This window comes from Colletotrichum karsti (assembly GCF_011947395.1).
Source record: "Colletotrichum karsti strain CkLH20 chromosome Unknown Scaffold19, whole genome shotgun sequence".
In the NCBI taxonomy this organism is placed as follows: Eukaryota; Fungi; Ascomycota; class Sordariomycetes; order Glomerellales; family Glomerellaceae; genus Colletotrichum; species Colletotrichum karsti.
In genome coordinates, this window is record NW_024065919.1 from 195,140 (window position 1) to 325,854 (window position 130,715).

At 53.8% G+C, this 130,715-nt stretch overlaps 26 protein-coding genes across 26 annotated transcripts; 11 read left to right on the forward strand and 15 right to left on the reverse strand.

Annotated features, from left to right (window-relative positions):
- Positions 1-8,610: 8,610 nt before the first annotated feature.
- On the forward strand, positions 8,611-13,161 carry CkaCkLH20_06416 (hsp90-like protein; the record flags this gene model as incomplete). The annotated part of the gene is made up of 2 exons (XM_038889133.1): positions 8,611-12,675; positions 12,739-13,161. 2 exons carry the CDS (start codon positions 8,611-8,613, stop codon positions 13,159-13,161), a joined length of 4,488 nt encoding a protein of 1,495 aa, XP_038745431.1.
- Positions 13,162-16,196: 3,035 nt separating this feature from the next.
- Positions 16,197-17,633, forward strand: CkaCkLH20_06417 (uncharacterized protein; the record flags this gene model as incomplete). Its single annotated transcript, XM_038889134.1, has 5 exons — positions 16,197-16,370; positions 16,433-16,469; positions 16,529-16,596; positions 16,658-17,031; positions 17,099-17,633. 5 exons carry the CDS (start codon positions 16,197-16,199, stop codon positions 17,631-17,633), a joined length of 1,188 nt encoding a protein of 395 aa, XP_038745432.1.
- A 288-nt stretch (positions 17,634-17,921) lies between these two features.
- CkaCkLH20_06418 (ABC transporter) lies at positions 17,922-22,820 on the reverse strand (the record flags this gene model as incomplete). The annotated part of the gene is made up of 1 exon (XM_038889135.1): positions 17,922-22,820. The coding sequence occupies one exon, from the start codon at positions 22,818-22,820 to the stop codon at positions 17,922-17,924; it is 4,899 nt and encodes a 1,632-aa protein (XP_038745433.1).
- A 1,915-nt stretch (positions 22,821-24,735) lies between these two features.
- Positions 24,736-27,587, reverse strand: CkaCkLH20_06419 (DNA repair protein; the record flags this gene model as incomplete). Its single annotated transcript, XM_038889136.1, has 2 exons — positions 24,736-26,769; positions 26,826-27,587. The coding sequence occupies 2 exons, from the start codon at positions 27,585-27,587 to the stop codon at positions 24,736-24,738; spliced, it is 2,796 nt and encodes a 931-aa protein (XP_038745434.1).
- A 531-nt stretch (positions 27,588-28,118) lies between these two features.
- On the reverse strand, positions 28,119-28,765 carry CkaCkLH20_06420 (dopa -dioxygenase; the record flags this gene model as incomplete). Its single annotated transcript, XM_038889137.1, has 3 exons — positions 28,119-28,390; positions 28,447-28,529; positions 28,584-28,765. 3 exons carry the CDS (start codon positions 28,763-28,765, stop codon positions 28,119-28,121), a joined length of 537 nt encoding a protein of 178 aa, XP_038745435.1.
- A 440-nt stretch (positions 28,766-29,205) lies between these two features.
- CkaCkLH20_06421 (uncharacterized protein) lies at positions 29,206-30,118 on the reverse strand (the record flags this gene model as incomplete). Its single annotated transcript, XM_038889138.1, has 2 exons — positions 29,206-29,892; positions 29,954-30,118. 2 exons carry the CDS (start codon positions 30,116-30,118, stop codon positions 29,206-29,208), a joined length of 852 nt encoding a protein of 283 aa, XP_038745436.1.
- A 551-nt stretch (positions 30,119-30,669) lies between these two features.
- Positions 30,670-36,903, reverse strand: CkaCkLH20_06422 (nucleoporin sonb; the record flags this gene model as incomplete). The annotated part of the gene is made up of 5 exons (XM_038889139.1): positions 30,670-30,777; positions 30,832-32,715; positions 32,836-36,521; positions 36,600-36,713; positions 36,798-36,903. The coding sequence occupies 5 exons, from the start codon at positions 36,901-36,903 to the stop codon at positions 30,670-30,672; spliced, it is 5,898 nt and encodes a 1,965-aa protein (XP_038745437.1).
- Positions 36,904-38,518: 1,615 nt separating this feature from the next.
- On the reverse strand, positions 38,519-40,328 carry CkaCkLH20_06423 (ENTH domain-containing protein; the record flags this gene model as incomplete). The annotated part of the gene is made up of 4 exons (XM_038889140.1): positions 38,519-39,792; positions 39,846-40,066; positions 40,119-40,188; positions 40,256-40,328. 4 exons carry the CDS (start codon positions 40,326-40,328, stop codon positions 38,519-38,521), a joined length of 1,638 nt encoding a protein of 545 aa, XP_038745438.1.
- A 2,084-nt stretch (positions 40,329-42,412) lies between these two features.
- Positions 42,413-45,889, reverse strand: CkaCkLH20_06424 (moz sas family protein; the record flags this gene model as incomplete). The annotated part of the gene is made up of 3 exons (XM_038889141.1): positions 42,413-45,048; positions 45,107-45,135; positions 45,204-45,889. The coding sequence occupies 3 exons, from the start codon at positions 45,887-45,889 to the stop codon at positions 42,413-42,415; spliced, it is 3,351 nt and encodes a 1,116-aa protein (XP_038745439.1).
- Positions 45,890-46,766: 877 nt separating this feature from the next.
- CkaCkLH20_06425 (uncharacterized protein) lies at positions 46,767-47,293 on the forward strand (the record flags this gene model as incomplete). Its single annotated transcript, XM_038889142.1, has 5 exons — positions 46,767-46,814; positions 46,883-46,975; positions 47,039-47,042; positions 47,110-47,208; positions 47,259-47,293. The coding sequence occupies 5 exons, from the start codon at positions 46,767-46,769 to the stop codon at positions 47,291-47,293; spliced, it is 279 nt and encodes a 92-aa protein (XP_038745440.1).
- A 212-nt stretch (positions 47,294-47,505) lies between these two features.
- On the reverse strand, positions 47,506-48,699 carry CkaCkLH20_06426 (pp-loop atpase superfamily; the record flags this gene model as incomplete). Its single annotated transcript, XM_038889143.1, has 1 exon — positions 47,506-48,699. One exon carries the CDS (start codon positions 48,697-48,699, stop codon positions 47,506-47,508), a length of 1,194 nt encoding a protein of 397 aa, XP_038745441.1.
- Positions 48,700-49,176: 477 nt separating this feature from the next.
- Positions 49,177-50,847, forward strand: CkaCkLH20_06427 (60s ribosomal protein l8; the record flags this gene model as incomplete). Its single annotated transcript, XM_038889144.1, has 5 exons — positions 49,177-49,233; positions 49,295-49,381; positions 49,948-50,022; positions 50,084-50,593; positions 50,647-50,847. 5 exons carry the CDS (start codon positions 49,177-49,179, stop codon positions 50,845-50,847), a joined length of 930 nt encoding a protein of 309 aa, XP_038745442.1.
- A 3,364-nt stretch (positions 50,848-54,211) lies between these two features.
- On the forward strand, positions 54,212-55,056 carry CkaCkLH20_06428 (carbonic anhydrase; the record flags this gene model as incomplete). Its single annotated transcript, XM_038889145.1, has 2 exons — positions 54,212-54,335; positions 54,464-55,056. The coding sequence occupies 2 exons, from the start codon at positions 54,212-54,214 to the stop codon at positions 55,054-55,056; spliced, it is 717 nt and encodes a 238-aa protein (XP_038745443.1).
- Positions 55,057-55,637: 581 nt separating this feature from the next.
- Positions 55,638-56,211, reverse strand: CkaCkLH20_06429 (nuclear transport factor 2; the record flags this gene model as incomplete). The annotated part of the gene is made up of 4 exons (XM_038889146.1): positions 55,638-55,748; positions 55,806-55,904; positions 55,965-56,036; positions 56,095-56,211. The coding sequence occupies 4 exons, from the start codon at positions 56,209-56,211 to the stop codon at positions 55,638-55,640; spliced, it is 399 nt and encodes a 132-aa protein (XP_038745444.1).
- A 1,450-nt stretch (positions 56,212-57,661) lies between these two features.
- Positions 57,662-59,382, reverse strand: CkaCkLH20_06430 (putative penicillin-binding protein; the record flags this gene model as incomplete). Its single annotated transcript, XM_038889147.1, has 3 exons — positions 57,662-58,085; positions 58,128-59,140; positions 59,206-59,382. The coding sequence occupies 3 exons, from the start codon at positions 59,380-59,382 to the stop codon at positions 57,662-57,664; spliced, it is 1,614 nt and encodes a 537-aa protein (XP_038745445.1).
- Positions 59,383-60,092: 710 nt separating this feature from the next.
- Positions 60,093-69,037, reverse strand: CkaCkLH20_06431 (uncharacterized protein; the record flags this gene model as incomplete). Its single annotated transcript, XM_038889148.1, has 10 exons — positions 60,093-60,416; positions 60,473-60,834; positions 60,890-62,095; positions 63,251-64,170; positions 64,250-64,434; positions 65,311-65,420; positions 65,473-68,425; positions 68,489-68,775; positions 68,837-68,941; positions 68,995-69,037. 10 exons carry the CDS (start codon positions 69,035-69,037, stop codon positions 60,093-60,095), a joined length of 6,495 nt encoding a protein of 2,164 aa, XP_038745446.1.
- Positions 69,038-70,087: 1,050 nt separating this feature from the next.
- On the forward strand, positions 70,088-77,212 carry CkaCkLH20_06432 (ccr4-not transcription complex subunit; the record flags this gene model as incomplete). Its single annotated transcript, XM_038889149.1, has 5 exons — positions 70,088-70,355; positions 70,590-70,693; positions 70,788-71,109; positions 71,166-77,107; positions 77,171-77,212. 5 exons carry the CDS (start codon positions 70,088-70,090, stop codon positions 77,210-77,212), a joined length of 6,678 nt encoding a protein of 2,225 aa, XP_038745447.1.
- A 639-nt stretch (positions 77,213-77,851) lies between these two features.
- CkaCkLH20_06433 (uncharacterized protein) lies at positions 77,852-81,244 on the forward strand (the record flags this gene model as incomplete). Its single annotated transcript, XM_038889150.1, has 3 exons — positions 77,852-77,964; positions 78,058-79,446; positions 80,173-81,244. 3 exons carry the CDS (start codon positions 77,852-77,854, stop codon positions 81,242-81,244), a joined length of 2,574 nt encoding a protein of 857 aa, XP_038745448.1.
- A 503-nt stretch (positions 81,245-81,747) lies between these two features.
- Positions 81,748-83,067, reverse strand: CkaCkLH20_06434 (mucin; the record flags this gene model as incomplete). Its single annotated transcript, XM_038889151.1, has 2 exons — positions 81,748-82,489; positions 82,613-83,067. 2 exons carry the CDS (start codon positions 83,065-83,067, stop codon positions 81,748-81,750), a joined length of 1,197 nt encoding a protein of 398 aa, XP_038745449.1.
- Positions 83,068-84,258: 1,191 nt separating this feature from the next.
- CkaCkLH20_06435 (bZIP transcription factor) lies at positions 84,259-85,011 on the reverse strand (the record flags this gene model as incomplete). Its single annotated transcript, XM_038889152.1, has 1 exon — positions 84,259-85,011. The coding sequence occupies one exon, from the start codon at positions 85,009-85,011 to the stop codon at positions 84,259-84,261; it is 753 nt and encodes a 250-aa protein (XP_038745450.1).
- Positions 85,012-87,626: 2,615 nt separating this feature from the next.
- Positions 87,627-88,785, reverse strand: CkaCkLH20_06436 (uncharacterized protein; the record flags this gene model as incomplete). The annotated part of the gene is made up of 2 exons (XM_038889153.1): positions 87,627-88,667; positions 88,720-88,785. The coding sequence occupies 2 exons, from the start codon at positions 88,783-88,785 to the stop codon at positions 87,627-87,629; spliced, it is 1,107 nt and encodes a 368-aa protein (XP_038745451.1).
- Positions 88,786-89,861: 1,076 nt separating this feature from the next.
- CkaCkLH20_06437 (WD domain-containing protein) lies at positions 89,862-90,912 on the forward strand (the record flags this gene model as incomplete). Its single annotated transcript, XM_038889154.1, has 3 exons — positions 89,862-89,900; positions 89,991-90,106; positions 90,165-90,912. The coding sequence occupies 3 exons, from the start codon at positions 89,862-89,864 to the stop codon at positions 90,910-90,912; spliced, it is 903 nt and encodes a 300-aa protein (XP_038745452.1).
- Positions 90,913-91,268: 356 nt separating this feature from the next.
- CkaCkLH20_06438 (uncharacterized protein) lies at positions 91,269-98,709 on the reverse strand (the record flags this gene model as incomplete). Its single annotated transcript, XM_038889155.1, has 9 exons — positions 91,269-91,657; positions 91,714-92,464; positions 93,885-94,152; positions 94,219-94,565; positions 94,621-94,756; positions 94,816-94,852; positions 94,906-95,640; positions 96,541-98,372; positions 98,429-98,709. The coding sequence occupies 9 exons, from the start codon at positions 98,707-98,709 to the stop codon at positions 91,269-91,271; spliced, it is 4,776 nt and encodes a 1,591-aa protein (XP_038745453.1).
- A 2,610-nt stretch (positions 98,710-101,319) lies between these two features.
- On the forward strand, positions 101,320-104,318 carry CkaCkLH20_06439 (serine threonine protein kinase; the record flags this gene model as incomplete). Its single annotated transcript, XM_038889156.1, has 3 exons — positions 101,320-101,544; positions 101,677-102,307; positions 102,361-104,318. The coding sequence occupies 3 exons, from the start codon at positions 101,320-101,322 to the stop codon at positions 104,316-104,318; spliced, it is 2,814 nt and encodes a 937-aa protein (XP_038745454.1).
- A 1,190-nt stretch (positions 104,319-105,508) lies between these two features.
- CkaCkLH20_06440 (cell differentiation family protein) lies at positions 105,509-106,550 on the forward strand (the record flags this gene model as incomplete). Its single annotated transcript, XM_038889157.1, has 3 exons — positions 105,509-105,878; positions 105,938-106,093; positions 106,150-106,550. 3 exons carry the CDS (start codon positions 105,509-105,511, stop codon positions 106,548-106,550), a joined length of 927 nt encoding a protein of 308 aa, XP_038745455.1.
- An 18,686-nt stretch (positions 106,551-125,236) lies between these two features.
- CkaCkLH20_06441 (uncharacterized protein) lies at positions 125,237-126,188 on the forward strand (the record flags this gene model as incomplete). The annotated part of the gene is made up of 3 exons (XM_038889158.1): positions 125,237-125,423; positions 125,494-126,017; positions 126,078-126,188. The coding sequence occupies 3 exons, from the start codon at positions 125,237-125,239 to the stop codon at positions 126,186-126,188; spliced, it is 822 nt and encodes a 273-aa protein (XP_038745456.1).
- Between the last annotated feature and the right edge of the window lie 4,527 nt (positions 126,189-130,715).

Genomic DNA, 130,715 nt, shown 5'->3' on the forward strand with positions numbered 1-130,715 from the left:
AAGTAATATAAATATAAATAGAGTAAGCTAAATATAATATAGGAGCTAAAGTATTAATAAGTATAAAGCCTAAAGAGCTATTAATAAGAGTAATAAAAGCTATAATAAGAAAGATAGCTAAAGAGATAGCTAGAGTAACTATAGAGATAATAGCTAGAGTAATACTAATAAACTTTTTACCCTTATAGGTAAAATAGTAAATAATAATATAATTCTAAAGAATACCCTAGAGGTAATAACTCTCTTTTTTTTAAGCTTTAATTTAACTAAAAGTTAATAATATAGATAGTAAATAAGAGATATATAAACTTATAATCTTTAAGAAGCTAATATAAATAGATTATATAGCCTCTTAAGCTATATATTTAGCTATAATATTATTTTCTATCTATTTTATATTAATATTAGCTAATAAGAAAGCTAAAGGGGAGCTATATAGAAATATAATTATTATTGTTATAAATAGTAATATAGCTATAATAATATAAAGTAGTATTATTTATAATAAGATATTAATAAATAGTATATAGCTATAAAGTAATAAGAGAATAATACCCTTAAGATCTTTATATATAAATAAAGGGGTATTAAGGTTTTAACCTTAGAGATTAAAAAGGCTATAAGCTTTATAGATATAATTATAAAGGGTTCTCTTATTTTTAATAGCTTTAATATAATAAATATACTTATAAAGAGTTTATTATAAATTAAATATAAAAATATAATAAAAAGCCTAATAAGTATTTATATTAATAATATTATTATTAAGTAGAGGGTATTTAATACTACTCTAAATAATAAGCTCCTTATTATTACTAAATAAAATAATAGAGTTATTCTTATTAAAGAGAGTAATTTTAGCCTTATCTAGCTTAAAGAACTATATAAATATAGGGGGCTAATAGACCTAAAAGCCTATATCCTCCTTATTAATAGAGGGGAAATTAAAAAGAGTAAGCTAAATAATAAACTAATTAATAAAGTTATAGCTAATTAGGGATTTATAAACTTATAAGTATTATAATAGTAATAGGGATATAGAGACTAATTAATAGATCTATAAGAGTTAACTAATAATCTAAATTACTAAGTAGCTATTATAACTCTATAATATATTAAAAAATAGTATATAAATACTAACTTAATAATAAAAAGGTTTATATTTAATAAATTAATAAAAGTATATATAAGTAATAAAATAATTAGTAATATATAATAAATTAGTAATATTAAGAGGGGAAAGATTTATATAAAATAAAGGTATATAAGAGGGAGATAAATATTTAGCTAAGTAGGCTAAATAAACTAATAAGTAATTTTATAAAAAGTAGGTCTTAAAGGGAATACTATTATAAGCTAAGCTATACTTAGCTATATAGTTTAATAGCTATACTATATAGATATTACTATAATAAAATAACCTATTAAAGCTAAAATAAGAACTATATTAAACTTACCTAGAAGCTATAGTGTAGCTATATAGAGAACTTCTCTTCTCTTTAGCTTAAATTCTTATAATAGAGGTACCCCTATATTAAATAAACTTAAGCCTAGCCCCTTATATATATTAATAGTAATATAGAGATTAAGTATTTTAATATAATAAATATTATATTAAATAGCTATAAAGACTATCTTTTTAAACTACTAAAAGATAATAAACTATTTAAATAAGCTAAATTTATATTTAATATTAATAAATAAAAGAGTAGTAATAATATAATTAATATCTATAAGTTATATTAACTTATAGGTATAATAAATATTAAATATCTCTTATTAATTAACTAAATATATATTAATAATATATTAAGCCTTAAAGTACTCTTAAATACTTTTTTATTATATTAATATATAATTAATATTATTTTAATTAGCCTCTAAAGACTTAATTATAATAAAAATAAGCTTAATAATATTTATAAGAGCCTTAATATATATCTATTAAAATTTATTATTTAAAATATTAATTAATATAATAATTAATATAAAATTATTATTTTTTATATTATATAATATATTATATAGTAATATTAAATAAATAGAGGTATTATAAAAGAGTACTTTTTAATTAAAATATTAATAAGAGGTATTACTCTATATTATAAATAGCTATTTAAATATTATATAATTTAGCTAATTATAACTATAAGTAATAGAAATAAATAATAACCTTTTAAGCTTTATTAAAGATTAAGTACTATATAAATAACTTAATAATATTATTAATAAATAGATTAATACTATATAAGTTATAAAGTATAAAAAAGATATATTAAGCTTAAGTTAATAAGTAAGTTACTAATATAAAGCTCTTATTAATTTATTTATATTTATTATAAATATATTAATCTTTTTAAAGTTTAAAATATTATTAATAATAATAACTTTTTTAAAAATAAGTAAAAACTCTTATTAATTCTATTTAGCTTTATAAAAGTACTTAATAATAGCTAAAATATATTAAAAAAAGAAAATATTATTAAATAAAGTAATAAATATATTAATAATATAGTTATTATTATTATTATTAAAGCTATTAAAAGTTATATTAAAATAGAGTAAAGAGTTAATAACCCTTTTAATCTATTGATAAATATTTTTATAGATATATAGTAAAAAGATTTTATATAGTTAATATAAATTAAGAGAGTAATATTTAAGCTAAATAATAGCTTAAGCTTTATAAATATTAATATTATTAAAATAAGTAAGTAAGTAACTATTAATAAATATAAAGAAAGCTACTTTATAGTTTAACTAATTAATAAGACTTTTAAAGCTATTATTAATAAGCTAATTAGCTTAATTAAATATAAGCTAATAATATAACTTAATATATAGAAATATATTATATTTTTTAATATAATTTTTAAGTTATATTATTATATTAATTATTACTTAATTATAATATTTATATTACTTTTTTTATATATTTATTATAATAATTAATATAAAGCTAAAAATAAGCCTTAAAAGTAATATATTTAAGAAATCTATAGTTTATTATATATTATTAATAATAAATCTAATATATATAAAAGTAGTATTATAAGAAGAAAAAAAGAGCTTAAAAACTACTTAAGAGTAATTAATAGGTTAAAATAGTATTAGGCTAGCCTAAATAAGTAATATATATTAATTTAACCTACTTTTCCTACTTTTTTAAGCCTAATTAAAAAGCACGCTTTTTTAGGCTAAAGCTGGTTTTCTACGACCCCTGGGTAGGTCGGTTGGATGAATAACTAAGTCTTGCTGCAGGCAATTTCCATTGGATCACCGCCAAGTTGTCGGGCATGTCGGGTGGGGAACTACCCGGTTCGGATCTGCTGAAAGAACCTGGAAGTTCTGGTTTTGAAATTCTGATTGGATTGAGAGATCTATCCAAGGTAAAGGAGCTGGCAGCTGCACCGCATGAAGCACGGACCAAGATGACGACATGGGCAAAGTCAAGAACATTCCAATGTACGGATACGCAGGTCTCAAGGACTCACACGAGACCTGCGAGCAATTCTCAGGGTCTTCGTCCATCAAATTCTTGCCACGCTTCATCTCCCGACTCGGCTTCCCTGTGTCACTTGCTGCCAGGATCACTTGTTCACCTGGGTTCCCAAGCCGGGCTATTATTCTTGGGATACGAGGCGTCCGGCCTGGCTGGTCTGGCAGCATGCTGCAAGGCATAGTGCAGAGCGCCTCGGACAACGGACAGCACACCTGCCTTGCGACTCGTCGTCGGCTCGAGGCTGTCAGAAGGCACGCGACAACAAAGCTGCGACGATCTAGAGCGAACGCCGAAGGACGGCGACGCCAACGGCGAATCCATTGAGCTGAAAATTCCAGCCCAGGGCGGAGGTTCCCGGCAGTTGAAGGAAGCAGGAACGGCCGGTCTGCTGGCTCTGGCGTGAATAGCAGGCGCCTTATTATATTACAGACCGCGTTCCAGCCGCGATTTCAGGGTCGCAGCGTCCGGGGCCGAGGCCTAAAAGCCCGGGCTGGACCTCAGCTACCGCTTTTCTTCAACCTGGGTAGAGCCTGCTTGCGACCCTGGACGCCTTTCAGGTAATGATGCTCTGGCACGCCATTGCCTCGTGATGCCGTGGTAAACAGTCCGTTACTGGATTCTTGGATGTCACGATGTTTAGTTCGATTCCCTCAGGGTCTTCTGAACCACATAGTATCCTCTCATCGATTATTTCGCACGTGCCAGGCTCGCCATACCCTTATCCTAGCTAACCTCAAGATTTGGAAACCCTGTCCCCAGACAAGGACAGCACAGGACAGGTGGAGATGCCCTCGACGGATGGAAAAGGCAATGATCAACAGCCGCACAGCCCGTTGAGCATGCGTATTTTCCAAAATCCCATCCCCTTCGCTTCGCGACCACGAATTCGACCAACTTTCTCTGCCCGGCTAACCGTCCGCGCTATCACATCAGCCGAAATTAAACGTCGGCATCATGGACACTCACGCCGTCGTCGTCGTTGTCATCATCGACTGGATCGCGACGCCGATTCAAACGCTGTGCTGTGCGCTAGGTGCGAATAGGTTGATGAGGCCTGGGTCTAAGGTAGGGTTGAGTCTAGGTCTACAGAGTAGTGTAGAGCACCCTTCTCCAAATCGATCCGAGATAAAAACGCACCGTGACCGATGCGTGGCGTCCAACCGTCCGCTGGGAATCAGTGTCATCCTGTCTCACTGATTGGGCCCAAGGCTGTTGGGCACTGATGGGGGCATTTTAGACACAGAGACAAATGTTTGAAAATACATACACAAAGGTAGGGGAGCGCGAGCGGAAGAACGAAGCATCAGCCGACAAAGCCAGTAGCGGCAACCACGGCGGTAACGAAGAAGCAACACCGGTCTCACCATGTCCTTTTGGAATCAACAAGACTCTTCAGGATTTTCGATCCGCTGCTTGTGGGGTCTTCTCGAGTCTTTCCTGCCCCCACGCCACCTTCTTCCACGACATCCCAAGCTTGCGACCGAGTAAACTTTCTCCTTGCATGAGTCCAGACCTTTTCTCACCAGCCAGTGAACAGACGGGCTGCCCTGAGGTACGGATAGCTGCATGGACTCTGACATGAGAGCAAACCAAACGGCCGGAGACGACAACCTTATGGGCATGAGCTCCGTGGTATGGTGTAAGGGATCTTCACCTACGTAACTCTCGCCCAGGCGCTTCGGAGATTGTAGTTGAACTGGAGAGGCCAGAAAATGAGGTCATCGCGAGTTACCGAAAAAAAAAAAAACTCGTGTCATGCAACAACTGGAGAGGCCAGCTCGTAAACACCTGGTGCAGAATCAGATTCAATACTTCTTGTCCTCTGCCTCTCGAGCTGATAATCGCCCCCCTGTCTTGTCGTTGCTTCCCGAGGACAATGACACTAAGCTCCGTCCACTATTACGTCGTAGCTGGTGAGTTCATATCACTCAAACCCTCCAGAGTCCAGGGGCTGATATGCAAGCCTCATGCATCTCATCTCCCGTTCTCACGTCTCTTTCATTCTTTTCTCTTCCACGTCCAAGGCCCGGGGTGATCCCACCGGCTCCATCACCGTCCAGACTTCTGGAGCCTGGCAGCAGCTCTGTATCCGTACGCGGCAGTCTTTGTGGCGACCTGTTCCATTTGAGCTTCGGACAATTGCCGCTGACCGATGGGAGGGCCCTGGCTATCAAAAACCGGTTGCTTGTCTGACCTATCCACTATTAAAATTCCCATGTTTTCCCTCTTCAATTCCGCATTGTGGAGAGCGAGTTTCTTGGTTGTGGGAGAAAAGTCGGTTGTCACTTTTTCGGTCTGATCGACAGGCCCTTTCCCCCGCAAGAAAAACACACCAGGTTGGGGTCGCTTGGAAAAGTGAGTTGCCACTTAGCTCACAGAGTCAGCCAGTACGGATATCTAAGCCCTAGCATCGATTGGAGACTGAGTGGACAGAAACAAGAGTCTGACGGCGCTTTGAAAGGGCCTACGGGAGCAACAATCAACCTGGGCAGTGAGGATACTCGTAAGAGCCTCTAGGCGTGTCCCATTCCGCATGGCGAGGTTGGCCCATTAGCGGTACGTGTACCCGGGATGTTCGAGCCCTGCTGCAAGAAGGGCCGGAAGAACGGAATGAAAGAAGAGTTCAATTGCTAGCATCCGTCCAGTATCGCCGCGGTGGATGTTTGACAAGCTGAGCCGTATGGCTGGGCAAGTGCAGGTGCTCTGCAAAGGCACTGTTCGTGCGACGATGAAGTTCCCAGTGCTGAACAACGCAAGTTGGATTGCTCGGTGTGCCCTGCTTTCCAGAGCGGAGAAAAACGTCCGCGGCGGAAGCGCACCAAGGGTATCTGTCAGTCTCCAGTGCAAGGGTGCCCAAGCAGTTTGGGGGCCTAGTACGTCTGGTATGGATTCCCGGCGAAGGCAACGATCCAAGAGTTGTTGGGCCTCGACGGGCTCGTAAGAGCAGCTTCCTTGGGGGCGAGCAGAGCGCAATAATTAGCGTCTCGAATGTCTGCTTCGGACGACTGTGCTTGTGCTTGGGCAATGCGTCTGTGTATGAAGATTGTGCAGTGGGAGTGAGTACCTCAGTACGGACACTACTGGACAGTACTACTGGACAGTACCTTGCAACATGCCTGGTGCACAAATGCAGGCTTTTGGGGTGATGAGCAGGCTTAATCCTCGATGAGGACCACTTGACGAGTGATCGACACGCTAAGAAAGCCTAGGCCGCTCATCCATGATGCCTCGAACCACTGGTGGACCAAAGCTGCCCCCAATCGGTTGCCGTCACTTCTGCACTGAGGCCGGGTGATCCTGGTCCGTCCCGGTCTTGCTGGTACCCTCAGTTTCTCGTTCTGGGTACTGAGGCTGGACTGCACAGCGCGTCTGCGGGACCGTGGCTGGTGTACCTAGTGTAGGAACTGTGGACTGGTGGAAGAGGAGACGGGAGTTAGACGTTGAATGACACGGCAGCTCGTTCTTGCCGGGCTGTAGGCAGGGTGTCAGGATGGCAGCTTGGCGGTGTTTCTTTGGCGGGTGGTATCTGGTATGCGGCGTACCGTACGGAAGCTGTTTCTGCGTCCTTCTGGCTGCGGTCGTCGGTGCTTGAAGTCCAGACGGGATCGGGATCGGGGGATCGGGATCGATGCTAATATTTAGAAAAATGAAGGAAGAGACTGGAGTCCCTCCCCGCAGCGGTTAGTTGAGGTGGTCAATGATGGTGGATATTTTGCGAGTTAGGTAAGGTAGGTAGGTAGGTAGGTAGGTTCGTAAAAATGGAAGACGTATTTGTTTTGAGGTGCTTTCCCTCCTTTTCCGATTACCTACCATACCTTAAGGTAGGTAGGTATAGTAGAGAAAGGGCGAGTATTCGTAAGGAAGGTAGGTATTCGTCCCGACAGAGCTCAAAGCTCACGTCTTGCCTTCGCTGACGTTTTTTGCCATCCGGGCACCAAGCTTCGCCTGCCTTACCTACCTGTAGGTACGTAGTAGGTTGCCAGACCCCGGGCCCTCCCTGCCCGCAAGCAAGCCGCTGGGCTACCTACCTAACCTATGGACCTTACCGGCCTCTCCTGCGACTTCGTACCTACCTTACCTTTGCCTACCTACCACCTACTCACCTCAACTCACTTTTTGCCCCTTCTTTTCACCACCACCGTCAAGGAAACTAAACTCCCTGGGGAACACCAAAAAACATAACAACAAACCCTTGTTTACGCATATCCTTTTGTCTCCCTCTTGTCTTCTGCCCTATCTTACTTGGCTTTTCGAATGCAACATCCTGAGTAGCATGGCAATTGGTGTGCCACTGACTTCGTTCTTATTTTCTCCAACCTCAAGCTAATGCTTCGCTGGTACCTACTCTGTACTGCTATTACCGCGGCTCCCATTCGACCAAAGCCGCCACCACTGCCGCAGACGGATCATCGAGGGATCTGACGACTATTACTCCTTTGTATTCTTTTCAAACATCTCTCTCTCTCTCTCTCTCTCTCTCTCTCCCCCCGCCCACACCATACTGCCCGCGCATCTGACAGGTCAACCACAAAGACACCCCAAAAAAGAAGACGTCTCGTTCCTACCGTTGTCCGCAGCGCAGCGCCCCGACCCTGCACATCTGATCCGTCACCCTTACCTTAGGTACGAATAGGCTTCGACAGCCGACGACCAACACCCCGGTTCGTCAGGACCGCAAAAGCCAACCTCTTCGCGCAGACCGCAGAATCACAAAATCGCATCCCACCCCCGACTTTCCCATACTCAGCCCGCCCCTCTCGACCCTCGACCCCCGGGATGATCAAGTAAACCAGCCCACCGACAAGGGGATTCAAGAACCCCTCCACCGGGTGACAATACGGCCACAATCCGCTATTCTTCCCTTGCCTTGTTGATATCCCTCGTCTCCTTCATCCGTTTCTCTACTACCGCCATTCCCTCTCTCAGCTTCCGCTTCTTGTTTCTGCTCTCGCTCGGTTCAAACAAACACAACGGCGCCCTTTGGTCGTGTCGCCCCATGCGAAGCCCTACCGATCTTGGACCTCTGAGCCTCCGGCGAGGTCTCGCCCAGCTTGCATCTTCGTGGCATCTCATAGACTTTTAGGTCTTCTCGGCTCGATAGTTCAAGCATGGACGACAAGGCCGATAACCGGCGGCCCTCTGTTTCCTTTGCCGACCAGTCCGCCACTGATGACTCCTCCGAGACGACCCCCATCGCGACCGACCCCGCCGAAGCTGCTGACGCCGCTGCCGCTGCTCCTGTGCATGCTCCTCCTCCTGCTCCTGCCCCTATCGCGACTTGCGCGCCCGTCTCCGCCAGCGCTGCGACCCCCAGCTGTTCATCTTCATGGAGCGCCAATTCGGATCGACAGCTTGGTCACGCTGTCAGTCCCGACCCTTCAGACCGAGTTTACCCCATTCGCTCTGTCGTGAGTGTCGACCGCACCGGTAGACACTCCGGTGAGCACGACTACTTTCCGCGACTGCCTGACCACGGTCTATACCAAGCGCCGCGTCCCGGCAACACTCGCATCGATACTACGGCCCTCGAACACAACACCACTCGCCGCGACTCGACTTCGGCACCTACTCCCCGCTCACTTCCCTCTACCGTTACCTCGCCTGCCGATCGACAGGATGTGTTTACCAGGAGGAAGAATACCGGAACAGGACCTTTGTCGAGCGTTCAAGCCGATGCCGTACGTCACGCCAGCTCGAAGCCTCTTGAGATTTTCCAGGATGTGGCCTCAGACGGCGAAGACGAATCCGCGCAGGGGGATGATTCGTCCCAGCACCAGCCGCCTTCCGTGACCGGTCAGCTCGGTGAGCCTGGGTCTGACGGGCTGTTCACGACTCGCTTCAAATACGTCATGACGGACGAGGGGCATCACGTCATAACCGGCACCGATAACGTCCTGCAACGATGCGAAGACGAACCGATCCATACTCCTGGTGCTGTTCAAGGGTTCGGCGCTCTGGTGGCGATTCGGGAGGAATCCGATGGACGCTTTTCCGTTCGCTATGCCAGTGAAAACACCGAGCGCCTGATGGGTTACTCTCCGCAGCTCCTTTTCCGCCTCAACAGCTTTCTCGACATACTCACCGAGGAGCAGCAGGATAACTTGTTGGATCACATCGACTTCATTCGTGACGAAGACGCTGATCCTGCCATCAACGGGCCCGAAGTCTTCAGTCTCTCCATCCGTCCACCCAAAAAGAAGAGTGTTAAGCTTTGGTGCGCTATTCACATTAACCCGGCGCACCCTGATTTGGTCATTTGCGAGTTCGAAGTAGACGATGATCACCAGTACCCGCTACGGCCACCGGAAGAGGCCACACCGAATACACCAGAAGACACATTGCAGTCGAACCCCACGATGGAGGAGCTGGCTGAAAGTACCCAAATCCTGAGCAAACCATTGAGGGTCCTCAGGAGCGCCCGGAAGCGTAGAGGCGATGCGGGTGCTATGCAGGTATTCGATATCATGTCTCAGGTTCAAGAGCAGCTGGCGGCTGCTCCGAACTTGGAAGGCTTCCTCAAAATATTGGTGGGCATCGTCAAGGAGCTCACTGGCTTTCACCGAGTCATGATTTACCAGTTTGACTCTTCTTTCAACGGCAAAGTCGTCACCGAACTCGTCGACACCACTCATACGAAGGATCTGTACAACGGCTTGCATTTCCCTGCGTCTGATATCCCTAGGCAAGCCCGCGAGCTGTACAAGCTGAACAAGGTGAGGCTTCTGTACGACCGCGACCTCGAGACTGCCAGATTAGTCTGCAAAGCGAAGGAAGACCTCGACCAGCCGCTGGACCTCAGCCATTCTTACCTACGAGCCATGTCTCCAATCCACCTCAAGTACCTGGCAAACATGGCCGTACGATCCTCCATGTCAGTTTCCATTAACGCCTTCAACGAGCTGTGGGGTCTCATAGCGTGTCACTCTTATGGGCCCAAGGGCATGCGCGTGTCTTTTCCCATTCGAAAAATGTGTCGCCTCGTTGGAGACACAGCTTCGAGGAATATCGAGAGATTATCCTACGCAACCCGGCTTCAGGCTCGAAAGCTCATCAACACCGCACCTTCAGAAAAGAATCCGTCTGGATATATTATTGCCTCTTCCGACGATCTGCTCAAGTTGTTCGACGCGGATTTCGGGATGCTATCAATCAAAGGAGAGACAAAGATACTGGGCAACATAGCGCAGTCACAGGAAGCGTTGGCAATGCTCGAGTACTTGCGCCTGCGTGAGCTGTCATCCGTTGTTACCTCCCAGGATATCCGAGAAGACTTTCCCGACCTACGTTACCCTCTCGGATTCACCGTCATTGCCGGCTTGCTTTACGTCCCCCTAAGTGTCGGAGGGAACGATTTTATTGTCTTCTTCCGGAAAGGGCAAGTCAAAGAAGTGAAGTGGGCTGGCAATCCGTACGAGAAGACGTTGCGTGAAGGAACCGCTGCCTACCTCGAGCCCAGAAAAAGCTTCAAGACATGGCATGAGACGGTATTGGGCAAATGCAGGGAGTGGTCGGAGGAACAGGTCGAGACGGCGGCTGTACTTTGTCTGGTGTACGGCAAGTTCATCGAAGTATGGAGACAAAAGGAGGCCGCATTGCAGAGCAGCAGACTCACCCGACTCCTCCTCGCGAATTCCGCACACGAAGTACGCACCCCGCTCAACGCTATCATCAATTACCTGGAAATTGCGTTGGAAGGCTCGTTGGACCAAGAAACTCGCGACAACCTTGCCAAATCCCATTCAGCGTCCAAGTCTTTGATCTATGTCATCAACGACTTGCTCGACTTGACCCAGACGGAAGAGGGTCAAAATTTGATCAAAGACGAGGTATTTGACTTTGCCATGTGTATTCGTGAAGCAACAGACGCTTTCACGAATGACGCCAAGAGAAAAGGCATCGAGTATCAGGTAATCGAGCATCCCGGCCTTCCTCACCACGTATGTGGGGACAGCCGGCGTCTGCGACAGGCCATTTCCAACGTCACGGCCAACGCTGTACAAAACACTTCTAGTGGCTACGTGAAGGTCGAACTTTATGTCAGTGAAGTTCTCGAGAGACGTGTGCGTGTCGAGATCGTCGTCGAGGATACTGGCAAAGGAATGACGGCCAAGCAGTTGGATACTCTTTTTCGAGACCTCGAGCAGGTTAGCGTCGAACTCGATGAAACGACCATGCCCGCTGAGGATGAAAAAGATGGAAAAGAGGATAGAATTTTGGGTTTGGGCCTGGCGGTCGTTGCCAGAATCGTCCGCAACATGGATGGCCAACTACGCCTCAAATCAGAACAGGGCATGGGGTCGAGATTCGTTATTCAGTTGCCTTTCGACCTACCGGAGGACTCACCCGCCCCAGTAGAAGGCTCGAAGCCGACGACGTCCATTGCAGCCTCCAGTGCTGCGTCCGTCACTACGACGGTTTTGCCAGACAACGATGGCGAAATGATGCTTATCGACCGAGGGAGCAAAACACAGAGTACCGAAGATCACATGAACCCGATTCTAGGGGACTCGGGCCCGACGGCCGAAACCCAAAGTCTTGGGAGCCAGAAAAGCGCTGCCACGGGGGCTAGCAGAGCTAGCGACATGAGCTCCCGAAGCGATGCGGACCGATTGATTGACGCGATCCAGACCCCGTTGTCCATCGGTGAATCGGCCTCTCAGCGGAACTTCTCAAGGGAAAATTTTCAGCGACCGACGACAGCAGACAGCAACAGCTCATCGGCTACTGCTGCCCGAGGTATGGATGTACCTAGACCGCGCCGTACAGATCCCACAGCCACCTCCGACACACTGCCCCGGCCTGAGGTTGGGTTTAGTAGTGTCACAGATACCAAAACACCTATCAAGGCCGTGAAGGTGCCCGACGAATACACCCATCAGCCGTGTAGGCCTCAGGAAAGTGATACCTCCGGAATTCTCTTTGAGATACCGTCCAAGAACCGGGCGACTTCAGAAGCCGGCACAATAGGCACCTCCACCAGTGTTGCATCGGGAATGGACAATACCAAGCTACAAGTGCTCATCGCCGAGGACGATCCGATCAACTCGAGAATCTTGCGCAAACGATTGGAGAAGACAGGCCATCAGGTGTCGCATGCTGTCAATGGCGAAGACTGCGCAACAGTCTATCGCGAGAAGTCCAACGCCTTCGACGTGGTTCTGATGGATATGCAGGTATTTGTCCTGCCCAAACCGTTGCTAGATGTCTTTTTTCGTAGTGACTTACTTTTGTTATAGATGCCGATAGTGGACGGACTCACAAGCACCAAGATGATACGAGCGTTCGAAAAGTCCAATGACCATGGAGGACATTCTTCGATAGCGAGCCACAATGGCCGAATTCCAATTTTTGCAGTTTCCGCATCCCTCATCGAGCGCGAGAAGGGCAAGTACATCGATTCTGGCTTCGACGGGTGGATTCTTAAACCTATCGATTTCAGGCGGCTCAACACGTTGTTGCTTGGAATCGTGGAGGACGATGTCCGCGCATCTTGCCTATATGCGCCTGGACAGTGGGAGCGCGGTGGCTGGTTCAACGTCAGAGATCGTCGCGATGAAGATGGCCCAACGACGCTCAAAGAAGAAGAAAAAGAAGCATCATCAAGCCCGTCGTCGGATGGGAAAAGCCAGAGTACGGCAAAGGCGGATGCCGCTTCGTGATGCTTGATTGGTTCAGAGGAATGGAGACAGCCTTGGTGGTGGAGAAGCAAGATCCCCAAGGCAGTCGTCGCTAGAGTCTCTTTCATTTTATACTCGGATCCTGGGATGCGCGTAGGGGAAATTTGGTAACGACAATGATTTGAGATCTGCAACTCTGCATGAGTCTTGCGTTGTCTATCCAAAGAATCCTCAGCGGGCCCAAGATCAAATGTGACGAAGACGAGCGCCGTATTGTTGCTCCGTGGTCTTCGTCTTCCAATGGAGTTTGAGTGGTGGTGAAGTCCAAGTTTGTGGGCAGGTTTCAAAATCGGATGTTGAAGCGTGATGACATAGACGGTTATACCATGACAAAAGCATACGGGTTGCATGGGAAGGGGGCCGACCGGACGGTCTGGGACCGGCGTTTTTATGTGAAACATAACTATCATTTGTTTTGGTTGTCAACGCAATATACCACTACGGTTGCTTCTTTGGCAGGGTGCGACAGGTCCACCGATGTATAGAAAAATGCTGAGTTTTCGCTGCGATATAGTCACGTCAGATAGCAGAAGCTAATACAGCTGTTGTTCGCTGCGCCGGATGCGCCTCAAAAGTCAGGGTGAGCGTATATCACGATGGCATCGTCGATTTCACACACTCACAGCATAACAGCAAAGTTTGACCACAACAGTACTCGACAAAGAATCGATTACCCCAATTTCAGGGGTAAGCGGTCTTATGCTTGCAAAGCGGCATGATCGAACCCACTGTGACAAAAATGATGTGAAGTACCATCTGGAACTTCCATAACGTGGTGGCCAGATATAACAAGTTAGTTCTCAACTTGAGTGTGGTTTTTCTGTGCCAGCGGGTCTCCTCCGAACCCGCTTGGCACGTTGGAGCTCGTCACATGTATCAAGTTTGGAGGCTCCAGAAAGCCGATGATCAACTCATGCGGATCGCGACTGAGGCGAGAGCCAAGAGAACACAACATGAGAGCGCCCAACCCCGTCCGCAGGAGGAAATTCATAGAACAAGTGTAATATGAACGACAAAGAGCACGTGCGTCTGATCCAAGACTTGGTCTAAGCAATCGGTGCCTCAGATGAAGTAGGGAGGGGCCCTGGAGAACATACATAGGCAGATGAAGCACCACATAGCCCATCTATCTGTGTTCCTCTTGAGTCTCACTTGGCGCGTGGAAGCTTGAATGCGTGTCCCAAGCTCCGGGATGTGGACGCTGAAAGGTTCGGCAGGTAGGTGACAGGCACGCACGCAAACGGTAGGCCCCGGCCCGTCCTTGGCTGGCCGGTGTCGGTGCCGGCGACGATGTGATCGTGATGGTGCTTTTTTCCAAGCAGGGCGTGAACGACTCATGTCTGATGCCGTCGGCCCGGCAAGTGCGATGGTGTCGCGAAATCAAGACAGAGAAGAATGACTTGGACTTCACCCTTCGCCACTACACCACCAAATGTGCCGTTCGCCTGATCTCTGGAAACATGAATCACTGTTCAAATATACGACGAGTCTGGACTACGAAAGCGAGAAGAGAACGAGAGTGAGTAGTCGATTGAGTTCTGATGTTTGTCGATGATACAAAATCATGACCCCCCACGACACACATCTCTTGTTTTAACCCCTATATCCGCCTCGCTTCTATGCCTTCGTGACAATAACCCCTTTCCGGAGCGGGCACTCGGAAATGGCAAGAGCCGGACTCAGCCAGCGGAAAAAAAGGACAGGAAGTGGGTGGTGGGCTGGATGACTAGAGGATGACGAGAACTGCAACTCCAAAGACAAGAGGGCACTTGGGCCAAGTCAATCATTCAACTCGTGTTCGACGAGCAGGACGGACGGCAAAAGGGACTGAGCGCGCAGTCAAGAATCGGACTCTGAGCTCTTATTCGCAGGTCTTCCTCAACACCACCACCACCCAGCTGCCAGACAAGGTTCCCCGCTGCCATCTGCTGGTTGAGATAACCGTGCGCCGCTCCCTCATGCTCCCGAAGCTTGATTGACGTGGTTCTTGTTGCTGTTCGTGCTTCGTATCCTTCCCTTGCTGAACGAGTTTGAACTCGCAGCTGCAAGCGCAACTTTCGTACATGGTCCTCCCCGCCACAGAGACCGTCAAATATAGGTGCCGCAGAGGGAAGAGGAAAGTCAGTTCGTTTTTTTGGTTGCTGTCTATCCTTGAAGGCATCCCACACATTCCCGCTCGTCCTCTCGCTTTTTCGGTCTTCCGCTCTAAAATATTCCTCTCTCGTTGGTTTAAACTCTGCTCATCGCCGCGATCCTCACGAGGCTCTCCACGCTCTCCCGTGTCCCACCCCCTCACTCTCTCAGCCACCGAGTCAACCTTGATCAGGATGGATGGCAGCCCAGAACCACATGTGCAGAACAGCACAGACTTTGCAGTCTTCCAATGACATGACGAGGAGATATATCATGTTGGCAAGCCCAACCCACCTATTCCTTGTGACCTCACTTACCGAGGAGCAGGAATCCTGCCAGTTCTCAACTCTGTTTGTGGAACCATCCTCCTCCTCCCCTCCACGGGAACGTAACGGGACGTGGCCTTGGTCAGACAGACGAGAACGAGGGAAAGCCCAGTTCGACCTCGTTTCTTTCCCGTTTCCTTTTTGCGACTACCCGGCCAGGATGAGATGCTCGGCGTTAGAAGAAGTTCGTGCGTGGGAAAGGCAAAATGACTCGGTGACGATGACAAGAGCTGTGGGAAGTGCGGGCTAGGCAAAGGCAAACTCGCCCTCCGCGTGAATAGTGAACGCTGCTCGGAAGTTTACCCTTCCCCCTTCCCGTCATCCTATTTTGAGCCCCTACTCGCAGCGGTTCATGACTTACTTGGTTTGCTGGGAAAAAGGCAAACAGAGCCTTTGATGTCCTTTTTGGGGGTTGTCATCTCCGGCTGATAAACTCGCTGTTTCCCTTCCGCCTTACGTCGAGATCGGTCGGGCACCGCTCGGCCAAAGCCAAGCCAGTCTGAATTGAAGCCTCGATTCTCCTCCTTCTTCTCTGCCCCCCATCGGTCGACTACGATAATGGATCCAGCAAAAGCTGCAGCTGAGGCGAAAGATGACCTTAGGGCGACCGTCATCGGGTCAGTGGTCTTCTGTATCACGTTCCCATCTATTCTGGTCGGGTTGCGGGTTTACACAAGGACGAGGGTGATCACGCTATTTGGCATCGATGATATACTTGCCATTGGCGCTATTGTGAGTTACTCTGAGGTCTAGAAGAGGCTTTAAGAAATATTTGGGCTGACGTCTGATGAAAGCTGGCCACGGCCGGTTGTGGCATCGCCATTGCTTCCAGTGAGTTCCCCCAGTCTTTTCACCACGTAGCTCTCACAAGTGGCTGATTTGGATGACAGTGACTACACACGGTCTGGGGAGACATATCTCAACTTTGACTCCGTCAGATATCACAGAGTACATGCGCGTAAGTCTCGAATATCATAATCCACATCACGCCGTTCTCCAAGCGCTGACACGGGATCAAGATATTCTACATCTCCATCGTCTTTTACAACATCGCTCTACTCTTCATCAAGTTGTCCTTCCTGTTCCAATATTACCGCATCATGGCCGTCCCCGGGATGCGGAGGATCTACGCCGTCGCCATCGTCATCGTAGGAGCATGGGCCGTGGCCCAGCTCCTCATCGCCACCTTCCAGTGCCAACCCGTCGAGGGATTCTGGGACAAGACCGTCAAGGCCCATTGCATCCCCACGCAGCCGCAGTGGTACGTCAACGCGGCCGGCAACATCGCATCCGACGTCGCCGTCTTTGCCCTTCCGCTCCCGATCTTCTGGCACCTCAGCCTCCCGCGCAAGCAAAAGCTTCTCCTCATGGGCATCTTCAGCCTCGGATTCTTGTAAGTGAAACGCAGCGCGTTGTATCCTCCTCTCTTTTTAGAACGATCCACTGATGGGGTGAGCTAGCACCGTTGCCATCTCCATCGTCCGGACCAAGTATCTCAAGATCGAACAGGACTTCACCTGGACCAACGTCGACGCCTCGCTGTGGTCTCTGGGCGAGATCTCCTCGGCTGTGACATGCGCCTGTCTTCCGACTCTGCGGCCCTTGATGACGAGGCTGTTCCCGAAGATGATGGCACGGGTGAACTACTCGCTGAACAGCCACCAGACCGACACCCGCGCCACGTACCCCACGAGTGCCTATCCTCCAGCCATCATTAAGCCCGACGTGGAGAAAGCGCCGATAGACTCGGCCATCTCGAGCGCGAGATCGAGCCACATGAAGGACGACAGCAGGTCGGTCACCCACGGAAACCCCTATCCGCACCAGCACATTACCACCTCGACGGAGAGCATCTTCGGCCTGGCCAGTGTCCGTGAGGACAGCATCACTCCCGTCAGGTCCAACTTCAGCCCCGCGAGCCCGAGGCCGACCTGGTCTCCTACTAGCAAGTCGTCCGGCAGTAGGAGGGAATACACACCAGGCTCGATGATTTGAGTTCCGGGGAACGGGTCCTCGGCTGGTATTCCGAGACGAAAGGGTTGGTTGCTTGATGTCCTTAGTGACGCCGGCGTCGTTTGTTCGGAGGAAGAGGACTACTACACTGCGGGCAAGTCGAGGCTGTGAGCTGCTCAACGCTGCAACAGCCGTACCACCAAAAGTAATGAGTGCTAGTTAGCTGTGCCATACCCGTATAATGAATAATTATGATCTATTACGACTAAATTGTGAGGGTATCTTTCTCACTGTATGTGCGCGTTCTATAACTAGATCTTCTCTGAGCGATCAAAGTCCAAAGCGCCACCACGGCTTGCTCTCCGGTTCCTTGTATCCCTCCTCCTTGACATTGTGCTTTCCGACGATGGTGAGGAAGACTTGATCGAGCGTCGTCGGGCTCACGCTGTAATGCATGATGCCCAAGTTCTCCCTCTGTTCCTCCAACATGACAGCCAACTGTCCAACCGCGCTGGACGAGACGTCCTGATCGGCCCGCGTGATGTCCTTGACCTTGTGGCCGCCGAAGACGCCCAGAACATCGCTGGCCGGCACGGAGAAGCGCATCTGGCCGTGGTACGTCTTCTCCTCGACCTCAGCACCGGGGAAGTTCTTCTGAATCCAGTCGCGGAGGCGCTCGGTTTCCTCCGCCGTCGTGTGAGGCGCCGTCTTGCTGATCAAATGCACGTGGAGCGCGTCGCCGAAGCGGTGTCGAAGGTTATCTGTCGTGCCAAGGGCCAGCATGCGTTTCGCCAAGATGCCGGCCCGGCTCGCGAGTGCGTCGGCCTCCTCCATGCTGTGCGTGGTGAGGAGCAGCGACCGCCCGGGGACCGTGGCCGCCAGCGTCTTCCACATGATACGCTTAGCCGCGGCGTCCAGGCCGCTGGATGGCTCGTCCAGGAGGAGGACGGTAGGGTTGCCCATGAGCGCGATGCCGAGGCTCAGTTTTCGCTTGTTGCCGCCCGACAGCGCGTTCGCCATGCGTGTAGAGAAGGCTTGCAGGCCGACTGCGTGGATCACGGCGTCGACGTTGTGGGCGATGTCGGGGATGCCGCGAACGCGGGCGTAGAATTCGAGATGCTCTCGCACCGTCATCAGGTCCATCGCATCGTGCTGAGGGCACACTCCGAGGTGCGACCTGGCGGAGGGCAAGTCGTGAATAACGGACTTGTCTTCGACCAGGATTTCGCCGCCGTTGCGACTCGGCTTGAGGTCTCCTCGAATCAAGGAGATGGTCGTCGACTTGCCGGCTCCGTTGGGCCCCAAGAGGGCAAAGACTTCTCCGCGCTGAATGCCAAAGGTGACATTGTCCACGGCCGTGTTCTTCCCGAACGTCTTCGTCAGGTGCATTACTCTGAGCCCATCATCGTTATTATTCGTGGTGGTGACTCTGGTCAACTCGTTCGCCAACTCTTCGTCGGATAAGGCCGGATCCTCAGTCTCGGTATGCCGTCGCTGCCAGAGTCGCCGTACAGTCGAACCGACGGAGCCGCTGTCCGCCCAAAGCAGGATGATGAATAGAAGAATGGACTGCAGAATCAAGTACAGGATGGGACCTCCATACTGAAGCATGCCGCCTGGGTTTTGTGCGAGCTGCCGTCCGTCGCATGCCGTGGAGAACAGGTTCAGAACCAGAAACATGGTGCGGATCACTGATCCGATCGGTGCAACTGCGGAGATGACGAAGTGGACGACGAGGAGATAGTCGTCTACTTTGGTGACTGGCGCGTATGTGACCGTACAGAGATACGCAACCAAGTAAACCAGGAACATCACTGCTTGTCCAGCAGCAACCCATGCGTATGTGGAAAGCTGCGTCTTGCAGAAAAGAGATACGACGTAGGCCAGGAGGATCGCAGTCAAGCCGTACAGCATGAAGACAAGGAAAATATAGCCGATGTGGTACCAGATGTTCGACAAGGCCGCCCAGAGAATAGTGACGAGGGCAGTAGAGGCGAGAACGACGATGAAGTCGAGAGCGAGGTATGCAAGCCACAAAGGCAGAGGTCGAACGCCGTTGGAGTACTGCAGGCCGCGGATACCCCATCGACGTTCCAGACTCGGGTACAGGGCGAAGAAGCCCGGATAACAGCTAAGCGCTATTCCAGTGTACACGAGAAACTGCAGAGAATTTCCGGTGTCAGGGTCCCAGGGAGTAGCGAATGGGGCCCATTCCATCAATACCGTCACGTTGCTGAGCAGCATGTTCATGAGGTTCTGGGACAACAGCGGGTTGATGAGGCCGTTGTAGTTGGCCATGTAGGCCACAGTAGGTGGCATCGCGCTGTCACCGAGCCAGAGGCCACCCGGTACAGTCTGCATACGTCGATCGACGATGGTGTTTTGGAAGGCCTCAAAAGTCTCGGCGAAAGTCGCGTTCTCCTGCAGCAATTGCCTCGCGAACTCCAGCCCGGTAGTGGAGTTAGATCCCGAACCAGAGCCAGAGCTACCAGAAGCTGCGTTGAAGACTGGAAGAAGAACAGTAGCAGCGGTATTCAGATCGAACTTTGAAGACGGCCCAAGAACCAACTTCCATGTGAAGTCAGTGAGACTGAAGCCTTGGGCCTGGTCGAGGGACCGCTCTTCCGATGGCGCGCACCCAGCTTGTGTCTGGCCTTTGATAAACAAGGTGACAAGACCGGCGGCTGCCACAGGGAGTATGAATGCTGCCAGGTGGGGGATCCAGTTGGTCTTCAGAATCGTGAGTCGTTTGCGGAAGAGTACGGCGGCCTGCTTCATGTAGCCGATTCGATGGCCATCCAGCAACTGCAAGCCCCCTTGAGGCACCGCACCCACGGGAAGAACCTCGTTCGACGCAGCTTTCTTCTCGTTGTACTCCGAATTACTGTCGGGGAAGGAGTCGCCTGATTCCCCGCGGACCTCTTCTGCAAGCTGCAGGAACACATCCTCGATGGTAGGCCCGGAAAATCTGTACTCATGGATGTCATTGGCCTCTAGCGTGCGGATGACTTGAGCAGCCAAGGACGAAGACGGGGCAATATAGCTCACGAGATCAAAGGAGATCTTCTTCTCAACGCCCTCAACATCGGGCGCGTTCTTGATACCGGTGTCCTTGTGAACATGAACCCGGTACCCGCCGCCGAGACGATCCTTCAGCTCAACCGACGATCCATCAGCACGCAATGTGCCCTTGGATAGGATGGCGATGTGGTCAGCGAGGAGGTCAGCCTCGTCCAAAAAGTGGGTGGTGAGTACAATAGTCCGACGTCCACGTTCTGCCAGAAGGATGTCCCAGATCTTCCGTCGACTGAGAGGGTCGATGCCACTGCTGACTTCATCAACGCAACAGACAGCGCTTCCTCCCGTGAGCATCATGCCCAGTTGAAGCTTTCGCTTTTGTCCACCCGATAGCGTCTTGGACTTGGATTTGTGCTTCAGCTCCAGATCGACTGACTTGATTAGATCGCGGATCTCCTGCTTGGAAGCAAGATTTCCGGGGGCCTTAAGCCGGTTGAAAATCTTGATATGTTCCTCCACAGTCAACTCATCCCAGAGAACGTTCTTTTGGGGCGCAATTCCCAAACCACCAGTGCCATCAATAGTGATAGAGCCACTCGTAAGTTTGTTAGTACCAGCGATGGAGTCGAGGGTGGTAGATTTGCCGCTGCCATTGGCACCCAAGAGTGCAAGAATTTGACCCCTTCGCACGTCTAAAGTCAGGCTGTTGACCGCGAATACTGGTTCAGGAGGGGGTGAAATGAATGAAAACATGCGGCGCAGAGCCGAGGGCTTGTATGTTTTGGTGAAGCCCTCGAGGCGCACCGCGGCATCATTTTCCTGGCTTCCCGACGGACCGTAGACAATGTTTCTGCCCTTAGTTGTTGTGCCGTGCAGTTTCGATTCGAGGACGGCCCCAAGTAATGGATACGCAAAGATCTGAATGATCAAAAACACCCAAAGAACGATTCCGGTCAGGTTCCACGGGCTGCCTGGAGGAACTTTGGTGAGATCCGCTGGGCTGTCGTCTCTTTCGTATCGAGCCATATATGTAATGAAGTACACATAATTGCATGGCGTGAAGAGAAAACTCAAAAGGCCGACGGCTGCGGTGCTGGGATAAGAGATGGACTGCGCAAGAATACCAAGAATGAGGACGCTGAGGGTAGCTGCAATTCCGCTAATTTGTGCCTTTCGAAATAGAGAGGACACCAAAATTGCATACGAGGCCATTGCTATGCCGTTCAGGAGATGGTAAACCAAGACCGTAGCAACACTCGTGTTGGCGAAGACGCCGGCGCGCAACACCAGAGAGCCAATGACCCAACCGGGGATATATATGACGACAAAAGCAAAGTGGCATGATATGATACGGGCAGCCTGGGCATGCCACCTGTGTTTAACGGGCATCATGGCATCGAGAAGTCGGGTCATGCCGCTCTCGCGCTCGGTCGCAATGAATCCAGTAAGGTGATAGGTGATGAAAATGACGCTGGTCATGAACGCAACACCCATCCAGTTGGTGATGGCACTTTGGTAGCGAATGCGGACCTGAACGGCACGCTCTTCCTGTGTCATGCTGGTGAAGGGATACTCATCAACAGTGTCAGGCAGAGGGCCCTGCTGGACCTGGGAGGTCCCAGTGCTCGAGCCGGCGACTGAGGCGATGGCGGCATCAACGGCGCGCTGCAGTGGCAGGAGGTAGATTTGGGCATCGTTACTATCCGAGTCGACGTCGATGACTATGGATCGCAAGGCCCCGTCGCTGCGGAGAGTGTAGTTCCAGTAGTCGGCGGTCCCCTCGGTGGGGGAGGACTGGAAAACGACGGCGCCGTAACATGTCGAGACGCCGCGGAGGTTGCTCCGGCAGTCGGTGCCGAGATCAGCGGTCGAGGATCGACGCAGAGCTTTCTTGCCGGCGCTCTCAACGGATTGGGCGAGGGAATCAATGACGCGGTCGATGTCACCGCCAGAGAGGCCGTTGTTCACGAAGACGACGGTTTCTCTACCGGCGCTAGTTGCGGCACTGAGGGCATCTGGAAGAGAGCGGATATGCCGGGGATCGGAAATGCCATAGACGGCTGGAGGAACGAAGAGGTTCTTTGCAAAACTGAAGAAGGTCGTCAAGGCGATGGGCAGGATGAGAGCGATGAAGACTGCGGAAATGGAGTGCCGGCTGATGATCTTCCAGTTCTTCAGAATCAGTGCCCAGGTCTGGCGAAGGAACGCCATGACGGCGAATGTCGCCGGGGGGCACTTCGGTATGAATCCTGTTTTCGGTTATCGCGGTTTTGATGTTGTCGTGCGGCGCGGGATAATAGGTGCGATTTCGCGATGGTTGCCACCACTCGAGAGAAGTTCGCGATGACCGGGGTGGCCGGACAACCCAGCAAAAGTGGCCTCAAACGAATCAATCGATACTGAAGAATTGTCGAGATGCCTGCTGCAAGCGGGCCTTGTTCATAGCACCCAGGAAGATCGAGCCGGACGTAGCCACTCAAAAGAGCGATGAGAAAGAAGCGGAATGGAAGACTCGAATATTTAGGACGAAAAAGACGGGACGAACATCGGGACAGGATGACCCTTTGAGGCAATTGGGTTTGTGAGAAGGCCAAGTTGCATAAGGCAAGGGACCGTAGCCTCCGAGAGAGCGTCTGACTGGGCTTGGGACGAACTCAACGCGTCAACACCCAAGACGTGAGACGTGATGCTTTGGAGGCGATGAGAAACAGAAAAAGTACCTGAAAACTGGTACTCTATGCGCCGTGGCTGGAGGGCAGAAATGGGACGGATAGCAACCCGACAGCAAGGCATTTCAACCTCAGCACCTCACGGCTCACGGACGGTAGACATGGACATGACCTGCAGCCAAAAAGGATCCATCTCGCATCTCGCATTTCGGTCGGGCGTTTCGTCCCGCTTAAAATTGGCCCGAACCCCGGCGGCAAGCACCCATGCTTACTCTGTACAGGCCTTTGTTTTCAAGGGCAGGTTTACGAAGGATGACCTCTGCCCTGGGCATAAACGTCTGGGCTGTCACTGCACGGTACCACGGGCAGTCACTCGGCGTGGCATGAATGGCTTCGCTTGGTTGCTGAGGAGTCTGAACTAGAAGTTGGGGACGAATTGAAGAGTAATTAGATGCTTGCCTACCTTCCATGGCCTGATTGCATGTCTCCAAGTAAGGTAACTTTAACTTAATAGGCAACATTCAAACATTGGCGACAACGGGGGCAATGTTTGCTTATCTCCACTAAAGGAAGCATGCCGCTGCTTCTCTTCCTACAACATGTGATCATCATCATTATCACATTTTTTGTCGGCGTTCCAACTCACCTCGAGTCAATAAACACAGCACCATCTCTTGCGGCTACCCACATGGCCTGACGTTAACGCCGTATTATCCTAATGAGATTTAGCACAGCCTCACCCGTACTAGATAGCCGTTGTGTCTCGGGCGTCCACATCCCAGCTACGACATCAAGCCGCCAAGCCCATCAAACGCTGTGTGACTGTAATCACGGCTTACAACTTCATGTTCGCCCAGGAAGGAGAAAAGAGGAGGACGCGTATGCACGGGAGCTTAGTCTTAGTTGAATCCTTCAGCCTGCTTCGCCTCTAACATCATCTCCTCTCAGGTCCATCGTAACCGCCCTTACTACGAGTGTATAAGCACGGTGTGGCTTCGGGCCAAGCCGCAGCAAATATCGTTGACGTCGGTCAAGAACGCCCAGGGCCCGTCACTCAACCAAGCCACCAACCATCATAAGTTTAGTGACTGGTCTCGCACTCCCGCTGTCGTGTCCTTGCTGTTCGTTGCCAAGTCTTCTGGCGTGGTCGAAATGAACGTATGAGCATTTTTCATACGAGCGCCTGAGTCTTTGAAGAAATGCACATGTGTGGTTGCGTTGTTTGCTGGCCGAGGGGAGGCGAAGCAAAAGTGTCGTATTCTTCGCTTTTGCCCGACTGACCACCTCACACCTAATTCGTCTCTCAGGTCCTTGGTCGCTTATCCATGTGGAATTTGATTCAAAATTGACTGCTGCCTTGGGGGTATCTAGATTGCAAATGTTCCGTGCCGCCAGCCTGCTTCCGCTTCCGCTTCCCTTGACTCGCCCTGTCAACTGTCACACCAGATGATCTTCGTCTACTCCACTAGAAATCCTCCGCCACCCTCGTCCTCTTCCATGTCGTATTCCTCGGTAACGTCGCTTGCTTCGTCCTCCAATTCTTCCCCGTCCCTCTCGAGCTCGCTTGCAGAAGCGGCGGCGTCGTCCACAGCCGGTTGCCCATCGTCGCCTTTGCTTGCGACTTCATCTTCGTCAATGACTCTCATACCTTCCGTGGTGTCATCTTTGACATCAGCTTCGTCAGGGACAAATCCTCCGCCAGATGCATCATCGTCCTCATCAGCCAGGAACCCACCGCCTACCACGGCTTCTTCTTCTTCACGGGCCATGTAGGCCCCGCCACCTTCTGAGATCCCATCGTACTGATCAACCATGAAACCTCCACCCACAGCCGCGCTGTCTGCGTCGTCGGGGATGAAGCCTCCACCTCCTGCTGCGATGTGCGCATCGTCGTGTATGAACCCGCCCCCTTCTGACATGTCATGGTCCTCGGCCGTTTCTTCAAGGGCTCCGACAACCTGCCTCTCCTCTTCGGCTCTCTCGTCGGGATCCACCCCGGCATACACACGCTCCCGGATGCGGAGCGCCGTAAGGAATCGCCTCCACATTCGGACCGCAGCCAAAGACCGCTTGCTCTGCTCCGTTTGTGCGTCCATATCATGCAAGCCATCCATGACGGCCCGCACTGCTTCCTCGTGCTCGCAAGCCACCACCACGCCGTTCATCACAGCCGTACCATGTCTTCCCTTAAACTGAAATCCTCCCAATGCCGGCGCGTAGTCGATTCCCAAGATGTAAGCTGCTCGCGCTGCAGTATCAAACTCGTCCGCGATATGGACGCCGCCTTCTGGCACCATGGTAGGCACGTACAAATCGATGTTGCCGAACTTGTTCTTCGGTATCCGCCCGTTGACAACTGCTGGTGCGCGATACAGCTCCGTCTGCTCCTCCATAAAAAGCGGCGTCCCTGTTGCGTCTCTCTCGTCTCCGCCGTAGCCGTCATCGACGTATTCGCCCGGTTTGGCGTTGGCCCTTCGCGGAAGGAATTTGACTGGGATCTCCATTGGCTTGACCTCGCGCCCAAAAGCACGATACCATTTGTCCCTGCTTCTCGCGATCCTCACGTCTTTGCGCCGATATACCTTCTCCAACGGAGCTTTGCTTCCAGCCGCGACTGTTCCTGCAGGTTGGGCCTCGGGTATCAGGACTTCGTTCCGCCGCAGATGCCTTTCCAGCGCAAAGACAGGATGGTCCTTGAAATCGGCCACATTCCGTGGCATAGGCTCCCGCGATTCAACAGCCTGGAGCTCGGTGTCTTCAATCTGATCAAGGTCTGTTGGCACTGGCCGTCTGAATGGTTTAAGAGCCTTGCGCCACCATCGATCGCCGCGCTCAACTGTTGATTCAATGCGCAACCTCCGGGTTTTTGCTGCGTATGCTTTGGCGTATCTTCTCGTCACATCCCGGACAGTGCCGTCGATGTCGAAAGCAATCACGTAGCTCATACAATTCTCGCGGTCAACGGCTGGCGGCTCCAGAGCACGAGGCTTCCACATGGAATGAGTGACCAAGGGGTCTACTGGCTGCCACTTCTGGTGGCCAACGTCAAGCACCTCCACCCAGTAGACGGGATATTGCGACTCACGAATCTTAATCGGAGTCTCCTTAGGTTGCCGATGAGTTGGGGGCGAGGCTGGCATAGAGGGAAGTTGGTAAGCCGCAGCATTCGGGTGTCCAAGTCGTCGAAGAGGTGATGCTTTGCTCAAGTCTGATGATGATGCGTCCTCGGATGGTTTGTATTGAGCGAGCTGCGCCCGAATCTTTTCTGCCTTGACAGCCTTTGCTGATGTCTTCGGCTTTGGCAGAGACGGCCCACCCGGGGCGAAGGATAGCGCCTGCAAAGAGCAAACCAGGCGGGCGCGAACCCCAGCGGCTCGTAGCAGAGCGCAATACAGCTGAGCGCCGACATCTCGGGACCCTTGCAATTTCCTAGCCGCCTTTCTGAACTCGGATCGGTCGACACAGGAGTCCGTATTGCTAGGTGGCTCGTACTGTATGGGAGGGTCAGTCGCGCTGTAGGGGAAACGAGAGGGAGATAATAGCCTACCTTGGCAAGATGTTCGGGGTCCTCTGCCCACAGGGGCCGCCGCAGGCCTCTTTCCGTGATCTGGAACTTTGCCTTGAAGACGGAGCCTGCTTGTTGAAGACCATTCTTGAGGGATTCTGTGCGGCCGAACTGTGTGAGATGAGATCCGGGATTCAGGTAGTCGATCGTCTTCTTGGTTAACAGCGGCTTCAGGGATCTCTGAACTTGTTCGTCATCGCACCATCGGTTCCTCAGCGCGGAGTGGTGTACGAGGCATAGGACGTGAGTTCTGTGTATCGTTATGCGGCGCTCTTTCTCTTCCTTCGTCATCGGTTTCCTCCTGTCGACACCCTTTTTAGTGGTACTGGTTAAAGGTCCATGAGCCGATAGGTTCAGAGTGAGCTTCTTGGGTTCCTGGGCGGTTTCCGAATCCGGTTGCACAGCGCCAAAATCGATGTCCTCAAATTCGATCTCTTCCTCCTCCGACTCTTCGTCTTCTGAGTCTCTCGTCATCGTCTGGACAGTTGGTGCTGGAAGAGCGACATCTTCAAATTCTATGTCTTCATCTTCATCTTCTTCATCCAAATTTGGTTCCTGGGGAGGTCTGGGTGGCGCCTTCTTCTCTCCGGGTCGTTTGAGTCGCTTTGGCGGCGGTTCTGATGAAGTTGAGGGACCTGCAACTGCACCTGCTCCAGCTTCAGCCAGCATCTCTCCATAGACATCTGGCAGGCCGGACGCGTCGGGCTTTGAGCGAGAGGCCCTTGTTCTTTTGCGGCCGGCCATGGCTGGTGAGTGAGCAGCACTTATGTGAATAGTCCAATTCCAGGGCTATTTTGATGCGATCACATGGGAGATGCTTTGTGAATCTTAGATGTGAATTGGTTGGCTGCCTGGCACTGCTAATATTCACAGTTGCAGCGTCAGACGCCTGAAGGCTGGTTACTGGAGCTACAACGTCATGAGTGCACGGGCCATTCAACGCCTGTGCAAATAAAAGACCACGTGACCTCCATCTAAATCCGTCCTCTGAAGAAACGGAAAGCGCTAATTAAATATTGTTTCCCCCCCCCCAAGTCCAAGCCAACTCGTCGGGTTGGGGTTGTCCGTTTCGGCTTCAAAATACATCCGATCCATCTTCCTTTCCACCTGGGTGACTGACTATTACTCTTCAGTCAGGCTTTTTTTTTTCTCTTCGCTGGTCTGTCGGGTGCGATGGCCGATTGTTCGATGTTGATTTGAACCAACCAGGTACCGCAGATCCTACGAGAAGAGCTCCCAGGTCACAAATGAGACTTGGTAGTGCCGTGTTCTTCATCATTGACCACGGTAAAATATGGTCGTATCGAGCGGCAGCTTCTCGCCCATCCAGATGGCTCTCTGCGTGTGATTGCGCAACTCGTTGGCCATGTGGTTTCCCTCCTCGTCCGTGTTGGGATGGACGAGCACCGACAACGGCCCTCTGTAGATGGCAAGCCAGGGAATGAATGCCCCGAACTGTGCGGGCGTGAAGAGATTGACCTCGAACATGGCCACCGGGTGCGGGCCGATGGGCCTCTCCCAGAATCGATAGATTCTCAGCTCCGGGACTGCGACAGAGAATCAGTTTGTTTGGCTCTCCCCTTTCTTCCCTCTCAAGACTTACACTCCCTGCGAATGCGTTCCCACAACTCCTTGGCATGTTTGACCTGTTCTGGGTTGCTTTGGAAGTGATAGATGTGGATGTCGCTGGTTGCTTGTTAGCTGTCGCGTTTGCTTTCTCATGTTGAAAGATTGACCTACAAGCCTCCTCGGCGCCCGTTGTCTAGCGGGGCAGGGAATTCCTCGTAGGCCTTGCTCAGACCGTCGCGCGGTGGGTTCTTGAAGCTCTTGCCATCCTCGTTCAATTCGTCGGGCAGAGGAGGAGCATTTTCATATCCTTCACGAGGAGAGACAAAGGTGTACTGCGGGGGAAGGGACGCCATGGTGTAAGAGACTGTGAGTCCGTATCGAAGTGTTGGTGGGGATTGGATGTGTGCTGAACAAACACGATGATCTCCGCTGGAAGGGCCGCCTCAACTATTATATATTCAAGATTGGAAAAAAGAGCCAAAACACATCGAGTCAAGACTATCTTTGAATGTATTATGATTGAAAAGTCCAGTTGACAGTTACCTAAGCTATCTCACCCTCACTGTCGCCGTTTCACAACGCATCTCACCGGGACTGACGCCATCTTTGGTAATCACGCGGCAGAGTCCCACCAATTTCTAAGCAACCGCGCGCGCAGAAAATCGCTAGCATCTGCGGCGATGCACCTCGGCGCCGCTCCACACATCTCCGTTCCGAGCCCCGTTCCCGCTTTCCGCATCCCGCGGAGGGGGTTTCCCAATTCTTTTTTCCTTTCTGGTTGCCGGTTCTGGGCTCATTCATTAACTTGATAGACCGCGTACTGACTATATCTCGCGCTGTCCCCAAACCCAGGAATCGACTGCACCACTTCCACATGCTCCATCCAGACCCTCCATCTCGTTCCCGTCTTCGCCCCGACCTCATCCCAGAGCCGTTGGAAGCTGGACTGGTCGTGCAGATACCTCTTGCGTCCCTCGTTCTCGCTCCCCTTCGGCTCAGTACTGCCAAGGTGACGTCCGAAAATAAGCCCGTCACGGATCCCCGGCTTCAAGAACTTGACGATGCGTTCCGCCACCCTCACCTGCTGCTCCCAGTCGAAGAGGTGAAAGAACGCGTTGGCCCACACGATGCTGACTTGACCGTCGAGGACCTCAAGTCCCGGGTCCGCCGGGTCCAAGGCGTTGCCGGCAACCAGCGTCGCGTTGAACCGGTCCCGGTCCCGAAAGAGGTCGTAGCCGATGTCGAGGAACTTCTGCTGGAGGTCTGCTCCGTAGAGCCGTGAGCTGTCGACCCCGTCGTGAGCGAGTTGCCGGAGAGCCTGGCCGACGCAGGCGCCCAGGTCCAGAAGCTTGTCGCCCGAGTTGGCGTCGGTCATTCGGCCCAGAACTTTCCGGTACAGCGCGTCTTGGGAGTCGGCGAGCAGCAGGAATCGCCAACGCCCGATGCATGGGTAATGAAAGACCTTCCACAGCTCATCCCTCTGTCCGCGAATGTGAGCCGTGTGCCTCCCTCTTCCCTCGCAGCAACACCTTCCTACTTACGATATGACGGATGTGATCGTCCACGTCCTCGGCGGGAATCTTGCTGTAGTCTCGCAGAAGAGCGCGCGCAGTTTCGAGGCTTTCGCCGGGCAACTCCTCCTCGTACATCCATGTCTTCTCATCCGGTACGTCCGAACTGGAAGGGTTGTAGAAGTCTTTAGACATTTTCGACAATTAGATGGAGTGGCCGAGCGTGATTTCTGAAATGTGTCTTTTAAATCGAGTGTTCTTTGTCGCCTTTATCTTCATCGTGTTTCCTCTTACATGCCCTGTTTCACTGGTTACCTTCGGAGCGAAACCGGCGATAGGTGCCGATGGCGCCGCTTATCCCCCTCCTTGCGTCAACCATTTTATCGGGCGTGATACTAATGCAACACGTCTGTCGCCGAGGCGTCAAATGCGACCTTTCCGAGGCTCTAGGGTGCAGACTTGCGCACAGGATGCTTCCCTACCTTCGGCACTCAAGCGGCCTAAGCGAAGGGCGCATGCCACGCACGCCTAGAAGTCCTCACACACTGACGTTAAAGCCCAGAACATGAAAGATGACAAGGAAACTGGATCGGCAGTCACACCTAGTAATCGCGAGATTGTCTGATACAAATTTTGCTCTAATACAACGTCCTGGATAAGCCAGAACGCGCCTACACCTTGATATACATCATACATTAGTGGCCAAAAACCCATGCCGACCCCATACCATTTACCATGCCCCAATATTACCTAGCCCCTGCCATCAAGCCCTTATAGTAGGAGAGGCTGAGATCGAGCGAATGCTTGAGGTGGGCGTCCTCCGTTAGGGGAAGACCCAGAACCTGCGAGACGTGCTGTGTGTCTATTAGTACGTCGGTCGAACGGCATTGGGCAGAGGAGCAACATACCTGTTCTTGCCTTGATATATCCGCCATCACCTTCGCCACCATCGACCCCATCTCGGAAATTGCCGCCAGACTCGTTATGTTACTGCTCTCCGTGCTCTCGTGCATAGCTGGCAGACCTGCCAACAACTTCTCCAGCACAGGTGCGGGGGGAGAGACTTGTTGCCGCTGTCTGCGGTGGCTGACCAGCTCCAAGAAGGCTTGATAGACCTCTCCACCCAGAGTCCAGCCAGGTATCGCGTCGTCGTGACCCTCGAAGCGGGAGAGAATGTTGGCCAACTCATCGTAGTCACGGCTGATAACAGCAGATGGGGCCACCTTCTGCACGAACACTTCGTGCGCCTCTGAGAAAGAGCCTGCGCGCAACAGACACTGTACCTCGGCCGCAGCGTCCTTCTTGACGGCTCTCATGTAGAGAGCCTGAGCCTCCCAAATCCAGGACGGAGGAATGCGGAGAGTCTGTGTGAGCGTGGTGAAGTTGTTGCCCGTCTCCGGGCCGAGGAGCGCTGCGTGTCGGCAAAGAGTCTCCTTCACCGCCTTGGCTCTCATCTCTGGTTGGCTGAGATGCAGCAGGACAAATATGGCCTCAAGCCAGCTTCCCTCGTTGATGAGCTGGTCTGCAAAGGCAACAGTCAGGGCATCAGACTTTTCATTCGCGTCGCGGCCGTATGAGACCTTGCCGGTAGACTGCAGAGCGCGGCTAAGCTGCCAGCACAAACGAACATCCAAGGGCGAAAGCTGGCTGTTCTCGGGTCTCAACACTGCCTCCAAATCGGCCTCCTCGTTGGAGTAAAGCTTGAGAAGGCCCCATAGAAGATCTTCACGAATGCCCGAGTCTTGGTCCTCCCAAAGCGCCGGAATGCCCTGCTCGGAATACCACGTTTGCGGCCGTTGCTCTCTGTCCTGGGCCACATCCTCCTCAAACACGCCAACCGCAGCGGAGAGATCATCGTCGCGGGAAATGGAATACCAAAGGCGGAGGCCAAAGGCCTGCTTCCAGTCAAGACCGAAACGCTCGGAGATGATAAACGATTCAATGCGGTCCTCCAGGGGCACAGCCTTCTTTCCTTCACACACACCAGAGTTGCCGCTCAGCAATTCATAGATTGCGCGAATAGGGTCGGCAAACTCGGATAGAAAGTTGGCCTCTTGCCACTCGTTGAGCTGCTCCCGCACATCCTTCTTCGACTGGTCATTATTGCCAATCAGGGAGACCAGAGTTGCGAGGCGGAAGTTCCTACCCTCCAAGAGAAATTTGCAGGCATCTTGGATTCGATGGCCAGAAAGTGCTGCAATAGCCTTTTCTTCGCTTGATTTCGCCAATGCAACCGATCTGGATGATGCGGAATCGACAAGAGCTGCCCAGAACTTGGAAAATCTGGCCTTACGAGATTCGTCGGAGGCAGAGTTGTCGAAAAGAATACTGGCAAGCTCCCAAACCAGCTTCTCGTGTGCATTGGCAGGGTTGTTTGTGTCTTGGTCATGGAACAAAGACTTGAGAGTACCAGTCTGCAAGGAAAGTTTGGGGATACCCGCAGCAATCTCAACATGCGTCATCTGAATTTGGTTTTGAAGAGTTTTTGCGGAGGCCTGCGGTCGGTCAGTTTTGGTGACCAGTAACATTTCTAGTGGACGATGGTAACTTGCCTCGTCGGAGAACTTCGCCGCTTGGATTGTGCGACCTGGCGCTTGAATAACGTTCTTCGTGATCATCAGGCTGTCTGCGTTGGCATGCCTTGAGGCGGTTGCGAGAGGGGCGCGCGTCGTCGTGAAGATCAGGGTTCCATCCGGTCCCCAGCTGGGTCTCATAGAGTTGTAGTACGAGCGGTCGGCTTCACTCATGTCGGATTGATCAACAAAAGACTTGGGTTGTCGTTCATAGGGCCACTAAATGAATATGCGCCTTAGTAAAAAGATCTTATATACAGGAAACCGCTAGTCCCCGTGCTCAACATGACGAGCAACAACTGGAAGGGGAGGTCGCTAGACCATGAAGTATTCACCAACCTGAACAAATCCCTTCGAGGGTGCTGGAGCGACCGGAACCTTGGCCTTCTCAAAAAGAGAATTCATCAAATCAATGCTTGTTGCGAACCCGCGTCCATCAGACACAGCACGACCCTTTTGACTGGTTTCGAATTCTTCCGTAGTAGGTCGCAAGGCCGCCTCATTCACGCTGCGCAGGAATGCTCTGTCTCTCTTCTGCGGACTAACAGACCGCTGCAGCATGTCCATCCATTCGTCTCCGCCGGCGACTTGAAGCTTCATGGGAGTAGCTGAACCCTTCAGTGCTCGCATTCTTGCTCGGAGAATGCCTCCGGGGGTTTCGTTCGCTGTGACAATCATGTCTCCCTCTGGCGAGTCAATTGTTTGCTCCGCGGCAAGATGGTGTCTGAGGGGAGTGCCCACCGTGTCTTCATCCTCAGACATACCATATTCGCCGTCCTGATCAACCGTCGGTTCGTCTTCTGTAGAGAGAACCAGGGCATTGGACGTCGAACCCGCGAAGCTATCCCCTAAAAAAGACTGGCGCTGAAAGGGGCGCGGCGCGTTGTCAAATTCTGCTTCGCCAAAGTCTTCGTCCCGTTGGTCGAACGCGCCCGGAAGGGCACGTCGCTTGTTCTTGCGGAAGTCAAAGGTGTCATCCTCCCGAGGGCTGGAATCGGAATCATGAGAGTCAAGCTGGGAAGAGCTCTGAGTGGGGTTTTCCTGAGCCGCGATATCGCCGGGCTGCTCAAGCTCGTCATCGTCCTCGTCGTAATCCAGGCCGTACGTGGTGAAATGCTCAACAGAGAACTTCCAAACGCCAGTGTCAGGGTTGTAGTCCACGAATGTGGTGTTCTCAATGCGCTTGAGCCGTTCAATGTGCTTGGCGAAGCGCTTCTGATCGTGACTGGGTCGCTTGTCTCTGCCACGCGGCCACGATTGCTCAAGGGAGATCAGAGCCGGAACATTTAGGCCCTTGCCGACAGGGGGTTTCCTGGCTGCGATAGGATACACAGTGGCGGAACGAGTCTCGAGAATGACGATGCCTCCAAAGATTTCGTCGAGGTCAATGTTGGTCAGATCAACGGGCACCCTGAACTTAACAGAGCCCACATTGTCCCTTCCGACAGTGAAGTCTGCAACCTGAGCACGCTGCACCCTGTTCATGCCAGAGATGGTCTCCTTTGTCGGGCTCATCCAGTAGTCGCCAGGAGCCTTGTCGAAGCCGTCATGGGTGACTTCGGGTGTCTGAGACGAAGCATCTTCCTCATGAACGATGGCGAGCTCCTTGCCCTTGCTCTGCTCGGAGTCCCCGGTCGTCCCGTTGACGCTGTTGCTAACTGGAGTCGATTCTTGGGCGATGGCGCCCCTGGGGGTCGGTACAGCAGCGGCGTCGTCTTCGTCAACCTCTGGGGCCTCCATGTTGCTGGTGTCAAAACTGACTCTCTTGGAGAGCTTGCGGGAGCCATTAACCTGCTCGGTCGAAGGCTTGTCCTTGGTCGGTGTGGAGAAGAGATCGCTGCGCATGTCCTTGTTGATGACCAGTTTTTTAACGCTACCGTTGTTACCGTAATAACGAGGTCCAGAGCTGGCCGAAAAAGCTCCGGGCGCGAGAATACTATCCTCAGCGTTGAAGCTTCTCCTCAAATTGCTGGTTGACACACTCTTACTGAGACTCCGGTTCAGACTCGAAGATCCCAACAAGCTGCGGCTAGCGCCTCCCGGAGTGCTCGCCGCGCTGGACGGGCTGGCTCCGGGGGTACCGTAAGTGCTGTACGAGAAACCGAACCCGCGCTTCTGCGGGGTGACGAAGCGAGCGGCAGAGGCCGGATTCAGTTTGTACATTGGCAAAATAGAGCTGCGTCTCGGCTTGGACTTGCTGGACAGAGGAGTAGCCAATGGTCCCGGGTTGGGGGTCTCGGCGCCTGCAAGGTTAGAGAACAAGGACGGGGAGCCGAATGCTGAGACGTCCGTGATGTTGGCGGTCAGTGACTGAGGGCCAGAGTTGACTCCCTGAGAGTTTCCCATCATGGAGCCACCAAGAAGAGAACCCTGTTGCTGCTGCTGTTGGTTGCCGCCGAACAAGGAGCCCTGTTGTTGGTTGTTCTGTCCCCCGAAAAGACTGTTGCCAGCAGGCTGAGAGCCGCCGAACAAACCGCCAGGCTTTGCCTGGTTATTCTGGTTGTTGGCGCCGAACAGGGAAGACTGGCCGGTCTGCTGCTGCTGTGCGTTTCCGCCCAAGCCGCCGAAAAGTCCTCCACCGGTGTTCGTTCCTTGACCTGCCGTGCTGTTTCCGAACAGGCCACCGCCGGTGGCAGCTGGCTTAGCTCCGAACAGGCCGCCCGACGCGTTGTTGGTGTTTGTCGCACCGAACGAGTTCGTGTTGGTGGCTCCACCTCCTCCGAAGAGTCCCCCTGTGTTCGTAGCTCCACCACCGCCGAAGAGGCCACCACTGGTTGCCGGCTTCTGTTGATTGCCGAACAGAGATGAACCCGACTGTTGCTGGTTTTGTGCGCCGAATCCACCGCCACCTCCAAATACTGAACCAGTTCCCTGTTGCTGTTGTTGGTTCTGTGCCTGGTTGTTGCCGAAGAGGCCTGTGCCTGTGGACTGGCCTGTGTTGCCGAACATACCACCAGTGGTCCCAGTGTTGTTAGTCGTAGTATTCGACCCAAAGCCGCCGGTCGTGTTGGTGCTTCCAAAGCCGCCGGTTGTGCCTCCAGTGGTTCCAAAGCTGAAGCCGGCAGGCTTGTTCTGGGTTGCGGTGTTGTTGTTGGACCCGAAGAGACCTCCACCAGTGGTGTTGTTGGTAGACCCAAAACCGCCAGTCGTGTTTGTAGCGCCGAAGCCACCGCCGGTGCTCGTACCGCCGAAGAGTCCGGTTGATTGTGCAGGCTGCGATGTGGTCGTAGTATTGCTACCAAATAGGCCGCCAGTGGCCGGCTTCGACTGGTTGCCAAAGAGACCACCCCCGGAACCAAATCCTCCGGTTGTACCACCACCGAAGCCTGTCGTAGTTGACGTGGTGTTGTTGGTAGTGTTGTTGGTGCCACTGCCGAAAAGACCGCCTCCCGTGGATGTGCCCGCACCGAAGCCCGTGGATTGTTGGTTCGTGGAGCCGAATCCGGTACTGCCAAAGTTGGAAACCCCAAAAGCGCCGGTGCCACTGGCATTGCCGTGACGACGCCCTTGCGCGTAATCAGCCAGACGCAGTTCCTCGGCAGACCATTTCTTGTAGGGTTCCTGGAAGAGGATGTTTTGGAAAGAGTTGGATTGGTTTCCAGCTCCGGCTGTCTCTTTCTCCTGGTGCGCTTGGAAAGGGGTGATGGCAGTGCCAGGAGGATCTCCAACGTTGCCTCCAATACCAGGGTTCAGGGACGCGCCAAAACCACCAGTCGCGCCCGTGGTGGCACCGAAGCCGCCGGTGGTATTGCCGCCAAATAGTGACGTGCTGGCGGGGGTAGTGGTGTTTGTGGTAGAGCCGAAAGCAGGCTTATTGGCTCCGAACAAGTTTCCGCCCGAACCTCCGAAGGGCGAGGAGGTGTTTGTTGTCGTGTTTCCACCGCCGAAACCGCCAAAGCCGGAGGTCGTAGTGGTGTTTGTGGTGTTGTTGTTGGCACCGAAAAGGCCGCCTCCGGTAGAAGTAGAAGCTCCAAAGGCTGGCTTTGCAGCACCGAATGTCGTGTTCGTGTTCGATCCGAAGCCGCCTGTGATTTCGTCAGTTAGCATGTTTCTGGGCAAGAAAGAGCATCTATTCAGTCGCAGCAGTCGAGCGCGGAACGCACCTGACGATGTACCACCGCCAAAGCCGCCAGTGGTGTTGCCAAAAAGGCCACCTCCAGTGTTGGTGTTGTTGGTAGATCCAAATGCGCCAGTCGTGGTGGTGCCAGAGCCGAAGCCTGAATGCGACGACTGGTTAGCAAGACCGTATTTCGGGGGCGCGATGGTCTTTTGTCGCGACGAGATGAGATTTGTCTTCTTACCTGTGCCAGTATTGGTGTTGGTATTGCCGCCGAAACCACCGAAACCAGATGACTGTTGGTTATTGTTTTGGCCAAAGCCACCGAAGCCGGTGCTTCCAAAAGACATGGTGGAAGCTGACTAGTAGATAGGTCGAGGATGGAGGGAGACGATGATGGGAAATAGGAGGACGGAAGAAGACGAGGGCGCCGACGGTCGAGGACGAGTCCCTTGTCGACGGCTGAGGCGCGTGCCAGAGATCCCAGTCGCGAACACAATTGAAGTCGCCGGCAATCAATTAAGGGCGAACATCCAGTGCGTGTTGATCGGGAGCACCGTCGGTAATGATGACCGGTTGGCGCGTCGGATGAAGATTAGCGACGTGACGTGGGATAGGGTGTGGTGTTGTCGAGCAGCCAGTCGAGTTTTTTTTTTTTTACCCTCCCTTTGGGTGCCGCGCAAAGGAACGAGACGGGAAGAGGCAAGGTAGGTAGGTAGGTAAGGTACGTGGAGAAAAAGTGGTTGGGTGGGTGAAAGGGATGCCACAGGCTCACAGCGCGTTACCTCTATTACCAGGGGAGGTCCCAAGGGGTACAGGGGGAAAGGATCCAATAAAATAGCAGAAGCTGAAAAAGGAACACACTGGAGAGCTGCAGCAACAAGAGCGACGGATATCAGCAGAAGCACCTAAAAGAGGAAGCTTTCAGCTCCGCAGTAACAGAAGTCGAAAAGTGAGGTGGTTTGAGTTTCTGGATCGCATGAGACGGAGGTGCTGACTGAGGACACTACTTCATTAAGTAGGTAGGGCCGCTGTGAGGTGAATGTCGGGCTGCTCAGAAGCCTTCCAGGTTAGCCTCTGGCTGGGCGTTCTTCCGCGGTGCTGGCTTACCTAATTCAGGTCAGGTGGAGACCTCGGATTGTCGCTGCTGAGTTTAGGTTGCTGCTTCTCGCTGCTGCCTCAGGACTATCGGAAATTCTGATTCGCCCAGAGCAGAGAGCTGTCCTTTTTAGCCAATGATTGAGCTAGAAACAAGTCTAGGCAAGAACAGGCAGATGTAGCTTCCGCCTAAATCTGTTAGTCATAGTACTTCCAATCTTCACAGTGGGTCTCGATGTCTGCAACCGGACAGATGACGGGAGTTGGTTCATGGCCTTTCTCTCTGTGACTTGATGATTATTGAGTGCGCTACTTGGTTCTGTTCTTTGCCTCAGATATCTGGGATGTGGAGGAAAACATCCTAAAGAGAATAAAAAATAAACGCATCGCAACAGCGGTAGAAAAATAAAACGGTAATGACAACCGATGGATTCCGCCTAGACGTTAGCGAAGAGAATTACTTTGGTTTAGGAGGACGAGTAGTAGTTGTTCCATTTCACATAGCAAGGTAACTGGGTAATATATCATCATCTTTCTCAAACTGGTCCTCGACCGCCGTCGTGTTAACTCGAAAGAGCGCTATGCGCAAGCTGTTTTAATGGGGTAAACAAAGAGCAAGCCGCCCAGCAATTATAAACAGGAACAAGTTTTGAGCCCTTAGACGGGTATGTAACCGCACCGCAACGTAAGTTGATTTCCCTCGGCCCAGTTTCTAAGTAGAAGTAAACAAAATATGAAAATGATCTGATGTTGGTCATCGCGCTACCTGCAGGCCTATTCTGATAACGCCAACGATAATAAGCCAGTATCGCCCAGCCATCCTCCTGGCGCAACCAGTCGAAGGCTGACAAGAAAAGCAGGGGGAAACTAGAATTGTATGAGGTCTTGCGGCTGCTGATTCTGCTGTTGCGGTCGCGTCGCCGCAAATGGGTTGTTGCTACCGTTAATCCCTGCTGGACCTGTTGCTGCAGGCATTTGCGCTCCGCCGTACGAAATGTTCGGCATGCCTGTGTACTGCGATCGCAAGAACGGGTTGCTTCCGGTTGCGTCTGCTGTAAGCCGAGCAGCACCAGCTCCCGCGCTGTTGACAAATGTGCCAGGCGCCGTGTGCTGCGCCGGAATACGAGTCTGCCCGACGTTGCCGTACGTGTCCATACCGTCACCGCCCGCAAGAAGAGCATTCAGCTTAGCCTCGTGTTCGGTCAGCTCCTTCTGTGGAGTGCCAAAAGCATTAGGTTGTTGGCTGGGTTGACTGGGTTGGCTGAAACTGGGTTGAGGTTGGCTATAACTGGGTTGGGGTTGGCTGGTGAAGGCGGCGAGCGTCTTCTGTTCTGGGAGGCTGTTGAGGCCGGTTTGCTGGGGACGACCGAACGAGGACGCAAAAGGGTTGTTGGAGCCCGTCTGCATCGGCTTCATCGGGTTTCCTTGCTTCATGGTGCCCGTTGACCAGGGGTTGTTGCTACCTGGCTGCGCAACTGGCTCTTGGGGAGCATTGTTTTGAGCATAAGGGTTGTAGCCTGTCTGCTGAGGCTGGAAGCCCTGCATGCCTTGCTGTTGTCCGTATGGATCCTGCTGCAGGAAAGAGAAATTGTTCCCGTTGGGATAGCCCGTTGCCTGCGATTGTTGGTAGCCGGTATAGGCGTTTGGCATGTAGCCCGTGGCCTGGGGCTGGAGCTGATTCTGATCGATGGGGTTGGCAAAGAAGTCAACCGCACTACCTTGCTGATAGCCCTGGTTGAACCCGGTGTACTGCGGCTGCGTCGTTTGCACGGGGGTATCGTCGAAAAGCAGCGAAGCGTTGTTATCCTCCATCTCTCGCCGGCGTCGCTCTTCCTCCTCTTTGCTGAGCTTAATGGCCTTGGCCAGGTCGTCATCTTCGGCTTGATCGGCGGCGCGACTTGCCCGCTTTCTGCGATCCTCCTCCTCCTGGTGCTTACTAGCTTCGAGGGCGAGCCTGTACTCGGCGTCGTCGTCGTTGCTCGGACGGCGGCGCGGCCGTGGTTGCGTCGGTCCCATCTGATGGGGTGCAAACTCCTCGAGCCCTGTAACACGGGACTTCCATGATTTGCGATCGCTTCTCTCAGCTCGCAGCCTTTCCTCGTCCAAGATTAGTGCGGTCAATTCCTTGGCGGCAACGCGAACTGTTTCCTCTGATTAGCCATGGAACTCGTCTTCCTGGGATCAAGGTTGTTACCATTCTGGCCGACGTCTCTACCGTCCTCGTCAATGTACTGGAATTCGCGCAACGTCTTGATAATGTAAATGCTCTGTCTCGCCCACGTAACGACGAGCTCGGACCCCTCGTGCAAGCAGTAGTCGAGCACCTTCAGGGCCTTCAATACGTGTCTCCAGTTCTTTCCCTTATCGTTGAGACGTTTGTCTAGCATGTCCATGATCTCATAGAATTCGGTGGAGCTGCGATGGCCATTTAGCAGTCGAGCGATTATAGCGGACGATGGTAACCTACGTATTGTACGTCAGTTGAGCAATCTCGCTCATCTGAGTACCCGTCGGACCCCATGGATCATTACTGGTGGCTGCGCGGCAGTAGGTTAGCTTGAGAGTCTCGCGAGAGCAATGGCATCGGCAGGTAAAGCGACGCACCTTCCCGGACCTTGACTTGAACGCTGGAGTAACCCTTGGTTACGTTCTTGACGCTACGAATGACTTTGGACATTTTGGCGGTGGGTGATTGTGTTGGAGCTGCGAGCTCTAGCCAGATGGGTGTCGCGGAAGACCGTTGGTATTATAGGCGGTGTCGGGTCTTCGAATGAGAGGTTGGTAGCAATGGGCTGCGTCAGGATGCGCTGGGCGGAACGAGACGACGCGGCGGAGTAGCGTCAGATGGATTCGGTGAGAAAGGCAGTGTGGACAGCCAAGCGCAAGTGGAATGACAGCGCTTGAGCCTAACACAGGCGATAGGGTCGGTAAAACGAAGAGTATTTGTGGGTGGGTGGTGATTGTACGCTGGAGATGATAGTTTGTGCGGTCAGTGAGGGAGACGATGGCAAGACGTAGAGCTGGAGGCGGGAGGGGCGGAGGTCGACCGGAGGACGTTGGCGTTGGTGATGCGAGTGGTGTCAAGGTACCTACCCTGAGGTATGGCGAGCGGCCTGTCCGACGAGTAATCGAAATGGCGGCTGGCAGTTCGATGTCGCAAGCGGGCCTTAATATGGTAGGCAAGGCAAAGCCGGAAGCACTGACCAGGGAAATTAATGACTGGCGATCGGAGACAGGATGAATGGGTCGGATCGTGAAGAGCGTTTTTGGTGGTAAATGGAGGGGGCGGGAAAGCAACAGGTGAGGCCGAGACAACGACGACGGAGGAGGAGAAGAAGAGAGGAAGGATACGGTGATGCGGCAGGGCAAGGGATCTTCCTTACCTTGAAGTGCGATGCAGACGCAGTCGGCGGGTCACGACTGGGTAACTGCTGCTCTGTTGGTGGTGGAAGCGCCGATTGAACAGGTCGGGTCTGGCGGACGATGGTGGTTGGAGAAAGTGAAGTTCTGGAAGAATAGCTCAGGTCATCCGCAGGTGACGAAGACGAGGTCCAGCGTAGGGCGGGAAAGAAGTGGTTACGGTACTTGGGTCCAATGGTCAGGCAAGACGAAGATTGGGCAAGTTGGCTGGCGGGCGCGGCAGCGGCATGGAAGTGTCACGCTTCTGGGCCTCCTGGCAGTGCGGCGAAGGGTGCGTAATGCGCCTTGGCAGGCGGAGACAGGGACTTGGGGGCCCAAACCACGACCACGCTCACACTCACGTTCATGCCCATACTCCCGTCACACTCATAATAACGCTGGTTGGGCACCTGGCAGACCCGAGGATCTGGGCATAAACTTCAGGGCCTTAGGTAAGGAGCTGGTGTACGACACTTTAATTTGCATAGGTAGGTACCTTAAGTCGGTAGCTTTCTTCGGGCAAAGTACCTGGAGAGTCAGTGGTGGTAAAGGACATGTAATCAAATGAGGCTGAGCAAGGCCGTGGGAAGCAAGTCGAATCAAATCCGAGGTCTCAAGCAGGGAATCAAACGTTTAGAAGCCTTCTCGGAGAGTGTCAGTAGCAAGGCCAGTACCGCAGCATGAGCTGGAGCTGCCAACCTCCAAATTGACGGTAGGTGGATGGCATGCACCTGAGGTGGCCGATGAGGTCACCCCATGTGGATACTAGTACTTATTAGTAAGTCCCGACGGTTCCCGCAAGGCACCGTATGCTCCGTTCGTTTGACGACTCCGTTCCATCTCCGTTTTCCGTCTTCTCCCTCCACGTTCGCAGGTTCCATTTATCCAAGTCGTCTCTTTGCTCCCGAGCCTGAAATCCCCCCGACTGTGTCCTTCTTTCTACCTTATGCCCCTACCCTTGATCACAATGGCACGGGTCTAGCCGCAGGAGCCTTCATGCTCTGCGTCTTCTGTGCATTTGTGACGCATCACCTTACTCAGATGGCGCCGGCTCCGGCCTGGAGTCCGTACAACGACCGTACCTCTCCTTATGTATCACCCCCTTCCGGTACTTGACCTCGCACCGCTCTCAAACGCTCTTTCTCAAACGTCCAAGCAAACACCTCAACCATCCCAGCACTTACATCTTGCCTCTCCCCTGCTTGAGCACACAGGCCGGCAAGCTACAGTAACAGACGCGATCCTGGAAAATCATCAAACGGAACTAAACACACTTTGTCCATCTTGCATTATTAACTACAATATGCCGTAAATCCTCTCAAACGCCGCCAGAGATAATGTTGGGGGTATCAGCTGTGGCATTCATTCGTCCTCCGCATGCCCATCTGCATCTTCACTTACACCGTTTTTACCACCGCCTCCCTTTCCGCCTAACACCGTCGTCCCCTCTGCTCCCTCCTCGACCTGCACTCGGACCACATCCATCGTCTGCTTGGCCTCCAGACCGGACCCCTCTCCCGCCTCGGTGCCCTTGGCTCCCCCGACCGCCGCAAGCCGTTGCCTTTCCCTAATCCAGGCCGGCGGGAGGCCGGGTCCGCTGTCGGCATTGCCGTAATCGCTCTTCTTGGTGCCCTTGGGCCATCTTCCTGGCCCGCGTCCTGTTCCGCCAGTCTTCCTACGCGACGAAGAGGAGCTCTTGGGCCGGCTCGATGATGGCCGTCTGGCGCTGCTACTGCCCCCACCTGATCGTTTCGGCCGTGAGCTACTGCTATTGCTCCGTGGCACCGCTGGTCGAGAAACGCTTGCACGGGGCCGATCTGCGCGGCGGCCGCCGAGAGGTGGATAAACTTCGAACCTGGACGGAGGCACATCCCTGTAGACCAACTTCCAGTCCTCCAACAAGAGCTGCCCCGAGTTTTCCTGCGTCGCCGTGCTGTGTTGGGATGCCTCCTCGTGAGCAGCTTCCAAGCTATTCTCTCCATTCGCAGCACCATCATGCGACTCCATGGATTCATAAGCGTCCGGGTGTACTTGAGTGTCAGTTACCTCATCGCACGTGTCTGCGCCGTCCTTGTCTGCTACTAAGGCACTGCCCGTATCCGCAAGTTTCTCTGTCACTCCATTAACCGTGACCGCGACACCATTGGCGATTGGCTCGTGGTGGGATATGACTGAACCCGACTCTTCGACGGGCTTCAGAGGCTCCTCCTCCTCTCGTGGTGCGATCGCGCTAATAGCGGGACCCAGTTCGAAGTTGGTGGCATTGCCTCGTCCCATGACATACGGTGTCCAAGTTAACGCGTCCGGGTTCAGCTTGACGTAGTTCTTGCGCTCCCACTTGGAGATGTAGTCGTTGCAGTAAGCAAGGTCCACCCGAAAAGCGTATAGCTCCGACTGGGGATCGCGAACAAGACATCGAAGACCCTCGAGCGCTGATATCACGTCGTCTGCTGTCAAGCCCGTGTCGTCGGAGATGTTTCGTACGCTCAAACCCGCCGCCGATGCCTTGTCGTCGGTAATGTGGTCCAACAAATACCGGCATAGCACTAGCCTCCAATAGTTACGATACGAGACCAGGCCCATGTCAGACAGTGGCTTTTCAGGAGATCCCGTTTTTCGCTCAACGCGGGTGAGCAAATAGGAAAAGTCTATCAGCAAGTTTCCGTAGCCTTTGCGTTGGTGGATTGGTAATGTGAGAATACACGACACATTGTTTTGGCTGCTTGCTCTCTTTTCTTTGGAGAAGTAGCCGACAAAGTGGTAGCCGAGCGTGTCGTATTCGCACAACACATAGAATAAGAATGGCTCAACGTCGTAGTAAAGCGTCTTGGAACCCAAAAAGAGTTTGGCGAGTAGGCAGAGATTCTGGCAGTAAACCGGGTTCTTTCGGCCGTCAACTTCGAAAACAGAGACGGATCCGTGTCGGTAGATCTCATCACCCGGAGGGTGTTTGGCTGGGCATTTGAGTTTGTGCCGCCAAGCAACATAATCCGAGTTCATGTACTTCAGGCAGAATTCGCAGATGTACAGCGTTCGGTTGCGACTATACTCTTCGGGATAGGGAGCAGCATACCACGTGTCAATCTCCCAACCCCCGAAATCGATGCACTCGATTTGACTCGCCGGTCCCGCATTCTTCTTCGGCCTTTTGGCGGGCGTGCCCAAATTGGCTTGAACACTGTGGAGGCGTGCTCTCCAGACCTCTTCTGCTTTTTGCTTCGCCTCGTCGAATTTCCGGCGGTCTTCCGGCATGGGAAGCGTTCTGGATGTGTCTGCTTCAGCCTCGCTAAGGATTCCACCGTATGGCTTGGTTTTCATTTCGTCTGTCTCTCGCTCGAAAAACGAATAGAAGGGATGTGAATAGTCGCCCGACGTAAGTGAAGTCGAGACGCCTGCGATGGGGTCACCGCGCGACGCAGTGGCATTTCCCCTTTCGGATCTCTTTCGATTCGATGTGGATTTTCTGGAGAGGACACGACGAAGCGCAGATGGCTTCACGCGCATTTTGACAATGGTTGACCGTTGGCGGCGGGTTACGGTAACTGCTTGGCTCTTCCTGGTCGGGTTCAAACGCAATTTGCGGCGAACATCTTTTTCGCCCGTTCCATTGGCAGTGTCCTGCGAGGTGCCTGCTCCGTGACTTGATTCTCGCTCCTTGGAATTGTTTCTCCGTCGTTTCCGAAGGGACATTACCATGTCATCTGCCTCGACGGAAGATGTCTTACGCTTTCGGAGAACGCGAGACCCATCCAACGGGTCACCGTCCAGAACCAGCTGGTTGAAGACTGAGTGAGAATCAGGCTTAGCTGGGCCTTTCTGAGGAGGAAGCAAATCTCGTGCGACTTGAGATGCCGTCGATCGCCTAGAAGACGGCGATAGCTCAAGATCGAGTCCGACTTCCGGCTCAGGTTCGTGTTCTTGCGAGACTCCATCGAGCGGTTCGTTGGCCGCCTCGTCATCTCCGGCAGCGCATTCGATACACTTCCACTGAGGAAGACCTACGGTAGGCAGACTGGTAAGGATGCTGATTAACAGACTGGACATGAATAAACTTACTGCTGGGGTCTTTCAAGGCGCCTGCCTCCCTAGCGCAATGCTGGTGAGCTAAGTAGACTGTCAGCCTCGGATCCCACTCGTCGCAAAGGGTGTGCACTTGCAGTTCTCGCCGCATACACCACAGGCCAAGTACTCTTCGAATTCCTCGGCAGGGTCGTTCTCTTCGTCTTGTTTGCAAAACATGCACATGTTAGGCGCGGCATCCTCCGATCCCTCTTCGTCATCTTCATCTTCTCCTGCGGCATCCTCCCATGCTGCAGCACCGTCGGATTCGTTGTCAGATTCGCTTTGTGAATCTTGGTCGCTCTCGAGCTCAGCCTCGTCATCTGTCTCGCCTGGCCGAATTTTGACAGCGCCGACGCCTTCCGCCTCTTCATCCTCTTCGATATCGTCTAAGGGGCTGCTACTGCGACTGCCGGGGCCAGCAGAGGCCTCGTCTTCGTGGTCTTGTTCTGCGCGCGGTTCGACATCCTCATCGAAGTTCTGGTCCATTTCTTCATCGACAACAGACTCCTCGTCAGAGAGACCGCTGTGCTCGTCTGTATTTTCGCCCATTTCCACATCGTTATCGGTAATATTCGCGTGTTTTTCGTCGTCTCCGTCTGGGGTCGCGTCCGAATGGGCGTCATCGTGGGTATTGGGGTTAGTTAACGGGCTCTCGGTGCTTATGGGTGCTTCGTCTTCAGCGAGGGGCACTTCGGGAGCATTCTCGTATTCGGCGTCGTCATCGGAAAGAACGGCGCTCTGTTGGAGCTGCTCATCAGTGAGCTGCGCGCTCGCCATTTTGCCCACGATGCTCTGATCGGGATTCTTCGGCGGTTCGTTTATTAACTACTGTTGCGCAGTACGTCCACGAAGAACAGAACGCGGATATTCGCAGCCCATAGCTGACGCAGAGGAAGACGAGGTAGACGAGGCTGGCAGACGATGTTGGTGCGATGGCTCTATGGGCGGAATTTGGTCGAGGAGGCGAGCGCGCAATGCCAAGCCAAGGACGATTGCGCGCGTCACTGGTGCTGTCGGGTCCAATGCCTATCGAATAGCACTTCTTGTGTATCGAAAGACGCGTTGCACGATGTGCTGTTGTTGAATCGTTTCCTCTAGACTGGGAGAGACGGGCAACAGCTTCGAGAGGCAAACTGTGTTGGGGCGCAAAGCAAAGCCGAAGGAGCGACACGTTGGCCGGCGCAAGCTCAAGGTACTACCTCACACCAAGGTTGGCAGGTACCTGATTACCACCTGCCTGTCCCAATCAAAGGGATGCAGCTTCCACGGGGTGCCTGGACCGTGGCGCGTACAGTATTTCGAGCCAAGTCTGCACTGTACCTAACATCGGAGCACCTTGCTGTCTGGCAGATAAGGTCGGCCTAGCTTACCTAAGGCAAAGCAAGAGCCAATCAAATTGCTCATAATGAGTATTTGCACCTTCTTTCCCCATCACGTGATGGGCCCGGCGAGCCGGCCGGCCTGCAGTCTGAATAGCAGCGACTCTTCTCGATCAACCGCTGTGACGACGTTAGGAAATCGGACCTCCACGCCGCCGCAATTGATCCCGATTCGAGCCACGACAATCGCAGGTCGCGGTCTTACTGCTTCACCGTCTTTACGACACTCTCGAACGCCCAATTGATCGACACTGACCAAACGGTCGCCCGCGACAATGCCTGTCCCTTTCGAGACTCTGATTCCTTATGGAATCATTGTTGCCGTATGAGCTGCCCCTGCGCCCGATCCCGATCATACGAGCAACGGATGAGGAAGCTAAGGTGAACATAGATGTTCGGCATCACCGGTACCGGTCTGCACGTCATCAAGTACGTTCAGAACGGTGGAAAGAAGCCGCGTTGGGGCTTGGATCAGTGGGATAGAGTGAGTGTTTTCCACGTTGATTTTGGTCCATACGTTTCAATGCTAACTAGAATTGTGTTGCAGCAAAGTACGCAAATCCTAACGAAATTGGGCCGTCGACCCTCGATCGAGCTCGAAGCTAACACAAAGTGCAGTGATGGACCGCGATCGTCGACTTACGGGTGACCTGCGCGGACAGGTCGACAACGCCGAAGCTCCTCCAGGCTTCGAGCTTAACAACCCTTGGAGAGTGAGTCACTGCCGGAGGAGAATGCTGTCACAGCTGCCGCTAACCCACGCACAGTTAGAGAAGCGCATGTCATAACGGATGGGATTTGACAGAGACGTGTATTCTACTTGAACAATTGGGCATGCTCCAAATGCCTCTTCTATTTCAGCCACGCAATGAAACGTTCTTCTTCCAATTACAGGCGACCGCCAGCGCGCGCCCAATCCCCTCTTTGTTCACCGGCGTTGGTTGTTGAGACATGGTCACGAGAAGTGTCACTTGGCGCTGGTGCTCAGGTTGGCAACATACGAATTCTTCCATTCTATATCCGAATCTCTGGCTTGTTCTTATTAAGCCCGTCTACCAGCAAACAGGCCTGGCAAATAGCCTGACTTGACATGTACCCACATCTCTCGCATTTGCCCAGCTTCTGTAGAGGAGATATTGTGTGTGACGAAGTATCCCCCTTCCCAGCTCCGTTCTTCGTCTTAGGCGCGGTTTTGGCGGTCGATGAGCTTGTGTAGTCCGTCTCTAGGTCTGCATCGAGTGTTGTCTGGCTTAACTGTGCGTCCAACTGAGCAATCTCTCCCTTTGAGCCCTTGCCATTCTGAGAACCGCAGCCGCCAGCATAGTCGTCCTCAGCAACAGGGGCAGAGGACCCCTTGCACGCGCAGGAACTGCTGGGACCTCCTACAACAAGCCGAGCCATATCCTCGCCACTCCGGACGATGTCGAGGATGGCACTTGGGCGCACGCGCTCAAGGTTTTTGATGAGGGTGCGTGCGGTTCCTCGAAAAGCCTCGGGGCTGTAAATGCATTCGGTGCTGAAGTAGTCAAGTTTCTTGTGATGGGCGTATAAGACAATCTCCTTTTCGTAAGAGTACTTGAGCGGCTTGCTGCGCTTGACATCGCTGGTATTGTCGCCGGTGACGATGCTTGTGCTCCTGCTGAGGCGGGGCAGATCGCCTCTCAGGAGGTTCATCAGGATGGTTTCGGCAACATCATCGGCGTTGTGGCCAGTGACCAGGTGCTGAATGCGCAACATCTTGGCACCACGATCCAATGCTTGACGGCGGAAGACGCCGCAGTAAGTGCAGTTTCCTTTCTTGCCGATGGTCTCAACAACCTGGTCCATGGTCCAGCCGTACAACTCGTCGTAGCCCACGACTGTGAGGGGCATGTCGTACTGAACCGCATTCCTCTTGACAGTCTCCAACGAATCGTCTCTGTAGCCCTTGATTCCTTCATCAATACTGAGTAGCACAAGGTCCAAACCGTAGTCATAGCGCTCGTTCAAGACCTTGAGCACGCTGGCCAGCACAGTTGAATCTTTGCCACCTGATGCGCCGATGGCGACCTTCTCGCCGCGAGTGAATAGCCCAGAGGAAATAATGGTATGGTGAACCTCCTCCTCGAACACTGATATGAAACAGGCCTTGCAGAGCTTCTGATGGTTCTTTGGTCGTTTGACGAGAGCGCGCTCCGTCTTGCACTTGGCGCAAAGGACAGGGGCCATATTGATGACGGGACCTTCTGGCAGCGTTAATGTCGAGATTGCAGGGGTTCTGAGACTGGCGCCAACTATCCAAGATGTCGGTAGTCACTTGAAAAAGGGAGATATATGGTTTTCGAGGAACGTAAAGCTGTTTGCTCCGAGGTTGAGCGGTTGTGGTAATACACTGGCGATGACTGGACGTGAGGGGCCGAGGGGCAAGAAAAAAGTTCCCAGACCGGAGGGGTGACAGTAGCTCATTCGCCGGCTTTATCAGCACCTAGCGTGATTAGAGTACCGCTGCGTGAGAGGAAGAGCGTGGTTTCTGTTTGTGCAAATAGCGGCAGTTTGAGGTTAAAAATAAAAAAATAAAAAATACCAAGAAGACCTGGGTCAGAAGTTGGAAGTTGAAGAGCCGTAGAAGGTGAATCTTCGTTGAAAGAAACCAATGATAGCAGGTTGCACTCACTGAAACTCTTGCTCTGATTTCACTGCCCGTACATGAAGAGTGACTACCTAGGACCTTACCGTTGGCCACTTGAGCTAGAGAGATTCCGAGTAATAAAACTTCAACTGACAAGGACTCATTTTTCCTTGAACTCTTCGCTTTTCGAAGCAGGCTCTCCTCTACATCAATGGCATCTCACAATTTGAGGGTTTTGGGAGGACGACATTCGTCAACTGGAAGTCGGTCAACATCCAGCAGGTAGGTCCAGTACTTGATGGACCGCTAAGGCACCTGAGCTGAGACCGTACCGGTCACCCTGGATGGCTTACCTTACCATGCCTTAGTCATATTCATCACGTGGAGATAAGATCGTCGCTACGACTGGGTCCTACCTTATCGCAGGCCCACCAAACCACTCCGAAGCCCTAATTTTTTTTTCCCTGCCCACAGGCAGTCTATCTTTTCTCGTCTCCGCCTCTCGTGTCTCGACTTGTGTTTGTTCTCATCCCCCATCCCCCCCAAAAGGCAGCATCACGACAACCGACAAAATGGTGAGTACACGATGAACATCGACGACTCCGTTTGCCCTCGTGGCCAGAACATCCAGTGTCGCTTCTGCGCGCTGTGAAATATTCCGTCCGCCCGTCAATTTCCTGTCATGTGCGCATGCGGGAAAGGGCGCGATGATGATTTGGCTTGAGGGGACGATGAGGCATTGAGACGCAGGAATGTGTCGATCTGCCTCGTCGTCCTTCTCTTTAGAGTTCAGGGAAGACACAAGTTGATTTGAACAACTCGCTGATGTCTTTCTTTCTCAATGATAGCCTCCCAAGTCCGGTAAGAAGGTGGCTCCCGCCCCTTTCCCTCAGGGAAAGGCTGGCTCCAAGAAGGCTCCCAAGGTCAGTGACGATCCCCTCATCCGCTACCGCGCAGCGCAGTCCAGGCTGACAAGATCGGCAGAACCCCCTTCTCGAGCGTAAGCCCCGCAACTTCGGCATCGGCCAGGACATCCAGCCCCGCCGCAACCTGTCCCGCATGGTGAAGTGGCCCGAGTACGTCCGCCTCCAGCGCCAGAAGAAGATCTTGAGCATGCGCCTCAAGGTCCCCCCTGCGATCGCCCAGTTCCAGCACGTCCTCGACCGCAACACCGCCGCCCAGGCTTTCAAGCTCCTCAACAAGTACCGCCCTGAGACCAAGGCCGAGAAGAAGGAGCGTCTCGTCAAGGAGGCCACCGCCATCAAGGAGGGCAAGAAGAAGGAGGACGTCAGCAAGAAGCCCTACACTGTCAAGTACGGTCTCAACCACGTTGTCGGCCTCATCGAGAACAAGAAGGCTTCCCTCGTCCTGATCCCCAACGACGTTGACCCCATCGAGCTGGTCATCTTCCTCCCCGCCCTCTGCCGCAAGATGGGTGTCCCCTTCGCCATTATCAAGGGCAAGGCTCGTCTCGGCACTGTCGTCCACAAGAAGGTCAGAAATAATCCGAGCTCATATCTGGATGCACCCTTGCTAACATGGACCAGACTGCCGCTGTCCTGGCCCTCACTGAGGTCCGCTCCGAGGACAAGACCGAGCTCTCCAAGCTCGTCTCTGCCATCAAGGATGGCTACATTGAGAAGACTGAGCAGGCTCGCAAGCAGTGGGGTGGTGGTATCATGGGCGCCAAGGCCCAGAAGCGCACTGAGAAGAAGGCCAAGGCCCTCGAGAACGCCATCAAGGTCTAAGATGGACCAATACCCGGACTACTTTTAGTACAATAGGACACTAGGCCACTGGAGGTTATCGGATTCTAAAAATTTGGCATGGCGTCGGGATGACTATTCATTTTTGGGTTTCACTTCATGCTTTGGTCTCCATGTTGCAGCGGATTGTGCGACTCAGGACTTGTGTATGTGTATGTGAATGTCCACGTGTGCTAGTGATCGCGGGAGCGTCAGTCTGCTATGATGAATGAGGAAATCTCTTGAGCCAATCGTATTGTCTTTTGGATTTGTCGTTCGTGTGTCCAAGTCACATATGCTCATGCGACAAAGTCGAGTCCAGGCACGGGAGACTCGCTGTAGTAATACTTCTTAGTGGCTTGGTGAGTTGTGGCGCAAATAACCGTCACAACTGGACGGGAGGCGGTGTCAGTCGAAAGGCGGAAGTTGAATGAAGCAAGGTGAGCAGCTCTGCGGGGTTGATCGACGACAGGGGTTCCACAGGGCTTTGCAAGTGGAAACCAGAAGTGATTCATCAGCGAAAGGCTCTGTGCCTGTAGATGCGAGATCACTGTCTGGGAGTAGGGATCCTACAGGCACGGCTAATCTGGTCGGTGGTGGTGCATAAGTAATAAGTCCCATTGCCAAGCAAATGTTCAGCCGGATATTCTTAGCTCTCTCGTCTGTCCTAGTTTCTCCTCACCGGCGTAGTTTCTCTCTCATCTAAATGCACTATCGCATCCACCCGGTCGAGATCAGCATGATGCTCGTATGATATCGCTCCTCTGGCGCTGGCAGCTCTGAGTTTCCTATCATTGTGTAGCCTGCCTCCAGCTCTCATCTCGTGTCGTTAATCCCGGTCCGGTTCACTAGAAACCTAACGGTCTTGACCCGGGCGGACGGAGGCATCGAGGACTTTGAAATGCTCCGGACGAATTCCCCGATGAGATGCGAGCCGTGCGGATTAGGTCTACCGCCAAAATCTTCAACTTGGCTCTGTTCTTCTTCCGCAAGTCCCCCTCTCACCAGCAGTCGGTGACCGCGTACTGAGGTTCTGGGCGGTGTCAGGAGGGGATGACGGCGTTGACAGGTCAAGTTTCGCCAGGGACCGGGTCATTTTGCCGGTCACTTCTGCTGCGGGGGAGGCCCGGGTCATGTCATGTGCGCATGCCTCCTCTCTTCTTTCCTTCTTTCCATCCTTCCATCCATCTTCATCTGAAGACAGGCGCCGTACAGGCGGTCTGATGATCCTTGCACCGAGAACCAGACCGAACCACGGAAGCACGCCCAATCCGAGATGAACGTGCCGTACACGACGCCTGTCGAAAACGGTGTGCATATCACACGTCAAGTACGCCGCAGGAGAGGAGACCAGATGCTTGATATGTCGATCAGGGCTACACAGCAGAGGATGGGATGCGGTTTTAAGGATTCACAATGGTGATACCTTATCTTATTTTGCAGAAACGCACTACGAGGACCCTTGGCCGGCAAATGCAAGATGGCTGGTTTCAGAGCTGGGAGACGCCCTGGGCCCGGCCGCTCCGTCGTTACTCTGATCAGTCATATCATGCTTCAAGTTGCCCGAAAAGTGGACATGGATCAAGATCTGGGGCCCACGACTGCGACTACCGCATTGAAGGAGCCAGGGCACTGGTGAGCGTATCGAATACCCAGCAGGCCGGCAGCGAAATTCCATCTCGGCTTTTGGTTTGTACCCTGTCATCCAGTGCATGACAGACTGTGGGAGGGGCGAGTGCCTTGACCGATGGACCAGACCAAAATCGAGCTGACAGTCGTGGAGACACTGTTGAGCTATTCCTAACAGTTCAACAGGGCAGACAGCCGGCACATCACCATCATATCCGTAGCAAATCTGTGATCTCTTCCCATCTCTCAACGTCTCCTTGGCCATCAATACATGCATGGGTCGTCAGTCCAAGAGTCCAACACCAGTGGCTGAACCATCAAACGGCATCAATAGTCTCAAGTCTCAGCAAACGGCAGATAGCAGCGACGCCGGGGTGGCACGGCCATGTTCTATCTTGGACGACTCGTCGAGTCTTGGCTCTGTCTGGATCTGTCTCCAAATGCGGAGAGCTCACCACTGGATGACCCGGTCAAAAGAGATCTCGATACCTTGCTACTGCTATTGTTGTTGTGGCTGTTGCAGAGACAAAGTTAGGTTGTCTGCGATAGTGCGAGGTATGAACCGGCATTCTCTGCTTATATTACCTTCGTCTCTCCCCACTCCAGCTCGGCTTGGAGGAACACTTACAGGACTCCTCTCTCTTCGTGCAGCATCTCGTTCGTCTCTGCAGGATCTGAGCTTGGCCGACTTGAAGCGGCTTTTTTTGCAAGCTGGTTTCTTGTTTCTCTTGTTTGTCATTCGTGCTTGTCTCAACCGATTCTCCCTTATTGGATCACCACACGGTCGGAAGCCCCCCAACATCCCACGCCGGCCTGGCTGCTGCATGTCTCTGCGCATCTCAACGCAAGTCTCTTCCTGTTTCGACACGGTTGGTTGCCCTTTGCATGCCACAAAGTCACTTACACACGCGCCAAACATCTCGGCCACTTTCCTGCCTCTGCCGCACACCCGTCCTCGTCTAACTCCTCGTCGTCCTTCTCCTCTTCTCTCCACTCATCCAACCCGCTGGGATTCCCACCCTCCCTCGGTCCCTCCGCTGAAGACTCGGAATCTTTTGTGTATGGACGACGGCTGACTGTCGTGACGCACCCCAGTTCAACAACCCTCCCGGCTCACTTGCAGAGTGGGACGACCAAATCGCGAGGAATCTCCAGGTCACACCGCGGCGCTCGGCGTCCGCCATCATTCATCAGCTCCGTTGTCAGACCTCGACAACCTGACCCGAACCACCTACAGCCCACTCTTTGGCTACCGTCGGCCGTGAGAAAGCCGTTCCCACACCCCGTCGTGTCTCCCATCCGTTCCGACCGGCAAACCCACTGGCCCCAGGACCACTTTCATGCGGCTGCTTCTTCCACCTCGAGCATAAGGAATCGAAACAGTATTCTGGAGACCGGCCCGGTTGTTTCTCTAACTAACCTGCCATCGCGGAATTAACTCAGAAAGGGGTTGCTATAATCAACTTGGTTGAACATCAACTCCAGCTGTGCAGGTCTCAGCTAGCTCCGGATACAAGGGCGAATTGCAGCCCGCCGTAGTCAACTCCTCGCGCCCTTTCGACTTCCATTCCAAGCCCCGTCTTCTTCTCTGCCATCCTCGAGCTTTTTTTACCTTGTTTCCTCCCTACCACGAGTGTTCGACTACCATGGCGTTCCACGACCGTACGTACTCTCGTGTGCATGAACATACAAGTCTTGATTCATGAAGACGTGCATGATACCAAGAAGCTAACAAAACCTGTCAAACATAGAGAACAAGTTCTTGTACGCTCTCAGCTCCAACCAAGCCTGGGCTGGTTACAAGTCGCACCAGAATCCGGCCTTCTTCAAGAACCTGGCATCTGGCCAGTCTCCCTCAATCTGTAAGACGCCTTAGCCTTGGTATTGTCTTCGCATAGCCTCTCCCTTCTTCGTCGTCTTCATCTTCGTCTTCGTTCTCGACACGCGGGGTATCGACTTGTCGCTTCTTCAGAGCTAACTCGGGGCAAAGTGTGGTTAGGATGCTCTGATTCTCGAGTTCCCGAGACGACAATTCTCGGTCTGCAACCCGGCGATGTGTTTGTTCATCGCAACATCGCCAACATTGTCGCACCGACGGACATCAACACCTCAGCCGTCATCGAGTATGCCGTCGCTCACCTCAAAGTCAAGCACGTCGTCTTGTGCGGCCACTCGGCCTGCGGAGGTGCCAAGGCCGCACTGGGTGACTCGCGCGTAGGCGGAGTACTCGACACCTGGTTGGTGCCCCTGAAGGCGGTTCGGGCGCAGAATGCCGAGGAGCTCGCGTCCATCAAGAACGATGACACGCGGGCCGTTCGTATTGCGGAGATGAACGTCGAGGCAGGTGTGAATGTTCTGATGGCCAACTTCGCCATCCAGGAAGCCATCCAAGAGCGCGGCCTCACCGTCCACGGTTGCCTGTTTGATATTGCCAGCGGTCGCATCAGGGACTTGGGATTCGGCACCAACAAATCGGGAGGTTCTCGGAGCATCATCACCCACGGTGACGAGGAAATCGTTCGTGGCAAGCACGCGCAGCTGGTGTTCCGTGATGGAGGGGATGCTTCCATGCGAGTTCAGTGAACGACGACCAGGATACGTACAGCAATGCCGGGGTTGTCTTCCTCCATCCCTCCCTCACGACCCGGGACTGTTATCATTAGCGACCGAAAATGGCTTCTGAGGCGAGGGAATGTCGTTCAAGGCAGTCGTCAGTGGGCTGGTCGTGAGCGTCGTGTTAGGAACGGCGCAGGAAATGGGACGTTCGGTAGGCAGGATTCATGTCAGCGAAATTCAAGTAGGCGTCAGTGGTGTTGGGCACAAGCAATGTTGGGATTCTGTGTCTTTTAGGGGCCGAGTTTCGTCTCTCTCGTAGGACCCATCCGTCAAAATGAGGCATGTTGGATTCCTTTAACAAGCCTGAAATGGTAACCTTGTCGTCGACATGCTCGCCCAAACCCCACGCATAGAGGAAACAAAAGTAAAAAGGAAAATCTTCGGGCGGGACTGTCCTGTCCTATCTCTACCCATAACCATATCCTCGAGGTCGGGACTGGATATATCATCAAGTCGTCATCTCTCTCTAGCTGCAAGCATCGTGCCGTCCGCGCCTCGCGCGTCGCATTCGGGGAGAATGTACGCGTTTGCATCTACTTTCGTGCTGCTTAACCGTAGACAAGCTTGAAGATGTCGTTGAAAACGAAGTAGTTGCCGGTAGGGTCGCGCAACAGCTGGAAAGCCTGGGTGTAGTTCATGGGGCGCTGCTCTTCGTCGACCTGAAAGATTGTCGGTTGGTCGTGCAACTATGCGGAGGGAATTATGGTATTACTTACAAGGAGCTGTCCGGTGACGAGAATCATAATACCGCCCTCGAGAGTGGGCTGAGAGTCAAGGGTGGAAACCTGGTGCTTGACCTTCTCGAAAGGAAGAGACTGTAACGAAGCCAATTAATCATTGCGGCGTGAAGAGGCGCGTCAAGGCGGCCAGCGTACCGAAAGCTTCTCAACGATGTTGGTAGCACCGAGAGAAGAGGCAGACTCGAAAGTCAGCATGGACTGGTCACGCTATTATGACAATTAGTATTAGACTTTCGAGAATGTGAGGCATGCGCTTGAATCTCACGTAAAGGCTGGCGAGTCCCTTGCGATCCGAGTCGAACTGGTTGTAGTAGAACTCGATGAACTGCTCTGTTTGTTGACGGACGCGGTCAGTTTTCGAGGTGCTAAATGTCGGGGACATGTCGTTGACGAGCTAAGGGGGCTCAATCGCGGGAGTAGAGCACATACTTGCGATCTCTTCGAAGTCTGTTGCATCTCAGTTAGCCATCTGTTCTCTGATCAAGGGTATTATGCGAAAGAAAAGCGTTCGGGCGGTGGTTGAGGAGGCGCATCGCATTGCTACGCATGGGGTCGAATGCGCAGGTGGTTGAAGGGCAGAATGCGAGGGGCGCATAAGTGACTTACTGGAAGCCATCTTGACTGATTTCTCTTAGGAAACGGATAGGTCGAGGTAAAATGACGATCAAGTCGGAGGGAGGTTTGTTTACGGCAAGCGTTTTGGGTGGACTTTTTTGGTGGGAGGAGCTTTCGTCAGGCTGAGAGAGAAAGAGGGGTGAGTCTGCCCGCCAGCCGGTGGTGGTGGTGGGAGGGCGGGAGGGGAAGACGGGACGGAAGAAAAGGTACCTCACAGGGGCTGCGAGGTACCTGTATCATGCTCGCTCGCGATGCCAACACAGCCGGGCTAGCTGCAATGACATCGCGGTACCTTCCAATCACCAGGACAGTCACTGTGCCACAGGCATCTGCCTCCGAGGCCAGGCATGTTTGGCCAGCTGAAATGACGGAACGGTGCCTTGGGCCGCAGGGCAGGGCAGACGGGACACAGTGGAGTGCCTCATCTCTTCTTGGGCTTTCTATTGTTGACGGCGGGGTTCGGTGGCTGAAATCGTGTGGTTGCAGTGGGCAACACTGTGATACACTTATGCATCTATGCCAGCTGGGCTTGATAATTGAGTAAATGGTGGGGTTAATGCTGCTTTGATGAATCACCCCTTCCAAAGGACTGTTATGCAGTAATACATACTTCGCTTCGCATCCACCTGGAACGTGCGCCTCCGATATTGGGGTCAGCTCCGACTACAAATTTTCGCCCGTCACAACGCGGTTCCTGTGCAACTTCCTCATCTGCCAACCTTTTCCTCGCTTCGAGCTCATTGCCCATCGCAGAGGCAAGCAACTGTCTATGTTGACGATTGCAGCCTCTCGCTGTTCTGCGCTTCCATCATTTACTTTCCGACTGACTATTCTAGCACATCTGAGCGACGGCGCTCCTCCACACCAGGTAAGCTTGAAAATCTCGCGTCTTCTGATTTTCACCCTATTCCCCCCAAAGCTACAATGATGATCAACTCTTCCATTAAGAACGGCCAACTGAACAATTATGTTGATTCAAAATATATCAAGCTCAACAGTCTGAATGTAGCTCTCATTACAGTTATTGTCACAAGACATCACCTTCTTGGACGTAATTGCTAACGATACCCTAATAGGTCGATTTGCCTTCGGTGCTCTTGCATCTCGATGATCGTTTCTCTAGTAATAGAACAATACATTAAAACATTATTGCATATGAAGCCATCCGCGTCCGTGTTTCTCTCCTCTCCATCGCTACTTGTCCCGTCCCTTGTCTATCATGCGACCTTCGAAAACTTAACCATGCCTTGCTCAAGCCAGTCGATCTCAAGGGCCTCCACGCTGCCATTGACGCCTACGAAGAACTCGGCTCGGACGAAGCGACTCGCGAATTTGACAGGCTGAGCGAGGGAAGTCAGGAGCACCAGCCAAAAGTCTCCTGAAACGTGGACGAACTCCCACTGGGTTTGAATAAGAGAGTCTTCTGTTGAGGCAACCAGGCTCGCCACAGAGCTTCCCTGGGTGCTGTTGCTGCCATCCTTGAGGGTCAGAGTCAAGTTCTGGTAAGCGGGATGGAAATATGTCCCGACCAGCGCTGTCGAGGGGAGCGTTGGCGGAAGCGGGTTCTCGGGTCTCTCGGGGTATGCTAGATCAAGAGCTGCGTCGAACGCTCCCTCGACGAGCTGCTTGCTCTGCTCCCATCTGTGATTCCGCCCGTTAGTTATGCGTACCGAGCGTACCGACTGCATCGACGGGACAGGAGGGGCTTGCCTTTTGTTATGATCGAATCTGTCAGCCGGCGCGACGCCGAGCTTTTCATCGATGAGATGCCACAAGAGAATCTGACCAGCCGCGTTGGACGACGAAGCCGTGTTACCGAGCGTGACGACGCCGAAGCCCTCGTCCGGGAAGAAGATGACTTCGGCCCCGAAGCCGTCTATGCCTCCGTTATGCGACCACAAACGACGGCCCTTGTAAGACGATGTGAGCCAACCCAGGGCGTACGACTGCGCCACGTCAAGAAACACGTCGTCCACCTCTCCCGAAACCATACGGGGAGTCTTGATGGCCTTGTGCCCTGCTTTGCTCAAAGGCGGTTGCTCGCCGATGAGGCTTTGGATCCAGCGAGAGTAGTCGAGGACGTTGGAGATGATGCCACCCGCTCCACTGACCAATTCCACGTCCGGCCAAGGTACGTCTTTGTAGGTTTTCGTCTTCTCGTCGTAGTAATAGCCGTGTGCGAGATCCTTGTCGGACTGCTCGGCATCTTTGACTGACAAGTATGTGCTGGTCATGCCCAGAGGTTCCCAAATCCAATCTTTGAAAACATCGCCAAGCCGTTGCGAAGTCAACGTCTCGACGACATACGAAAGGGTCATGTACATGAGGTTGCAATACAGGAATTTAGTCCTCGGCTCCGCGGCCAATGGCAGGTACCGCAAAGAGCGGACGATGTCGCGAAGGGTGCCGGGGCGTCCCTCATAATGCTTGGACGCGGCCATAGTGTGGTCGCCCAGCCCAGTTCTATGAGAAAGAGCGTCTTCCAGAGTTGCGTGTTGGGTTATCCAGGAGTCTTCCAGGACAAAATCATCGCGTATGAGTTCCGAGATGGGCGTCGTCCAGCCGAGAGAACCGTACTTCCCCGAATCTATCAGAAGAGAAAGCGCAGCGGCCGTGAAGGCTTTGCTTGTGCTCCCGCCGAAGAAAAGGGTAGAGTTCGTGGCCGGTGTAGTTGGGTACGTTGCGTATCCATAACCCTGTCATTCTTATTAGTTTGCCATCTCCCATTCTACATCCAGGGGTCAGTAGTAGATATTCATACCTCTGCCCACGTCTCATTCCCGTCCACAAAAGCGATGGCAATACCTGGCACTTTCCATCGTTCAAGTGTCTCATTCACGACTTTCGAGAAGTCATCGGTAAAAGGGTTCGAGCCAGCTGCCGAAGCAACTTGAACGACAAGCGATGACGCAACGCCCAGGGGGGTAGTGACTCTCATTGTGGTCTTGACCGAGTACTAAGATCACGACCTGGTCAGCGTGTCGATTTGTTAAGGTCGAGTTGAAACCTCAGGGTTGGGCACATTTTATGTAAAAGGACAAGCCGCTATTTCTACGTCATCAGAGACTCTCATGTAGTCATTTAATTAGACCATATGTTTCTTCTTTACGCCCGAAGTCCGAATACGAATTCCATTGCCCATACGGAAAATAAGCGCCAAGACAACTCCCTTGTCGTTTATGTATGTCAGAATACGCTTCAGGAAGGAGCTATGTGAATACCCGGCTTCAGCTGCGGCTCGCGTCGCGATGTCATCGCAGACCAGCATTGTCAGGGGTACTCTGTACTGTGGAAGACGCGTACACAAAGTGGGCAACGTTACTGATGCGCACATACGAGTCTCATGCGCATGTTCATTCGTTGGCATTTAGTATATGGAACTTTCAGCTTCCGAGAGTTATTCGGTTCTTCGTCGCTGACCGGCTTGCCCAAGCAGCATGCCAAAATTGGCCAAAACGAGCCATCAACCAACTGCCTCTAATATGCCGTTGTTCGTGAATCCATCCCTTAACCATCCGCTGTCTATCCCACACGATCGGTGGTATCCAGTCACCGACTTTTCTGCTGTTGTCTCGACTCCTCAAGTCCTCAGTCAAAACCTTCCCATCATCTACAGTGTTACTTGAGCTTTCATCGGCTTAGTATACTTCACAGTTCCTCTTCCTCTGTCTGCGCAGTCGAGGCCTGAGGCACCGAAAGTGCAGGAGTACGCTTCAGAATGTCGTCAAACCCCGTGTTGGAGCCGCTGGCGAGCACGCCCTGTCCATCCCCAGCGTTAATGCTAGGCCGATGTTTCTTCAGTGGGCTGCCAATCGATGATTCTACCGAAGCGTCTTTATCCGTTGTGGCCTGGCCGTTGCCGCTCGTGACTGTTGCGGCAGCCGATGAGCCTGCGAGAGAGCCAGATGTGCCTGCAGTGCTTGCGGCGCCCGCAGCGTTGGCGGGCGGCTCGGCCGAATGTGCTCTCTTCAGCTGTTAAGCCAAGTCAGTGAGAGAACTCAAAATTCGCAACGTCAACTGCTACTTACGTGAATACGGTTCACACCATCAGCGAGTTCTCCTTGGAACTGGACGTCCTCCGGCGCGAGCTTGTTGTCAACATCCTTGTCTGCAATATCTTGCATTTTTCCAATGAGCTCGCTCTCGTCATCGTCGTCATCACTGTCGTCGTTGAGGGCACCTCCCACGTTGCCGTTGCTCTTCTTGCGGGCCTTTCGCCTCTTAGCAGCCTCTGTATCCTGGTCCCGGAAGGCAGAGAAGCCAACAGTACCGGACGTTTTGAGAGGACCCAGGTTGGAGAAATCTAGCTGGCCTGACCGCCGCTTGGCAGAGCCTGGTGTTGTTTGTGCCGCCTTGGAGGAAGCGATGATGCCTATTTTTTGGAGTTGACCTATCGGATTGTTAGCATTTGGTCACAAGAATGCACTGTAGCTGGGAAGACCGACGCTCTCCACGGTAGAAAAAGGTGAAAGACGCATATGGCTTATCCGGACCATCGATGCCGGTGACCGTCTGAGTACTGATGGTTTTCGGGTCCAGTGTCTTGGGCTTAGCAAAACTGGTGGTATGCTCTACGTCGGCGTCAACACCAGATTTTCCATTCCCCTGGTTTCCCGAGTCGTCGTCGTCATCGTGTGCGTCAAACTGTGGCGAGTACTCGCCCTTCTTAATCTCGCCGGAGGCTAGTACGCGAAACATGAGCACCTTGATTTGACCAGTTGCCTCGGGAATCTCGTCGTCGTCAGACAAAGAGTCGGAATCGTCCTCGCCGAAGACAGCCTCGACGGGAGAACCATCGTCCGCGCCGTAGCGAAGGGTATCCCGGGGGCCATTGGGGCCCTCCTCAACTTGCATGCCGGAAGGCTGGGTAGCGGCCTTTTGACGTCGGCGGCGCTTCTCGAACTTTTGGCGACGGCGCTCCAACTTTTCTGCAGCATCGTGGCCCTGGAGATCCAAGCCGTTCAGCCAGCGCTCCAAACCGACTTCACGGAAGAGAAATTCTCGTTCGGCCAAACCACCTCCCTCGGAATCGGGGACCTGAACCCAGCGACTGTTCACCCATGTCTCTTCGCCAGGCCTCAGTAGCGTGGCGACCTCCTCCTTGGTTCTTCCGTCAAAGTAGATGTAAGCGGCGATCGTTTCGTTTTCGGAGTTGGTCATGGGGATGTAGGGGTTGACAACGCCAGAGAACTTTGAGGGGCCATGCGCGGCGGTAGGCAGACCTCCAACGAATTGGGGCTTGGGATAAGGGTTGCTATCCGTAGACTTGGGTGTCGAGTAAGGAATCGGCAGGCCTGGTGTCAAGAGAGTAATGGATATGGCGAACTTGGCGGGCTCCGGCTTGTTGGAGTCGGGGTTGATGCTCGGTTGGGGAACAGGTATGTAGGTGCTGATGCGTGACAAACGCGATTGCTTCTGCATGCCATGCTCAGGAAGAGGTGCCCCGTTGGCGTGTATGCTCACGGCGATGCCCTTGTAGCAGGGCATTGTTGCGAGAGAGCTCGATCGCGGCGGCGCGCCGTGTTGTGTTGGTTCGCAGAGTTCGGGCAGGCTATGCTCGTGAGTGGTGCGGCGGAATACGGCGGCGGGGTTCGCTCGAGTGACGTCGGGTGGACTGGCGGAGTCCCAGTGGGTGATTGCAAATGAATGGACTGCGGCCAAGAGATCGGAGGTTGATAGTGTTTGCGTAGCAAGAGAAGAGCCAGAGTGAGAGCCCAAACAAAAGGCAGTAAGGTTGAAAGTAAGGCGAGGGCGGAAGAGGACGACTGAAGTTTGCTAGCCCTCACCGTCTCCGAGTCGAATCGGCGTGGGACCTGGACTTGGGTGTTGGGTCTTGGGTGGATCTGGCGGATAATGGGACCTTAAGCGGAGGAAGAACGCCTAGGAGCAAATAGTGCGCATGATTCCCCCGATGGCTGGGACCGACGAGCAGTTTGAATCGACGAAGCGTCCGCGGCTACACAGAACGTCAACGTAGGGAAATGATGAGGCTGAGAATAGGTTGTGGCTACCTTGGTCGATGCTAGGACAAGGCTCCTTTGTCAACAGCGACAGCGCGACAGCGATGGCAGTAGCAGGCGACGGCGGCAGCGGCAGCAGCACGGGCAACGGTGTGGGAGGGTACTCCGTGGGCGACGCCGGTACGTAGGTACTTTTGATTGGAGTTTGGCTGGTGTGGTACCTTGCCTTAATGCGAGGGGCGTGTTCCAGGTTGTGTTCGGTCGAATACCATAGAACGGCCACCGACCAAAAACAAGAGGGGAAAAATCCAGATGGGCAAGGAGAAAAAAAAAAGTACAACTCACCTGCCGTAGCTACCTTACAGGGGCCAGAAATGCATGGTGCCTTGCGGTGTGAGGCGGATGAGTGCGGTGAAGGACGTGAGGTGGTGAACCTTAGGTAAGGCAGGATGGCGTGGAGGGGGCGGGGAGTGGAGGGGCTGAGAAGGAGGGGGACGAGAACACTGAAGCTGGAAGTTGCCTTCGTATTACGTAATGCGCCTGATGTGGTGTGGGATTTCTCACCTGGCGAGAGACGCTTTCATTTATACACACGTTGGCTCCGGCAAACATGATGAGGTACCTTGTCGAAACAGAGCATCGTCTCGAACTTATTTCATTCAATTGATAGGCTTGACCTGTGATGCAAGTACTTCAACGTCTCATCCTGGGGTATGAACCCACTCTTTTCTCAGCGCATGCCTTCGTAGACTGGGTATCTACATAATCCTCCGTCAGGTCTTCACTTTGTTGAAATTGTCCCCGAGAGAGCCTCAGCCTCCGCCGTCTAACGATTGTGCGACCTACGTCGAACGCTGCCGGAGCCCCCCTCGCTATAGCTTGTCCCGATTCCTGAGTCACCCCGGTAGCTACCTCGTCCGTCATCCTCTTCCTCATCATCAGCTTCACCACCAAGTGGTACGAGGTCCTCCATCCGCGGTCCGGGCTGCGCTTCTTCCTTAATCTCGGGCTCGTATCTTAACGGCGCCTGATTGCCGTAAGTAGGGAACGTCCGCGGCGCGTCTGACAGCTCATCAACTCCACTCCCATCTTCTCTCTTAATCCGCATCGCCGATTTCGAAGATTCGGCGTCGCGTCCGACGGTTGAGGAGCTCGAGCCTGACACAACGGACCAAAATAGCCATGCACCCGCCATGAACAAGATTTCCGATCCCCAAAAGAGAAATACGGCGGCCGTAAACATTGGCAGACGATAGTGATACATCAGCCAGCGCAGTCCACGCAGTTGTGCCGTGAGCGTAATTGACGCGTAGTATGTCTCGATACTTTGGCCGCCCTGAACCTCTATGTATACCGAGGACGGCAGGGAAGAGCCTTTGGCTAGTTCGACGCGTTCAGCCATTGGCACTGTCAGCACGCACGTCTGGGAGTCAGAGAAGAGGATGTGGTAGGCCATGAAGAATATGCGAGACGCCAACGATACTACTGGGTCTTGGTATGGCATGAGGGCCGGCCGGCGCGACGAGAACAGGATAGATTTCCCGTCAAAGTGGGCATAAGGCTCGGGATGGAGGTGAGGTTGTGCCTGGCTGCTCATTGTTGACACGGATCCTGCGTCGAGAAGATAGAGGGCGACCATGAAGTTGCCTCGTTGCGTGTTGGCGGGTGAGCGAGGCATCGACAGCGTGATAGACACGTCGTACTCTTGCTGAGTCCTGAGGCTGGAGCTCGGGATGCTTGCTATGCCGAATGGGTCTGTTCCTGAGCTGCATGGTTGGTGTAAGCCGAGTTAGCAGGCTTGCCCACAGCGGGGGTAAGGAATCGTGATTGGCAATACAAACTCACCCATACTGGAGATAGATAGGAGAACTGACTACCTGGTCTGGTAGGTAGTTACGAAAGAAGAGGATGGATGCGATCGTAGCGAACGGGAGCAGAAATAGCGACGCTCCTACGAGAAGGGCCAGGTTGACGAGAGTGCGCTGTGCCGTATTGGAAGTGGCCGCTCGAAATGCCTTGACCAGGACCTCCTAGTGATCGCACAAGGTCAGCTTGCGTGTCCCGTTGCGCGACGTATCTCTGCGACGGTAGCGATGCCATCACCTACCATCATGAAGGTGGGCGGGTGGTTATGTTTCGTTATGGACGGTATGTGGTTTGGTAAGGGAGAAGTCGATGGGCATGTCGTGAGTGAGAAACTGGCGACGGAGGGCGGTGGCTTCGTGAGCTGAGGTACCGTAAGATTAGATAGGTAGGTAGCTGCCTACCCAGGTCGACTTACTTCAGCCACCGCGACTGCCCGACTTAAGAAAATGAGAAATGCAGGTATCCGCGTTGGGCGTTCCTTAGGATTCCAAGAATTAAGGTAGATGGCCATGAAGCTCTGGGTTGAACTAGGTAAGGTAGATACACAGCTGCCCGCACATGTGACACCCGACGAGCTACCTACCTTAGGTGGCGGCCGGTATGTACCGAGCCCCTTACCTGCGTCCTATTGCCCGCTATGACCTCACCCCATCCACCAGCAACATCCACGATTGCACGCGCAGCAATTATGCGCTAAATCCAACCCGAATGAGTATGTCTTGGTATCTGTCTCTAATGAGGCATGGCAATCTCAGGCATACATTATTGTGAAAGACCCCCAACTCCTGGCGTGAAATAGTACAAAAACGGAACGAAGCAGTGCTCGCTACTGTAATGTCCAACAACATCATAAACCATCGCAAACTTCGGATCTACTGCTGCGTGCGTTTCGTGGAGATAGCATCCAAATCCTCGTCTCCGACTTATCAGTCGGTTTCTTCTTTGGCTTCATCGGCTCGAGCAAACCACCTTCAACCAACTTAGCAAGGCTGGAGGTAGTTACTCGGGATCAGCCCAATTTGTCCGTTGCCTCCGTGTACTTCGGCCTCCCACCATCCGTCATCCTGATGCCGCAGCACTGCGAGGTAATCGCCCTTTGAAAAACCCAACTCCTCCGGGATCGCCGCCTGATACATGTACAGAGCCTTTGCTGATTACTTGGTTAGCACACTTGCCCTTCATGACATTTCTAAAACACTTACCAAAATGCAGAATTGGTCGCCCATCGCTTGTATACTGACGAGACGGGTCTGCCACGCTTTTACTCCGCTGTCTTGACTCTCCCTGTCCCGGCGGTCCGCCTCCTTCGTACAGGCCCATGGCACCCCGGTTGCTGGAGCTCGTTCCCGGCCGGTTGCTTGAGCTGGTTCCTGGCCGGGTGCTGGAGCTTGTCCCTGGCCGGTTGCCGCCTCGGCCACGAACCGAGCCGTAGTTGTCATCGCTTGCAGGTGCAAGCTGAACCGCCATGTTATTGTTGACGTGACTGCTGTTTGGCCGCATCTGGTCTCTGTAGGGTGCTGGAGACGCCGTTCTCGACATGTTGCTTGGCGAGTTTTGGCGGTAGTACGGCTGCTCCGAGCCTCTTCTGGGTGCGCTGCTCATCTGTGACGAGCCTCTACCCAGAGAAGAGCTAAGCGGGTTGGGCGAGGTAGACCGATAGCTACTCCTGGTGTCTTCTGCTGGCGCGACTCTTGGAGAGGCACTGCGAGGTGAGCCCCTATAGCTGTTGCGCGCATCATCTGCAGGCGCTGCCCTAGGGGAAGCAGCTCGAAGTGGTGCTGGGGATGCTGCACGAGGTACATCACTGCTCCTCGTCATCGGCCGAGAACTGGACGACCCGGCATATCCGCCCGACCCGGGACGGTTTGCTGGATCGAACATGCTGCGAGTCTGGTTAGCGAACTTCTGCGATGTTTCCTTCATCGCCTTTGCCGTTACAGCCTGTGGAGGTACTCCAAGCCTCTGTACAACTTGTTGGTCATAAGACGGAGGCGGTGTTCCTCGCAGACCAGCTGTGACCGTACTGTTGCTCGCAGAAGATGGCACCGATCTAGAGAATGACTGCGAGCCTGGTGTCGGTGTCGCGATGCCATGATAACGGTCCGCCGAGACACGAACGCTGGATTGCTTGCCGACGCCAACTCCCTTAAGTTCGGCGAGAGCCAACGCGATTGGGTCCGTTTCAGGCTGGGCGCTCTGTGTGTTGGCGCCCTTCCTCTTCTCAAGATCAGGTGTCGTTACCGAGAAAACGTTCTGCCCAACATTCAACGCCAGGCTTGCATTGGCATCGATAGGCTCTGGGCTGATGGTAGACCTGTCTGCCAGCAGGTTTGGCGTGTCTTGCGTTTGCATTTGTGGGCGACGCGATGGGCTTCCTTGTGCAGACACAGGATGCCAGGTGTTTCTGTTCGCTGGCGAGCCCTGAATATCCTTGGTGCTCTTGCGGCGGAATGGGCTGTGATTCTGGAAGAAACCGCTCCTCTTCTTGAGCACTTGCTTCTCTACTGCGGTCGGCGTTGGTGCTGGCGCTGTCGCCGGCGTGTTGACAAGATCCTGCTTGACCGGTGATACCTTACCGCTCGGGGGCTCCTGGCTCGAGAGCGAGGTCGGGTTCGAATAGTCACTTTGCGAATCACGGCTTGATGGTCTGGCTGACGGGGGCTGCGAGCTGCGCTCCGATGGAGGCCCAACAGGTCCTGTACGACACAGCATTGTCATACCATCAAGCGGGTAAGGATCGTGTGGAACAGCAGCAAATGTGCCGTGCTGGTTGATATCCAGGGGCATGCGGCTTGACTGCTGGGGCGCCTGGTGAGCTACCGGAGCGGGTTGCCGAGGTTTCTCGAGGGGCGGTGGCATTCTCTGCGTAAGGGGCTGAGGTTCCCTGGCCACAGGAGGGGCGACTTCTCTAGTAGAGGCATCGGGAAGATAGTTCCTCGGAGAGAAACTAGGCTCCTTAGGCCCTACGTCCGGCAAAAAGCCTCTAGAAGAAGAGCCTGCTTCCTTGTGCCCAATATCCGGCAAAAAGCCTCTCGGAGAGGAAACAGTCTCCTTGTGACCAATATCCGGCAGGAAGCCTCTCGGAGAGGAGCCAGTTTCCTTCTGACCAACATCCGGCAGAAAACCTCTCGAGAGCGAGCCTGATTCCTTGTGCCCGACATCTGGTTGAAAACCTCTCTGAGAAGACATGGAGCCTGTCTCTTTGTGCCCGACCTCTGGCAAGAAGCCTCTCTGAGAGGACATCGAGCCTGATTCTTTGTGCCCGGCCTCCGGCAAGAAACCTCTTTGGGAAGAGCTTGCTTCCTTGTACCCAGGGTCCGGAATGAAACCTCTTTGAGGGGGGGAAGCTGCATCCTGGTGAGCAAGGTCCGGGAGGAAACCCCTAGACGAAGGGGCTACGTCCTTACGTCCGCCCTCCGACGCGAAGCTTCTGGATGACGGGCTCGCCTTTCGTCCTGCACCCTGCACCATATGTCTCACAGAAGAAGGACTCGCTTCTTTGCGTACCGTGTCTGGCGCAATTGGTTTGGGAGCTGCCGGGATTGGCTCCTTGTGGCCCAAATCTTGAGCAAGACTGGAATTCGGGTCGTGGTGCGATTCGTAAGTGGAGGGTTGGGGCGAAGAGGACCGGAAAGCTGGGTTGATGCTTCTGGGGAACTGCGCCACAGAATAATTGTCGTCGTCAGATGTTTCTGACTGGGTATCGTTGATATCGCCTCTGCAGAAGTTGATGTACTTGGGCGCATCCGGGATCTCTTGCCCGGTACCCCGTTCCTTGATGAAATTGATAACATCTGTTTCAACATCCATCTTCTCCAAAGAGAGGCGAATCTTCTCGCATGATGCATCATCGCTGACGCAGACAGTGGAAGAGACGTTGGCGAATGTCCAGAGACTGCTTTTTGTAAAATCGAGTCGCTCCTCTTCCAGGTCCTGGAATTTGTCCGCCGCTGCTTTCCACTCACGGTTCCACCGCACGGTAGTATCCTCGAGCGCCTTTACTGCGTTTTCGTATTCGGTGTTGGAGGTCGCCACGCTGATTTGCGTCTTCTCAAGCTTTGCCTTATTCTTACGCTCCTCCTGACCCATGACCATGTGGCCTTGGGCGAGATAGCCCTTGATCTTGAGGCATTCTTGCTCAAAGCGATCTCGAGTCTGTAGTATGTGGTCAGCAGAGACCCTCGCAAGAGGATGTTGCTGTTCCCGGTGTCAACATACCTTGTTGACGTGCTGCGTCTGCTGTATCTTGGTTTTGAGAATCTTCTCGATGCCATTTTGGACGATCTTCCTCCTCTCCTTCATGGCGCCTGCAAATGCAGCGAGTGGCTCCTCTAGTTCGGTTTTCATCTGCGCAGCAATATTTTGATGCTGCTTTCCCATCGATTCAACCTCCCCTCTGAGGGTATCCAAGGAGTTCTTCAGGCTCCCCATCTCCTGGGATCCAAGCGACTTGCGGCATAACGAAAGCAGCTTCCGAGCGTACTCGTCTTCGATTGAGGCGCGTGCTGTGTTCCTCGTTAGCTGTCACAAGTTCAGAGACGCACACATGAATGGGCGATTGCATACCACTGTAAAATGCTTTTAGTTCATCGCATGTCAGCTTAGCTGCGGCCATACGGTCGAGGAGAGGCCCAACGCCAGCATCGTCCTTCCCCCAGAAGTTGTTTGCGACTTGGACATGTTAGCACTAGATCGAACCTCGGTCATCAAGAGCCTCAACTCACACGACAGAGCTACTGTCGGACTCTCCATGATTGAAGCAGGCATTGCGCCTGCAATGGGGAAGTCAATCGCTAGGGAATAAGATCGCGGTTCGAGTGAATGTCGCCAGCGTGGCGGTCGATGAGTTGGCAATTACAGACGAGTGCCAAATCGATGTTGGCAGGTGAAGAATGCCCGTTGCCGCAAAGTAACGTCGAGATTGACGTGGGCTTTGGGAATATCGCTGGTAAGGTATCTCAGTTCTGAACATGCGGACGTAAGTAGGTTGGCGGTAAGGCGGGTGGTATTGTTTAGGTGCGTTGCCGAGCAACGTGAATGTGCCGCTGCAAGTCCCTTGCAGGCTGAGCTCAGGCACTTGGTAGTCGATAGATGCATAGATGTTACTACTACTCTTTTACCGCTTAACGTGTTTCTGCTTTCATGCATATTCACTAGACGTTGTGTGGAGGTGGCCTGCCAGGTGGCCTGTCAACTGTGTCAAGCTTACGTAGTAATGCCAACTTACATAATCTAGGTAGGTACCAATCCCTGGACGGCAGATGTCCCCGCCTCAGCCTCAGGCTCGGCCCAGAGACTTCCTTCATCACGTGCTTCCGGGTTACTTCCCCCAGACGGCTGCCAGTGGCTTAGGTCGGCGACGCTCCCTGCTACCTTAGGTGCCAGGCTGACTTCCGTCCCGTGTGCTGCCTAAGGTAGGTACCTCACCTCAGCTGGCCTTGCATTGTACCTCAGTTGTACCTAAAGTTCCCAGGTGCATTGCCTAGGTACTTCAGCAGGTACTTTTACCTTTACCTTTACCGACCTTCGGGGGTGCACATACTGCTCAGGCCCAATCCAATCCCGCCTTGGAGCCTCCCCGTCTTCACGTAGCAGACAACGTCCACAGTCTAGTTTCTTCTTTTGTGAGCTGCCCGCCAGCACCATCATCACGACTCCTACCACCACCAATCGACAGACGCACTACGATCAGCGTCGCAACTTCCCACGACCTGACTTTGCACCTTCCTGCCATCTTCTCCACTCTCCAGCACTCTGAGGAAGGAGCCTGGAATCAACTACGCCGGTCCCTCTCCCAAAGACCAATCAGCACGTTGATTGCGCTCACGGCCGACCTGGCATTTCGGCCAGGTCCCCTCCTCTCCTCCGCTCTCTTCCCGCTACATCAAAGTCGGTCTGGATCAGCTTGGCCAGTTCAATCACTCCTTCATCGATATCTTATCCGCCCTCCCCTTGACGCCGACGGCTCACGGCTACCCCGTCTTTTGGACGATTCGATCGACCCCGCCGCCGCCGCCGCGTTCGCAGCCTTTGATCATCCCGCCGTCCATGTTGGCGTGCTGGGTCGCGATAGCTTTCCAGAGCGGTACGATATAGGAAGCCTCAACGAAAGGAAGCTGGTCTGTTCTCTTCCAAGACGGACGCCTCCGCCCTCCGCACCCACAGTCCGCAATACTATCCATGGTCCCACATCCAAGATCGGGATCATTCTCTCCACATCCTTCACAGACTGTGCAGACCGGAGCCGGGCACTCGCCTCATCCATCGCAATCCGCTGCCTTCAGCGCGGGCGCAAGTCCAAGTACGAGTAGTCCGACAGGACCCAATCCCTTGGTCAAGATTGCCGTCGCTCAGGTTTATCTCCTACTAGGTACTATCAAGGAGGACAGCAAGTGGGAGACACAAGCAGAACAATTGCAGAAGGTACGCACACGATCACGTTGTTCATTGTACAAGTGCTGTAAATTCGCTCTGTTTTTTGGATCCTTGCGCTGACGCCTTTTGTTCTCTGCTCCAGCTCATCGATGATCACGGGATGGAGGTTTTCGCAAAGTATTTTACGCGCCTCGTCGCGGCTCATGCTGGCCAGATCTTCCTGGGCCAGCCGCGCCCTGGCGGCAATGGCAACTTCCACCTTCTCATGAACGAGATGAAGAAAATTTCCCACGACGTTGACCAGGCCAACAAAATCGCCGAATCCATCGAGACGGGTACAGAAGACATATTCCGCGACTTCGACATGTCGACCTTTATGGAGGCGTTCAAGCTCGATGCCCTTGAGAAGACAATACTCGCCTTGGCCTTCAAAATGGGATCAAGACCCGACCTCAAGACGAAAGGTAGCCTCGCTCAGATTCTTTTTCGCCCCAGGTTCAAAGCTAACTCTTCTGGCCAGCTGATGCTATTCTGTCGACCAATTTCCCCACCTTTATCAATATTCTGAATCAGCGCGGCCACGATGACCATGCGGACCTGACCGATTCTTTCATCGCTATCCTCGTCGATCGCTTCATCCAGTACCAGCCTCCCAACCTCAACGCTGCCGCAAAATCCGAGCTCGTCTTTAAAGTACAGGCAAGATGGCATGATGCGCAGGCTCCCCCGCCATCCGAGGTGCTCGCGGCGCTCGATCTTGTGAGGGTGCTGGCTGACAAGCCCCCCAACGCGCTGGCCACCTATATCCAGAGGACTGGCATCGATTTCACGCGGGATGTGGAGGCCTGTGTCTCCCTTCTACAAAACCGGCCTCAACACATTCAACTCAGCGAGGAGCAAGTATCGATCGCCCTGACCTACACCACGATCAGTCAGACGCCGCAATACGACCCATCGATTCTCGCAGCAGCTCTTCGCCGTGTTCTGTCCGCCAGCTTTAGATGGCAGGACGTTGTGTCATATTTCGATCACAGATCGGCCAGAATTTCATCGCGACAATTCCTCCGACTGTACAACGCTCTGCTGCCGATTGCCCAAGACGACCCCAGTTTTGACATCCAGAAGTTGTGGGGTGGAAACTGGGAACATCCGGAGACACAACTTTCCTTCATCTGCGCCTTCGCCTCACTCCAGCCCGATCAGCTAGACGCCAGCTCCATCCCGGGTCTAGTGCCGACACTCACCTTGGATAACTACACGCAATCGCCCCCGGAGGTACAACAGCGAGCAGCTTTCGCGGTCAAACACGCGCTGGTGTCGGTCGAAGCTTTGTCAGCAGTCTTCCACGTGGCCCTTCACTCGGTACACGCGTCGCAGAGTGTCGAGGCCAAACGCCTGTTCCAAGAGGTCGTGGTCCCGAATTTGGATATCTTTGTGGTCTCCGCGTTCGGAGTACCGAAGCCTTGGCCGACGATGGCTGTGGACACGCTGAATTCGCTTTTCGAAAGTTTTCTCTACAAGCGGTCGACGGAATACGACTTTGTCCTCGACAGTTTGTGGAAGAAGGACAAGGAATGGGTGGTCCAGCAGCTAATCAATGCGCACGCCGTCAAGCCAACTGACTTGCCGCTCATGTTTGAACATGCCCTCAAGCATAAGTGGCTTGATGAGCTAGTGTATCTGCCGAACGGCTTCGGACTCGATCTTGCTGCTCTTGCGCACGCTGAGGGGTATCTTGATCTGGCCAGTTGGGCTCGCCGTAACGCGGAGAGAAGTCAGGAGATTGCTCGGTCGCTTCTGCAATTTCTTGTCATCAAAGCGAGTCTCGAATTGCAGTTTCAGCGGCCTTTGGACAACCAGCCACCGGTTAAATCGAGCACCACGTTGCAAGTGAGGACCGTCGCTGCTTTCTTGCAGATTCTGGAAGACTTTCTGCCAAAAACCCCCCTCCAGGATCTCATCATGGTCCAGCGGTCATGCATCACCGTCTATCCAAGGTTGATCAATTATGGCGAGGGATTCGACGACATCATCGATGCCAACGGCAAGGACGGCAACGCTTTGCCCCCTGCCGCCAACGCCAAGATGGAAGAGCATTACAAAAGGATGTATGGCGACGAGATCCAAGTCCGTAACATCGTCGAGGTTCTCGATCGATACAAACACTCGCGCGACCCATTGGATCAAGACGTGTTTGCATGCATGATCCATGGCTTGTTTGACGAGTACGCCCACTACGTCGACTATCCTCTTGAAGCGCTCGCTACCACTGCAGTGCTCTTTGGTGGCATCATCTCGCACAAGTTGATATCGGACTTGCCCCTCAAGATTGGCCTTGGTATGATCTTGGAGGCGGTTCGGGACTACATGCCGGAGGATTCCATGTACAAGTTTGGCCTGCAGGCCTTGATGCAGCTCTTCTCTCGATTCAAGGAATGGCCAGGCTTTTGCCGACAGCTACTGCAAATCCCCGGATTGCAAGGCACCGAAGCTTGGAAGAAAGCTGAGGATGTCGTTCGGGATCACGAAGACGAACTTGCTCGTTCACGCAACGGTGCGGGGGCACCTTCACACGGGTCCTCGTTCAGCGCCGAGCCTCTCACGAATGGCAACGCAACCGACGGCAGACCTACGGAACGTCAGCCACCGCCTTTCACCTCCATCAATGCTATGGAGCGTCCACCTGGTGTCGATTTCGAAGAGCCTTCAAGCGATACTCAGGGCAAGATCCAATTTGTTCTGAACAACTTGACCGAGACCACACTACAGACGATGTGTCAAGAGTTGCGAGACATTCTCGATAAGCGACACCAGCAATGGTTTGCCAGTCATCTAGTCGAGGAGCGGGCCAAAATGCAGCCAAATTATCATCAGGTGTATCTCGAGCTTGTCAAGCTGTTTGAGGACAACGTTCTCTGGTCTGAGGTACTCAGAGAGACGTACGTTAGTGTCGCGCGTATGCTCAATTCCGAAGCCACGATGCAGAATTCAACCGAACGATCTCACCTCAAAAACCTCGGTGGCTGGCTGGGACTGTTGACTCTAGCGCGGGACAAACCTATCAAGCACAAGAACATCGCCTTCAAGCAGCTTCTCATCGAGGCTCACGACACTAAGAGACTGATCGTGGTGATTCCTTTCGTCTGCAAGGTCCTCCTGCAAGGCGTTACGTCAACCGTCTTCCGCCCGCCCAACCCTTGGCTCATGGACATCATCCACCTGCTCATCGAATTGTACCATCATGCCGAACTGAAGTTGAACCTGAAGTTCGAGATCGAGGTGTTGTGCAAGGGGCTTAATCTTGACCACAAGAGCATCGAACCGTCGGGAGAAATACTGAATCGTGCGACTGTGGAGGAGCCTCAAGAAATGCTCCCTCAGGAGACATTGGAAACTTTCGAGAATCTGTCTCTGAATGGGATCACCACCGGGGTCACTGCCAGTCTTTCACCCCAGGTGGCGGCAGCCTCTATACCAGATCTCGGACCCCTCATCAATATTCCGCCCACGAATGAGATGGTCGTCACCGCTACTCGTCTCCACGAAATTGTTCGCACCGCTCTGACGCGAGCCCTTCAGGACATCATCCAGCCCGTGGTGGACAGATCGGTAACGATTGCTGCCATCTCCACTCAGCAGATGATTCACAAAGACTTCGCTACTGAGCCTGATGAGAGCAGGGTCAGGACGTCGGCAATCAACATGGTCAAAGCTACTGCTGGCAGCCTGGCCTTGGTGACTTCGAAGGAACCCCTCAGGGCGAACTTTACCAACTACATGCGCAACTTGTCGAACGACCTACCCCAAGGTCTCCCAGAAGGCACGATCATTATGTGCGTCAACTCCAATCTTGACCTCGCCTGCAACATCATTGAAAAGCAGGCTGAAGAAAGAGCCATTCCCGAAATCGAGGAGATGATAGAACCGGAGTTGGAGGCCCGTCGTCGCCATAGGCTACAAAGACCCAATGACCCTTACGTGGATGCCTCTCTCAGCCGATGGGCCTGGACTATACCCAACCCATTCAAGCTGTCCCCCAACATGGGCGGTCTGAACCCGGAGCAGATGGCCATTTATGACGACTTTGCCCGCCAGCCGCGGACGACCACTTCGAACGCTCCTTCCCACGTCCCGTCAGCATCCGATGCTACTCGCTCTCTTGCCAACGAGGTTCTCCAAGAGCAGTTCTCTGCCGTCCCCAGTTTGGGAGCCGCCGCAGAGGCTCCGGCGGTCCAGCATCTCAACTCGCAGCTTCAGCAGTACGCTCCCGTCCACGCCGGTAGCATGGCCAGCGCAAGACCACAGGCTTTTGCGATGGATGGCAGGGCGTTGATCGAGCGTGTGCAAAAGCTGCTCATGGAGCTCCAGCGGGTAGCGACTGAGGCCCGTGAGGAGCATTTCGCCGACCTCCCCCGGCCCCACCCTGTGCTGGATGTTGTGGACGCTTTAGTTCAGCACATGATCAAGGCATCGCAAACGTCTGAGGAGTTTGCGATTTTTGCTGCTGACCAAATTACTCAGCTTGTTTTCAACCAGGTCGAAGATAATCTGGCACTGGAGAGCCTTGTCCATGTTCTCGAAACAATTAGGAAGATTTCGGGACCAACGCTCAACAACAGGGTGGCCTCGCTGTTCCGTCAGCAGCCCGCATCGACTTTCCTCCATATGCCTCTGCTGGCTGCTCTCTTGCGCACCGATCTTCTGGACTGGAGGAGCATCGACATGGCAATGGCTAAGGCACTGCAGCAAAGAAAGGAGGGCTCGCTGGACTTCTTAGATCAGATGATCGATTTGACTCTGCTGGGTAGCCGACCATTGGCGCTGTATGGTGACTTTGTCCGCACGCTCGAAGCTGCTTGGGTTTGGGTTCAAGACGAACCTGACTCTGCGATGGCACAGCGACTGAGAGCCAAACTTTCGGGCCAGACGCCGCCACAAGGTCTGCCACAAGAGACTGAAGGGTCCCTACAGCAGGATCAGATGGAGTACGTTTTTGAGGAGTGGATGCATCTCTGTAACAACCCGAATGCTTCAGAGAGCTCTGCCATTATGTTTGTTCAGCAAGTTCAAAGCCGAGGCGTCGTCAAAACCAAGGACGATTTGTTCCTACTCCTTCGGGTCGCAATAGACCTCTCAGTGGAACGCTTTGAACATATTGTTCACTCGACGGGTACCTTGACGGATGCGTTCCTCGCCGTCGATGCCCTGGCCAAGATGATCAATATCTTCGTCCGACTTCATGGCGAGCCGGAGTCAGGTTCGTCCACCAGTCGAGCTGTTTATCTGGATTCGATCTTGGCTTTGATCACTCTTGTCCTCAACCATCACCACGTCAAGCGTGCGGAACACTTCAACCAAAGAGTGTTTCACAGGCTTTTGTCCGTACTGTTGTATGAGACCAATACCACTGCAGAAGAGCTTCCCGAGGCGGAGAGGTCAGAGTTGTTCCTTAAGTTCGCGGCCAGACTCGCTGACCTCGGGCCGCGATACCTTCCGGGCTTCGTTTTTGGGTGGTTGTCTCTGCTTCAGCACCGTGTCTTCCTTCCAAACATCATGAAGGAACATTCCGGATGGGCTGCGTTTACCAAACTTATGCAGTTGCTTCTGGAGCATATCGGGGAGCAGATCAAGGCGATTGAGCCGTCCAACGTGGCACGTGAGATTTATCGCGCCACGCTCAAGCTGCTTGTCATACTGCAGCATGACTACGTGGAGTACATGATTACCCACGCGCATCAACTAACGGCCAGCGTGTCCCCTCTTTGCAAGCAACTCCTTAACGCCATCTTAATGGCGGCCCCCCCTCAGACAGAGACGTCCGATCCGCTGTTCCCGGGTCTGCAGATCGATCGTTTGGAAGAGATCAGGAAATTGGCCGGCAGTGTGGATGACTCCGCATCCCAACTGCGAGAATGGGGCTTGCTCGAGGTTCTTGATCATGCGCTGCTGAATGGGCCCTCCGAAGACACACTGGCACACATCGCACGCGCCATTGTCGAGAGCCAGCGCACCGACACTGGTTTTGGATACGTGCCAATCAACGCCAACCTCCGTGTCATTGAGGCCGTCACTCTCCACGTCGGCAACTATGCAGTCGAGCAAGCCGCCCAGAAGAACACCGAGCCGTTCAACCCGGCTTCCTCAGACTTCGCTACCCTGTCTATGCTACTCCACGAGTTGCCCGCTGAGGCTCGGTACTATTTGATTATGAGCATCACAAATCAACTTCGGTTTCCGAATGCCCACACAAGTTACTTCAGCAGAGTTCTTCTGGAGGTATTCGGTCAGGACATCAACGATCCAGAGGAAACTGACATTCGGCAACAAATCACTCGCGTACTTTTGGAGCGCCTCATCGGATTTTGGCCTCAGCCTTTTGGCCTCGTGGTTACTGTTGTTGAGCTGCTCAAGAACGAGAAGTACATGTTCTTTGACCTTCCTTTCGTCAAGTCAAATCCCGAGGTAAGTCCCATGGTCTCCGAACGTCGTCTTCATGTGGGAGCGATTCACTAACATCATATCCAGGTCATCGATCGCTTCCATGCAGTTCTACAGCGGGCAGCATAATCGGTTTGCGCGTGTTAGGGACATGACGTCCAACATTATGAGATACAGGCAAGGCGGCGAGAACGACGCGCCCACTCTGAATAGGCTTACACATGGGGACGCGACGGCAAAAAAAGCGGGCAAAAAGCGTTGACGAATTCAAGAAAAGGATAATAGCGCGACTACACCTGACTCGAGGCGTTCTGCATGGACAATAAGGGACTTAACCTGTAGTAGTATTTACGTCAATAATGTAAGATAACGAGGTTTTGGTACACTGCTGCGGTTCTCGTGCGGCTCTCGTGAAATGATTGTAAATCGACAACATAAAGTGCGCACGTTTAGTGACGCGACTAGTCTTCATCAACCACTTGTTCTGGCACGAACTCGATTTTGGCAATAGCAATATCAGTATCATTGCACGGGGTTTTCCCCCGACATCTCGAGGGGTTTGTATTTTTTTCTCTGCTTATCATCAGGTACCTACTTAGTCGAGGTATCCACGCGGTAGCAGAAGTACCTGATCTTAGACCCCTCACGCCCATGGACGACGCAACCAACACTAACATATTGCGTCGATGAGGTACGGGGCAACGTCTCATCTCCAACAAGCCACGCAATTTTCACTGCATGTGTTGACAAGGCTTGTCTGCGTCTCAAATGGCTTCTCATCAAGATCTCCAAGAACTTCTCCGCGTCATCGCGGCCCGCAAGGTGCCCATGATGACGGCAATGAGCCAAGTCAAGGCACTCCAGGCCGTGAACCTTCGCAGGTAAGAGCATCCGGAGACCAGCGCACTGTGAAGCAACGAGACACAAGCGAATGTTTTTTTATTTCCTTTTTCATATATACTGACACTTGGCAGTATCCAGCAAATTGCAGATGCGGAACCAGACGTGATTGAGGACGCCCTGGGAGATGCCAAAACGGCAAAGGCCATTCAGTCGGCCTGTAAAGCCCATCTAAAAAAGCCGAATACCAAGCGGGCCGGAGGCTCACTTTCCAGAAGCAACGATGGAAAGCGACCTCGTACAGAGAAGCCCACCGGCGATGACGCCAGCGCCGAATCGGCGCAGCAAGATGCAGACAGCTTGGAGGATTCCCTGGCCCTCCCGGTTGTCACAGATGAGAACGAAATCGCCGGCACTTCCGTGCATACCAACCGAGCTCCGCTGATGCTTGCATTTGCCGTCGAGCTGTTGAGATTCACGATGCCTGAACAGCCTCTTTCTAGTCGCCTCAGTCTCGCACAGGCTGTCGTCAGCGCCAACTCGAGGTCTAAAGCGGTCAGTCTCGGGCTGGCTAATGCTCAGGCAGAAGACGGGTCCTGGGGCGAGGGCCAGCCAAAAGTGACGGTCATGGGCAGAAGCATCACTGTTCTCAAACGAGGCGACTATCATACCCAGCAAGAGGGCGACACGACGGCGGCTACAACAACGGCAACTTCAACCCAGCAGAAACAGAGCAGTACTACTACCAAATCGTCGCCGTGGACGACCAGCTCTCAAATTACATTCAAATCATCGACGTTCGTCGCCCGAGTCGCTAACTTGGAACATCCATCCGAGGCGACGTCCCTGATCCGGTCTCTCCTATCTTCCGAGCCCCATCTCCAAACAGCGAGTCACAACGCATGGGGCTATCGAGTGAATCGAGCCGTCCCCGGCGGTGGCGAGACCGGGGACGTACGGGAGGCCTGTGAAGACGATGGCGAGTCCGGATGCGGCGAATTCATATTACGTCTCATGCGAGAGTCCGGCGTGGCTAATGCAGTGGTTGTGCTGACCAGATGGTTCGGCGGTGAGATGCTGGGTCCCGATCGGTGGAGGTTGATGAGGACCTGCGTGACGGAAGCACTATCAGAACGGCTGAGACTTCCCCGGGGGGAAGTCGCACACGATGGCGTTGCTCTGTGGGCGCTGGATCTTCAGAGCATGAGCAACAATTCGATGGGGAAAAGCAGTCAGTCTCGGAGTCGAAATGACTGGAACCAGACCATTGTTGGGGCCGCAACTCATCGACCCGAGTCTGCGAGAGCGTATCTGCTCAAGAGCTTTCCTTCGGAAGACGAGGCAGGCGAGCAGCCTGAAGAAGGCAACAAACCTAAGTCAAGATCGAAGAAAACATCCAAGTCGGATTTGGAAGCCGAAAAGTTGCAGAACCTTGGGCGGCTGTTAGGCGCTCTCAGGTTACTATACGAGAGCTGGGCCTCTCATCTGACGCCAGTTGAGATGGACCGGAGAGCATGGACATGGTACGTGGCGGTCAGGCCGGACGTGGACTCAGGGCCATCGGGATGGGGTGCAAAGGGATCTTTGAATCTGAGCTCTATACTAGACCTGCGACGTGAAGTGAAGGGGAATGCGGCTTGAAGGAGCAGAAATGTATTGTTACTTGGTCAGCTAGGGGTAGCTCAGCCAGCAATGTCGACTCACACGAGGGATTCAATGGGAAAACATCAAAGATTCGACGCAAAATACCATTGTTATTCGGATTTAGAGGATAAATATGAAAAGCCCCGACCAATGTCCAAGGGAGTCCAAGTCCGGGAGTGCCTCCGGGGCAGGATCCGACCCGGCGTGTAAAGCCCCACCCCGTCAGCGGGCTGGCGATAATTATCTTCCGGCACAACGCTTGAGCTTTGGTTGGCATGTTGCCAAATCCCACAACCATAACTGCGAACAAAACAATACTCCGAAACCTCCAGCTTCCGCAAGACAAAAACAAACCCATAGCCCTTGTTGGCTCCGGTCGGACGGACGGTTTTAGAACTGGCGCTCGCTAGGAAGCCGCACAGATGCGTCACGCCATGGGTCTAGCAGGCCGGGCCGCCAAGTTCTCGCCTGCGCGGGGGCTTCTGGCGGTTCCAGCGGCCCTCGGACGACGATCCGCCTCCATTCGAGCTACAAAACCAAAGGGGAAGCCGCCGTCAAGGTTGGGTCCTGTTTCCTGAATTTGCTATCGGTCCTAACCGGCGCAGGACGAACTCTGCGAAACCGCACCCTACTCCCCCTGCTCCTCCTCCTCCTCCTCCTCCGCCTCGGCCGGTCCCCGTGTCGAATCCGGCGCCGAGAACGAAAGATCTCGAGACCGCCGCAGACCTCTTCAAGCAACGCAAGATCCCAATCATCGGCGCCGGCATAGTTGCCCTCTCCCTGGGCGTCTACGTCAGCCTGCTCGTCTCGTCGTCTCTCTCCCAGAAATGCCGAGCTTCGGAACATGGAGATGCGACCCCAACAGGCCGGCCCGCGGTCTTCACAAAAGAAGGAGCTCGCAAATTCGACGACAGCCTCGACGGATCGGAGCGTATGATGGGCATAACATCGCTCCGGCAGAAGCTTGCTGCTGAGGCAACCGGACATGTTTTGGAAGTCGCCATGGGTACTGGCCGCAACCTTTCATTCTATGACTGGAGCCGCGTTGTTCAAAGAGACCTCGTTCCCGAGGACAAGAATGCCCCCGGAAAGCCGGCCTCGGCACCCATGCTTTCCTTCACTGGCGTCGACATCTCGGACGAAATGCTCGGGCTCGCCATTGAGAAGCTTCCCGCAGCCGTCCCCGAATTAAAGGGCAAGGAACCGATCGTCCAGGCGCAGAAATCCAGCACCCAGGGCGACGTGGGTGTTTTTTCCTATTTATCAGACAGGTTGCGGTTCCTTCGGTCCGACATACATGATCTTATACCCGCACCGTCGGCTGGCCCAGGCAAATACGATACTGTCGTGCAGACGTTTGGTCTCTGCAGTGTCGAGAAGCCTGAGAAGGTGGTCCAAAACCTGGCCAGCGTGGTTAAGCCAGACACGGGAAAGATCATTCTCCTCGAGCACGGCAGAGGCTGGTTGGGCGTTCTGAATGGGCTTTTGGACTGGTCGGCAGCCTCTCATTTCGAGAAGTACGGATGCTGGTGGAATAGGGACATTGCCCAAATCGTCGAGGATGCCGCCAAGATCACACCCGGTCTGGAGGTTGTCAAGATAGAGCGCCCAGGCTGGACCCAGCTGGGAACCACTCTGTGGATTGAGCTCAGGGTGAAAAGCATCAGCGGACCTTAGGTCCCTCGCCGCACGCACACTGGCGGTACTCAGCGTCGGCACTGCTCTAGTGTTGCAACGTTCACAACGAAGCAGTCGTCATTCAAGGTTAAGAAAGGAGAGGTTTGTTTTATTTCGTTTCAATCATACCCAGCCTCAGTACTCCTTTTTGTTTTACTCCTAGTACCTGAACCCCAAACACCAAGCTTTTGTAGACGCCTCGCGTCCGATGAGCTGTTGTACATTTACTAATACAAGAAATCTGCTCATCTGCTCTTCCTTTGCCCCCGGAAACACAGGCCAGACAGCCAAGGGCTGGACTGGCCTTGGGTACTCTTGCTTCGTTATCCATACTCGTAATCTTCCACGCATATGCGGTTGGTCGCGACACGACCGATCAATCGTCGGTTGAGTCTTGACATAGCAGCTGTTGATGGGACGCATGTCAACAGGTCCGTGAAATCATGGCACGGTGAATCGAGTTGTGGGACAATTCTCATCTTCACCTTGCACATCACGGCCGATTAACACGAATCCAGCAAACAGTCAAGCTCGTCGAGTTCAATGTTCTCCGGCCTATGGTCCCACTCTAGTAGTGTTCCCAGCTTCAGCCAGCCGTCGCCGTCGGCTTCCTTCTTGGAGGGCATGGTAGCCTTGATGGCCGGGCTAGTCAGGAAGTGGATGGGGGCAGTGCCGCCATTCACATGAACACCCTGCTTCTCGTCGAACATGTTATCGTCACGTGCCGCTTCATAGGCTGAGTGGTCGCCAGCAGCTGCTGACGAGAACTCACGGGCCAATTTGCGTTTCTGGAGCACGTCTGCCGTTTGAGTAAACTCACGTTCGTCCTTTTCAAGAGGAGGCGAGGCACTTCGATGACTTCTTGCATAACGCAGACTGTTGGGAAGTGACCCGACGGGCGTTGAGGGCATGGCGAAGTCGTCATCCCCGTCGTCGAACTCAGGAGACGAGAGGTCGACCTCGGGCGACGGACTCAGCTCCCTTCGGCGCAAGTCCAAGTCATCATCATCAGAACCAGATGCTACACTGGATAATGACGGCGAAATGACGGATCGCTGGAGGAGAAGCGACGCTGCAGAGTCAGGGAATGGTTGCCTCGGGCACGTCGTCAGGTAGAAGTATGTGCGGCGAGGGTGTACTGTTTCCAATTCCTTGGCTACAGGACACGGCGCCAGAGCACTCCAGCAAGACCGCTTGAGGTAAGCAGCGAGGCGCGACGAAACAATGGCACATGGATTGGCAGAGCTATGAACAGTTAGCAAGCCGAGTCAGAGAGAGGTTGAGGTAAGCCAAGGGATGTGAATGGATGCGGGGGGTTGGGGGGCGGGGGAAGGGATGGGGGACGGTGGTGGCGGTGATGATGCGTACTGTTGAACAATGGTCAATTGCTGCGACAAGACGGTCGCCAACTCCTTGACGAGATGAGGTCTATTTGCCGTCGCCTGGAGTTGGACGATGACGGCCTCGACGATCTCATCATTGATGCCTTCCATATCTATTTTTCTTGATGGCACCGCGTCTTCCATCTCGACCGTGTCGTCGATTGTTGGGGATGGCGGTGGCGTGTGCTCCAGCATTGCCTTCTCGTCCGGACGCTTCGACGAGCCGTGCCTTTGCCTTGCCTCGTCTCCATGGGATCGCTTCTGTCTCTTATTCGGATGCGATGTTATCGTAGTCGCTGTGATGGCGATGCGGCTTGGTGTTTGTTCGGAGATGGTTCGACGCGAAGTGGCGGTGGAAGGACTGCGGTGAGCATGGCTACCCGGGACGTGAATCCCAAGGGACGGCAAAGAGAGCGACTTGCGTCGTGTGTTATACGGCATGTTGAATGGTGATGATTGCTGTATAACTTGGGCTAGTGTGACTGATGTTGAATGGGAATGGTAGACAAACAAGATGGATTCTGTCTATGATCAAAACAAGCGAGACGAGAAAGTTGGACGAGGGTCTCGAGGTCCTGGAAGGTGTGGCCCCTGGGTTTAAGGGTCTTGTTTGGGGGGGATGAGATCTACTCGCCGGGCAACGACATAATACTGGGACAGGAGAGCTCGCCCCTTTTTTTTTTTTTTTTCTTCTCTTCCCTTGTTTCCGGTTGGTCGCCCACTCTTTTTTTCCATGCTACCCCTGCTCATAGACGTAAGGAGGTGAACCAAATGGGTAAAGACGGCATGTGCCCACCCTGCATGCCGATGCGCCTCAGAAGAGTTTTTTTTTTGAGTGTCATGTACCTGGGGAGGTACTCCGAGTCACGTGTGTGATAGGCAGGCGGTCTGGCAGAGATGCATATGCCCATCTACTGATTGGCTGAAATTTGCGAGCGCTGTGATTGGTGATTGTTCAATCCCAGTATCCAGACGTCGGTTAAATTACTAACTATTCAGCATTGGTAGCATACTTTGAACGCATACTGCTTTGAACGTTCTACATGCATACTGCATATCTTACCATAAAGAAAAATCACATCGCAATAGTGGCATCCATTCGAATCGTTCGTCCCACTTTGGCGCGGCCGAGTTGAGGAGCAGTTGGCTTCGCTCTTTGGCAATCTAGAGACACTTCGAGTGAGCTGATTTGTCTCGATCCCAGGCTGATAGACAGCACTAAAATACATGGTTGAGACGCTCAAGTGGATAAATGAGATCACTAATTGCGGGCTCACCTCAGATGTGCCAGGGAAACATGGCCATGGGAGAGGTGGGCGTGGATTGTGGAGGCACCCAAATGATGAGCATCAGAATGCCATTCACCGGTGGCTACTGATGGCGTAGTATTGGGATGAAGACCATAATCGGACGAAAACAATGAGATCACGAAGTGAGCACGTTTGCCACAGAGATGACGAAGTACGGACGCAGCAGCTGATTGTGAAGAGCCTTATGATTGAACTACAGTGAGGAAAGAGGCGAAAAGACTGCCTAATAACGACTAAAAGTCATGAAAGCCTGTATCGGCGAGACAATAGAAGGAAATCCCCCCAGTTCATCCGTAGGAAAAAAGAACGATTAACAACAAAATTAAGAACGGCCGAGGGCAACGTTCTTCCAATGGTCGCGCTCAGCCTCAAGCTTGCGAATCTTCTCCTCCAAATCCTCAAATCGCTGCGCCTTGCGCTCACGAGACTTGCGAGCAGCCAAGGTGTTGCGAGCTCGCTTCATGGCGACAGTGTCGTTGGGGTCGTCCACAATGATGGGAGGCAACGGCTTGTCACGCTTACGCGAGTTGACGCCGGCGACCGAAGAGTGGCGACCACCGCCCGAGGGCGGGGAACCACTGGACTTTCGGCGGGCCGAAGCAGAGGTGAATTCAACGACTTCGAGATCGTCATCCGTGGCAGCAGGCGACTGCTCAACTTCCTTGGGCACGTTCTTGGTCGCCGGCTGCGTCTCCTGTTGAGGAAACAGTGGGAACCAAGGGTCGGCAGCACCAGTATCAAAGTCACTGGTACCGAAGTTGGGAGAAACATCGTAGCTGTCAAAGTCGGGAGATTCGTTGTAGATGGAGGGTGAAGTCAGCGCAGTTAGCGCAGTCGAGTTGGGCGCAGACATGAAGGGCTCATGGACGAGAAGGTCCTGAGGCGACACCGTGCCCATGTTGCTGGCCCCGGTGGTGCTACTGCCCAGATCGAAGACGGAGGGCATAGCGGGGGATGAGTAGGTGGTGGAGGCACCACCCTCGAAACCCGTGAAGTCGTCGAGGTCGAGGTCTAGTCTATGTGAGCGAGATGCGGTCGCAGTGTGCGGCTGAGTGAGCATACCTTGCAGATCCATCTTGGGGGTGAGAATCTGGCTAGCGCTCTGAGGAAAAAGCGGCACAGGTGGCCGTTGACGACGGGGTTGGTTGAGAGCAACTGAAGACGATGGGGCTGATGAAGCGTAGAACTGGGCTGATTGCGCTGGGGAACCAAGCCTGTTGGAAAACACCGATGGAGACCTAGAGTGATCTGCCGCCTGAATCTGGGCTACTCGTTGGTTCTGGTGGACGAGAGACGTGCGACCCTGTTGTTGATGGCGGAGATGATGAGACGAGTGACGACGTTGGTTCAGACCAAAAGTCGCAGACTGTTGATAGCTGTTTCTAGGTTGACGCGGTGGAGGCTGATCGAACAAGACGAAGTCCTGTTGGGGCTGCTCGGGGCTGAACTGATGTTGTTGTTGATGCGCGGGATTTGCCGGCAGGCTGGGTGAACTGGAGGGAAGCCATTGTGATTGGGAATCCGTTGTGAAGACTGGGAAGTCTTGCGAGTGAATGGTGAAGGAGGAACCTGAGCGGAGGCTTGTGATAGCTGAGCTAAGATTCAGATCGACCTGGGAAGGTTGAACTGAAGGTTGAAGTTGAGTGGGGAGAATGGTTTTATGAAGTTGAGACGGAATTTTGTCTGAAGAGGGAGAAACGGCCGGGAAGGGCGGTTGATTTAACGCATCTTGAAGAGCCTCTATGGCGATGTTGACTGGTGATGTGTTGTGGTTAATGGTGATGTGGTGGGGGAAAAAAGAGGAAGTTGTGGGAGGGCTTCGGGCGAAGGACTAGCTTTTGTAGCCTTTCAGGCAACTCCAGGCCAAAAGAACAAACGCGAGGCGAAGGGCGCGATTGGCAAAGCCCTGGGGCTGCAGCGGTACAGAGCCAAAAGGTACCTGTAGGCTGACCAAGGCATTCTCCAACCGTCAAACGGCCCGCAAGCTGGCCAACATATGGCTGCCGTGTACGGCGATTGGATGTATTGCTAGGCGTCCTGCTCCGCCCAGAGGAAGGACGGCGTAATCCCTGGTCCGCGCTGATGTGTGACTCACACTTTTCTAACGCCAGCCCGCATACGGACTAGCACCCACGCACCGCACCTGCCGCAGTCACAGTGCGTCGCAAAGTCGCGCAGGACAGCCTGCTTGCCCAAAGACATTTTATATCACGGTTTATTGTGCGCATTCATCTACACTGAGATTCTTCTAAATACATTGAATAACTTACCAACCAGTACTCCTCAAGATACACAAATTGAATGGCGGAAGTACTACTTTTGCTCCGACTTGGCGTCAACAGACGTGAGTCCGGCCGGCTTACACCAGTCCGACATCCACCACATGCCGTACAGTGTCAGATTCAGTTGGTTGCCTGTTTGTGCGGTCCCGGCTCACCAATCCAAACCAAAAACCAACCAACCTGGAACTTCCTTGGCTGCGTTGCTTGCTTACGGCGAAACGTATCCATCGTCGTACGCCCTGTCCATTGGAAACCGATAAACTGGCCGGCCCATGATTGGTGGCTTCGCCGGCCAGCCCAAAAGGGAAATGAAGGTCCAAGGAAGCCGGTGAATTCACGGATGGACCGGGTACGAGTTCCCCTTCAACATCACTTCGTCGTATGCGCGATACGTGTCCCAGCAATTGACTACGTGCCTGCTGGCATAACGCTCAATCAACATACATATTTTCCTGCTCCTGTTTTCTCCGAGTCGCGCACCGACGAGACGCTGTGGCCGCCGCCATCAACCAATAACACGTCTTCGTGATGCCCATTGCCCACGACCGTCACCGCAATGTCTGGTAACCAAGTTAAGTTACTCACAACACGAATGTCTCGGCCAGCCACGCAAAACGCCGGAGAACTAAATTATTTCAACACAACTCTTTGATCTGCAGACCCATGGCCAATCACTGAGGCCAATTCATGCCGAGTCGTGTGTCCGCGTCCAGGCCCATGTCAAATCCCATGCCAGTTTCACCTCGGTGACTCACACTTCCCCGAACTTCTCCCCGCAATCCGATCTGCTGCATTTAGGATCCCGGGAGCCTTGGTGTGGTCCAACTTGCCTGCACATGGACGGAGTTGCGAACCACCAATACCTCAAAATGCGCTCAAGCTCCAATATTCTCAGCCGCATCTTTCGTCATTAACTTCTTTCAGTCTTCGACGTAAGCTACACAACACCGGTCCATCCCATCACGAGTAACTTGAGATACGAAGACTGCTGCTTGATGCCGGTTGCTGATTCTCATTATTTGCGGACGGTCGCTGCATGTCCTTCCTAACAGGCTGAAAGTGATCCTGGAGCTGTCCGCTACGTCTATAGTCTACCTACAATACCGAGTTGTGGTCTTCCCAAACCCAGATCCTAAGCCAACCGCTCGGACATTTTGTCCATCAAGAAATATTTGGTGAGAGACTGTCTGCCCTTTAGCCCTTATTCAGGCGGCATTCGCCCAGACCTCCACGACGCCCACGACGGCCTATATCCCTCTGCAGGCGACGTCAGCGGAGACAACATACGCTGCTTTGCGATGGCATCCTCTGCCCAGTCTGTCAGCTCACGAGGTGAGCTCTGCCTTGATGCCTGCTTCTCGTCAAGCATACGCAACTGGATCGTATGCGGCTGCCCGTTGCCCCATAGTCAATTTCCAGCTGCCGTTATTTGCTCGCTTTGGCGGTCTCCTTCGTTTCGGGTCTCCATAATTTCGTTGTCTACGATGTCCTTATTCCCATCCCGGAAGTCTCTCATCAACAGAAGAAATCGTGAGTTCTTCCACTTGTCACCTTGCTCATGTTGTACCGAGTCTAGGATCTGTCGCGCAGCCTCCGATATCTCCGATGGCCTTTGGCTAGTAGGCTCCGCCGATGTCGATTCAAGCGTCTCGTTGATGTCAAGCCGTGACATGTCAGGCAGATGATTTGGCTCAAGTCGAGCATCAATCACACTTCCGTGATCGTCGACGATGCCAACGTTCTGAGCTAGAGACGCTTCTCGACTGTTTTGCCTCGCAGACTGCTCGGCTGCCAAAGAATTTTCCAATGATGCCTCTGCAGTGCTTGCCGAAGTTTCAACGTTTTGTTGATCTTGTGGTTCTTGAACACCTGCTTGTTCCTGCTCCAGCTGGCGCGCAAGCTCCTCCATGATTGCGTCAACGTCCTCGATTTTACCGTCTCCGTGAGCTGCCATCCATCGATCCATTTCCTGGTCGAAATCAGCCTGCGCAGTAGCCGCATTCATCGTTCCTTGTTGACTGGCTGTTGCGGGCCCGCCCATGGAGCCGAAGAATGAGGGTCCGGTGGAAAACGCCATGTTTGGTGCAAAGCCGGCTGGGCGGTACGGTTGATGTTGCATGCCTGAGTAGGCGGGCGCATGATTCCCAGCACTCGCGTTGCCCTGGGAGAACATCGCGAAGTCCTGCGCCCAGTCGGATGCCCGGGGCAGCGCACTTGACTGGTGTTGAGGTATGTAGGCAGCTGGTGTCGGTATTTGAGGAGCAGATTGAAAAGGACCCGGCGAGAAACGTCGCCCATGTTGTTCTGCAAGATGCGGTAACTGTAAAGCTAGGCCATCCGGCATGGGCGAATTCTGAGCGGGGATCGGACTGGAACTGTTCGAGGTCATGAAGGCGCCGAAGGCATCTTGGGCCTGGGCTGAAGAGTTTGGGGCGGCCGATCGAAAGCCCTTTGTATTTCGTTAGCACAACGCAAAAGAGAAGCAGATCTAGACAAAGCACCAACATGATGAGAACTGTGCGCTGCGGAAAACCGATCCTGATGCAGGCTCCGGTCTTGCGCGCCATGGTCGACAAGACTCTTGAAAGGCGTCGAGCCGCTGCAAGAGCTGTCGCCCATCGTGTCGATTAAAGCTGGGCTCGAATGCCGAGTGATGGAAAAGATTCGAATCGCAGGTTGTCCTTATGCGACTTGGACCTTGTGTATGGTCTTAAGCAAGACAAGATGTCGCTGATATGTAAGGCGAGTCCCGCGGAAGTGGAGGTGCAAAAGCAGTCTACAATGAATGAACGATAGTTAAAAGCCGACTGTAATACCGGAAAGTGCCCCGCGTAAAGTCGCGGAGATATGTAGGAAGTTGGTCTTTGGTAGAAAAGGCATCGCGAAACATTTGGAAGTCCTGCGGGCAGGAGACAACGTCCTTGTGAATGACGACCGTTGTACAGAATCGGCCTACCTCGGCACAAGGCGGTACGTACTGTTCTTCGCCTGTCGAGTGTGATCCGACTCGCGAGGTGGCGGGGCACGTCACGTGTGCCGTGGACCGTCGGCGGGAGTTTCTTCGGAGCGGCTGATCAATAAAGCGGACTGGAGGGAGTCCCGTCACATCCAGATTGGACCTGACGGGACCCGGCTTACTGGACGATGTGGATACCGGACGGTCACCGCCTGCTCTATGTGGTCCCTTGCTCAATGGAAGCCACCTGAGGCACGGTACTTACTCACCAGCCAGTAGATACGCGCTTGCCTATGTACTCAGGTACCATTCATTTCAACGTCAATTGTGGCCAGCTTGGATTTAGGTGCCTCCTACCTTACCTACCTAAAGAGCTCCTGGATTAGGTGGCTCATAAGATATCCACGATCCTGCTACACCACCACTACCACGGCGCAACCTACCTCATTCTTTGAATATTCAAGTCGGTCTCGAATAAAGCAAACCATTCCCTCGACAAATACTGTCTGCAGGCCATCTCCTCCGCAATGGTTGGCGACCCTTCCCCGCCGTCATGGCTCCCAGCTAATCAAGATGTTCTGTAGGCGTCCGCGCAGGTTATCTCGAACTCTGGTCATGATGACATGATTGTGAGTGCACACAAATAGTACCCTTCTCATTGCGCTCTGCCACGCAGCCGCAGAAAGTATGGCCATCTGTTCGTGTTCGCGACAGCCCAGACGAGCTGTGCAGGCACTTCAGATGGCATGGCAATGCACGGCACAGGAAAGGTCGCACACGAATGGACAAGCGAGCTAACAATTGATATTTGCGCAGCACGATGCCGTCCTCGACTACTACGGTCGTAGACTTGCGACATGCTCCAGCGACCGAACGATCAAGATATTCGAGATTGAGGGCGAGTCCCAGCGACTCGTAGAGACACTGAAGGGGTATGCCTCCTTGTTCATCAGTACACCGCAGACTCGACTCGGAGCTGACAGATAGTAGCCACGATGGTGCAGTCTGGTGCGTGTCCTGGGCGCACCCCAAGTACGGAAACATCTTGGCCTCGGCAGGCTATGACGGGAAGGTCTTCATCTGGAGAGAGCAGAACAACCAATGGCAAAAGATCTTTGACTTTGCTCTGCACAAGGCCTCTGTCAACATTGTCTCCTGGTCACCACACGAGTCGGGATGTCTTCTTGCCTGCGCCTCCTCCGACGGCAACGTCAGTGTCCTCGAGTTCCGCGACAACAGCTTCGACCACGTCACCTTCCCCGCCCACGGCTTGGGCGTCAACTCCGTGTCCTGGGCCCCAGCAACGGCACCAGGCAGCATCGTCAGCAGTTCCCCGGGCCCCGGCTCTGCGGGCGTCAGGCGTTTTGTGACGGGTGGTTGCGACAACCTGCTCAAGATCTGGGTCTTCGACTCGGCATCGCAGTCTTACAAGCAAGAGCAGGAGCCGCTGCAGGGCCACACGGACTGGGTGCGGGATGTCGCCTGGTCGCCCACCGTTCTGCAAAAGTCTTACATCGCCTCGGCCTCCCAGGACAAGACGGTTCGCATTTGGACCTCAGATTCTTCCGGCTCGGGACAGTGGAACTGCAAGGTTCTCAACTTCGATGCCCCCGTTTGGCGTGTAAGCTGGTCGTTGAGCGGTAACGTTCTGGCCGTGAGCGGCGGCGACAACAAGGTTTCTCTTTGGAAGGAGAACCTGAGGGGCGAATGGGAATGCGTCAAGAGCATTGAGGAGTGATTCAGGTGTCAGCACGACATCACGAGCAAGGCGTTTTACGGAAAATTTAGGGCATAGATGTGTCAACTCACGATTGATTGACCTCCTAGTACTCGACGTCGTTTTCTTTTGGAGCCGAATATACCTACGTCTTGGCTGAGTTTCTGGTCTCACTATGTCGGCAATCCGCTCTCTCACATCTTCGGTGTCTTGCCAATTGTGATCGAGGCCTATCTCAAATCACCCGACGACCCCGGTGCCACAACATATTTCTCCATGTGCTTGCTTCCACTAGAACACGTACAAGAGCGTTGCCAAGTCATGTTTACCTGCAAGACTACCAATCCCAAGCCAACTCTAGAAGCACCAAAACATGACTAGAACAACAGGCCGAACACACCAGCACCTCCAAAGGCGAAAACAACCGCAGCTGCAAAGCACCCAAATAATGCAGAGTGTTGTGGCACCAGGCTTGCCGCAGCGTCAGGTGAAGATGTCGGACTAGTTGATGCGGTGGGAGTTGAGACCGACACATCCGATCTCTGAAGCACGTAGATTTCCCCCGTAGAATCAGACGTCATGAACAGCCTGCCCTTGTTGTCCCACGCGAGCCCGACGGGCCTGAAGCATTTACTCGGGCAATCGTTCAGGTCAGCATTGCTCAAGATGTCCGTCGTCGAGGTCTGGCTGTCGGCGGGATCCGTGGGTGCGCCGTCAGAGAAGCGGATGCTGGACAGCTTGTATCCGACGGGTTCATCCCGATTCCCTTTTGGTAATGTCAGCCCTACTAGCTCATTACCACCATTGCCATTTATTACTCACAGCTTCCATGGAAGGTAACGAACGCTTCCGAGCCGTTCGGTGTGAACTTGATATCCAGCGGAGCCGTGTGCGCCTGAAATACCAGTCTGGGCGAGACGTGCTGGGAGGCGCAGGTGGTATCGTTGAGCGTCCGAGACTGCGCGAGCGTGAACTGGTCTCCCGTCTTCATGCTGCCCCTGTTCGGAAAGCCATCGGTCGACCACATTGCGAAGCAGTTCGGGTACCCGTAGTTGCCTCCCTGGTTCTCCGTGGACCCGTTGAGGAAGCCGTGGAAGTTGAGCTCTTCGGCCGGGTTGTCCCGGTGTATGTCGACCCCGTCCCTCTGCAGCTGGTCCGCCGAGTTCTCGACCGTGTAGATGCCCCCCGTGACCGGCTCCTCCGCGACCCCGACCGAGTTCCGCAGTCCCCATCCCATCAGAGTGCCTTGAGTCGCGAAGTCAAACGGCCGCGAACCGTCGTTGAGGCTGCCGATGTCGAATGCGCGGAGCTGGGAGTGGCCTGTTGATTGCACTGCGGCGTCATCGTCGATGTTGGATGCGCTGCCTCTCGACACCAACAGCGTTCCTGGTCGCTTTGCGGACAGGAGGAGAGTGCGCGTCGTGTGGTCAGTGTTGGACATGTTGGTGACGAGTGTCTTGTTGCCATCTCCCACGGTGCCGGCCTCAGCATCATATGACCATGAGAATACACTTTGAGATGTGGAGGCGTAGAGGGTCTTCCCGTCAGGCGATATCGCAATTCCATGGTTCAGCTTCCGGTGTGTCAGTTCATGTCCGAAGCCAAGTGAAATGAGATGTTGCGGGCAGGAGATATCTCACATCGGGAGACTCGATCAACGTTTGCTGTTGTGCTACAGATAAGCAAGTGCCTCCGTCATCCGTCAGCTGTAGTCGCTTTATCCCTGACCTCGAGTCCACGACTAGCAACGCTCCTTTACTGTCGAAAAGTATACTCCTAGGACGTGTGAGCCCGTTGGCCACCAAGCGAAACGACCAGCCCCCAGCAGCGATTGGTGTCTTGTAATCTGCCTTGAGTTCATTGCGGCAGTTTTGTGCCAGCACTGGCAGTAATTGCGATGCTATGAAAGCATACGCGTATATGAGATATACCATGGCGACACGGCGTGGTGTTTTGAAGTGTTCGGAGGCCGGATGTAGCTGGCTGGGTGACGTCAATGTTGTTCGAGTGGAGATGTTGTTGGACGAAATCACCGCGCCTCATATAAGTGCAGAGCAATGACAATCGATGGAGGGATTCCGGGGCTTTTCTCGAAGAGGGGTTCAGGCCTTGCTAGGATAAGGTGAGCGAGGACTACGCATTCCCCGGACGTGAGTTGTCTGGCCAAGCACGGGATGCTAAAACCTGCCCGTCCTTGCGTTGCTTGGCTGTCGTCTTGGAATTGGAGAAGTACGATTATTCCAAACGATCGACGATATAATACAGGGGAAAAGAAACAACAACAGTCAGGGGGGGGGGATATGCTTGCCGCCGCCAACTTATCAACACGACTTTATTGCCTGTTTAATTCAAGCGAAGACTCGTGGACCTAAGATCACGGTTTGTAGAACAGTCGGGAACGAGCGTGGATTGAATATGATGACGGCGATTTCTTCACTCGCGCACTCGGAGGCCGTTGATGGTGGCCCGAGTACGGATCCCATTGGCGAGGTGAGCTTCTAGCACGAAACAGCCAAGACCAGCCGTCCAGCTTAGCACCCCCTAGTATGCGGCTTGCTGTCATGGCGGAACACGTTCAACATCTTCTTCTCGCGGCAACCCTCGAGCACAGAAGCGTTCTAAGTAGATTTTATTTCATCGCCGTCGACCTGTAAAGCGGAACACGTCACGCATCCTGGGCCGTCGCATGGAACCATTCCTTCAGTCCACCTTCCCAGACCGCGCCTTCGATTTGTTAGCACAGGGAAAGTCAGGAAGCCTTCAAATTCTGCACCAAGTCTTGTTACCTCAACCGGCTAGGATATCAAATTGAAGACAAGGCTGATATATAAGCGTCGAATTTATGTATCTCTGTAATTAGTAGACGCAAGGAAACCAACAATTTTGCCTGCGAAGTCAAGTTGCGCTACACCTTGACGCCAGATCTGCTATCTTGCCGCCCCAAAATGAAACACGCCATCTTGCGTATGCGTCCCTTAACGTAGGCCAATGACGCTCATCTCCAGCGTCCAGACGCGTCTAATCCAGACCTTGAGCTTACCCGGAACGCCCTCGACGTTTTCAAGTTCGACCCCTTCCCACCAGCATCGCCTGGCGGGCTTGCGCCAGAAAAGAAGAAGCTTCTGCGCCATACCCACGGCATTGCTCCCCATGTCGTTTCCACGAATGTCACTACGCAACCGCGCAAGAGCCAGACTGCAAACAACGGCCTTGTTTGGCTCACCAGCCCTGTGGCCCCAGTTGTCATCATGATTAAATCCGCTATTGCTAACGATCAGTCTCGTTTCGACGCGTGACAACGGAACGCCACTCGAAGGATAGACTCACCCTGCCGTCAACATCTCAATAAGATGCGCCTCCGTAGTACCCGGCTCGTCGCTTCGCTTCAGGCCAGAGAAGATACCGCTTTGCTGAAGCAGCGCTTTACCCGCGGCTCGCTTAACCTCCATCATCTCTGGTTGTGTGATGTCCGCTCGCGGGGGAATGACATAGAAGTCCAGATCCTCTCTCAAGACAATGATGCCTGCGCGTTTGGATGCATCATCTCTCGATTCCAAAGGATCGGCAGCTGAGGCAGTCTCTTCTTGTGAAGCGGTAGGCGATGTCTCGGCTGGTATCGATTGCGCAACGGTGCGGAAGAAATCAAGCATGTACTGCAAAGATGCCGGGTCATACTAGTGATTCAAGTCAGCACTGGGCTTTCTTGAGCGCGACACGACCGGCACATACGTCTACCTGTACCGCATCGCCTTCAGCAAATCCTCCCATGTGCCCCTCGGGAAAGAGTCCGTTTGGGAACAGAGACAGAAGAACAAATTCAGGCAGTGTCAGGAGTTCGTCTCTGGACAGAACAAACCTGGTACCTCTGTGAAGACCGTTGTCAGTAGCGTCACCCAGGTTGGCGGAAGTCGAAGCTAGACTCACCGAAGGTCCATGGCGATGGTCTCGTCGGCGCCAACATCTGGTCGTGGATCAGTCAACAATCTTGCACATCATGGAGTGGCGGGAACTCACCTCCGATCGCATTGATGGGCGGACCCCCTTGTTGTACCTGAGTAATAATACTCGAGGCGCCGCCGGCGGTAGCCATGAGGAAGGTGAAGGATTGGAGAGGACTGGGTCCCTCCGAATAAGCTGGTGGTGGTTCGGCGTCGTCGTCCTTTGCGGAAGAGCCCCCCTTTGTATCCTGGGGAAGCGCGCGCTTGGTTTCGGCAAGAGCCTGGTCGAAAGAACTCGAAGTCGCTACGTCACTGGAAAAGAGCGAAGGTGTGGGCGCGTAGGCTGGAGCTGCGAAAGAAGATTCGGCAGTAGCAACGTCGGCGTTACTGGCGCGGCAAAGTTGTTGATTGACGGGGCCAGTCTCGGAGGAGCCGTAGAGAGAAGAGAATGGCGGTGGCCGCGAAGTTGAGGCCTCGGACGCGGGGTATTGAGGTGGAGGGGAGAGTGCTCGGGTAGTAGATGTTCTCGCTTCTTGGGTTTGCTCTTGGTCTTGATCTTGATCTTGGTCGTCTTTCCTTTCGAGATGGAGGTTAGGTTCTCCTGGGAGGGTGGTGACTGTAAGCCGGGCGGACACGGGTTGCCCGTTCCTGGCGTCTTGCAAATCTGGCAACGTGGTGGCGGTTTCGGGATTGATTCGATTCTCGGATCGTCGCGAGGCGATGCTTGCAGTCGCGAACTGCTCTCGAACAGTGTACAGCAACGGTGCCTCGGATAATGTCGTTCTTGTTGTCGTTGTCGGGCGGACCTGGGCTAGAACGAGGCTGGCGATAGGTGGATTGTTGAATTGACGAGGTGGTAGGACGGTGTAGGGGGTAGGTAATCAATGGTCTACTAGTTTGTCGCTCTGCAACATGAAATGGCGTTTAGGGGGTATCGGCTGGGCGCATCTATTCCGTAAACCGGCGGGACAAAAGCCGTATCGCGCAATGCAAGAGTCGTCGTTGTCTTGGTCGAAGGAAGGGGTCACTGGTAAAATGACAGCAGGAAATTGGGATGCAAGTACTGTCGGGTCGGTTTGATGAGGTCGGAGCAGACATGGGAAAGGATGGCGGTTAAGACGTGAATGGGGGGGAGGAACGGTCCCCTGAGCGCACCGTGCCTTGAGACCTATCCCTGCTTCGTAGACTGTGCTAACTTGCTCTGGTCTAGCGAGATCCCCCTCCAAAGTCCAAACCAGTGAACCCTCCAAACTCCAGCCCCCCTCTGATGGCCCCCTTGTCATTGTCGTTGTCCATCACATTTTGAATCTGGGCATCACTGACTCTAGCCGCCCATAACGTCCATGTTGCAGAGTACCCATGCCTATTTGTTTGCTTCAAGTCCCAAGTTCACTGCAGACGCCAAGCTAAGCAGTCAGATCACTGGGGAGCAGCAGAGGCTTATTCTTACTTCCCATTCTGCATTAGGTGGTCGTTTTCGATGCAAGTATCACGTTGGCGAGCACGAGGCAGCAGACTTACAGACAGAGCGAGAGACTCAATGAGACTGGCCGACACTTACTTCATTCATCTTCGTCACTACTATCACCGAAGATGGCCCTGAAAACCTCGTCACTTGGCCTTGTCGCCTCACTAGCCGGGTCCGATGCTGGCTTAACAGCCTCCCCTAAACTCGGCATAGCACCCGCTGCCACCGTCTCTTGCCGCGAACCTGGCTGCGCGTCCATAATATTCGCGGCAGCAGGAATAGATAATACGGGGCTCCGCATCGATGCTGTCGCTGTCGCCGTTGCCGTTGCCGTTGCCGTCGATACACCCGACTCTTCGTCTGGCTGCACATGTGCGGGCGGCCGGACGTTGAAGCGTTTGCAGAGCAGCCTGGTAGGGTAGAAATCTTCTGTCAGTCTGGTCATTCGCCCGTACATGCCCATCTTGGCAGCCTCTTCAGCGGGATCACGTGGCTTGGTCGACGCGACGGTCTGCCGGCCTTCATTATCAGATACTGCTTCCGACCCTGCCCCTGTCGAGACCTTGGATCCCGTCGAGGCCGTTGTGAACCTTGAAGCCATGAACCCCGTCATCGGCTTGAAAAGTTGTGCGCACCCGTAGAACTCCTGGACCTCCTTGAGGTAGTCATCATCTGTCATGTCTGATGGCTTAACGGGAGAACCGCCGAATCCGGCCGCGCTTTGTAGATATAGTCGATAACGTCTGCGTTTTGCCTCGTTATCCGCATACGGACCCCCGGCACCGGCCCCGCGGCTCATCGCTGCGACGGCGGTTTCTTTATCCAGGCTGGGCAGATTTCTCAGTCTGTCTTGCAGCTGTTCAGCCGGGCGTGCCCAGTCGGCTGGGATCTCTCCTTTCGCCGGAGGCAGGTTGGACTTGCCCGAGGCCGCAGCTAGACGGTCTCTGGAAGAAGTTGACATGTAATCAAAGACCGACTTGCCCGGTAGAGATGCTTCTCCAAGTATCGCTGCCCGAGACTTAGGATCGAGCTGAGCGGCTTTGGCAGCATCTGCCGTTGAGACGTACGTCGCCGTTGTTGTGGATGGCCTGAGCCTCGCCGATATCCAGCCGAGAGGAATGGCGGGGGGCGTGTATAGCTCAGCCATGTGATCCGTCATTTCGCCTGATACTCGGCTGAGGGTGAAGCTGTTCAAAGGTGGCCTTCCATCTAGACACCTTCCCTTGTCGCGAGCCTTGGCGACGGAGGCTGGCTTCGAGATGAAGACGGGCTTGGACCTCAAAGTTGGGTTTGCAGATACACTGGCGTTTGCCGTCTTCTTTTTCCTCTTTGCCTTATCTCCGCCAAGAACTCGATTGTATGATATTCGGGGTCCCATTTCATACGGGTCCTCTTCGTCAGAGCCCGTGTCGTTCAGGACACCGACCCCGAAGCCTCCGCGTTGTGCTTGCTTGCTCTTCTTTTTACCTGACGACCCAAATGATAGTTTTGGTCCAGTTGTGGAGTCTTCGTCTTCTCCTTCATCAGCTTCGCCAGTCTGGGCTTCATCGTCGCGATATGCGTAGGCGGCAGAAGGATCCCTTGCGCCCTTGGAGCCAGACATTCGTGAAAGGCGAGTTTCGCCGTCAAAGCCCAATCCCTTTCGGTCAGCCTTCCGAGAGAAGGCAATCATATCAACGTCGTCCGGGGCGAAAAGATGGGTTTCCTCCGCCGGCGTATGAGAAGCGCCAGGCATGTCCAGGCGGGCTTTTCGCCGTATTTTTGGGCCGATACCCTGACCGTCTTTCCAGCCCATTTTCCGCAAAAGTTTCAGGCCCATAGTGTCGCCTTGGTTGCGCATCAGTCCAGCTAGGCCGAAACCGTGACGCTGGCCAGGCTCTGAAGCTCCCAGGGCAGCAAAAGGATCCGTAGTTCGAATGTCCTGAGCAGCGGCCGCATCTGCAAGATCCTCGTCGTCCATATAGTCTTCTGGTCGTTGCGAAGCTACTTTAGGATCATCTTTTCGGCGACTCGTACGGCTGGACACGAATGTCGAGGGCGTCCATCCATCCTTTGATCCGACAGTGTTGAAGTAGCTGATGATGATTGTTAGAGTCAATTTCGCTGGACGTAGTGAGACGGGAGAACTCACCCTGCGCTCCAACCTCCAGTAAAGGCGCCATGAAGGCGTCTCCTCCCGCGGTCGTCTCTTACCTCCTGTTTGTGGAGTGGAACATACGACCCGTCGTCGCGGACATGGGAGTCTAAGGGGGGCAACGGAGTGCCAAAAGTGACGTGGATGGCGGCCGCATCGTGCAGGTCGGCCTCGTACGCCGCGCGCGACCTTTTGGTGTGCGCCATCAGGTCGGCGACATGAATGAATTTGACGGCGAGGCTGCGGGCGACGGAATCGAGCAGCGGGATCTTCTTCAGCCCTGTACGTAGTGGTTCAAGGTCGGCTGCGTGGCTTAGCTAAGACAAAGCGACGGTAAAGCTCTTATCGATAAGATAGTCCTGGATAGGCCCGGGCGCCTGGGGCGTGCCCAGGTGAGGTGAGAGTGTCTCCGGATTAATTGAAGATCCGAGTTCAATTGCACCCGGCTCACGGACTGGGACCCGCCGGGACCGGGACTCTACTTGGGTGGAGACGGGACGGAACGATTTTACCTTAACTTAGCAGGCCCGGTGCTCCTTTTCTTCCATTGGTGCCGAATTCGATGCAGGAATCGTTGAAGCCACCAGGTGAAAACTATTAAGTACTTTGGGCGCTGTTCCTGGCGTTGAACCGTTAGCGTGTCTCCTGCAATGCCTTGCGGCGTGTCTGGGCAACTGGGGAAAAGTCCAGCCCGATACCTTACTTAGGTAGGCCACGCGCAGGGAGGTCGAGGCGACTTACTCGCGCCCCCTTAAGTCGGCAGCACGAAGTTTGCAATTTCCCAAAGGCGGCCAAACTCCACGCGACAACGGCTTGGTGGAGATGGCCCGAATGAATCTGGGCCCGAGTTGAGTTGTGTTGGGGTAAAAGTTGCAGGCAAGATGTGAAGGCACAGGACCTCGGTACGGATACACCGCGAAGAGTCCGTTGAGACTTTTTGGATACCGGAAGGCCACTGACAATGACACGGAAGGGCACTGACGATGACACTGACATCGACAAGCCCGGGACGGGTGTCACCTCTTCAGCAAGTCCCCAATGACGATGCTGGGAGAGACGGCGGTCTATCTATCTGTGCATCTGCAAGTACTGCATCTCGTGGTGGTGGCCAGCAATACGTGATAGATGGCAAGGCAAAACTGTAGCCAATCAGGAATTGGATTCCAACGGCCTTGACTGAGGCCCATCTCTCATCTCCATCTTCGTCCCCCTCCCTCGAATCCTGATCACCACACCCCATAAAACATTAAAATCAACAATGCCGTCGACGACGACCCCTGGTTGAATGGGTCTGGAAACCTCGTGATGTTATCAAAAGTGTCCGTAGGGTAAATTTGATGTTTGACGGTTGACCGCCCGTTGTGGTCAGTCCCTGACGGCATGCAATGGCAACTCAGCAATGCCAACTCAGTCTGTCCCTGTCCCGTCTTGGGCGAGTGAGTGGAGCGGTTGCTTCCCTGATTTCTCCCGTCCAATTGATGCTTGCGCTCGTGTCTATAGGCAGGGCAGGTCTCGTCATCTTGCTTGAGATTCCAGATGTCTCTACCCAGCTTGGAAATTGAACCGTTCACCAGCACCTTCGAAGAGGTTACGGCACCTATCCGTAGATGCCCAGTGTTGCCCGACCGCTCTCGCTATTCCTCTTTCTAATCCTCTACATCTGCCTCCGTCCAGGATCTGGACCTCCATCTGGTGGGCTGGCAGTGAGTTGTGACTTGTAGCCCCATCCATCCACAGAGGGGACCGAAATAACCGGATGCTGCATCTCATTTCACCGAGTACGGGCTCCGTTGACGTCGAGTCCGAGTGATGGTCAATTGCATTTGCCAGCTCTTGGACGATGGACTGGACCAAATACACCGATAAGAAGGATCGGGAGACCGCGGGTGTTTGAGAGCAACAGTGACAGCGCACTAGAGCAGCAAGTTGAACGTCCGGTTCGTGCCATTTATTTAGGTAGGTGAGGTGGTCAGGTACCGTCATTTCCCCCCGCGTACGCTACCTAGGTACCTTACACTGCACGCTGCACCACTCCGCTGTAGACCCCTTCGCTCGAGCAGAAGAGACCTGACTTCAGTGTTTAAGTCATTGGGTTCCTTGACCGCCCTCCTATCTTGCTCCTCTGCTTCGGTCCCTCATCCCCGACAAATTCCCACTTTCACTTTCACCCTCGCTCCCTCTTCCCCGTCCGTCGTCACCCGTCACTTTTTTTTTTGGCCTGTCGACTGCTGGTAGTGCTCTCGAGTGCAGACTTCGCCCATGGTTTCCGTCCCTTCTCGCCCTCATCGTCTCGTCCCGTCTCGTCTCGTATCGTTTCTGTCGCCTTTGGCTTTGGCTTTGCCTTTCCCTTGTCGCCGTCCCCTCCGACTGCGCCGCCAGCTTCCAGCGAACCCTCGTCGCTGTGTGTCGCATCCCCCTCTTACTCCTCCTGCTCCTCCTCCTCCTCTTTTTCTGCAATGACAACAGCAATCCCGGCAAGCTCTGATCCCCCAGCACATGCTCAAACCGCCCCTGCTCGCGCCCTCTCAACCAGAACCCGGCCTCCTGTCTCCGCCTCAGGTCCTCCTCCACAGCGTGCCTCCTCCACCTCCAACCACTCGCACCACCGTCACCACAACAGCCGCAGCAGCCAACAAAACTACCAACAACATCATCGCTCTCACTCGCGACAGTCATCCTCCGCCTCTGCCTCTGCCGCTGCCGCTACCCCTCCTCGCCCTGTCCAGGATATTCTACCCCAACATGATTATGAAACATCAAACGTAGTCTCGTACTCCAAGCGATCCCCCTCCAAAGACCATCCGCCTTCCGCCAACCGCGCCGACGCCTCGCGTCCTCAGCGACACCGCAGCACGAGATCTAATCATCGTCCGAATTCTTCGATCGAAATGCCTGCCAACACTGCAGTCGCAAACAATGCCGGGCCTGCTCCCGTCGCTCCTGGCGCCGCCGACCCCCGGAGCCCGACCACAGCCTCGGCCTCCGCTTCCAAGCACAGCAAGTCGCGCACAACCATCCCTACGCCCTCCGGAAAATGGATTCTGGGCAAGACGGTCGGCGCTGGCAGCATGGGCAAGGTGAAGCTGGCCCGCAAGGAGGACACCGGCGAGCAGGTTCGTTATTTTATATTCTGGTTGCCTCTTCCGCTTCCGCGACAACCTCAAAACATCCTCCCTTTTCCCCATCCTTCCAAACATCACATTTCAAAGATGTCATCATCGCTAATTGTTTACCGCAATTGCTAGGTTGCCTGCAAAATCATTCCTCGTGGTTCTACCGAAGATGGGCACCAGAGCCGAGCCGACAAGGAGAGGGCAGACCAGTCCAAGGAAATCAGGACGGCTCGCGAAGCAGCCATCGTCACTCTCCTCAGCCACCCACACATTTGCGGCATGCGAGACGTAGTCCGTACCAACTATCACTGGTACATGCTCTGCGAATATGTCAATGGCGGCCAGATGCTCGATTACATCATTTCTCATGGCAAGTTGAAGGAGAAGCAAGCCCGCAAGTTCAGCCGTCAGATCGCCAGCGCTCTCGACTACTGCCACCGCAACAGCATTGTTCACCGCGATCTCAAAATCGAGAACATCCTCATCAGCAAGACTGGCGACATCAAAATTATCGATTTTGGTCTAAGCAACCTCTTCGCCCCCCGCGGCCATCTCAAGACATTCTGCGGCAGTCTCTACTTTGCTGCTCCAGAGTTGCTCCAAGCAAGAGCGTACACGGGACCTGAAGTTGACGTATGGAGTTTCGGCATCGTCCTCTACGTTCTAGTGTGTGGCAAGGTGCCCTTCGATGACCAAAGCATGCCCGCGCTACATGCCAAAATCAAGAAGGGCTTGGTCGATTACCCAAACTGGCTCTCAAGCGGTAAGTTGCAGACTTTCTGTTCGTCTGCCATGGCTTGCGCTAACTTGCGACAGAATGCAAGCATCTGCTGTCTCGCATGCTTGTGACCGATCCCAAGCAGCGAGCTACAATGCTGGAAGTCATGGCTCATCCTTGGATGACCAAAGGATATAATGGACCACCAGACAACCACCTGCCCCCTCGGGAGCCCCTGACGCTTCCGCTAGACTCTGACGTGGTGCAGTCCATGACTGGCTTCAATTTTGGATCTCCAGACTCCATCCAGGCTCAATTAACCAAGATCATCGAATCTGAGGAGTATCAGCGTGCTGTGCGACTCTATCAGCGCGAAAAAGACGTCCCCCAGCCTTCCAAAGACGTCGAAAAGAAACGTGGTTTTGGTTTCGACTTTTACAAGAGAAGAAACTCGGGCAACAGTCGTGACACACTGACAGCCCCAAGCTCTGAGGCCCTTCAGCTTGGTAACGATCCACTGAACGCTTTCAGCCCCCTGGTTTCGATTTACTACCTGGTGCGGGAGAAGCAAGATCGTGACCGCCTGGAGAAGAACCCCGGAGCCGCAAGGCCACCAAGCGCGCCCAAGGACAAGCCGGCCGTCCCAGAAATCCAGCCACCTCAGGAGGCTCACACCAACAGCTCGGCCTATGAAATGCCGGGCGAAAGAGCCACTGGTGGGCGCTCCCGCCCTCGGGCAAGAACCCACGGCGAAGACGAGGCACCAGAATCCGTCAAGGCTTCGCATCTTTCGCCCAATGGACCACTTTCGCCGGCGATACCGGAGCCGCCTCCAGAGCCCATGCCAAAGAAGGAGAGCACCGCAGCGGGGATTCTTCGACGCTTCAGCACACGAAGGCGCAGGGAGCCGGAAAGACTTGACAAGGACAGATCTCACCCACCTGTTGTACAGGTCCATTCCCCATCCGGAGCCGCGGGCGCCGAGTCAGCACCCGCTACCGTACCCAGAAAGAGTTTCAGCATTCGAAGAGGTCGGCGGGAGCGTGAAGAACCTGCGCCTCTACCGTTGCGATCCGGTAGCAGTCAACCACAGCACAGCGACCTCCTCAGCCCGCCCCTGTCCGCTGGAGGCCCGTCGACGCGTCGCAAGGGTTTGGGTCGGTCAACGAGTGTGAATTCGGCAGACATGCGTCGCCGTGAGCCAGACCGAACGGCAAAGGACCCGCCTCCAACGAGCGGCTCCGATCAATCTACAACAATCCCCGATAGGCCTCCGCCCGTACCACGGGAGAGTCAGCAGTCACGGTCAGTTTCCATGCGAGCCAAGTCTCTGGGTCACGCTAGACGAGAAAGCATTCAGCAGCGCAGGCTCCGGCGGGAAGAAGCACGAGAAGCGAACGTCCCCGAAGAAACGGACCAAGAGCAGGGCGACCAGAGCGGGGTCTCAACGGACAGGTTGGACAGCACTGATCTGGCCAAACCGGTATTCCTGAAGGGCTTGTTCAGCGTGTCGACGACATCGACTAAGAATGTGACCGAAATCCGGGCCGAGATCAAGCGTGTTTTGAAAGGTCTCGCTGTGGACTACACCGAGGTTAAGGGTGGCTTTGCCTGCAAGCACACGCCGAGCATAGATCTGAAGAAGGTTCAAGACCCCCCGGGCAGCCCTGGCCAAGCGCCACCCGGCCACAGAAGGCGATTCAGCTTCGGTGGCGTGAGGGGTGGAGACCGGGAGCGAGATGATCTACCCAGCACAGACCGAGGACCAACGACCCCACGTGGAAGTGGAAGGAACGGAGCCGACAGTTACTCAAATTCGGATGTGTCGGTCGACAGCGATTCCCGAGAAGCTGGGGGTTCTTCGAGGAGAGTGCCGGGCGAAACCAGCACGCACGTTCAGAGCGATCTTGGGGGAAGCATGGTACTGGAGTTCGAGATCTTCATCGTCAAGGTCCCGTTGCTTTCTCTCCACGGAATTCAGTTCAAGCGCATGGTGGGTAACACATGGCAATACAAGAACATGGCAGACCAGGTATTGAGGGAGCTTCGCCTGTAAGACGGGGCGGGGCGGGTTTATATCTGTACAAAAGGAGGATGCACGTCACAGCTGAGAATGGCTTCAGCGAGTTAATGATGCAGAGGGGGCTTGGGGCAGGTTGACACAAGCAAAGGAACGTTGGTGGACGATCTCGTTTACCGCCCATTATTTCCATCCCCAAATTTCTTACCATTTTCTCTTTCCGGACTTGGCCTGTGTGAAGAACATCGGGCTACCTAGGGCTCTAGAGAAGCTTCTATCTTGAAGTACCGTAGCTAGCAAAAGGACGGGCATTGTTTGAATAGGCGCGTCAATGCAAATCATGGCGGTGCTGTTGATAACATTCTATGTAATAATGAGGAATTAAAAACTCGGAATATTATGTGTAACTATCATGTAATTGATTTGATGAGGGGTATTTGAAGCCCAACATCAGAAGATGCGGCGGCACAGCAAACCGGACCGGACGTGGTCGACTCTAAAACGACCCGACGTGGAGAGAGATAGCTTCCAGGTCCCCGCCTAAGGTACGACCCGACGAGGATTGCGGACGGTGATTTAGTAGGCCCGGGATGTACCCTTTTTTAGGTTCCTTACATAACCGTCCAGTAGAGGTAAGGCGAGGTCCCGATGCGGCACTTACCTCGTGCTCAGCCGTTGTAGGAGCGACTTGCTGGGACCTCAAAGCATTGGGCCCTGCACCACCCACCACCACCTTGCCTGAGGTTCCTTACCTAAGACGTCTAGCCTTGTCTCTTGTCCAACTAGACCACCACGACACTTTCCCACCTCCTCGCCCTCGCCCATCCAAGCACCGAACAACAGCCAGCTCGAATTTGCGCAATTACCACGATCATCTTCAAAAACACCACCGCCGAAAAGCAGTCGCCTCCGTCGCAAATACACCTTCTTCCTGTCATCTTTCCGCTCGAGTTCCGTTCAGCGCGCGCGCTCAACCCCACGCCTATCCACCCCACGAGAATTGGCCATTGCATCCCGATTGTCGCACATCGACATATCGTCCTTGAAGCCCGACCAGCTGTCAACAATCAATTTGCCAACACAACAGGAGAAACCCGATCCAAGCGCGAAGTTCAAAACCCAAGATCAAATAGACTTTGTCTGCTACATCGTTCTCCGCCAAAGATACCGGATTATTCACCAAGACAGTTTACCCTAGAGAGCGAACCGATCAAGGGCCTTCGAAGATGATGCCGGCTCCCCACGTGTACGGCCACCACCAATTCAACCCCCAAGCCGACTCGGCGGCGTGGATGCACCAGCAGTCAAATCAGCACCATCATGCCCAGCAAGCTGCAGCTGCTGCCGCCTCCGCTGTTCAGCAGCAGCAGCAGCAACATTACAACAGACTCGCCGGCGCCCACTCGGCTGTTCCTTCCCTTGGCAACGCCCATGCCCAAGATGGTGGCCACGACAACATATCTGAGGACAACCGGAGGACCATGTCCTATATTGCCGACTTGTTGAACGAGAGCACTCGCGAGACTGCCCTGCTGGAGCTGAGCAAGAAGCGGGAGCAGGTTCCAGAGCTAGCCCTGATTCTCTGGCACTCATTTGGTCAGTGCCCACCTCCAGTCTATCATTTTGATCGCGAGAAGATCTAACAATGGGAACAGGAGTCATGACCTCGCTATTGCAGGAGATCATCTCTGTCTACACTCTGCTGAACCCCTCGCAACTCACAGCCGCGGCTTCCAACCGCGTATGCAATGCGCTGGCGCTCCTCCAGTGTGTTGCCTCTCACAACGACACGCGCACGTTGTTCCTAAACGGTATGGTACTCCTAGTGTACTCCAGCGCCCTGGTCCGCCTGCTCACATCGCTCTAGCCCATATTCCCTTGTTCCTCTACCCGTTCCTTAATACGACATCGAAATCGAGGCCATTTGAATACCTACGACTGACTTCCTTGGGCGTTATCGGCGCTCTTGTGAAGAACGACTCCTCAGAGGTCATCAACTTCCTCCTGACCACTGAGATCATCCCGCTCTGCCTGCGCATCATGGAGACAGGTTCGGAGCTTAGCAAAACTGTGGCCATTTTCATTGTGCAGAAGATATTGCTCGACGACAACGGCCTGAACTACATATGCGCCACATACGAACGATTTTATGCGGTCGGAACTGTTTTGAGCAACATGGTCGCTCAGCTCGTGGAACAGCAAACCGCTCGGCTTCTTAAACACGTTGTGCGATGTTTCCTTCGGTTAGTACCCCCAACTCCATCGTGACTGACCGCTATTGGACCTGTGGCTGATCAGTGGGCGATGGCAAGACTGAGCGACAATGCCCGGGCACGTGAGGCTCTCCGTCAGTGTCTTCCCGAGCCACTCCGGGATGCGACTTTCTCTTCCGTTCTCCGGGATGATGCAGCCACTAAGAGGTGCCTTGCGCAACTCCTGATCAACCTCTCAGACAACGTCGTTGAACCGGGGCAAGGAGGCCAGCTCGGCCTCTGAAACCAAGCACAACACCAAGCAATACTGTAACGTTTTCGGGCCAACATAGAATTCATGCATAAGTCGGCGACAGGGAGGTCAGTGATTTCATCGGAAAACGCAAAGCGTCGTGGACGTATTGATACCCGCTTCCTTCGCCCTGCGTTTGGGCATATCAGCTTGATCTGGAGTGCATCTTCGATACGCGGTCTTTCTTTCTTTTATCATCTGTAGCATTGAAGGGACGGGTAAAAGCAAGGGTTTTCGTTTGGAGCTGGCGACTGGGGGGATCATGTCATTTGATTACACGGATGGGTGCAGGCGGGCCTTGGGATGGCGCCAGAGGATGGCACCTTGGGCTCTACGACTGGACAATGGGTCTCCTGGTGCTGGCGTTTCCTTGATCGGCAGAGCACGGTGGGAGCGGCTTTGCCGGGAGGGCTTGTTTGAATTGTCTTTAGGCGGCAACCGGTGGCATGGACAAGAGACTCATGCTATCCCCTTATCTACTTTCCTGTATCTATAGCAGGGCCCAGGCCCAAGTGCCTATTTCTTAAACTTCTGGTTATTGAGAGGACTTCGTGGCCTCCTGTGATGTTGACGTTGGCAGCTGCTGCGCACTCGGGCTACCCTACTAGGTCATGGCTGGGAAGGCAGCGGAGTGCGAAGATATGCCAGCTAGGAAGCTCCACCATCAATAGATACAAGTGCTATTATCGTAACAGTGGTTTTCCGTTGTTCTTTCTGAAGTTATCTAAACCTCCGAGCCTCATGAGTAGCTGAACGTATGGTAGGATAGATGGTCGAAATAGCCTGGCGACCAAATTTCTCGTCATCACAACGAGTATAAACGGGCATGAACCGAATTTCCGGACTTGCGTGCTTGAGGATTAGGAACGAACCCATTGTCGTGGCCACCGTACGAGATGTTAACTCGCTCGAACTTCCTCCATATGAACTAGTCGAGCAGTCACAACCAGGAGCCCTTCCCCTTGGTGCCCCAAAGCGATACTTTCTTCGGGCGATACTGTCGGCATTCGATGTCATACACATAACTGGCCTAGGGCTCTCTGGAGCTCTTGTGCCTGAGGCTTGGGACAGCATTGTGGCTGTCAACGTGATCATAGCAAACGCCTCTTGTTCCAGCCTTCCATCTTCCACACGCACGCTAGACTACATCTGTTGTTGATGGTATTGTCTTTTTTTCGATCCTTTTTTCGATCGAGGGTACGACCTGGTGAGCTTCAACGGTTTCCGTTTCTTGTAGTACTTGTCAAATGCTTTTCGTGACTATATGGACACGAGCAGGAACCAAATATGGCACTCTTCCCGGTTGTGTTCTATTTTCTTCGTCGCCTGGAATCTCATCCCTTGTTCCAACATAGGAGCCCGTGTCAGGGAACATCGCTGGGATGGACAGAACGGGTTAGTCCTTGAATATCTGGAAAAGACCACAAGCACTGACTGCGTTGCTACTTTGCAACTTTTCTATGCCGTCGGGTAGCCAGCTGGTTTGCGGTGCCTCGGCAAGGATGATAAATTGCTGTCGTTACTACTTAAGACATAGCAAGAGAGACCAGTCTTATGTCGATGCGCAAGCCCAGTATAATCCCATCGTCACTCGAACACACATCAGACTCAACCGTATTGGGCTGTAGGTGCATAAATGGGTGCATTATCTAGACGCATGGGACTAATTCTCCTGTTCGAGTGCTCAGTTCAGTTCATATCTGGTTCGGAGTTCCATGTTTCGAGTCAACACGAATCTTTATATAATCATGAGATCCCGTGTCCCGCTGCCTTGACACGTCTTATGTTCTGGCACGACAACTAGTATGCTGGATCTGAATGGAGCTTTGGTGTCTGGCGAGACTTGAGACTGAGAACTTCTTGCCGCGCATGCTAAACTCAACCGGGCTTTTCTCATTGCCATCACAGACATGAGCTTCACACGCGCCTGCCAGATGCAGATGGCTGGTGATAATAAGGCCAAGTGTAGGTAATGCCAGACGACTGATTTCAGCCCGTATACACTGACGGCTGCTGAGAGAAAGACTATCACAACTCGTACTATCCTGAAGATGAAATATAGCAGATCACCGGAGTCGAAGGATAACATCCTCGATCATTGTGTGGCCATTGTCTACAGGGTATGAGCATACAGAATCTATTGGCTCATTCATTTGATGCCCTTAAGCACTCGTACGGGTAATTATGCAGACATCGTACTGGAGTAGAAAATTTCAAGACACGAAGGTTAAGCCAAAGCAGCTTATAGCAGCTGGCCAACAAAGCCAAAGCAGCCAGTACGTTTCGTCTCTTATAGATATTTGTTTTGCGAGACGGCTCCAAGTTTAAGTGACCCCGAATTTGAAGCATTTCTTATATACATCAAAGTAAAATGCATATGTAGTGCTTTCTCTGCGATATTCTTCGCCGGATGTTAATTGTGAGGATTGAGTTCAATCACGACATACCAGCCATCTTCAGCCTTGCCCGATCTAAGCAGCAAATGGCATTGTACACTGGGGACGCAGCTTGCAGACCTCAGGTATTCCCTTACCTAAATCCGAAGCATGGGACGGTATGTGGCATCGAGCTTATATCACTGTTACGGCTCTGTAATCTCCATCATTGTCGCTACAAATTTTGGTGTTAGAACCCCTGAGCTCATCGTCATCGAGGCTGGATTACGTGTTGAGATGCATGTCACATAGTGAACTAAATGCTGGACTGTGTGCGCTTCCTTTCACTTTGAAGTCTGGCTTAGTCAAATGTATGGCTATAACTCTCAGTTTTGAGTTGGACGGGATCATGGCAGGCTGTCCGCATGGCATTTTGATCATTCGATAGCGAGCTGAAAGGCCTTTGGAAATTGATACGAGTTCACATGACCCGTCAAATTATTGAGCTCTGGTAGGCATCTCATTGCCCTTGGAGAGCGTAGCTCGACCGTACGAATTTCACAACTCGGCTGTTCTCTTGACCTTCTCTCCAGTTGATCTTCGCAACGGGTAGCAAGAGAGCGGCTCCCCTTCTCCATCTTTGAATTTGATATGCTTTGATCTCAGACCACCTTGGTAGAATGGATGACAAATTAGTCCTACAGCCCTACGGTTCCGTGTCTCCCAACAGGGCCCTGAGGTGATCTGCAAGCCAAGGGGTCACTCCACCAGCGTCGAAGCCACCAATCTCAGGATTGGAATTACCCATGGCATCTCTGAGGAGCCATCTCCATGTACGTGTACGAGCTACCGTTCTCAGATGGCGCGATCAACTGCTGGAACAGCGGCCCGATGGCGGCTTGTTTTATTTTCGGGGGCATACAAGTCGAAATAGATGGTGATTACTCAAGATTTCGGTCACGTTGAAAACGGCCATGTCGTGTAACTTGACCAAAGAACCCTGCGGCGGATAAGTAGCTGCCTGAGCTACCGCTGCGATACAACCGCGAACCAAAGATAACAGCGGAGAGGCCCACGGAGGGTTTAGCTCGTGCGGAAATGGACCAGGGACCGGGGAGCGTTCGATGACCGGACGTGATTGGAGGACTCTACGACGACGAAGCGACGCAGGAGGGACCTTGGAGGTTGTATGGTGGTCCCCCGGACTAGATACCATGGACCCGGTCTGGGCCTCCCATCCCCAATTCCATAATGAAATCCACCAAGAAACGATCTTTTGACATGCTAAAAGTTCGCTACCAGGATGGAAAGCCAGGTGGCCGGCCGGCTTATACCGACGAGTCCTCAGGCGAGAGGCAGGAAATAGATGGCGAAGGAAGGACTTCGTCGTCGACGTGGTAACAAGGGGGTCGAAATAAGAAGCTTATAAATATTCACCTTAAAATACACGTCCCCAATGACACGGCAGAGTTTGCCGCCCTTCTTGCGCAGCTTGCAACCATTGGGATCCTTCCGGGATGGCTCGGCTTATCTTGTGGCCGACTGGTTTGCTGGAGTGAAATCAGATTTCAAATGAGACTACATGGGTGATCAAGAATGATTTGTAAGGTTCAATAGGTTGTTGAGCTGAACTGTCCGGGAGATGGTGATCTTCCGGTACGTGGTCATGGCAGAATCGAATGAGTTGTCGATGGTCATCATGCCGAAAAAGACAATGCATGAAGTTAGGTGACACAGAGCAAGACAAGACGATCAAGACGGGGACTGCTAAGCTGAGCTTAATGTGTGCCTACATGGGCTGCTATCTTGGCATGTTACACAAGCTACCTCCTACACAATACCTTAGTCCTAGACGTTTTTCCGTGTTGACGTGACGGGGGAGGCAAAGACCGAAGGACTGCATATCGGCATCTGCTTTTGATATTGAGGTGTATGTAATTTGATTCAGTACCAGAGAGTGAGGGTGGATTAAGAGTGACCGTAACCAAACGGTAGCCATAATGGTACCAGCGCTAAGCCGAAAGCTTCCACCGTCTTCATGGTCGCACAAGACAGCCAGGGGTCCGGATTGCAGGTTGCAGAGTGCAGAAGGTCTTGGTCTTGGAGGTGCAGGTGCTGGTGCAGGTGCAGCAGGCGCAGGTTGCAGGTATTTACGCAGCAGGTGTAGATGCAGAAGCAGAAGGTGGCCGTGGTTCATCTCAGTGGAAGAGCGGAGAGGGTACGTACCGCAATATCGTGCACGTCCCGTCCGCCTTTTCAATCCCTGCCTCCCGCCTTTTCCTCACCAAAGACTGCCAGAACACACCAAAAACTGGCGGTGGCCGCAACAATTCGAAGCGGCGACCATTCTTGCCAAATGATTGGTTCATTCTCCGTCAACCTCCGGCCGCTGCAGAAAACACCCTCCGTATCTGCCGCCGTCCCTTCGGTCCCTTGCTCTGAACCACGCCTTCCTTGTCTTGGCACACACTTCGCCTTCGTTCACCTTCACCTGAACACACAAACTCACATCCTCATTTACACCCACACACGCGAAAAGGCGGAAACTGACTGTTTGCAGTAGCATACGGATGGACCATCTCGCCCGCTCGCTTGCTTCTTTCGCCGCAGCATCCACCGGTACGATTGATTACCAGGCCATGTCACAATGCGGCCGTTTTCACGCCGCCCGTCGAGCTACTGCTACCTCAAGAGACACCTGACATCATCGCATCTCCCTGAGATAATCTGATCTGCTGGCTGTCACTGTCACTGTCAGTGTAACTGTCATGTTCACCTGCCGCCATCACCGCGGCTCCCGAGTCCTGTCCTACCTTACAGAACAAGTACGCACAAGTACGATACGCGCGTACGCACCTGTCCGACAAGTTTAATGCCGACTGCTTTTCATCGCCTTATCGTCGCAGATACAGCGAGACATGCAGACATACTTACCGAGCCTTGGGAAGACAAAGTCGCGCACTCGCGCATGCGCTCCCGAGGCCCCGACTGCGCTACCGGGGCAGCGACCCTGCGTGACCCGCACTAGCGGCCGATGTTTTTCGATCGGGGGCCATGAACCACGACGTTTGGTGACCAAACGACCCGTCCAGCCGGCTTCAGGGCCTGAGGGTACTGGTCCCTGGCCATGTCTCGTCTCGCCGCGCCTCGACTGATCACCTAGTTGAGGCATTACTATGGTGGCTCAGGGAACCTTTGCCCCAGTCCATTCAATCAGGCTGCGGCATCTGCCTTCGGCGTGACTGGCAGTGTGACTCCTCCGACATACCCAATCATCACCCCGACCGGTCCGCCGGCCACTCACGGCGCACCTGTCGTATCATCGTGTGCTCCGCATCCCGCCAGGCTGAACGGTAGGCTTTCCACCACCGGAGCGAGCGGCGAAAGAGGACCAGGATCCTGCAGACTGCAGTACCCGTTCCGCCGGCGAGGCGCGAGATTGTGGTGAAGGCGGCCAGTCTGCCAAAGCTCCGTGCTCCGTCGGGACAGACACAAATTACAAACCCCGATCAAACATGTGCTAAGTCGGGCAGCACCAAGGGCAATCAATGTGTACCCCCTACGTTAGCGAGCTGGATGGATATCAGGCCAGTTCACGAACACGCATCTCGGGGCCTTCCGCGAGGTCAAGATATCCACTCCGTGACTTTGATGAGCCGGATTGGGAAATTTAATTCGATGTCAAACGTGGATCGCCATTCCAGACGTCGGCCGGGCTCGTTGAATCCTACCGAGCTTGAGGCCCTAGGCTGGGCGGCCGCTCTATCTGCTGGGGCCGTCAAAGACGACCGAAAGACGCGGCCTAGGGTCTCCCCAAAACGTCTCCAACTCCCGACTCCCCCGAGGGTCTTTGGCCAGCACGGATGATAAACTGGCTACCAGGTGGGCGGGGATGGAGCACAGCACAGCACAGCACAAGCGGCAGTAGCAGCAGCAGCAGCAGCAGCAGCACCGTGATGTGGACCGGGTACAGAAGCCCAACGCGAGACGACGGCACGGATTTAAGGAGGGGGTGTACGAATTCCCGTGGGCGGACAAGATGTTCATGTCCCTCGTCTATTACAGGCGAACTTGGTGTTACACAGCATTCCACGTCTCGTCACGCCCAGACATTCAACCACGTTCAGATGCGATACGGCCAATCAAGTCGGTCCAGCGCTGCTTCTTCAGCCCTATGACCCCTTGCTCCCTTGCGGCATCACCGAAGCTTGGCATCTGCATCCAAGCTCCCCAACCCCCGCCTCGTTTCTCCGCCCCCAATGGTGGAATGTATCTTTTTGCTGACGACCGCAGCAAGACGATACATAATGTTGATGGAACACGGCGACGTACTGAGCAACAGCGTGCATGAGACGCATATACGTACCTCCGCCTTTTCCCCCTCACCTGCTAAGTTGCTATCAACGAAGTCCTTCTTCTGCAGTCATCACTCTTCAGAACTCCGCGCGTTTGCTCCCCTCACTCCCCCAACACAACCCCAAGGTAACACGAACAGAAGGAGGGGAGAGACGTTCGATTCCACCCGCAGCCAAGACATCTTCGCCTGCAACAGAACATGTCGACTGCACTGCGCTCAACGGTCATTGTTTGGTCCGTCGAACGAGAGCCTCGGAGCCTCATACCTCGCGCCTCCATGAACCCTGTTGTTGATGCGGAACCTGCACAACATCATCGTCATCAGATGTTGTCTCAAAGAAAACAATTTGGTAGCCACACCGCCAGAACAGCACTCCCTGCGCGCTCGTACATGGAGGCTGAGTTCGACATTTCGACCATCTCGAAGCTCGTCTGGGTCTCCATCCGCGTTCCATTCACCAAGACGTACTCGTACCCTCAACCCATATCCGCACTATCTTGGCCAAAAATCCTTCTCTTTTGGGTTCACTTCAAGAACCAACGATGGAAATGATTCAGAGAGACTGGGCATTACGGAGTTTCGACCGTCTGCCACTCCATTCCGTTGCAACCCCATCCTGCGGAAACACATAGCAAGGCGCATCGTCAACCACACGTTGCATCTGTGCAACTGCCCAATCACCAAGGCATGTGAGAGAGTGCGTATACGCGCTACTCAACGTGTGTGTGCCGTGCGCGTGTGTGCGCGCCCGTGTGTGGGGGGAACGTACTTGGCCAGCCCTACGAGCCCATTCGCATTTAAACGTCTTACTGGCGGCGCATGGAAACCCGTCATATGTACACGTCGGCGGGCATGGCATGATGAGGCACCTATCACCTACACCTCTCCCCTTGTCGATGTCTCTGGGCCGCCGTCCTGCATCCGGCCTCCGATCCAATGTCTACGGAGACGTGTGTCTGCTCCGTGTTCGTCTCTCCTCCCTGCTCCAAGACACGGTTCCTGCTTTTTGAGCTTCCTCCGAGACCTTATCACGTCGCGCGTGCCCTATCCAAGCTGTCTCCTCGTTTAGCTTAGGAAGCGTCATCGTGATGGTCTTGAACCGCGCCCCTAACGAGTTTCCGTTCCAAGCATCAAACAGATGAATAACTGCGCCCTGCGCCCGGACTTGAAGACGGCGAGGTTTTAGTCCAGGCAGTCGAGATTCATCGTTCTCCCGGCAATCCTCGAGGCGCGGGTCGTTGTGTAGGATGAGCACGGTACAGCTACTTGGTACGAATTGGGGAAGCTTCACTAAACTGTGATTGGCTCATTTGCACGAATTACCTGATTTGGAAAGGCGGCAGCAGGGAGGACCCCGGGCTAAATACCTAGCTCGCCGTTGTCATCAGCTTACCAATCCCGCAAGGGAGCTTCCCGGGGCCCGCTCAACCGTTAGAGGAGCGAGAGGAACCGGTGTCAGTGCAACGCAACAGCAGTGAACAAGGCCAGTTCTTGTCCAGCAGAAGGAGAAAGCCGCTATGCCAACTTCGTCAAGTGTAAGTACAATGTACACTTTCGAAGTCTCTTGGCCTCAAGGCTTAGCAGCAGCAGGTGTAGGTTTCTTGGTTACCAAGCTAGGTACGAGCAGAAACCTCATACTCTTTCAATCTCGGCAGAGCGCGCCATTGACGTTGGGAAATCAAACCGGTTTACAATCGCACACTTTGTATCAGCCGCCCGGATACGGCACATGTGTTCGTCTCATACATAACGCATCCCGCATAACGCCTTACGCCTGAGCCGAAGCCTACGGATAACCTGGGGAACTTCTGTGTCCAATGGAGACTCACCACCTTCCACCTTTCCGCCGTTCGAGTCGGTATTCGTAGGCGGAGACATTTGATTAAGGAGCTGACAGGGCGTGTAAGGAAGAAGAAGAAGGGCAGGGCAGGGCAGGCTGGCTTGTGACACCATGGGCGGCCCACGCCGGAGGGGGCGTGGAAACTCCCAAGGGCGATCAATCACGCTCTAACACCACCCCTACCTGGCACTTCGACCAGGCGACTGCGAATGCGACTGCTGCCCGCTAGCTCACACAGCTAGACATTGAAGCTCCTGTTGACTATTGCCTCAATTCGCAAAAAGCTCGCTGAACCTCGCTGGAGCTCGCCGAACGACACCCCAGCGTTGAGCATGGGCATGCATTGCTCGGGCATTGGGATACCTACCGGAACAGACAACCAAAACCAGTCATGAGTGCGCCCTCCGATGTTGCTTTGGATGACACAGATTACACTAGCATTGGCGAGCGAACCCGGAATCTGGTAACTTGCGATAGCACGGCCGGCGGCGGCGGCACAGACGATGAATCTCGGGGGTTTGATCCAGCAGTTCGGATTTATCCCGCTGGCGACATATGGCAGAAGAAGGTGCTGCCATCAGCAGGAGTTGTTGGCGACGGTGACAGCACAACGCGCGATATGGCACCGGTTATAGCTCAGGGGTCAGTGGTCGGCAGAGCGGTTGGTCTGGACGCTTCCACGCCGTCCTCGTCCTGATTCCTCGCCAACCCGTTCTTCCCCGCCTTGCCTGGCGGACATCAGTGATCAGGCAACTTCCATAGCCTGTTCGCCGTGATCGCATCTCCTTTTCCCGACGGAGATGGAGTGTGTTCACCTTCAATCCCAATTTTGGCGCCCATCCGAGCGGAACAACCGCCGCAGCACTCTTCCTCTTGCTCTTAGGCAGCCATATTCTTTCTTTCTCCCCGGCCGGTCGGTCGACATTTCCCCTGTTCTCCTGCTCCTGCGGATGATGCCAATTGATCCCTCCTACCGACGACGGGGGCCCATGATCCGAACCAACTTCGCAAGCCTCCCGCGACAGTGAGTTCCCTGACCTGGAGCTTGGACGGGTTTCTAGTACACTTGTGTATGGGTTATCGTTATTTAGTTTCAAATACCCGGCCCCCCGGCCGCGGCGGTGGAGACGCCCCGAGTCCGAGCCGGCCAGTCGCAGCAGCGCCCGACCCATTTTAACTGGACAGGGCCCGGCAAAAGCGGGGCTCTCGAATGTCCTGTTGGTTCACGGTTCGAACCCCCCCTAGTCACAGCCGCATTTACGGCATACTGCTTTCGTACCAACGAATTAATTATTCGTTACATGGAAGAATCGCAACCCTTCACCCAAGCCAGGGTTTAGCAGGACAGGGCCCCTGTAAAACAACTGGGAAAACAGCACCCCCAATGTTGTTGGATCCATCATCCAACAAACACATCTCGCTATTCGAACCCGCGGTTCAAGGACCCGTCGAGAGAAGATGGGGTTCTCGGACTATGGTCCCTGCAGTGATTTCCCTTGCCTCCTTTCGAGTCCGACGAGGACCTCCTCGACAAAACATACCGCATTCGACAGGTAATAACCGAGGCACTTTGGGACTTGGTTACGACGTCTCATTTCTTATTGCCGGAACAGCATAACGCATAACGCAAAGCGCACCTGGAGACACACAATATCCCCTCTTCGCGGTGGAGCTGGGTGGTCTCATTTGCAAAAAGACCCCCAATCATCCTTTCCTCGGTTAATGTGTGGACAAGAGACTTGTTGTTCGCTCGCCCGCCTGCGCCTTCTGGATCGTCAGCCCGACCCCGTCTCCTCAGTAGGCACCCGTTAATGTTGTGGGCAGCGTCAGAACCTAAAAGACGTCGACGAAATTTCGACACACGCCCACCACTGTGGTTATTTTTCCTGGAGCGTGCCCACGGTCGGTTCTGATTGGGAACCGATAAACGGCCCCTTGTCGACGAAAGGGCTCGGCTTGGGGGCCAGCGCAAGCAGAAGCCCCTTTCTGGCCCTGCCCCGGAACACACACACACACACACATTTGGAGTGCTGACAGATGTTTCCCAGAGCCCGAGAATTCGGGCTCGGTGGTCTGAGTGAGGTTCCTCGGAGACATGCAGCCTGCACACACATCTGTCTGTACCAGGTGAGATGAAGCCAATCTCGGCGAGCGGCGGCGGTAGGGCTATCCACTGAGGGTGAAGCAGTCGTGTGAATTTCTCCGATGTGTGTTGTCTGGTCTCGCATGCGACGCATCATTCCCAAAACACACCCCTTCATCTCTCTTCTCCTGAGCCCTATCACCGGGTCGTCGATTCAGCCGTACGGCCGGGCGAATTCCGATTGTGAGAAAATCAAATCTCAATCAGTCGGAGGATGCATGATGAGGTTGGATATCTCGCGATGCTGCGCCACACCGGCTACTGCCTGCTGCCTCCGGCGGGATCGCCCTTATAGCCAATCTGCGTGTCGTCTACCGGTACGGCGCGGTCCAACGTCGGCACCACTCGTACGGGATTCGAGTAGGGCTATGGCGCTGGTGATGCACGCATGGTATCTTTGATCGCCCTCTCCGAACTGTCGGGCGGGCTGGCCGGGCGGGAAAGATGTATTCTGACGTGCGCAAGACGACGAGGGCTTCTGAGCATGCCAATACCCCTCTCCGTATCTACACGGATATTGCAGTTTGCAAAAGGTGAAGGATGTCAACCAAGGCCTGAGACTACTGCCCTGGCCCCCTTCACCCACCGGTTTGGCATCGTAGACTCCACGGAGACGGGAAGCGCATAACAGGCAGCAACATATGTGTGCAGGATATCAGACCTGGGGCCGTTGGGCTTTGGTGACTTGGTCTAGCGCGCGGTGTGTCGCAGACCGTGATCAACGCTGGGCCCAAAGGCATGGCCAGAGACGCTCGCCAAACGGGCCAATGGGGCAGCAGGGGCACGAGGAGATGGTACATGATTATGAAGCCGCCTGCATGAGTTGGTAAGGTCTGTGATTGGAACATGTGTCTTTGGGGATTTGGAAGAGAGGAGGCGCCAAAAGTTCCAGAAGGTCTCTCTCTCTCGCGCGTCGTCAGATGTTGTAAGAGGCGTCTCGACTAGGTGGTGGTGGTGGTGTGTTGTTTGTGTGAATTATTACTTTTGATATGTGTGATGTTATTGAAGAATGTCGATAGCCTAACGGTCCCGGCACCCCCGTATGTGTGTTGTGTGTCGTGTGTTCGGGAAAATAAGAAAGAGAGTACGTAGTAGCTGCGGCAGACATCTGCAGCCCTGTCGATGTGAATGAAGTCTGTCTCTGGTCTCGACGCCATCTGGTTGGCTCCTAGTCCGAGGTTCCCACATCCATCAGCTTGTTTGCCCAGATTCGCAACAGTTGTCGTCTGTGCTTGGCCTGCGGCGATGATAGATCCGCAAAACATGGGCTTGCGGATGGGCGATGCGGTGGTGGGAGCTACTAGTGTCCCCTTTCTGGGCTGCTTGTCAGGTACCTTTGGAGGCCAGGGGGGATGTTGCGGGCGTCGGTCGTCGTCGGCTGTTGTTTGAATTGGGGCTACGGCTTTCTGGAGCTAATGTTATGGGTAAATCCGAATCGTGGGCAACATCATGCGTTGTTTGATTTCCAGGTTGCCTAATGATGCACCGGTGAAGTGACATTCTAAATCCCGCGGTCTGTGGTCTGGGGGTGGACTTCACTTCAGGTCGACGGAGCGGAGCAGAGCTGGGGTAGGAAGAGATGGTTGTATGTGTGTCCAGTGTGTGTGTGTGACGCGGTAGGCCGGACGAATAGAATAACAGGCAACGTCTTGCTAATCGGCCACACAAAAATAGACATCTTACAAAGCACGTGGGAATCTTCGTCATTGGGGGCCGTAAACGAGCTCCCCCGAATGGGAGGAGAGATAGACCCCTGCCTGAGAGAGAGAGAGACACACACAGAGAGCGCGCAAGTAATGAGTGAGGTGCTTCATGTACTGCGCCGCAGGGTAGGCAATGTAAAGGCAGGGCGTAGGGCAGGAAACGGTGGTGCCTCACGAGATGGAGGAGGGAGGGGTGCCGTGCCGCTAAGGAAGAAACGGCACAGCAGATGACAATTCATCGCGCTACTCTACTTCTCCCCCCCCCCCAGTGAAGGATTCGTGATATTGGACACGATATTGGACTTTGAAGACGACCACGTCGGAATGGACTTTGGGAAACGGGCGCAAGTGTGTGATCTGGCCAGGCCCGGGTGAATGATGAGTTTTCCTGCCATCTCACGGAACAGGCCAGCTAATGCCAGCGCGGGACGTTCCATTACCAAGGGATCGGACGTGGTTTGTAATCCGGGGATAGAAACTTTGAACGAGACGTGCTACGGTGGCCTAGGCAACATGTTTGAGGAGCCGCGCATCTTTTTTTGCCGCTTCTCTTTGACACCTTTGACTCGGGCGGAGGAAACAGAAGTTCGGATATGGTGCCCCCGACTCCGTATCCTTTGGGGGGGGGGGGGGGGGGGGGCCCCGCGTGAAGCCACGAGGGGGGACGGAAGGCCGCACCTCCCCCCCCCCCCCCCCCCCCCCCCCCCCCCCCCCCCCCCCCCCCCCCCCCCCCCCCCCCCCCCCCCCCCCCCCCCCCCCCCCCCCCCCCCCCCCCCCCCCCCCCCAGCTCGTGAAGCACAGAGGGCGGAAGGAAGGCATCTCCAGCCCGCGACCTTGCTGTTTGGCATGTTAAGTTTCATCAACACACGGACGAAGATGGCGCGTGTCAGGTTGGATCTTTTGCAGCATGGCAAGCCATCGCGGCGCCAACATCAAAGAAAGGACTGGGTGGTATCGGGGATGCGCTAAAGCGCGGCTAATAGGATTCGATACGTATCGGTAGCAAAGTTCCTCCATGGAAGGACCAAAACGGTTTGGCGGATCTGGGTTTGTAAGTACCTCAGTTTACTCCGTGTACACCTTTTGGCACCGCGCCCTGTGGCTTGGTAGTCGGAATGGCTTCTTCCCGCTTCTTAGCCCGCAAGGCTTAACCTTCTGATTCCTTTTATCCTCTTTGGTATGACGTCTAGCGGGACGAGACATGGGTATGGGTGCATCGGAGCGGGTTGAGGGGGCTCGCTGCGGACATTGGGAAGTTGGAGATGGAATGGTGGTGTGTGGTGTGATTTGATGTTCTTGGTTCTCTGTTCCTAGATAATTAGAGTATCCGTAAACCAGGTATCTACCCGATGGGCAGGGCCAGGGCCAAGGGGCTTTCGGAATCCCAGTTGACGATATTCAGGATCCGAACTTTGGTCGGATGAGGTGTTTAAGCTCGAGGTGCGTTGCGAGGTAACAAGGGCAGGGGCAGAGACCAGCCACGACCTGACCTGTGACATGCGAGAATTCGACACTTGGATCAGGCAAACGAATTCTTGAGCTTCGGATTGGTCGAATTGTACGACGACCTGTCAGGGGCGCACGGGGTCGCTGCGGAGAAGATTCAGTGGGCTGGTGCCCTGTAGGGTGCCCTGTAGGGTGGACCCTATCTCCCCCGCTTGCCCTGTGCTTCAGCAGGGCAATGGGCGACGGGCTGGACTTCAGTGCACTGGCCAGCTGTTTAGGGGGTAACCACTCACTGAAGAGAAAAAACGCGGGCCATGTTACGTGTACGGTCTCTGATTGGCTGCTCTTTACGACAAGCAGTTTTAGGACTAGCGTCCCCGTCAATCTCTCCCGGTGGCTGGTCTCCACTTTGTCCCGTCCACAGGTGCAGTCCCAGGACCCGTGGACCCGTGGACCCAGGACCGGACTGCCGGCTGGTCCAAGCATCTCCCCTGACCACCCGCCGCCCGCCCGCCGCCTGCCCGCCGCCTGCCCGCCAATATCCCCAATATGCTGTGAAGTTCCATTTGCTTGTTGGACCGCAGCCTGGAATCATGACGATGGCATCACCAACACCAACACCAACACCATGCCATGCGACAACAATTTGCGAGGGTGGGCCGTCAAGGGATCCACGATGTCGAACCCACACGTCCGGATACGGATAATGCAAGTGAAGACCTTGGTCTTTTCTCTCGTCCGAGCGGTGGCCACACCGATCGAGTCCGAACGAAGCCGACCACGGGATTGGCCAATGTTCGAAATCGCAATATCTCGACCCTGTCTTGCCCTGTTTCGCATCCTCGACGAAACCCCGCCGCGAGACCAAAAGTCGACAAACGTTCGAGGCAACGACGTGGACCAGACCAGACCAGGTGACCAGGTCTACGGGAACAGCACGGCAGTGGGGATCTGCGTTCTACGGATACCTAGTGTCGCGTCTGCGCCTTCGCCGCTATGGCGGTTCTTCTTGCTGCGTCCAGGGTCCTTCGTCGTCGCTGGCGATCAATTCCCCAGCAGACGTCGCTGGTCCTGTCAATCTAGTCGCCTCTCTGCTTCCTTCCTACCCTTTTGGAAATATTGTGCGCGCGCGCGCGCGCAAAGCCCCCCAGTCCGCAGTCCCTCCGCGCCTCCGGACCAGTCCGCCGCCATCGACCGACCGACATGAGATGAGGAAATTCGCTGCCTGCAAATTACTCCACGGACGACGGCCGAATCGTAGCCCACGGAAGCAAACTTTTCGGAGACATTCCAGGGCGACTGATAGCAGAGCGCCCGCAAACCGGATCAAAGTCCCATACCCATGGTACGAGACCTCGACCACTATCATCAAGTAAAGCATGGTGAGGGCCCGGCAGTTGTCCGGGGCTGGAACCGCAATCGCGTTGCCGTTGTAAGACGAAACACACTCCTCTTGGAGCCAGGGTCCTATGATGGCATCTTCACGACTAGCTGGGACCTTTTGAGGCACGGATGCGTACGGCAAAAGCCCAGGTGCCAACGTCTTGCCTCATATCGGTGCGTGAGGCGGTTACCATTGCCACGGCACACCAGAAACAGCAAGAAGTACGGATAGGTAGGCTACCAGTTAGCATGGCGTCCCGGTTAGGGCAATGCGAGGGACTTTGGGAGAGGCTAGCATGTTGTGCGGGCTGAGCTAGGTATCTTGGGGAGCAGCGGGTTTGGGAGCAGCGGACAGCAGACCCAAACGGCAGGAAAAGAGATGCTGTACTGCGTAAAATGCCCAAAGAGGCTGGCGGAGAGCCACCGAGGGATTGGCAACCGTCGACAACCTTAATGAGGGTATTGATGAGGGATCGGCCGCGGCGTAAAAACGCCAGCCAAAAGCTTGGCCACGAAATGGCGGGCGCCCAATTGGGAAATGCTGCCCAGGTTGGGGAAAGACCAGAGCAGTTTGGACCGAGATGGAGAAAGATGGAGAGAAGGGGCAGGCGCTAATCAGGAGGGCAAAGCGCACCTCGAATTTCGCTGCTGCTTGACGTAAGGTAGGTCCAGACAGGAGACGGCGTGGTGATGGTCATGGTGCTGGTGCTGGTGCTGGTGAAGGGAAATGGCTATTTTGCCGTTTAACCTGTGGCGGCGGCGGGAGGGGGAACGGGACTGGGGAGTGAGTGATGATGAGCCAGTATGAGTGTGATTGGCATGTCCCGTCCACAGGCAGCCCTATGAAGAACGGTGGGGGAACGGTGGGAGAAGATTGGGCGGCCGCAACGGACGGAAGGTGGAGAAGGAGAAGACGGAGGTCGGGTCGAGGTCGGGTCGACGGTGAGGTAATCCGAGGTACGTACCTCGGATTCAGAAATCGGCCCCACACGATGCTCGAATCCTACCAATTGGACAGGGATGGCTCTGTGTAACATGACATTTTGGCAGGGGAGACGATCCTCCTACGATGGCCATATGCGCGGTGCTTTTAGAGATTCCGGGTTCCATTTCTGGTGGACTCTCGAAATACATATCCCCGCCGGTCTGGCCTGCAAACGGTTCGACGAAGAGACGTCAAGATGGATATAGCGACCTCTCGCAGGCAGCGAACTGGGAATGGGGTTGCAGCAGTGCGAAGTTGGAAGTGCAAGCGTGAGTGCAAGTGGGCAAAATTAGCACAGTTAGCTCAGTCTATTTGAGCACACGGTAACGGCCCAATGAGACAGTTTGTTCTACTCGCTGCCGTGTTCTGGTGGTGCGCGTGCTGCAGCCGTGGTTGTGGTTGTGGCAGGAGAAGTGTGGGTGGTTTGAATTGATAATACAGTCCCTTCCAGTGTTAATTTGGGACGATGCTGAATCGACAGTGCCTAGAGAAACAAAATGAAAAAAAGACTCCAGCCGTAATAGAAGGTCATGTACTAATTAATTACCTTATTCGAGCCCTTTTTTTGTTTTTGGTTTCTCGTACAAGTCGTCCAGTCTGGGTGCAGCAGCCGGTGGATTAAAGCGTAGCGGTACGTACTCCTAAAAAGACCCCTATCCCTGTCGAACCCCTACTGCGAAAGGAACGTACCTGTATCCATAAGGTAGTGGAGTGGTGAGGTGCGTAAGGCACGTCGTCGACTCCACCAGGCTGGAAACAGGTACGTACCTCCACCGTCTCTTTCCCGACCCTCGACCCAAACCCCTGCACTTGCAACCCTGCACCGTCTCTTCCCCCCCTTCCCTTTCCTTCCTCGCTCATTCCAACTCAGGTGTCTCTCGAGAGCGCACCCCTCCACGTCGACTCGACTGCGCATCTTTGCGATCATGTAGCGGGTATCAGCAGTCTTCCGTTCTTGCACTGCAAAGCGGTACTTCGGTACATTTGGCCGCACCTCCCTAACGGTAGAATAGAGGGTTCTTTTCACTGCAGCCTGGCCTGGTGCGCCCATCGTTCTGCTAGTACAGCCCTTACCATTCTCTGTTGTCTTCCGTCCCGTCATAGGGCATAACCAAGGCAGCTTTCGAGCTTCGGATTGCCTCAAGAGATGCTTCGAAATGGACCGACTCTAGTACGTACCTTCACCTCCTCTCTCTCTCTCTCTGTGTCTCTGAGGAACGACAACACCACACACCATCTCTGACTTACATCGTAGGGCAACCTATCCGTCCTCATGCTCATGTTTCCAAACCCAAACGGATGTCTCTTCTTCTTCTTCCTTTCCCTCCATGCTTTCTGCCCTACGGGCCTCTATTTACGAAGTACCACACCCTCTCTCTGTGTCGACGGCCTTTGGGCCATGTTATCTCCACCCCCAAATTCCGTCTGCTCATCTTCTCCCGTTCATTCCCATGCCTCGACTATTCCCACGTAAAGTACGGGACGCTCTTCCCTTGGCTCGATACAGACGTACTGAGAGTACATGACACTCGGTTCACAGCCACGCCCCTCGACTTGCCCCTTCTCGCGCCAGGCACGGCACAAGTACCCTTTCACCTGTTTCTCTCGCACTCTGAGCCTCTGAGCGACACAGACAGCTCCCACGCTCGACGCCTTGCAGGGACGAGGGCGTGGAACGTGGAGCATGGGACATGGGACATGGGGCAGTGGCATCCACACCACACCACCCCCCCTCACACCCATCTTCTCTGCCTGCTGGTGCTTGTTCTCTGCTGGTGCGGTGCGGTGCGGATGCGGGTGCGGATTTGGATAAACCCACACCCTCACAAAGCCCATGCTCATGCCCCATGCCCCATGCTCGTCTCCATCCCCCACTAACACGCCCGCCAGCCCTGCCTCTTGCTGCCGCTGCCGCTGCCATGTCATTGCTCGCTCCAGCTCGCCGGTCGTCCTCCTTGGGCTGAAAGTAAACTGAAGCCTTGGGACCATTGTTATTTAACAGCTTCCCATCCTCTCCTTCACTTCTCTGCCTTGTCTCATCCCACCAGCTCGACTCACCACGAACTTCTCTACATCTTCACAATCACGACTCTCGTCGATTCTTCCAACAGCTAGCTAGCTTGCCTCAAGCTTGGTCATTAGTTGCCTACCTTCCAACATCTATAAACACCATCATCTGCCTTTGGATCTGAGCTGTCGACTTACACATCGCCCACAATGTCAATGTTCACCATGTCACAACATCAATACTACGCGGCTCCCGCTCCCGCACCCAGAGCTTACTCCGGCCACGGCACAAGCAGCGCATTCAGCAGCTCCGCCAACCCGGACGAAGACTGGACCAAGATTTCCGACCTCGCTGAGCGCCGGAGGATCCAGAACCGCATTGCCCAGCGCAACTACCGTACGTCACCATCGCCCGCGACTCCAACAGACCGTTCCCGAGACATCTCAGTACTAACACCCGAATGCAGGCAAGAAGCTCAAGAGACGCCTGGAAGACCTCGAGAGACGCGCCGGACAGGAGGGCTCGACCACCACCGAGAAGCAGTCGCAACCCAAGAGCACAAAGTCCAAGTCGCAATCTTCTACCAAGACGCAAAAGCCCGCCGCACCGACAAAGGTTATCAACCAGGGCCAGTTCACTCCCCCGATGCACTCTGAAGACGACATCCTCTTCGCACAAGCAGCCTACGACGACGGCCGCGAAAGATCAAACACCCCTCCTCTTTTCGCCTACACCACCTACCCGCCTCCGGAGGAGATGCTTCTTGCTCCCGCCTACACCACTCAGCCCTACCCCATGACCACCGCCGACACATACCCCGCCTACATGGCAGCGGTGCCGGTGACGCTCCCGCCGATGAACCATTTCAACGACGCCATCAAGCGCGAGTCGTACTCCAGCGACGACGGCCTTTCTCCCTACATGAACTACGGATACATGCCCGGTATCGATATGAACGCGCCCGCTTCCTACGACCCCTCGAACCCTCATGTGAGTTATATGCGGAATTTACCTCCCCGCGATCCACAGTGCTGATGGGTTGATGAGCAGACTCCTCCGCTCTCACACTCCTTCGACCACTCGGCCAACTGCTCCGACGCTGGCTACGAGTACCCGACAACGCCTTTGTCCATGCCGGGATCTCCTGGCTTGATTCAATAAAGAGGAGGGTTCGTGGAGAAGATCAAAATCATTACAAGCCATATCCTTGTTTTATGAGGCGCGACACACACTTTCACCCAGCCCGTATTTACACGGGCAAACAACCGGGGCTCTTTTATTTCCATGTTTATCTACAGGGTGGCTAAGGCCAGGAGTTCGGGAGCATTTTGGGTTTGCATGACACGGTCGAAGCGCTCGACCTCAGCACGGAGAAATGACTGGGAATAGGCGACGGCGTTTCAATCTGGTGGGCAGATCCCCATTGGAGACGGTTTTTGTTACGAGGTTGGAGACGCCGGTCAAGAATCAAGAAGAAAAAAAAAAGACAAAATTGTCACAAAAGAGCCATGTACACCATAGCGGAACAATCCAATCCTGACCAATCTAAACTACACAATGTTCAACTCTACACTACGCACACATGACTCGACCGCCTGCCTGGATGACTACGTGAGCCGCAGAAAAAGAGAAATAAATTGGCCTCAGCAGGCTGCATACGGCATACGAGGGAGACGAGGACCACACCGAGGGACGGTGGTGGTGCGCTGGGAAGGGCGTCCTCGACAAGGGCGACCGGTCCCAGTGAATGGAATGGTTTCCCTGCCTCCGCGCACCGGGACCAGGCGCCGTGACGCACCGCAAGGCCTAGTGTAGGGGCTCCGGAGTTAAGAAGTTAAAAAAGCCAAAAACAAAAAGTCTGGAACGGAGTCAGGATGGTCCAAAGGTTGCTTAACTCCTAGTCTAGTACCTTTTTCCCGTGGTACGTAAATACGGATCTGCCACGGATCGAAATCCCACGGCGGGCGCTGGATGACAAAGCACCGGACAAGAAGGAGGAGGACGACGAGGACGACGAGGATGCTTGTGGCAAAGGGAACGAGTTGTCGCGTCCTTCGTCTTGTGGTTCTTTTTAGGTTACACAGGTAGTAAACGAAAGGACTACCCCTGTCCGAAGTTCGAACCTCAACTGCCAGTGTTGTGTTCGTGAAGTGAAGCAGCGGCAGGCTTGGCGAGGTGGCATCAATTCTAACTTGGTACCTAGGTAAGGTATCCATCCGTAGGTAAGGAATCCTACCGAGCCTCTTCTTCTCGTCTTGCCCTTGGTCTTCATCCTACGTACGTCCTCGACGCAAGCATCTGGGGTTTAATTCGAGGGAGGTGACTCGTAAATACCTGCCGAAGGAAACAGATGGGACGACGGCCTTGTCCCGCGCCTGATAGAGACGAACAGCGGAACAGCGGCCTCGCAGCTGGCGAATGACTCTGCACCACAAGCGAGTATCCGACAGGGTTCGGCTTGAAAAGGGCACTGGGGTGGGTGGGAATGGGGAGCGGCCATGGGGAGCGGCCATGGGTATGGAATCCGCCCGGGCTGCGGCTTGCGTAAGGTAAGGTACTTCGGTATCTAGTATCTCTCTCTTCCTCTTCCACTACCTTGCTGTATGTGTAATCAGACAGCGCGCGCGCAAGAGGGATATTTGAGACGACATGACGGAGCCCCCATGTCCAAAGGCCTCGAACGCATAGCCCGTCGGAAATCCGTACAGAGTGTGCCGTGGACGGCCGCCGGGCGGATGAGTGAGTTGGCCCGCCGTGAAACGGGGCCCAGTTGACGGAGAGGTCGAGATTCACAGCCTGCCTTATCCCCCTCTGCCTCCTGCGCTGCGCGGATTCCACATCTTCTTGGCCCCGGATGGAAAGAGCTGTCGTCGATGGTATCACACAGGGGGTGGTTTGCAGGGCGGGCAGAGTCGGGCGTCAAAAAGAAGGCAGGCTGGCCGGGCCAAGCTTTTCTCCTTTCCAGTGTGCTTTGCCGGCTGGCTGGCCGGTTCGCTCTTCTCCTCCTCGGACTTTGGTTTATTGTAACGTGGATGCATCGGCAGGCAAGGGTTCCCAAATACCAAATGGCATGATGTGACGGCTCGATAAAAACTGCGCGGTCTTTTTGGTTGTCAAACCGTATTGGAACGAGGACGAGGCCAGCTACCTAAGGTACTGGGAATGGATGCATTAGACAGACAGCACACACACACGCGCGCACACACACACACACCACACCACACACCTCTTCACAGACACGGGGCACCGATATTGGCCGTTGGTCAATTTCGGCTGCGTCTGCGTTCTGCGTCTGTGGCTCAATCGGGGAAGGATACCATTGTCGCACAAGACTCAAAGACTCCAGAACTGTCGCGCCCAAATTCTCCATGCAGACAGATTGCAGCCGCCGTCCCCCCCGCCGCCCCGGCTCGTTGTACTACGTAGACTTTGAGTTGTCAAGTGGAATCCGGATTTCAAGGTGACACAAGGAAACTGTCAAGTTGCTGGACGTTTTGAGGCCGGGGTTCGGGGGGAGGAGGCCGGGAGGGTTGCTCAACAGCCATATTGCCAACATGGGGGTTAGAGGAGACACTACCTGACCTCAAAACAGGGGGGTTAAGTCGAGGGCTTAACCTGGGACTTTTGGGATCTTTCCGTAGGACACGGGAGTTCTGAGATGTGGGAAAAGGGGGGCGTGTGTGTCCGTTGATTTTTTTTTTTGGCTGAAGTCTCTCCGACCCTCCGTCCGCGGCCGGAGTTAAGCCCGGGAGGGCGTTGCGACCACTGCTATTACTGCTACTGCTGTCTGTCAAACCCCCCTTAACGTCAACGTCTTGGTGATATGTGTGAGCTATTACGGTCCGTCCCAAGATCCCACAAAGTATACCGCAGCCTCAGATGCCGTGCTGTTCCATGCAGAAAAAGAACGACACGGCGCGGCAGAACAACGGCCTCGTGTAAGTGGTAATTTAACAGCTTCTGGCCCCCGATCGGCATCGCCCTGGCTCGTTCCGTGATGGTGGTCTTATTCCCTGTCGTTTTGAATCACGAAGTCCCGTCTCCAGAAGCGCTTCGGCTACGGGCTAGAATCGGAGTTGGCCATCACATCACTAGACGTAATTCATCCAAAGTCCCAAATTACGTGTCTGCGGTTTCGTTTGATGCCATGACCTTCCCTGCGGGAGTTGTTCAGGTGCGTGGTCTGGACTGTGCCTCTCTTCTCACTCGTCTCAACTCCCCCGTCTTAAGATGTGCCGTCACCAACCATCCCATCTCATCTCAACTTTTCACTTTGTAAACCACATCCTAGATGCGTTCGGGACTCACTTACTAAGGTTGATATGTCCGGTGCTGGCTTCATCCCTGAGCATAGAGCCGGAGCCGATCCGGCAGAGGTGGGCACAGACGCCGGCTCGAGGAGACGCCCGCTCGCCTTAACCCCGTTACTGGCCGCTAAAACACACACGTCTTCCACAGGGCCGTGTCTAAAGCACGCCTTTCTACACTTACACGCTCTCGGTCTGAGTCCCAAGGTAAGGTAACCCGAGTTGGATCCCCTGCGCCACGAGCGATCAAGAGGCTCAGCGCCAGGCAAAGACGCAGCATGAAGGATCGCGCTATTTCACGAATCGCGCCAAAAGGTTAAATCCTCAATCTTGAGGATCCCTTGCCCAAACCACGGATCTTCGTAACTCATCAACGGTGATGAGCACATACAACTTCGCCTCCTGTTGATTCTCGGCGCCGTTCCAGGATAAACCGGACCATGCCAATTCGACCCCGCATCGCACCGCACCGCACCGTACCCGCGTCGCGAAGGATCTACTCACCTCCTCCGTCGAGGCATTACATATCTCAATCCCGTACGTCGTGGCGGCTCAAGAAACATCGGAACACGCTGCCTCGTGCCCCGTGTCATGAAAAGCCTCCTCCCCCCCTCGGACACAGCCCGAGACACTAGGACCTGCGGCTAGCGTTTAATCCCACAAAGTGTCTCTCTGTCTCTCCCATCTCGTACTTCACACACACCCGCTAACGAGCTTCTGCTTCCCATCATCGCTTCTCGCCGTCGCCCTCGCCTTCGCCTTTTTCTTCGTCTTTGCCGCGATCGACGCAGCCAACTCATCTGCCATGTTCCAGCTGCTCCAGCGAACTACGACGAATCCATCACGTCCAAGTCGTGAACTTTGAGGAGGTCCACTCAACTCAATTGGACTCAGGATACGGCACGTCGTTTCAACGAGACAATGAGAAGCAAACGGAGAGATCTTAGCGCCCAATGCCAACTAAACCCGCGCGCGCGAGATGTCCCACGCCCCCCCAAAGTTAAAAAAATAAATAAAAAATGGCAGATGCCAAAAACCAGTCCTGGCCTTGTTTCGTGCTTTCATGACCATGTCCGTCGACCGTTGTAGTGTTTTTCATTCGGCGGTCTCCGAAGATGGGATGCGGCACAGCACGCCCGACTTGTGATGGTTACGTAGGAGGTGGTTGTCGGTTCTATTTCCAGACAGACAGACCCCTTAACCGACTCAAGAATCAGTCCTAATGCCAGTTCAATGACACAGAGGGGAGATCGGCGCATCAAGATGCGAGACAATGAACAGCCACTTCCCCCTCTAGGGATCTTCCGTTCTGTGCGGTGCTATAGTACAGGCACACTAAATTGCAAACAGAGCCGTGAAGGATGGTCAAGTCCGAAATAGG